At 44.8% G+C, this 144,179-nt stretch overlaps 1 protein-coding gene across 2 annotated transcripts; it reads right to left on the bottom strand.

Annotated features, from left to right (window-relative positions):
- Nucleotides 1–9,699: 9,699 nt before the first annotated feature.
- FXR1 (FMR1 autosomal homolog 1) lies at nucleotides 9,700–112,315 on the bottom strand. 2 transcript variants are annotated; one of them, XM_038746342.1, is made up of 17 exons: nucleotides 112,239–112,315; nucleotides 80,613–80,665; nucleotides 78,727–78,820; nucleotides 51,954–52,025; nucleotides 47,426–47,574; nucleotides 47,094–47,187; nucleotides 46,526–46,642; nucleotides 45,553–45,723; nucleotides 39,733–39,811; nucleotides 34,785–34,894; nucleotides 33,138–33,224; nucleotides 29,171–29,378; nucleotides 25,233–25,436; nucleotides 20,780–20,980; nucleotides 18,417–18,497; nucleotides 11,078–11,169; nucleotides 9,700–10,148 (listed from the first exon to the last, which is right to left on the bottom strand). In XM_038746342.1, exons 1-17 carry the CDS (start codon nucleotides 112,287–112,289, stop codon nucleotides 9,987–9,989), a joined length of 2,025 nt encoding a protein of 674 aa, XP_038602270.1. In that variant the 5' UTR covers nucleotides 112,290–112,315; the 3' UTR covers nucleotides 9,700–9,986. The 2 variants fall into 2 exon arrangements, with proteins under 2 accessions (XP_038602270.1, XP_038602279.1); XM_038746351.1 differs by lacking the exon at nucleotides 18,417–18,497 and having other exon boundaries at nucleotides 112,239–112,310.
- Between the last annotated feature and the right edge of the window lie 31,864 nt (nucleotides 112,316–144,179).

Consider the following 144,179-nt stretch of genomic DNA (forward strand, 5'->3'; position numbering starts at 1 on the left):
AAGGAAAGGTTGGGTGGGTTGTAATAATGTTGTGAAGGTTGAACAGACAGGACCTGGTAACAGATTGAATATGTGGGTTCAATCAATCAATCAATCGTATTTATGGAGCGCTTACTGTGTGCCGAGCACTGTACTAAGCACTTAGGAAGTCCAAGTTGGCAACATCTAGAGACGGTCCCTACCCAACAGTGGGCTCACAGTCGAGAATGAGGGAGGAGCCCAAAAAGCCAAGGTTCTGGGCTTGTGAGACAATAATAATAATAATTTTGGTATCAATCAATCAATCAATCAATCAATCGTATTTATTGAGCGCTTACTATGTGCAGAGCACTGTACTAAGCGCTTGGGAAGTACAAATTGGCATCACATAGAGACAGTCCCTACCCAACAGTGGGCTCACAGTCCAAAAGGGGGAGACACAGAACAGAACCAAACATACCAACAAAATAAAATAAATAGGATAGAAATGTACAAGTAAAATAAATAAATAAATAAATAAATAGAGTAATAAATATGTACAACCGTATATACATATATACAGGTGCTGTGGGGAAGGGAAGGAGGTAAGACGGGGGGATGGAGAGGGGGACGAGGGGGAGAGGAAAGAAGGGGCTCAGTGTGGGAAGGCCTCCTGGAGGAGGTGAGCTCTCAGCAGGGCCTTGAAGGGAGGAAGAGAGCTAGCTTGGCGGATGGGCAGAGGGAGGCCATTCCAGGCCCGGGGGATGACGTGGGCCGGGGGTCGATGGCGGGACAGGCGAGAACGAGGTACGGTGAGGAGATTAGTGGTGGAGGAGCGGAGGGTGCGGGCTGGGCTGGACAAGGAGAGAAGGGAGGTGAGGTAGGAGGGGGCGAGGTGATGGACAGCCTTGAAGCCCAGGGTGAGGAGTTTCTGCCTGATGCGCAGATTGATCGGTAGCCATTGGAGGTTTTTGAGGAGGGGAGTAATATGTCCAGAGCGTTTCTGGACAAAGATAATCCGGGCAGCAGCATGAAGTATGGATTGAAGTGGAGAGAGACACGAGGATGGGAGATCAGAGAGAAGGCTGGTGCAGTAGTCCAGACGGGATAGGATGAGAGCTTGAATGAGCAGGGTAGCGGTTGGGATGGAGAGGAAAGGGCGGATCTTGGCAATGTTGCGGAGCTGGTATTTGCTGAGTGCTATGTGCTAAGCACTGTTCTAAACGCTGGCGGAGATACAAGCTAATCAGGTTGTCCCTCATGGGGCTCACAGTCTTCATCCCCACTTTCCAGATGAGGGAACTGAGGCCCAGAGAAGTGAAGTGACTTTCCCAAAGTCACACAGCTGACAAGTAGAGGAGTGGGGATTAGAACCCACCACCTCTGACTCCCAAACCCGGGCTCTTGCCACTGAGCTCCGCTGATTGCCAACTTGTGCTTCCCAAGCGCTTAGTACTGTGCTCTGCACACAGTAAGCGCTCAGTGCATACGATTGAACGAACGAACCACAAACACCAACCCTAATTCCTAACCCAAGGCTACTCCTACCCCTATCTGTAGCTGTAACCCTAACCCCAACCCTAATTATCATCATCATCATCAATCGTATTACCTTTAATTACCAATTAATTACCTTAATCCTAACCCCATTCCCAATCCCAATCCTAACCCCTAACCCTTAAACCTAACACCTTAACCCTAGCCCTCATCCCAACCCTAATCCTTACCCTCTCCCTAACCCTAATTCAGACCCTAAACCCTCTAACCTTAATCCCAACCCTAAATCACTTCTACTTTGGAGGAGTTTATAAGACACCCATGTCCCCCTCACCCCCACCTTACCTCCTTCCCCTCCCCACAGCACCTATATATATGTATAGATGTAGGTACATATTTATTACTCTATTCATTTTACCTGTACATATTTATTCTATTTATTTTATTTTGTTAATGTTTTGTTTTGTCATCTGTTTCCCCCTTCTAGACTAGTGAGCCCGCTGTCGGGTAGGGACCGTCTCTATATGTTGCCCACTTGCACTTCCCAAGCGCTTAGTCCAGTGCTCCGCACACAGTAAGTGCTCAATAAATATGATTGATTGAATGAATGAATGAATGAGTGAATGACTTGTCCTTCCCAAGCGCTCAGTCCGTCATCATCATCAATCGTATTTATTGAGCGCTTACTGTGTGCAGAGCACTGTACTAAGCGGTCCAGTGCTCCACACAGTCAGCACTCAATAAATACGATTAAATGAATGAATCCTCCCTCTCCCCCTCCTCCCGCCTTACCTCCTTCCCCTCCCCACAGCACCTGTATATATGTATAGATGTTTGTACATATTTATTACTCTATTTTACCCGTACATATTCTGTTTATTTTATTTTGTTAGTATGTTTGGTTTTGTTCTCTGTCTCCCCCTTCTAGACTGTGAGCCCGCTGTTGCGTAGGGACCGTCTCTAGATGTTGCCAACTTGTACTTCCCAAGGGCTTAGTACAGTGCTCTGCACACAGTAAGCGCTCAATAAATATGATTGAATGAATGAATTTGCCCCATAAAGTCTTGCCTGCTAGAGCGTTTTCGGCTTCAGGGGTCCTGAAATGGAATTGGCCCGAGTTGGTTGTTTGCACCTTAAAATTGTGGATTAGATCTAGACCGGGAGCCCGCTGTTGGGTAGGGACCGTCTCTGTATGTTGCCAACTTGTACTTCCCAAGCGCTTAGTCCAGGGCTCTGCACACAGTAAGCGCTCAATAAATACGATTGAATGAATGAATGAATGAATCTATATGAGCTCAAGACTCCCTGCATTCCAGGCTCGAGAACTTTGCGATCAATCTGCAGTTAGAGGGTAAAAAATTGAATTAGGTGCAGTTCATTCATTTATTCAATCGTATTTATTGAGCACTTACTGTGTGCAGAGCACTGTACTAAGCGCTTGGGAAGTACAAGTTGGCTACATATAGAGACAGTCCCTACCCAACAGTGGGCTCACAGTCTAGAAGGGGGAGACAGAGAACAAAACAAAACATATTAACAAAATAAAATAAATAGAATAAATATGTACAAACAAAATAAATAAATAGAGTAATAAATACATACAAACATATATACATATATACAGGTGCTGTGGGGAGGGGAAGGAGGTAAGGCAGGGTGGATGGGGAGGGTGAGGGGAGAGGTTACATGAGATCCTCTACCAAATATGAAATATGAAATGATTGCACACATTGGAAGCAGCGTGGCTCAGTGGAAAGAGCACAGGCTTTGGAGTCCAAGGTCATGGGTTCAAATCCCAGCTCTGCCAATTGTCAGCTGTGTGACTTTGGGTAAGTCACTTCACTTCCCTGTGCCTCAGTTCCCTCATCTGTAAAATGGGGATTAGGACTGTGAGCCCCCCGTGGGACAACCTGATCACCCTGTAACCTCCCCAGTGCTTAGAACAGTGCTTTGCATATAGTAAGCGCTTAACAAATGCCATTATTATTATTATTATTATTATTATTCACTTCTCCGTGCCTGTTCCCTCATCTGTAAAATGGGGATTAGGACTGTGAGCCCCCCGTGGGACAACCGGATCACCTTGTGACCTCCCCCCAGCGCTTAGAACAGTGGTTTGCACATAGTAAGCGCTTAATAAATGCCATTATTATTATTATTGAAGCAAAATGTTATTGGACTGGACCTTTTTGATGAGAAGTAGTTGACACATTTGTACTTTAAAGGAGGGTTATTTCCAAAATGGATAACCAAGTGAATAAGCAGTAGAATCAAGCAATCATATTTATTGAGTGCTTACTGTGTGCAGAGCACTGTACTAAGCGCTTGGGAAGTACAATTTGGCAACATATAGAGACAGTCCCTACCCAACAGTGGGCTCACAGTCTAGAAAGTCAAGAACGTATAAAAATATGTGGTGTATGAACTCGCGGAGAGCAGGAATTGTGTATCCTACTCCTGATTTATTCTCCGGATGGAGCAGTAGCATTACCTAATGGAAAGAGCATGGACCTCAAAGTCCAAGGTTCTAATTCTAGTTATTAATAATAACAATAATGATGGTATTTGTTAAGCACTTACTATGTGCAAAGCACTGTTCTAAGCACTGGGGCGGTTACAAGGTTGTCCCATGGGGGGGCTCACAGTTTTAATCCCCATTTTACAGATGAGGTAACTGAGGCACAGAGAAGGTAAGTGACTTGCCCAAACTCACACAGCTGACAGTTGGCGGAGCCGGGATTTGAACCCATGACCTCCGACTTCAAAGCCCGGGCTCTTTCCACTGAGCCACGCTGCTTCTCAAGTTGTCACGAACCCGCTGCGTGACCTTGGGCTACCTTCTCTGTGCCTCAGTACCAACCACTGCAAAATAAAGATTCGATACCTGCTCTCCTACTTGGACTACGAACTCCACGTGAGACGTATCTTTCATCGACCCGGCACTTTTTAGAGTCCCTGGCATAGTAAACACTTAAATACCACAATTATTTTGCCAAATACTTGGTACAGTGCTTTGCACTCAATAGATGCTCAACAACAGCAACCGCTTAGTACAGTGCTCTGCACACAGTAAGCGCTCAATACGATTGAATGAATGAACAACCATTGGTGATGAAGCCAGTGTATCATACCAAAAAAATTCAAAATAGACTCAAAAGCTAAGACTTTGGAGCAAACTTTTATTTTTCCAAGGAATCCTGGACTCCTGAAATCTTGGCTATACCAAGTGATCGCTGCCTCTTGTTGCTAAGGCAACAGTGCACTGTCTCATATATATGACACATATATGTATATATGTTTGTACATATTTATTATGTATATGCTTGTACATATTTATTACTCTATTTTACTTGTACATATTTATTCTATTTATTTTATTTTGTTAATACGTTTTGTTTTGTTCTGTCTCCCCTTTCTAGACTGTGAGCCCACTGTTGGGTAGGGACCGTCTCTATACGTTGCCAACTTGTACTTCCCAAGCGCTTAGTACAGTGCTCTGCACACAGTAAGCACTCAGTAAATACAATTGAATGAATTAATGAACATCAAACACTTAGTACAGTGCTCTGCACACAGTAAGCGCTCAATAAATACGATTGAATGAATGAACAACCATTGGTGATGAAGCCAGTGTATCATACCAAAAAAAATCGAAATAGACTCAAAAGCTAAGACTTTGGAGCAAACTTTTATTTTTCCGAGGAATCCTGGACTCCTGAAATCTTGGCTATACCAAGTGATAGCTGCCTCTTGTTGCTAAGGCAACAGTGCACCGTCTCATATATATGAGACATATATGTATATATGTTTGTACATATTTATTACTCTATTTTACTTGTACATATTTATTCTGTTTATTTTATTTTGTTAATATGTTTTGTTGTCTGTCTCCCCCTTCTAGACTGTGAGCCCGCTGTGGGGTAGGGACCGTCTCTATATGTTGCCAACATGTACTTCCCAAGCGTTTAGTACAGTGCTCTGCACACAGTAAGCGCTCAATACGATTGAATGAATGAACATCAAGCACTTAGTACAGTGCTCTGCACACAGTAAGTGCTCAATAAATACGATTGAATGAACAACCATAGGTGATGAAGCCAGTGTATCATTACCAAAAGAATTCAAAATAGACTCAAAAGCTAAGACTTTGGAGCAAACTTTTATTTTTCCAAGGAATCCTGGACTCCTGAAATCTTGGCTATACCAAGTGACAGCTGCCTCTTGTTGCTAAGGCAACAGTGCACTGTCTCATATATATGAGACATATATGTATATATGTTTGTACATATTGATTACTCTATTTTCCTTGTACATATTTATTCTATTTATTTTATTTTGTTAATATGTTTTGTTGTCTGTCTCCCCCTTCTAGACTGTGAGCCCGCTGTTGAGTAGGGACCGTCTCTATATGTTGCCAACTTGTACTTCCCAAGCGCTTAGTACAGTGCTCTGCACACAGTAAGCGCTCAATAAATACGATTGAATGAATGAATATAATTGGACCATGCGCATCTGCCCACGTCTTGTTGTCTTAGCAATAGGATAGAGGAAATTCAGGGCTCAAGTCTTTCCTCGTCTGATGCCCCTGACCAAGGGGGAGGATGCCAACCCCATGACTGCCCTCAGCCCTCACTCTAAATGATGTCTGGGGGAAAACAAAAAAAAGAAACCCATAAAACTGATTCAACTTCCAGTGAGTTACGATGAAGTCCTTTTTTGTGGTATTTGCTAAGTGTTTACAAAGTGCCAGTCACCACACTAAGCGCTGGGGTAGATACTAGATAAGCGGGTTGGACACAGCCCCTGTCCCACAAAGGGCTCACAGTCTTAATCCCCATTTTACAGATGAGGTCACTGAGGCACGGAGGAGTGACTTGCCCAAGGTCACACAGAAGACAAGTGGCCGATCAGGGATTAGAACCCAGATCCTCTCTTTCCATGCTCCCCCTCCTTCCCCTCCCCACAGCACCTGTATATATGTTTGTACGTATTTATTACTCTATTTTACTTCATTCATTCAATCGTATTTATTGAGCGCTTACTGTGTGCAGAGCAGTGTACTAAGCGCTTGGGAAGGACAAGTTGGCAACATAGAGACGGTCTCTACCCAACAACGGGCTCACAGTCTAGAAGGGGGAGACAGACAACTAAAGAAAACATGTATTCCGTCATTCACTCAATTGTATTTTCATTCATTCACTCAATTGTATTTATTGAGTGCTTACTGTGTGCAGAGCACTGTACTAAGCGCTTGGGAAGTACGAGTTGGCAACATAGAGAGACAGTCCCTACCCAACAGCGGGCTCAAAGTCTAGAAGGGGGAGACAGGCAACAAAAGAAAACATATTACCAAAATAAATGGAATAAATATGTACAAGTAAAATAAATAGAGTAATAAATCTGTACAAACATATATACAGGTGCTGTGGGGAGGGGAAGGAGGTCTTTATTCTATTTATTTTGTTAATATGTTTTGTTTTGTTGTCTGTCTCCCCCTTCTAGACTGTGAGCCCGCTGTTGGGCAGGGACCGTCTATGTTGCCAACTTGTACTTCCCAAGCGCTTAGTCCAGTGCTCTGCACACAGTAAGCCCCCAATAAATCATCATCAATCGTATTTACTGAGCGCTTACTGTGTGCAGAGCACTGTACTAAGCGCTTGAATACGATTGAATGAATAATAATAATGGCATTTATTAAGCGCTTACTATGTGCAAAGCACTGTTCTAAGCGCTGGGGAGGATACAAGGTGATCAGGTTGTCCCACAGGGGGGCTCACAGTCTTCAACCCCATTTTACAGATGAGGTAGGCACAGAGATGTTAAGTGACTTGCCCAAAGTCACACAGCTGACAGTTGGAGGGGCGGGGATTTGAACCCATGACCTCTGACTCCAAAGCCCGGGCTCTTTCCACTGAGCCACGCTCATGCTCTTTCCACTTGCTGTGCTGCTTCACTCATTTCTTTATTTAATCAGATTTATTGAGCACTTTTTATATGCAGAGTACTGTACTAAGAGCTTGGGAGAGCTCTTAGTACAGTAAACAACAAACTGATACATTCCCTGCGCATACCAAGTCCTCAGCCTCGGACTGAGATCCTGAGTGAAAAAAACTGATCTGATTTGTCATCATGATGTGTGCAATGCTCTAGCAACCCTTGTCCCCATCATCATCATCATCATCAATCGTATTTATTGAGCGCTTACTGTGTGCAGAGCACTGTACTAAGCGCTTGGGAAGTACAAATTGGCAACATATAGAGACAGTCCCTACCCAACAGTGGGCTCACAGTCTAAAAGGGGGAGACAGAGAACAAAACCAAACATACTAACAAAATAAAATAAATAGAATAGATATGTACAAATAAAATAGAGTAAAAAAAAATGTACAAACATATATACATATATACAGGTGCATATACAGGTGTCCCCAGGGGCCAGTTGTACCATAACTCGGCAATGACACGCGACAACGGAGGCCCAGACTGTGCTCCATAGCGCGGGTAAAGACAGGGTCTCAGAGAATTTATTCATTCAATCAATCGTATTTATTGAGCGCTTACTGTGTGCAGAGCACTGTATTGAGCGCTTGGGAAGTACAAGTTGGCAACATATAGAGACCCAACAGCGGGCTCTGCCATAGGGATCCTTAGCAGATAAAAGTCAGGAATAACAAAGGGATTAGTCCCCAGGAAGGGGAAACTTCTTGTTTTCTTTTTTGGCTTGTTTCAACTGTCCCTCTTTAAGGCTCTCGGAGACTATAAATTTCAAAGCTACTCTGTTTTTCTTCAATTTACTTGGGACTGAGCCCCCTTTTTCCTCTCCTCTTCCCCATCCCCTCCGCCCTACCTCCTTCCCCTCCCCACAGCACCTGTATATATGTTTGTATGGATCTATTACTCTATTTTACCTGTACATATTTACTATTCTATTTTGTTAATGATGTGCATTTAGCTTTAATTCTATTTGTTCTGACGACTTGACACCTGTCCACATGTTTTGTTTTGTTGTCTGTCTCCCCCTTCTAGACTGTGAGCCCCTTGTTGGGTAGGGACCGTCTCTATATGTTGCCAACTTGTACTTCCCAAGCGCTTAGTACAGTGCTCTGCACACAGTAAGCGCTCAATATGATTGAATGAATGAATGAATGAATGAATGACAACCAACTTTGGGCTTAATTGCCAAGCACAAATACAGTAAGCACTCAATAAATACGATTGAATGAATGAATGACAACCAATTTTGGGCTTAATTGCCAAGCACAAATACAGTAAGCACTCAATAAATACGATTGAATGAATGAATGACAACCAGTTTTGGGCTTAATTGCCAAACACAAATACCACCCGCAAAATTTTTGCCCCCAGTGTTCTTTGGCTTGAACATTTAAATTAGCATTAAGTTTGATACCAATCCTTCTTTCCGGTGACTGCTGTTTTGTTTGCTTATTCTAGAGGGAATTATACGGTTAACCTTGAATATTCACTGCACAGTAGGAATATCTCTGACCCCTGATTACACTTCCATGTTAAATCGGTTATCTCTATTTTATTTTTAGTTTAGAAGCAGAGTGAGAACGGTTTTCCTCCCCTGCCTCTTTTGAAAAATAACTCTTGAACACCTGGGGCTTTAAAAAAAAGTTAATCGGCAAATCAGCAAATGGAAGATCAAAGTTTATTTTTTACTACCTGCATACAAAAACATATTGCACATCAAACAACCAAAACAAAAATAAAAAATACTCTAAGGACTAACATATGTAGTAGTTTATACAGAATAAACCTTCTGGAAATTGATCTTCAGTAGTTCAGGTTATGTCTGAATGGACATGACTAACTCAGCTTAGTGTTTTTAACTAAAGCTATGTTTGATTTTTAAATACTGTACAGTTTAATAAATAAACCAAACAAAGCCTCAATGTAGAACAGTCACTGCCAATATCACCCCGTGTCCCTGCAGATTTTGAGAATTTAACAAATGTATTCCAGTGGTCTGCAGTTTTTTCCTCTACATACAGCATTTAAAAAACATGTATTAAAACAGACCAGTTTCCAGACTAAACTAATGGAGAAGTTACAATTCAGTGCAAAATATTTTAGACTGCATTTCATTCTAGTTTTCCTCAGGTGAAGAAGTGGTTGCATATTATTAAAAATGTAACAAAAGCAACTAATGCTTTCATAAAGAATATTACGTTAGGGATCCTTCTGCGCCGCCCTCCCCCCCCGCCCCCCCCCCACACCACCTTCGCCATATTTTGAAAACAAAATAACATTTCCTATAGCCAGCATATTTTTTTTTTTAATGTTACATATACTATCAAGGCACATCTGATGATATATTTATAACACAGTAGGTGTCAGAGTACGTTTTACATATGGTTTTTTCAGGACCCCTCCCTTTCTGTATTCCAAAACGGAGGAACTGAAAAGTGCGGTGTAAAGACTGGCGATCCATATTCTATCTTTGGCAAGCTTGTACAAGCACTATTGTAAAATGTAATGTAGAAGAGCTGTAAACTAGGAACTTCGGTTTACGAGACGCCGTTCAGGACTGCTTCTTCTTGAGCCGGCTTTTCCTGCGGAGCATTTGTCTTCTCTTCTTCTGGAGTATTCTGCAGCTTAGAAGTATCGTCGCTCGTGGGGCCGTTCACGGTTTTTTCCGAGGGACCGTGTTCTTCAATCACATCCTTTGCCTGGCAAAGACAATTTTCCCCAATGTGTTAAAAAAAAGAAATAAATAGAATTTATCCCCGATGTGCTAAAAACAGAATTTACGGCAAAGGAGTAGAAACACCAAATTCCAACGACTAAATCACCACAGGTTTTGTTTCCACGCGCTGCTTTGAATTTAATTAGGAAAACTATGGGAATTATCCAAAACCCACAAATTTCAGAATTGCGTGGGAATTATCTGGTGCCCTCTTATTGTCTCCACTGCATTCTTACTGGGTTTTACAGCACAAAAATCCTCAGTGGTCCATCAGATCATTGCGATAAATGGGGAAAAAAAATCTTTGACATTCGGGAATTCAATCAATTTCTTGCCCATACTTTCTTCCCCATACTGGTTTCGGTCCTGTATATATGTATGTACATATTTATTACTCTATTTATTTTACTTGTACATATCTATTCTATTTTATGTTGTTAGCATTAAGTTTGATACCAATCCTTCTTTCTGGTGACAGGCAACAAAACAAAACATGTGGACAGGTGTCAAGTCGTCAGAACAAATAGAACTGAAGCTAAATGCACATCATTAACAAAATAAATAGAATAGTAAATATGTTTGGTTTTGTTCTCTGTCTCCCCCTTCTAGACTGTGAGCCCACTGTTGGGTAGGGAACCGTCTCCATATGTTGCCGACTTGTACTTCCCAAGCGCTTAGTACAGTGCCCTGCACACAGTAAGCGCTCAATAAATACGATTGATTGATTGATTGATCTAGGCCAGGAAATTCTCAGCTGTATCCGGTAATGTGGGTAGGAGAAACGCCGCCCTCGAAGGCCCATTATCATCCCTTTCTCTAGGAAAGATGACCCCCAAATAAGTCAAAATGCTGACCGCTTCCATTCTCGCTGAACGAAATCGCCGTAGATGCTATTCGTCTGGTTTTGCTTACCATTTCTTTCTTGTTTTTAGCCAAAGCGTCCCTCGGGAGGTTTCTCTGTCTGCTTTGAGACTCGGCTCTGGATATGTAATCGGCAACGGTGACTGGCAAAGATGGAAAACAAGTTACGGAGGTGGAAAGAGGACAAAGTAACTGTTAGCGAAAAGGGGAGGTGCCGCTTTGGTGCCACTCCATAGCAGACCATCCTCCACTTGGGTTTGAGTGTGACTATGTTGTGAACAGGCCCAGAGATCCCCTGCTAACAGTTAAAGGGAATCCTGAGCCGACAACTGGACTGGGAATTCATTCCCGGTGAATTTGCCAACTGCGAGCGGCTCAGTCTAAGGCATAACGGGATCCAGCTACAGTTATTCAGTCTACCCACAGTGTAATCGCGAAGCGGGTTTTATGACCGTCTTTTAGACTGTGAGCCCACTGTTGGGTAGGGACCGTCTCTATATGTTGCCAACCTGTACTTCCCAAGCGCTTAGTACAGTGCTCTGCACACAGTACGCGCTCAATAAATACGACTGATTGATGGCGGAGATAAATTGGGGCTGACCCCTCCGCGTCTACACCTAACTCCAAAACCCACCTCACCCTCCGTCTGCCTCTCACCTTGCAACAAAAAGTGGGGTGGCGAGCTCGTTGAGGGCAGGGAACGTGACTGATTATTGTTGTATTGTTGTACAACTGTTGTAAAGTGCTCTGCACAGAATAAGCCCTCAATAAATACAACTGAATGAATAAATGGTGCCCACTACATTAAAGGACCTCCCCCCCCCCCAAAACGTAGGCCTCAAGAGAAGCAGCGTGGCTCAGTGGCCACGGGTTCAAATCCCGGATCTGCCACTTGTCGGCTGTGTGACTTTGGGCAAGTCACTTCACTTCTCTGCGCCTCAGTTCCCTCATCTGGAAAATGGGGATTAAGACTGTGAGCCCCCCGTGGGACAACCTGATTAGTCTGTATCCACCCCAGCGCTTAGAACAGTGCTTTGCACATAGTAAACGCTTAATAAATGCCATTATTATTATTATTAGTGGAAAGAGCCCGGTCGTGGGTTCGGATCCCAGCTCCGCCACTTGTCAGCTGCGTGACTTGGGGCGAGTCGCTTCTCGGTGCCTCAGTTACCTCATCTGTAAAACGGGGATTACGGCGGAGCCCCGTGATTACCTTGGATCTACCCCAGCACTTCGAACGGTGGTTGTCGCCCGGTAAGTGCTTACCAAATACCACCTCATCATCATCATCGAAGAATTACAAGTGGAGTCAATTCTGCCACAATACACATTGTGGAGAGAGTGTTTATGGAGAATTAGGGGATGTGTTTAGGACAACACATCGATTTGAATAAAGCGGAAGAAATGGTGACTGTGCATGCAGATCCACATCAAACAAGTACTGGGCTTCTGAATTACAGAACTAAAGCAAGCGCATGGACATGTTTTTCTAAGACTGATAACTGAAAATTGATAATTTTCTAACTGATAAGCACTCAAGATAAATTGGACCATTTTAAAACCTAAAATTCTAGCAGTCGAAAGGAATCAGCTGCACTGCGAGATTCAGTTGTGCAGTTTCGTCAGAAAATTTTGATGCTGGAACGATCACGTTTGTAAACGCCGTGATGTGTATGTTTCAGAAAAGTGTGGCTTAGTGGAAAGAGCCTGGGCTTGGGAGTCAGAGGTTGTGGGTTCTAATCCAGCCCCACCACTCATCAGCTGTGTGACTTTGGGCAAGTCACTTGCCTTCTCTGTGCCACAGTTCCCTCATCTGGAAAATGGGGATTAAGACTGTGACCCCCGCCTTGGGACAACCTGATTACCCTGTATCTACCCCAGTGCTTGGCACATAGTAAGAGCTTAACAAATACCATCATTATTATTAAGCGCTTAGTACAGTGCTCTGCACTATATCATAACATATATTAATAATAATACATTCATATTATATTAAATAATATAAATAATTACATTATATAACATAAATATTTATGTTATATTAAATAATATGAATTATATTGTATGATATATAATATATTATAATAATATGGTAATATATTATGATAATTGTATATTATAAAAATATATTATTTACTATTTTGAAGCCCAGTTAACCGCAATTATCCAATTTTGTCATTCTATCCTCTGGTTCTGTGAAACTGCATTGCCTGGAATCAGGCAATGAATGAAAGCCATTGAAGTATATAACATACAACAATAGAATGGAATACTATTAAACTTTGACTTTGCGTTTGGACAGGACAGTGTCAGAGAACGGATTTTCCAACAACGAACCATCCCAGTGGTTCAATGTGATGTGGGAAGCAACGACTGGGCACACTTACACTCTAACACGAGTAGTCCTTAAACAAACAGCTGTCAATGTTGCCAAACTGTACTTTCCAAGCGCTTAGTACAATGCTCTGCACACAGTAAGCGCTCAATAAATACCACTGAATGAATGAATGTAAAGAAAGCAATCTCCCCATTACAAGAGAACTAGAGTGGTACAGTGCTCTGCACACAGTAAGCGCTCAATAAATACGATTGATCGACTGATTGGTATAGAAAGCACTTAGTACAGTGCTCTGCACTTAGTAAGCGCTCAATAAATATGATTGATGATAGAAAGTTTGGACCACATCCACCCTAGCAGCCTCAAAATGGCACTGAAACCAAACCCCTAGCTTGGTGCCAGAGGCCCGACAGGCTTTCCATCCCGTCTCTTATTAAATACCCGTTCTCCCACACCCCGAAACCGGGAGCTGTGTGGAAAGAGCCCGGGCTCTGGAGTCAAAGGTCACGGGTTCAAATCCCGGCTCCGCCAATTGTCAGCTGAGTGACTTTGGGCAAGTCCCTTAACTTCTCTGGGCCTCAGTTCCCTCATCTGTAAAATGGGGATGAAGACTGTGGGCCACCCAGGGGACAACCTGATCACCTTGTAACCTCCCCAGCGCTTAGAACAGTGCTTGGCACATAGTAAGCGCTTAATAAATCATCATCAATCGTATTTATTGAGCGCTTACTATGTGCAGAGCACTGTACTAAGCGCTTAAATGCCATTCTTATTATTATATTATGATTGTCTTTGCATCTACCCCAGTGCCTGGCACAGAGTAGGCACTTTAATACCACCCAGAAGGTAAGCAATAAATACTACTGATGAGGCTGCAGATCATTTTCCACATAGGCAGCTCTTTACTAGAAAACAAAAAGGAGCCTCTAGTTTACACCCAATTGATACCATCATCATCATCAATCGTATTTATTGAGCGCTTACTATGTGCAGAGCACTGTACTAAGCTCTTGGGAAGTACAAATTGGCAACATACAGAGACAGTCCCTACCCAACAGTGGGCTCACAGTCGAAAAGGGATACCAGAAATTGGGAGATTGACTGATGAAGGCTGCCCCAAACAGGGTCCCCCAATCCAGGCTCTAGAAGATCCCAAGGAAAGGAACAGCCAGACCAGGCCAGGAGACCCTCAGGCCCCCGACACCGGGCCTCTCCCACCAGGGACCTGAGCTCCCGACTTCCTCAGGCGTTATGGATCATTTCACTCTCCCTGGGATGGCTGGGAAAAGAAGTACTCCTCTTCCATCTCCGTGCCAAGGTAAGAACTGTATCTGTGGCCAAGGGAAGACAGGGAGTGTCCGGATCCCAAGGAAGAGCACCAGGGAAAACGCGCCCAGTGCCTGAACACACGGTAAACTTGGTGTGCGTAGGGAATGTGCCTGTTGATTGTATCGTACTCTTCCAATCTCTCAGTACGGTGCTCTGCATGCAGTAAGCGTTCAATAAATATGACTGAAAATACGAAAATGAACTCCTGGGTAAGGCCGTGCCCCGTCTGAAGTGAAGGGAGAGTTTCCCCAGCGGGCTTTTTCAGTGATCCCTGCTTTCAGCTCTTCCCAAAGCCTGGAAATCTCCCCGCCTTCACGTCCACCAGACCACGGCTCGCCCTTTCTTCAAAAGCCTCCTGGAATCCTTCTAGCTCCTCGCTCTAGACTGCAAGCTCCTTGTGTGCGGGGAACAGGTCAACCAACTCTGTTCTGCTGTACTCTTCCGAACACTTAGACTGTGAGCCCACTGTTGGGTAGGGACCGTCTCTATATGTTGCCAACTTGTACTTCCCAAGCGCTTAGTACAGTGCTCTGCACACAGTGAGCGCTCAATAAATACGATTGATTGATAGTACAGTGCTCCACACCAAGTGCTCAATATATACCACTGATCGACTGATCAGGACCTGTGCCCATCCCATGGTGCAAACATTCAGGTTGTTAACATTAACCCTTTAAATCATCATCCATCGTATTTACTGAGTGCTTACTGTGTGCAGTAATACAATACAATATACTGTATATATGTATATATGTTTGTACATATTTTTTACTCTATTTATTTATTTATTTTATTTGTACATATCTATTCTATTTATTTTATTTTGTTAGTATGTTTGGTTTTGTTCTCTGTCTCCCCCTTTTAGACTGTGAGCCCACTGTTGGGTAGGGACTGTCTCTATATGTTGCCAATTCGTACTTCCCAAGTGCTTAGTACAGTGCTCTGCACATAGTAAGCGCTCAATAAATACGATTGATGATGATGATGATGATGATGATGATGCAGAGCACTGTACTAAGCGCTTGGGAAGTGCAAGTTGGCAACACATAGAGACAGTCCCTACCCAACAGTGGGCTCACAGTCTAAAAGAGGGGGGGAAAAAGCAACTGCTGCCTCTTTGGAGGCCATTCGCCTGTACAACTATCCTATTTAAGCTAGTTTCTTAATTTTTACTCCACCACTAAACGTGATCACCTTTCCCTATGGCAAGACTGGAGCAAAATGAATTTATGGAGTTCAGTGAACTTTTTCTTCTAATGATTTTGTGATGGTCTTCCCACTCTTTCAGAAACACCTAATGGGTGCCCATTCACCTCCACATGAAAACAGTAATTCCTCACCACTGGCTTGAAACACTCGATCATGTGATGCCAATTTGTACTTCCCAAGCGCTTAGTACAGTGCTCTGCACATAGTAAGCGCTCAATAAATACGATTGATTGATTGATTGATTGATCAGCACTCTCCCTATCCTGTCCTTGCTCATCTAATACCGATCTTACTATACCTCAATCCCTCTCACCTTGCTCATTTCCTCCCTCTTCACATCCAACAGTCCAACACCTTTCTCATCTTCAAAGCCCTGCTCAAATCATACCTCCCCCAGGAAGACTTCCCTGACTCATCTCTACTTAGACCAAGCCCCATGTGGGCCAGGGACTGTGACCAACCTGATTACCTTGTATCTACCCCAGTGCTTACAACAATGCTTGGCACAGTAAGGGCTGAACAAATACCACGATAACCTTTCCAGCTGATTTTCCCTTCTGGATCTCCTATGCAATTGTGTTCACAGCCCCAAGCACTGTGATAGTTACCCCACCCCCAAAGCACGTATGTATGTACTCCTATGCTCTGTTGCTTCCCTTATTTGAATTAATTTTATAACCGGTCTCTCCCTGATAATAAGCTCCTCCTGGGCAGGATCACGTCCACCACCTGTTCCGGACTCTCCCAAGGGGTTAGTAAGGTATTCTTCAAACAGCAGGCATGGGCTGGAAGTCAGAGGATGTGGGTTCTGTCCCCAGATCTGCCACTTGCCTGCTGTATGACCTTGGGCAAGTCACTTCACTGCTCTCTGCCTCACTTCCCTCATCCGTAAAGCAAGGGTGAAGTACTTGTTCCCTTCTCCACTCAGACTGTGAGCCCCATGTGGAACAGGGACTGTGTCTGACCCGATTACCTCATATCTCTGCCAGTGCTTAGTACAGTACTTTGTACATAGTGAGTGCTTAATGAATACAATTTTTTTTATTATTAGGCAATAAAGACTGTAGAGTGATTAAATTCTAGATACTAAATGTCAAATGTTTTGCTTTGGAAACCTGATTTCTTACATGTGTTTAAACACTATATAATAACAAAACACACTTTACTATCTTGGACTTTTTTTTAAAATCATACATCCAATCCTCTTACAATGTAGGGCTGCATTATTGCAAATCCCTGCAGTTAAGGAAAACCACTGTAGTCTTCACCCATTCTGACACAGTGCACCTGTCAGCAACCAATCTCTTCCAACACCACGGTGTCCTAAATCTCATAAAGGTTCATGTTATTGGATGAATGTTTCCCAATTCCCCCAACAAGTCCTAGCCAAAACACGCAACGACTAGATACACTATGCCAGAACTGAGTATCGCAAATTTTGAAATGCTCTACACCAACACCTAATTTAACTAACTTGCCTGTGACTTCAGCTTCTGAAACAACCTGGCCAAGACAAGCAAGCCTTGCTGGTTGGGTGAAAGGACGATAGGGGTGAGGATCTAAGGGATAAGCCTCAACATTTAAAATTCCTTTAAGAGTCTTTCCAAATATTATTTTGAAATGAATGCCACCAGGTCCAATAGTTTTCTAGTCAAGCTGGTTCACTGCAATGTAATACCAGTATCAACCTACTGGCATTTGTATTTTTTTTTTAAAAAAACCTCTCAAACGTACTTATTCTGCCAAAAATAAAGAACAAAAAAAAAATTTAAAGGTCTATTTTTGAAGTACACAATATTTTTCACAGTGGGTAGAAGACGGAGCTGTGCTGGAAACTTTTTTCCTAAAATAAATCTCACCCTGAAAATTAGCTAATATGCCAACGACTTAAAAATTTACTGTGCACAAAATGAAAACCATCACCCTCAGTAAGACGAACACGCAGCATGCATTTGTCCATTAAAAAAAAAAACCCAACAACAACCCAAACAACAAAAAAACCCCAAACAGAACCTCCTCAGCAGTACTTTTAAGAAAGTATGAGTATCTAAATGCCCATAAAGATGGGGCGGGATCCAAGTAGAATTTGCGTGTCATGCAACCTTCCCCACAGATCTACAACTCACCTCAAACCCAACGTACAATGCACTCCCTGAAACTGCTAACTGAACCAAAGAGGGGAAAAAATGATGATCTCATAATATTCATATGTAAAAAAAAAACCAACTCAACTCAGACAAAATATTAGTTTCATTAGGCAGGCCACAAACATTTTTGCGAAGAGTGCATCTATCACGCATTAATCATTAATTGAGCCCACAATTTGTACGCTTCAGATTTTTAACGTACAATCTTCTGTGGGTGCATAGAGACACACGCACATACCCACACGTGTTATGTGTATATATATGTGAATATATACACACACACACACACAAACACATATGAGAAAAGCAGACATAACAGTTTTTCATGCTTAGAACCTGATGATGTCAACAGCTTCTCTCAAGTTACCTGGCTGTCTATCTTCTGCCTGACCCCTGAAACGACGCCTGCGGCTACGATTGCGTCGCTGGGGTTTTTTTTCGCTATCACCTGCAATTGCAAAGTTCACCATGAACTATTCTGAGAAAACTTCCTTCCTCGAGAAACACTTATGGAAGGGGCGGGAGGGGGATGAGGGGGTGGAGCAGAGAGGGGAGGGGGATGAGAAGTCACTGATGACATAACATGTTGCTAACGAGAAACACTCCTGCATTCTTAAGCATTTCAAATTTATATAATTCTGAATTTATCTAACAAATTCTATGAGTACGGACAGGTTAACGGGAGGAAATCAAGGCTGCGGATTAACGTCCTTTTGATTTGCAGTACACTACTGAATTTTCTATGCAGCTGATCAGGCCACTGTTAACTAAATTCCTGATATTCAGGTATAAACTCCATTTATCTGTACACATCTGTAATTTATTTATATCGCTGCCTTCCCTTCCCCACAGCACCTGTATATATGTATATATGTTTGTACATATTTATTACTCTATTTATTTATTTATTTTACTTGTACATATCTATTCTGTTTATTTTATTTTGTTAGTACGTTTGGTTTTGTTCTCTGTCCCCCCCTTTCAGACTGTGAGCCCACTGTTGGGTAGGGACTGTCTCTATATGTTGCCAATTTGTACTTCCCAAGCGCTTACTACAGTGCTCTGCACATAGTAAGCGCTCAATAAATACGATTGATGACGATGATGATGATGCCTGTCTACTCTTCTACATTTGGTAAGCTCCTTTGGGGCAGATGACATTATCTACCAACTGGAGAAGCAGCATGGCTCAGCTGGAAGAGCCTGGGCTTTGGAGTCGGAGGTCATGGGTTCAAATCCCGACTCTGCCAACTGTCGGCTGTGTGACTCTGGGCAAGCCACTTAACTTCTCTGTGCCTCGGTTACCTCAGCTGTAAAAACGGGGATTAAGACTGTGAGGCCCCCCGTGGGACCACCTGATCACCTTGTAACCTCCCCAGCGCTTACTAGGTGCAAAGCACTGTTCTAAGTGCTTAATAAATGTCATCATCATTATTATTATTATTATTAACTGCTACATAGCTATACTCTCCCAAGCACTTACTACAGTGCTCTGCACGGAGTAAGCGCTTGATACATACCAGTGTTTGGCTATTTCTGTCGCCTCAGGAAAGAAACATACACTGCTTTGCCAGTTCTGGTGCACTACTCCCCCATTTAAGAAGGAAATTATATCAAGAAAAGGGGAAGAGGTGGGGGACGAGAGCAGATCGCCCACTATAAATGTGCCCCTTCTGATGACTGAGTGGCAGCAGCAGTGGGCATCCTCTCCCCCTTCTAGACTGTGAGCCCACTGTCGGGTAGGGTCTGTCTCTATATGTTGCCAACTTGTACGTCCCAAGCGCTTAGTACAGTGCTCCGCACACAGTAAGCGCTCAATAAATACGATTGATTGATTGATTTCCTTCCTGTGAACCTGTGCCGGACTCCCGTCAAGAAATCTTGGAACCCCCGGCCCGGCGGCGGCACCTCAAGACAGCTTGGGGGGCGGCTGCTCTCGGCGGACGTTGCCGCGGTTCTGACCGGGTTGGAAGATGTTGCCAATCGGTACTTCCCAAGCGCTTAGTACAGTGCTCCGCACACAGTAAACGCTCAATAAATACGACAATGAACGAATCCCATCTGCCCACTGTTATATTGGGCTCTTCCAAAACACCTAATTGAGTGCTCTGCTCACTTGAAGTGCTCAATAAATACTGCTGAGGGACTGGCTAACGGGATGTGAGTAGCAAGGACCCTGAAAATCCTTCTCCCCTAGCACCAGTACCCTACTGCTTTGGGGCAATTTTTCTATTTTTCCTTGTCTGCTGTTGCATTAGCATTTCACCACTTTGCCTTTCCTTACATTTCTGTCGCTAGCCCACTCTCCCCCACCTTATATTTCTAGATCGTGAGCCCCTTGAGGGTAACGGATCACGTCTAAATTCCACTCATGAATTCTTTCCAAAAAATTCAGTGCTCAGCACAAGGTAGGTACTTAAATATCCCCATTACTGCACGGGTTTTTGATTCTCTAGACTGTAAACTCGTTGTGGGCAGGGATTATGTGTGTTTATTGTTATACTGTATTCTCCCAAGCGCTTAGCGCACTGCTCTGCACACAGTACGCGCTCAGTAAACACGACTGAATGAATGCCGAACAGGGAGTTCACGCTAACCCTCGCCACCGCAAAGAATGTCTTTCTTGGATAAGGTTCTCCATGGAGAAAATGGAATTTATGACCCACGTCCTAGTTTTAGAAATCCTTTAGAGAATGAACCACCACTGTTCCAGCTGGAGCACCTACGTACCTATCCCATTTTCGTTAACCGAAGCGGTATCGGATTCGGTCATCCCATCCATGAGAACGGCATCTTCGTCGGTCCGTCGGCGGCGAGACCGCCGGCGGCGGTTGGTGCTGTGGTGAGATTCGCTGGCGTCCGTGTCTGCCGTCTGGTCGGACTCTGTATTATCAAGTAAGCTGTAAGGGTTGCTGTCCGGATCCTTGAGCACTGATGTAAGAGACCAAAAAAAAAAAAAAAAAAAAAAGGCCGAGAGAAGCCGCAGTTACCAATTTTTCTTCACCTAAACCAACTACGCTTCAACTACTCGCTAAATTTAATTCAGCCCTAATTCAGGCTACGTTCCAACTATTTCTACTACGATTAAACCTGGAAGAGAAGCAGAGAGGTTGATGCAGAGAAACAGTGTGTTTCAGAGCATGGTCCTGGGTTCTAAACGCCAACTAATGCCACTTATCTGCTGTGTGACCTTGGGCAGATCACTTAGATTCTCTGTGCCTCCGTTTCCCTCATCTGTAAAACGGGGATTAAGACTGATCCCCATGGACGATACAGACCGTGTGCAACCTGATTACCTTGCACAGTAAGCGCTTAAAGACCATTACAAAAAACCAAAAGATGTAAAACCTCAAAGAAGCATGCAAATAAAAATAGTATAAAAAGGTAAATTCTGGCTTTTAAATTTGACTGCAGATCTTTTTCTGGCTTAGCTTACCTCCCCAGCGCTTAGAACAGTGCTTGCACATAGTCAGTGCTTAATAAATGCCATCATTATTATTATTATTAACCAATCAATCGTATTTGAGTGCTTACTGTGTGCAGAGCACTGTACTAAGCGCTTGGGAAGTACAAGTTGGCAACATATAGAGACAGTCCCTACCCAACAGTGGGCCCACAGTCTAGAAGTTACTAACTTCTCTGTGCCTCAGTGACCTCAACTGGAAAATGGGAATGAAGACTGTGAGCCCCCCGGGGAACAACCTGATCACCCTGTAACCTCCCCAGTGCTTTGCACATAGTAAGTGTTTAATAAATGCCATTATTATTATTATTATTATTATTAAATTGTAAGCTCGTTATGGGCAGGAAACATATGCATTTAGGACAGTGCTCTGCCCACAGTTAAATGCTCAATAAATACCATTAACTGATTTGTTTTTCTTGTCTGCTTCCTTTCACTGGCAAGATTTTAAAAAAATTCACTGCAGGCAACCAAGAACAGACTCTCTATATCTGAGGGTTACAATTAGGGTATTGGTTTGAGAGAGAGAGAGAGAGAGAGAGAGAGAGAGAGAGAGAGAGAGAAAATAGAGAGAAGCAGACAAATTTTTTCTGAAAATAATTCTCAGGTTCCTTAATTTCAGCCAACATCAGCTCCCATAGGCATCTCTTCACTTGCTGATTATGAGCTGACGGGTGCTCTTGTTATGCTCTTAATAGATTACTAAACAGGACTGGACAACTGCACTCCACACTGTCAGCAGTCTTTGTTATTTTGAATGGAAACAATCAGAACAACCCTGCGTAAAGGAGCAAAGAAGGTTGAAATTCTAACGGGCTAATACACAAGATACGGGCCTTTTTTTATGAATTTTCAGGAGACTGTTTGCTAGAGTCCGAATATCTGGAGAACAGCATGCTGCACTTTCAACTGTTAACAGTAATAATGTTAATTATTAATTATTATCAACAATAATTATAATTACATAACCATACAATAGAATATATAAAAATATATTTATCACATATAAATATAAATATAATACACATAAATAATATAGTTATAATTAATAATATAATTATAATTATTGGTGATTATTATTAATAATTAACAGTAATGATAATCAAGTGCTTAGTACATTGCTCTGCACATAGTAAGAGCTCAATAAATACGACTGATGATGATGGTATTTAAGCGCTTACTATGTGCCAAGCACTGTTCTAAGCGCTGGCGGAGATACAAGTTTATCAGGTTGTACCAAGTGGGGCTCACAATCTTAACCCCCACTTTACAGGTGAGGTAACTGAGGCCCAGAGAAGTGAAGTGACTTGCCCAAGGTCACAGCTGACAAGCGGCAGAGTTGGGATTAGAGCCCACAACCTCTGACTCCCAAGCCCGGCCTCTTCCCGCTGAGCCACGCTGCTTCTCCAATCTATAGAATAAAAGCCAGTAAGATGATGTGAAGATGTGATTCCCTTTGGAAAATCACCACAAAGTCCGCATTATGATTTTGATGAGCGCCCAACTCACTGGGCTCCTGAGGGAAAACGCTCCGCAGAAACCTAAACGTGACTTTCTCCTTCCTTCAGTAAGTTTTTCCTCAGGTGGAGGAAATGTCCAATGACCCATCTTTGACAGCAGCATCTTTAGTAATACCAAAGTTACCCAAATTCTCGAGAGAGGTAAAGAAGCCTATATTTTGAGGGGAGGGGAACGTGCGACTTTTTTTCTGACAAATTTGGTAACAGTTTAAAAAAAAAAAAAAAGCCTTGCAGATACCCACAGGCTCATCTCAAGCTCCCAAGGGTTAGGACGTAATAATAATAATAATAATAATGATGGCATTTGTTAAGCTCTTACTATGTGCAAAGCACTGTTCTAAGCGCTGGGGGGGGATACAAGGTGATCAGGTTGTCCCGCATGGGGCTCACAGGCTTCATCCCCATTTTACAGATGAGGTAACTGAGGCTCCGAGAAGTTAAGTGACTTGCCCAAGGTCACACAGCAGACACGTGGTGGAGCCGGGGTTCGAACCCATGACCTCTGACTCCAAAGCCCGGGCTCTTTCCACTGAGCCACACTGCTTCTCAGTTATTGTTTGATTACTGTTCTACTCCACTTTTACATATGCACATCCAGAGGATTTTAGAATAAGAATTACAGATATAATAATAATAATAATGATGATGGTATTTATTAAGCGCTTACCATATGTGCAAATCACTGTTCTAAGCGCTGGGGAGTTTACAATGGGATCAGGTTGTCCCACGTGGGGCTCACAGTCTTTATTCCCATTTTACAGACGAGGTAACTGAGGCACAGAGAAGTTAAGTGACCTGCCCAAAGTCACACAGCTGACAAGTGGCTGGGATCTGAACCGATGACCTCGGACTCCAAAGCCCTTTCTCTTTCCACTGAGCCACGCCGCTTGTTGAGGGCGGGGCATACATCTGTTGGGAAGCAGCGTGGCTCAGTGGAAAGAGCCCGGGCTTTGGAGTCAGAGGTCATGGGTTCGAATCCCAGCTCCACCACGTGTCTGCTGTGTGACCTTGGGCAAGTCACTTAACTTCTCTGAGCCTCAGTTCCTTCATCTGTCAAATGGGGATTAAGACTGTGAGCCCCACCTGGGACAACCTGATCACCTTGTATCCCCCCAGCGCTGAGAACAGTGCTTTGCACATTGCGCTTAACAAATGCCATTATTATTCTACTCTATTTATTTTATTAATGTTTTGTTTTGTCGTCTGTCTCCCCCTTCTAGACTGGGAGCCCACTGTTGTGTAGGGACCGTCTCTATATGTTCCCAACTTGGACTTCCCAAGCGCTTAGTACAGTGCTCTGCACATAGTAAGCGCTCAATAAATACGATTGATTGATATTGATTAATAAATACGATTGATTGATTGATTCTCAGTAATGCTCCTTGCAAAAAAAACCAAGCACTTGCACCCTCAGCGTGGGTGTCAACTGTAGAGACCCCAAATCCTCTCTGCTATTTAACAAATGTGGGGGCAGGGACTGTGTCCATCTACTTACACGCACCCCAGCGCTCAGTACGCTGCCTGGCACCTAGTAAGCGCTGAACAAATGCCACTATCATTAAATGACAAGACGGTTTTGGGATCCCTACGGTTCTCCTGCCATTGCTTTGCCTTTGGTAGTGAACGCCAAGCTAGCTCTCTTCCTCCCTTCAAGGCCCTGCTGAGAGCTCACCTCCTCCAGGAGGCCTTCCCAGACTGAGCCCCTTCCTTCCTCTCCCCCTCGTCCCCCTCTCCATCCCCCCCATCTTACCTCCTTCCCTTCCCCACAGCACCTGTCTATATGTATATATGGTTGTACATATTTATTACTCTATTTATTTATTTTACTTGTACATATCTATCCTATTTATTTTATTTTGTTGGTACGTTTGGTTCTGTTCTCTGTCTCCCCCTTTTAGACTGTGAGCCCACTGTTGGGTAGGGACTGTCTCTACATGTTGCCAATTTGTACTTCCCAAGCGCTTAGTACAGTGCTCTGCACATAGTAAGCGCTCAATAAATACGATTGATGATGATGATGAAGTCAGAGGGGAAGAAGGGCAGACGGGCTGATCCTCGTTGCTGAGCAACACCTGTGAAGCACGTTTACTGCCTCAAGTGTGACGATTTCACGGAAACTGGGAGGGTGAGTGCTCGGCTGGGAAGCTGCTGGCGACGTTTAAAAGACGACCAACCCATCTCCCGGGAAAGGAAACGCTACCAGAGCTGATGGAGGACTTGCCGCCCCGAGGCCCACCGCGGCCTCGACCCCCTGAGATGCTTCTGCCTCTTCCTCCCGGACGTCTTCTACCGTCGCGCTGATGTCGGTTTTCCCTATCGTCCTCTCCGGCGAGCGACCAGTCACTCAGTTCGTCTTTGCGCTCTGATTCGGTTTCGGAGGGGTTAGACAGCTCGGAGTTTGTACCTGGGATGGAGGAAGAGCACACGGCAATAACATGGAATTGACCAGGGAAATTTCTACCGAGGCTTTCAAGCGTTTGAGAGACACCCCGGGTCGCCTAGAGAAGCAGCGTGGCTCAATGGCAACTTGTGTGACCCCCGCACATTTTAACAGGTCATTTTCCCGTTACCCCGATTAGAATGCTTGATGTCATTTCATGTTGAGTAGTGATATATTCCATAAGTATGCTGAACTTAAGCCTTCCTCATTAGGACAAGCAGCGTGGCTCAGTGGGAAGAGCCCGGGCTTGGGAGTCAGAGGTCACGGGTTCAAATCCCGGCTCTGCCAACTGTCAGCTGTGTGACCTTGGGTAAGTCACAACTTCTCTGGGCCTCAGTTACCTCATCTGTAAAATGGGGGTTAAGATTGTGAGCCCCACGTGGGACAACCTGATCACCTTGTATCCTCCCCAGCGCTTAGAACATAGAAATTGCTTAACAAATGCCATCATTATTATTATTATTTATTTACTAGCTGGGTTTTAATAATAATAATAATAATGATGGTATTTGTTAAGCGCTCACTATGTTCTAAGCGCTGGGGAGGTTACAAGGTGATCAGGTTGTCCCAGTGGGGGGCTCACAGTTTTAATCCCCATTTTCCAGATGAGGTAACTGAGGCACAGAGAAGTGAAGTGACTTGCCCGAAGTCAGCTGACAGTTGGCGGAGCCGGGATTTGAACCCATGACCTCTGACTCCAAAGCCCGTGCTCTTTCCACTGAGCCACGCTGCCTCTCCTAATGAGGAAGGCTTACGTTCCCCATACTTATGGAATATATCACTACTCAACATGAAATGACATCAAACATTCTAATCACGTTAACCGGAAAATAACCTGCTAAAATGTGCGGGAGTCACACAAGTTACACTTAAAATTACAGATACATCATTTAGTGCTTAGAACAGTGCTTGGCACATAGTAAGTGCGTAACAAGTATCATTATTATGATTATTATTCATACATCATCCTAATACATCTATGTGCCCAGCACATAGCAAGTGCTTAACAAATACCATTTTTAAAAAGTGTGAATTTTTCTTAACACAGGGTTCTGCAAGAACACATAATCACATCATAAAACTAGGTGTAGTTTGTCCAAACAAACCACAATAATAATAATAATAACAACAATAATAATAATAGTGGCATTTATTAATCGCTTACTATGTGCAAAGCACTGTTCTAAGCACTGAATCAAATGGAATCAAAGGAAAAAATATCATATGTAGGGACATAAAATTATATAAAAAAGTGCATTTCTACCATTTAAAACCTATATCTGTCCTCCAAATGAACTGCCTCTATTAGGAAGTTACCAAACAGCCTGTATATGAAATAAACAGCAATCTCAGGGAAACTGTGCTGGAAAGCCAGAAACACATCAAATCTCTTCAAACACCTTCTACCTAATAGTTTGATATCCAATGGTTGCTGAACAACTACTTGCAATGAGTCATTTGCAATACAAACAATTAGGGAAGAATGCAGAAATATTTTTTCCAAACATCTACCATTTCACCTGGTCACCACCTTCCTGTGTAGGACTCCAATAACTAACCCTTCTAGCATCCATCAGGGTACAAGAACTATAATGTGAGTTTTCCTTAACACAAGGCTACAGAACTGACTAATCACATTTTCCTATTTCCTGTAATAGAAGAGATCCAATTTTTTTTTAACTCAACTTGCAACACCAAATAAAATGTTTTATAAAGTGGACACTCGTGAAATATCCGATTGCATGGATGAGTAATCTTGATTCATTCGATCTTCAACCTGCAATTATCCTTGTGGCTCTACAGCACCCATATATTATTTCAATAGGAAATTCCCCAGTTTTTGTTTTAACAATGTCAGAGTAGTTGAAAAAAAACTTTATTCTAGAATGGATCGCAGGAAATTTATTACAGCCGGCTATAGACTTCTTTCACAGACGTCAAGGTATTTTTTTCCCCTTAAACTACCATCTAAAATTACTTTTCTCCCCCTCCTTCCCCTCCTCCCCCTCTCCATCCCCCCCGCCTTACCTCCTTCCCTTCCCCACAGCACCTATATATATGTATATATGTTTGTACGGATTTATTACTCTATTTATTGATTTATTTTACTTGTACATATCTATTCTATTTATTTTATTTTGTTAATATGTTTGGTTTCGTTCTCTGTCTCCCCCTTCTAGACTGTGAGTCCACTGTTGGGTAGGGACCGTCTCTCTATGTTGCCAACTTGTACTTCCCAAGTGCTTAGTCCAGTGCTCTGCACACAGTAAGTGCTCAATAAATACGATTGATTGATTGATTGATTTTCTAAATTATATATTGGTAAATTCAAACATCTACACAGCAGTCAAGAGACCAAATGATCCTACTGGCTATGCATACCTGGATCACTCTCCCATCACTTACATGCCCTGAGGACAACTGTGGCAGCTACTCTCAGGCCCTATTTAACTACATTAGCCTCAAACAACCCAAATCTTGAACACAACGGTAAAAAGAAATTAACCACCACCAGTTTCCAATCTTTGGCAGTGACCGCTATTAAACAGAAATACCTTCCAAAGCACTTTCAAATGGCAGACCACTTAGGGACTTGTTCAGTGACAATGCAGTGGCATTTACTGAGTAGTTCACAACAAGGCGTGTGTGGCCGAAGCACTATACAAAACACCTGGGGGAAGAGAGCAGAAGAACTGGTGGACACAATCCCTCCATTTGAGGAATTTGGAGCCTAGTAAGGGAGACACATGTCTCCTCAGAGTCTACTATAACTTCTTCCTACCCATAATTGGATTTCAAGTGCGCACCTAAAGGGCTAAGTGGTGCAGAAAACAGCAATTTGGCTTAATGGAAAGAAAACAGGGTTGTCTATCCCCCTCCAGACTGTAAGTTTCGTGTTGGTAAAGAAAGTGCATGTTACATTGTACTCACCCAAGTGCTTAGTACAGTGCTCCACACACAGTAAGCATTCAAATACCACTGACTAAAATATGAATGATTGATAGATTATCTTAGCTCTTGCCACTTCCCTGTTTTGGGCAAGTCCCTTAACTTCCTGGTGGCCCCATTTCCTCAGCTGAAGCAGTGTGGCTCAATGGAAAGAGCACGGGCTTGGGAGTCAGAGGTCACGGGTTCAAATCCCAGCTCCGCCAACTGTCAGCTGTGTGACCTTGGGCAAGTCACAACTTCTCTGTGCCTCAGTTACCTCATTTGTAAAATGGGGATTAAGACTGTGAGCCCCACGTGAGACAACCTGATCACCTTGTAGCCACTCCAGCGCTTAGAACAGTGCTTTGCACACAGTAAGCGCTTAACAAATCCCATCATTATTGTTATTATTATCTGAAAAATGAGGGAAAATACAGGTCCTGCTTTCCCTCCCTCAAATCTCAGCCCCATATGGGTCAGGGACTGTGTGTGTTCCGATTATCAGGTATCTATTACTCTTTTGTGACACTTGGGGTAACGTAAGGTAGGGAGGTTAGAAATTAATCGCACCACACATCTTGAATTTCATCCGTTGCGACAGAAGCTGGGGACTACTTATTGGCTCCTGTTATATAAGCCTTTACTCTCTGCAACTGCAGGTTCTTCCCGAAAACCAACACCCATCCTACCCCAATCAAAAAGAACTCCATCTGTTTTCCAGGATATACCTTTGCGCTACATCATTATGACAGATGAGAACTTATTCTTACCATAGCCAGAGGTGTAATTAGGGCCTCGACGACCTCTTCCTCTCCCACTATAAGATCTAGAGCCTTGTACAGAGGACACTGTACTTTCATCGGTGGCATATCCTTTTTCTTTTTCGGGCCCTCTGGAAGAGGAGGGTCTGAAACCCATACCAATCTGACGGAGTTGTTCATCTATCTGAAGTCTCTCCATTCTTAGCTGCTCCACTTCCTGTGTTCAAAAAAAAGGTTAAAAAAAACTATTGTGAATAATCTACAGTCTTTAAAATACCAAGATATTAACAAGCATTTCACTGACTATACAAAGGACTAAGAACTTTTCAATAGTGTCATTTAATCTCCTGGACACATCATTTGCTATTGTTAAATTATTACTTGTCTGCTCCAGATCTTCAAAATGCCAACCACTCCCTGCCCCCCCCCAAAAAAAACCCCAACGCCTTCAAAGTATCTATGTTTGAACAGTTATTTTGAACTCCACCATACCTAGACTAGAAAAATGCTTTTAATACCAGAGGTATTCAGATGTTTAAAATGTTCACGACAATACAGTTGCAAATAAGAGACAATAATACCGGTTGAGGATTACTACAGAACTAAAAGAGTTTAGGATGTTTTGGTCTATGTTTTATTGTTAGCATTTTTACATTTTATAAACTGGAGGTCTACAATCTTTACCTCGGATCCCAGTCATCCTCAATGGAACCTTTGACTTTCCAAAGGTTGAGGATGGGTGAAATTAGATGGACAATTCAACTGGGCTATGGGTAGGAGGTGCGATAAGAAGGGTGGGGGTGGGAAGGAAGCAGGTACAAGGACTTGGAGATTCTCTTCAATCTGCTTCTGTTTTTTATATAACCGTCTTTACACTTGGTTATAACTTGGGGGATTGGAAGAACCAAGGATTTCAAACATATTCTCCATCTCACGCCGATAACTAAGAGCAGATATTCATCGCTGCCAAAAGCAATTACAAAGGTGATCAATCGTATTTATTGAGTGCTTTCTGTATGCAGGGCACAGTACTAAGCACTTAGGAGAGTACAATAAGACAATACAAAAATACAACAGGCATATTCCCTGCCCATAATGAGCTTACAGTCTGGATGGGGGAGTTTTCCAGTGAAAGCTCTCCAAGTCCGGGAGATTTGTCAATAGGCCTGCCCTCTGGGACTGCCCAATCACTATTACTATTACTATTATTATTATTATTATTATTATTATTATTGCATTTAAGTACTTACTACGTGCCAGGCACTGTACTACATGCTAGGACCTACACCAGCAAATCAGGTCGGACACAGTCCCTGTCCCATATGGGACTCAGAAGCAGTGTGGCTCAGTGGAAAGAGCCCGGGTTTGGGAGTCAGAAGGCATGGGTTCTAATCCCGGCTCTGCCACTTGTCAGCTTTGTGACTTTGGGCAAGTCACTTCACTTCTCTGGGCCTCAGTTACCTCATCTGGAAAATGGGGATTAAGACTGAGCCCCACGTGGGACAATCTGATTACCTTGTATCTACCCTAGCGTTTAGAACCGTACTTTGCACATAGTAAGTGCTTAACAAATACCATTATTATTATTATTATATTAATCCCTATTTTACAGATGAGAGAATGGAGGCACAGAGAAGGGTAGTGACTTCGCCAAGGTCACAACTGACATCCTCTGACTCCCAAGACCGTGCTCTATCCACTAGGCCACTCCATTCATTCAATCAATCGTATTTGAGTGTTTACTGTGTGCAGAGCACTGTACTAAGTGCTTGGGAAAGTACAGTACGGCAATAGAGAGAGACAATCCCTGTCCACAAGGAGCTCACAGTCTAGAGGGACTTACTACTTGTAGCTTCCAGCGCTTAGAACATGCTATTCTAAGTACGCTAAGTGCTTAACACATGCTATTACTATTATTATTATTATAAATGGAATGTTTCAACCGCTCACTCTCCACTGGTTCCTTCCCCTCTGCCTTCAAACATGCCTTCAAACATGCCCATGTCTCTCCCATCCTAAAAAAACCCTCTCTTGACCCCACCTCACCTTCTAGTTATCGTCCCATATCCCTCCTACCATTCCTTTCCAAACTCCTTGAACGAGTTGTCTACACGCGCTGCCTCGAATTCCTCAGCACCAACTCTCTCCTCGACCCCCTCCAGTTTGGCTTCCGTCCCCTTCATTCCACGGAAACTGCCCTCTCAAAGGTCACCAATGACTTCCTGCTCGCCAAATCCAACGGCTCATACTCTGTCCTAATCCTTCTCGACCTCTCAGCTGCATTTGACACTGAGGACCACCCACTTCTCCTCAACACGCTATCTGACCTTGGCTTCACAGACTCCGTCCTCTCCTGGTTCTCCTCTTATCTCTCCGGTCGTTCATTCTCAGTCTCTTTTGCAGGCTCCTCCTCCCCTCCCATCCCCTTACTGTGGGGGTTCCCCAAGGTTCAGTGCTTGGTCCCCTTCTGTTCTCGATCTACACGCACTCCCTTGGTGACCTCATTCACTCCCACGGCTTCAACTATCATCTCTACGCTGATGACACCCGGATCTACATCTCTGCCCCTGCTCTCTCCCCCTCTCTCCAGGCTCGCATCTCCTCCTGCTTTCAGGACATCTCCATCTGGATGTCTGCCCACCACCTCAAACTCAACATGCCCAAGACTGAACTCCTTGTCTTCCCTCCCAAATCCTGCCCTCTCCCTGACTTTCCCATCCCTGTTGACGGCACTACCATCCTTCCCGTCTCACAAGCCCGCAACCTTGGTGTCATCCTCGACTCCGCTCTCTCATTCACCCTCACATCCAAGCCGTCACCAAAACCTGCCGGTCTCAGCTCCGCAACACTGCCAAGATCCGCCCTTTCCTCTCCATCCAAACTGCTACCCTGCTCGTTCAAGCTCTCATCCTATCCCGTCTGGACTACGGCATCAGACTTCTCTCTGATCTCCCATCCTCATGTCTCTCTCCACTTCAATCCATACTTCATGCTGCTGCCCGGATTATCTTTGTACAGAAACGCTCTGGGCATATCACTCCCCTCCTCAGAAATCTCCAGTGGCTACCAATCAATCTGCGCATCAGGCAGAAACTACTCACCCTCGGTTTCCAGGCTGTCCATCCCCTCGCCCCCTCCTACCTCACCTCCCTTCTCTCCTTCTACTGCCCAGCCCGCCCCCTCCGCTCCTCCACCACTAATCTCCTCACTGTACCTCTCTCTCGCCTGTCCCGCCATCGACCCCCGGCCCACGTCATCCCCCGGGCCTGGAATGCCCTCCCTCTGCCCATCCGCCAAGCTAGCTCTCTTCCTCCCTTCAAGGCCCTTTTGAGAGCTCACCTCCTCCAGGAGGCCTTCCCAGACTGAGCCCCTTCCTTCCTCTCCCCTTTGTCCCCCTCTCCATCCCCCCCTCTTACCTCCTTCCCTTCCCCACAGCACCTGTATATATGTATATGTTTGTACACATTTATTACTCTATTTATTTATTTATTTTACTTGTACATATCTATTCTATTTATTTTATTTTGTTAGTATGCTTGGTTTTGTTCTCTGTCTTCCCCTTTTAGACTGTGAGCCCACTGTTGGGTAGGGACTGTCTCTATATGTTGCCAATTTGTACTTCCCAAGCGCTTAGTACAGTGCTCTGCACATAGTAAGCGCTCAATAAATACGATTGATGATGATGATGACAACAAACTTCTTCTCTGCCTGGCAGCGAGCACAAATCTTAGGGTGATGGAGATAATTGGATAGCTGTGTCCGTAGCATTGTAGCCTTAACCCTATGTGTTGACACCCTTCCCCGACTCAGTAGATGAGAAGGAAGGGAGTTGAGTTTTTTTTTGTCTTCTCCAGAAACTCAGAGCAAAACAGTCTCAAATTAGGAGTTACCGCACCCTTTCAACAGATAATTATGAACATAAAAACAGTCAACATTTTTAGGACGCTGTTCAGAGAAGAGGCACTTGAAAACATACCTTTAGGTAGGCAATATGGTACTCTAGAAGGACTTGTACGTTTCCAATGCTTTCCTTGGTGCCCACAAATACGAATGGAACCATCCCCTAAGACATAAAGGACAGAATATTTACCTTGTGAGGAAGTTTCAAAAATACTTTAAAGTACATTCCGACCGAATGAAACAACTAGTAACGGCAGCCTTGCCACTCTGCGTGCCCTCGGCCCCCCTCCACCGTGGCAGAATGAACTGCCCTTCCCTCCTGACCACCCAGGGTCCCAGCCCCTGGCATGCACTGTGCATCAGTACACAACCTCCTGGTTATCTTGACTCTTCCACCCCAACTCCCCACCACCCCGACAGAAAAAACAGCGCCTACAGCGTGACACTTTATATAAAATTGAAAAAGATCATCATAGGCACGGAACTTATCTGCTAATTCTGTTGTACTGTACTTTGTGTGTCTCCTTACTGCTGTATTGGTACTCTCCCAAGCTCTTAGTAAGCTTGGCATACAGTAAGTGTTCAATAAATATGATTGGACAAATGTACTCTCAAGCTCTTAGTACAGTGCTCTGCGGAGAGTAAGCACTCAAATACCACTGATTGATTGAAAGCTCGTGCCTGGGGTAGCTACTGCTGTGGCTACAGGTATGGCATGGATTCAATCATCGAGAGCCTGAAAACCTGCCCTCCAGTCATCAAATATTACTAGCAATTTTCTATTCCTCCTTGTCTTTTTCTGATTTAATGTTTTATTGTTTCACGACACCTGATGTGTCTGTCTCCAGGTCCTTCCCTCACCTATTTTCACAGATTACATGCCCCTCGAGGGAGAGGGCCTATAGCTAATCTTCACCTGTCTACTCTTCCAGAGCATTTAATACAGTGTGCTAAATACAGTGCTCTGCACACAGTAAGAGCTCAATAAATACGACTGAATGAATACTATTACTACAAGTAATAACATTCAATTTAGATATATGGGTTGGAGACCTTGAAGGAGGAAATAAAATGAAAACTTCGTTCTTTCTTCACATTGGTCTTTTCCTAAATCCATTCATGGTTTTGATATTTACAAGTACTGATGTCAGTTCAATGACAAATAGGTGTTAACTGAGATTTGCTGGATTAATCAGTATCAAGGTTTTTATCTTAAATCAAATCTTCACTGACAAGACCTCTAAATCTAGAGTATAATAATAAAATTATTATTATTTCCTATAATTTTTCCTATAATTTTCAAAATTACCAGTTTAAATCCTGAAAAAAAAATCAAAGCTAAGCCTCCATTCTCTACTCTTTAAATTCTTACAAAAAAAATTACTGCAAAACAACGAAAAAAAGGCCAGCTACCGAATATATTTTTAACTGCATAAGCATTGAGGAAAGAATGCCTATCCTTATGCCTTTAAAATAGACAGAAAACCGAAGGAATTTATATCAGTAAGCGCTTAAGCACTGAGTACAATGCTTTGCACACAGTAAGTGCTCAAATACAATTGAACGAATGATTGTGATGTAAATATTTATCTTGGTAAATTCTGTATTTTATACTATTTTACATTCCCTGTAAATAAACCTAAACACAAACATTAAAGCACAATTATACATCATTTTAAAAAGAATGTACAAGATTAGGGTAAATGCAAAGCTGAAAACTTACATCTTCTCTAGGTAGTTTATTTTCATTGTCTCCTTCAATTCTCACCCTAACAACTCCAGATTTGTCCACAATTTCTTGAATAACTTTGCCATTCTTCCCGATCACTTTTCCTTTAATAAAAACAAACATTTTAAAAACCTGCGCCTGTATGCACACGCGTGTACATATATACATATATTACCAATACTGACCTTCCTCTCAACTGCCATTCATGAGGCAGTAACTACTGTAAAGCTGACAGACCAGCTTTTCACAATATGCTATTTCAATTTCACTCTGATCTTAACTGAAGGAAGGGAAAGGGTGTAAAGGTTTTACCGGTAGGAAGTTATTTTCTTATGCGATTTTGAGTCTAGAATTTTTCTGAAACTCGGAATGCCAGAATGAGCTATTTGCTGTTGATGTAGGTCGATTCTAAATGCCCAGCTACTATAACGGGTGCCGATTTCTACGATTTCCAGCGCTTAGTACAGCGCCTGGCACATAGTTAAGCGCTTAACAGATACCAGAATTATTATTATTATACATTTTTATAATCAAAGCCTAAAAAGGACTCTTCCACTTCACCTACTGCTGATTACTGAGCCGAGATAATTAGAGGCAGTGGCAGAACGTCCCAATTTTGTGACACAGGCACTAGAGTCACTATGCCTAAGTCCCTAAGGCTTTTTCTCTAGGCAATAGAAGAGGCATCTTCTGGGCTCTTCGGGGCAAATATTCGGGTATTCAGCAGTCTAAGGTTACCACAGTGGGCTCTACTATAATCTTTCAGCTCCTCGCCAAGTCTTCTGGCAGCTGTGGGACAACTATTGAGGCCCCAAAGTCAGCGGCATCTCTAGGCATCACCGGGGACTGAGGGGGCAAATCAACCAGTTTAAAAAAGATCACTTGGTGGGAAGAGGTGGAAAAAAAGGTGTGGCTATAGAAAACTACTTTTCCAACAGCACTCTTTAAATGGCTTCATTTGGCTCTGGGGAAACAGAGGCAATAGCTCCGATCTGTCACATGCTAGGGATGACCTTGCGGCTTTAAAGGCAACAGTTTTGGGGCTAAGTATGGTTGCGGTGTTTCTACCCATTGTTGGCCTAGGCATCCATCCAGAGATCTTCCCTCTCTGCTTCCATCACAGCCTGGAGATGGGGAGCAGAAAGGGGGTAGGGGATTCTCCTAGGAGTGGGTGCCCAAAGAAGGCCCTTTTTGGCCCACCTCACTCTCACCGGTTTTACCACTGATCCTGCCTATCACTGTGTGACTTTGGGCAAGTCACTTAACTTCTCCGTTCCTCAGTTACCTCATCTGTAAAATGAGGATTAAGACTGTGAGCCCCACGGGGGACAACCTGATTACCTTGTATCTATCCCAGCACTTAGAATAGTGCTTGCACATAGTAAGCGCTTAACAAATACCATTGTTATTATTTCACAAAACGTGGCACGCATTTTAAGCTTATGCATTTATCATTTTCACAAAGTACTTTTGCCCTGGTTTCCATAGTGAACTGCCTATCTTTTAAGATGACCCTGTTGGACTAATGTGAGATAAGTCATTCATTCATTCATTCAATCACATTTATTGTGCGCTTACTGTGTGCAGAGCACTGAACTAAGCAATTGGGAAGTACAAGTTGGCAACATAGAGACGGTCCCTACCCAACAACGGGCTCAGAGTCTAGAAGGGGGAGACAGACAACACAACAAAACATGTGGACAGGTGGCAAGCGTCAGAACAAATAGAATTAGACAACAAAACACGTGGACAGGTGACAAGTTGTCAGAACAACTAGAATTATAGCCAACCCCTCGCCTCAGCGGGTAATCTTCTAGAACTCTCCTAGTCACTCCTCCCTGTCTCTCACTCAGGTCTAGACCGTTCCTTTAAGCAAACTGTTATTAACTCGAGCCAATCATCATCATCATCAATCGTATTTATTGAGTGCTTACTGTGTGCAGAGCACTGTACTAAGCGCTTGGGAAGTACAAATTGGCAACATATAGAGACAGTCCCTACCCAACAGTGGGCTCACAGTCTAAAAAGGGGAGACAAAACCAAACATACTACAAAATAAAATAGAATAGATATGTACAAGTAAAATAAATAAATAAATGGAGTAATAAATATGTACAAATATATATACATATATACAGGTGCTGTGGGGAAGGGAAGGAGGTAAGATGGGGGGGATGGAGAGGGGGACGAGGGGGAGAGGGGGAGTGAACAGGGATTCCAGGTGATAGGGCTTCAAAGCAGCATGGCTCAGTGGCAAGTGCCCGGGCTTGGGAGTCAGAGGTCGTGGGTTCTAATCCCAGCTCCGCCACTTGTCTGCTGTGTGACTTTGGGCAAGTCACTTAACTTGTCTGTGCCATAGGTACCTCATCTGTAAAATGGGGATTAAGACTGTGAGCCCTATGTGGGACAACCTAATCATCTTGTATGCTCCCCAGCGCTTAGAACAGCGCACATAGTAGGCGCTTAACAAATGCCATCACTATTATTATTATTATTCAAAATAGGGGCAATACCAAGACATCAATAGCCTCAAGATTTCCAAAAATTCAGCAGAAAGCCAACTTGCTTTCCAACCCTCATATACTCCAATAAACCTACTTTTCCCTAATGATCTAGAAGGAGATCACCGGTGACCTTTGAGACAGCAGTTTATATTATAGTACGGTTCTTGTGGGCAGGAAATGTGTCCACCAACTCTGTTAAACTATATGCCCTAAGTGCTTAGTACAGTGCTCTGCACATGATAAGCACCCAAATCCAATTGATAAATTCTTGTAAGAAGGGAGTGGGAAGGGTAAGGTGCCTGAGGACTTGGAATGGTGTTCTCTCTCCCACAGGGGCTCCAAGCCCTGGACTTTTTGGAAGTAAGAGGGGAGGGGAGAACTGGAAGATAAACCCCATCACCGAGGGGCCAGATATGCTAAACCCTGGCTAACGATCACCCAGAACAGCAGATTCATTCAAGACATGGCAAAAAGATGGCAAGAAAACATTGCCTGTGCCTCTCTACAATTCAGCTTTCTCCCCTCTTCTCAGCACTATCCTTACATTTCCCGATGGTCAGGGCCAGAAAAAAGGCCTTTTTTGGGGGGGCAGGGGAGCTGTTGTGCACACTGTTCCCTAGTGTTGGTTGCTGAAAAAAGTCCTGCCTCTGCTTACCCCTGAGTGTAAAAACTTGAGCTTTAAACATAGTTTTGTAAAAAGTCACGTCGGATTTTAGATTGGGTGATAATTGCCCCCAAAGACCATTTCTTTGGCAGAAAGGCTACCTTGCTAAGACAGAGGATGCTGCAAAAGCTCCTCATGAATAACCTCACGGCTATTCAGGAAAAATACTTCCACGTAATATTGGTGAAATCTCGCTTGTGGGGAGCATGTGAGAATGGCGCGGAGGAATAGACGGTAACAAAAAAAGAAAAACAGTCAACTGCAAGAAAACAATCGTTGGGCTGTGAAATAAGAGTTTCTGGCACACAGCCCCCCTGCAAGATCCATACTTCACTCTAATGCCCGTATGATTTTTCTACAAAGCCATTCACTCATTACCAAACCTTCCCCACTCCTCAAGAATCTCCAGTGGTTGGCCATCCACCTCCACAAACGGAAACTCCTTACCATTGGCTTTGAGGCATTCAATCACCTTGCCCCCCTCCTACCTCAACTCACTGATTTTCTACTACAACCCAGGCTGCACACTTTACTCTCTAATGCCAAACTACTCACTGTACCTATCTCACCACTCTCGCTCCTCCTGACAATTACTCTCCCCACCTTCAAAGCCTTATTTAAAGCACACCTCCTCTGAGAGGCCTTCCCCAACTAAACCCTCATTTCCTCTCCTCCCGCTCCCTTCTGTATCCCCCATGAACTTGGATTTGCACCCTTTAGTCACCCCACCCTCAGCCCCACAGCACATATAACTGTACTTCATATTCAAGTCTGTCTGCCCCCCTAGGTCGTAAGCTCCGTGTGGGCAGGGAAAATGCCTACCAACTGTTATACTGTACTCTCCCAAGCACTTAGCACAGTGCTCTGCACACAGCAAGCATTTCATAAATACGATCAACTGCTATTCTATGTAGCACCCTCAGTTCACACTAAAAATGCTCAATAATTAAGATAGTATGGAGGACAAATGCCACTATCAAGAGGGGTTTTGTTCAAAGTTGGCTGCAAGCAGGCACAGGAAATTTCTGCCCGCAAAACATTTTGCAGACCATATTGTTCTTCACTCCTAGAATTCTTTTTCATGTGGTTCTGAAATGCCTTGTCAGCATTTTCAGTGTCCTCCACATGCTTTCAAGTCAAAGCTGTGCCAAGGACTAATGACCCAGCTGGGTTAATATAATAGGTGGAGTGTCAGTAATTACATTCACTGGAGCCAACAGAATCAAATGGGTTTTTTTTTCCCTGCATTCATCATCGACAACTATTAAAAAGTGCCTCTGGGGCCCTTGGCATAGTCCCTAATAATGTTAACTTGCACTGCACATAAACTAAGCAACATCAAACGGCAGTGAGGGATTGAGAAGAGAGGAAAGAGACCACGAACGGAGAGGGAACTGGTGAGAGCTATCCCGGATCAACGAGCTGACACAGTGGAGGAATCCAGTTCAGTAGCCTCTTCTTCATGGACCCACTGGACTTTTCCCTGCATTGAAGAGGTCTGGACTTTTCCTTCAGAGCATTAGAAAAAACAAATTGCTCCTCTTTCCTTTTCTCATATAACGATATGTACATAGCACAATAAAATGCACAATAAATTAGCACAATAAGATGCAATCAGTTATGTTACACAAGTGTTTTAACACATACTTTAGATCTGAGAACTAGGATGAGGGCCAAAAAGCCTAGGAGCCTAACAAGTAGATGATACTGGACAAAACCAAATTTTCAAATACAATGTATGTATTTGAGTTCTTAACTTGAAAGCATAACTTACCAACAAGATTTCTGGGAACCTGAATAAAATCCTCTACAAATTCCAAGAAGCCTCTGGCCTTTTTAACTGCATCAGCACTCTGTGGAGGGGGGAGAAAGAAAAAGTAAATACAGAGTCCCCAAACCACTCCCGATCTCTACACCTCAATTAATAAAAAAAATAATTTGACATTGCACTCTCTGGCTGATTATCTCTCACGAAGATGACAACGGCACTTACTGGGAGGCTCGGTCATAAATACTTCTCAATCACTTAAAGACCAGAACACAAACTTGTCAGGAAAATCAGAATATTCAATATTCAAGATTTAATGCTACATTAAAACTGATACTGAAAGTGGTACATAAGCACACACCACTTTCTAAACCAATTAAAAACCATCGCTTATCAGACATTTTGCTGAGGTGAAAAAGTGAAGGGGAAAATTGGGAACAACAACACATTCTCTCCCATTCTCAGTAAAGACATTTAAAACTGGATTTTGCAATGGCATCCTAATGGGAGCAGAGATCTGAACCTTTAAAAAAAAAGTCAAGTTCTACTCTTTCGCTCTTACTCTGAAGAGCACAAATGTTCAGAAGAGAAGTTCGTAGCAGCATGGCCTAGCGGATTATACATGGGCCCGGGAGCCAGAGGTCCTGAGTTCTAATCCCGGCTCCTTCACTTGCTGGCTGTGTGTCCTTAGGCAGGTCACAACTTCTCTGTGCCTGTTTCCTCAGCGGCAAAATGGGGATTCAGTATCTGTTCTCTCCCACTTGACTAGGAGCCCCTTGTGGGGCAGGGGCTGTATCCGGATTAATTTGTATTTATCCCAATGCTCAGAAGAGTAGTTCCAACATACTAGGCACTTAAATACCATTAAAAAAAATAACAAAAACCAGGGCCTAAATCTAATCTTTATGGGGGAACTGACCTCTCAATTATCACTTATCCCATTAACTTTTTAATAACAAGTGAAAAATGAGTGATAATTCAATCCTATATTGTTAAAAACTGGAGAAGGTATTAAATTTCTTCATTACATATACTAGCGTTGAAGACTTAAACACTACTGGATTGAGAAAATGATCCAGCTTTCAAATTTAATGAGTTGCAAACGGCCCCCTATTTTTCAGTAATTATCGGTTGCCTAGCAGCTCCTCAGACTGATGTTTTTCAGAGTGGGGGCAGAAAAGAGTGATGCAGTTTGAAGAAGACATTCCCAAAAGGAGCCATCCAGAAGAAACAAAATACTCTATTTGCCTGCATAATTACCTCCACCATATACCTCCCCTTTTGTGTCAGGTATTGTTTTAGAAAGGAATTAAGGGGCAAGCAGCAGGGTCAAAGGGAGTAGGGTGAGAAACAAATTCATGCCCCAGGCATTTCTTTTAAGTGTGCAGATCCCCTATGGTAAGAGAAAGGTCAGAATGTGCTAAATAATAATAATAATAATAATGGCATTTATTAAGCGCTTACTATGTGCAAAGCACTGTTCTAAGCGCTGGAAAGGTTACAAGGTGATCAGGTTGTCCCACGTGGGGCTCACAGTCTTAATCCCCATTTTACAGGTGAGGGAACTGAGGCCCAGAGAAGTTAAGTAACTTGCCCAAAGTCACACAGCTGACAACTGGCGGAGCCGGGATTTGAACCCATGACCTCTGACTCCAAAGCCCGGGCTCTTTCCACGGCGCCACGCTGCTCCCCTAAACTGTGGAGCTCTGCAATATCCAGGGTAAGAAGAAAAGGATTCAGGTAGAGGTTCAGGGATATGAACATGTGAAGCAGTGTGGCCTAGCGGATAGAGCTTGGGCCTGGGAGTCGAAGGTCGCGGGTTCTAATCCTGCCTCCGCCACTTGTCAGTGTGTGACTTTGGGCAAGTCGCTTCTCAGTGCCTCAGTTACCTAATATAATATAATGATGGCATTTGTTAAGTGCTTACTATGGTGCTGTTCTAAGCGCTGGGGGTGGATACAAGGTGATCAAGTTGTCCCACATGGGGCTCACAGTCTTAATCCCCATTTTACAGATGAGGGAACTGAGGCTCAGAGAAGCTGAGTGACTTGCCCAAGGTCACACAGCAGACATGTGGCAGAGCCGGGATTCGAACCCATGACCCCTGACTCCTCTTTTCCACTGAGCCACGCTGCCTCATCTGTAAAATGGGGATTAAGACTGTGAGCCCCACATGGGACAATCTGATTACCTTGTATCCCAGTGCTTAGAACAGTGCTTGGCACATAAGTGCTTAATAAATACCATAATTATTATTATTAAGTGCGGGAAGGGGAGGGGAGAAGAGTGCTTTGTTAATTATAATTCACTGTGTACTACACTTGTGAGAGTGCGACTGAGAAGTCTTAATTAAGGGAACTCTTTTCTTACTTCTGGTCCTCTTATTAACTAGAGCTAACTTTTCACACAGTAGCCTTTGCCCTGTTTTTGGATTGGAATAACCGTGCAAAAAGTGGGGCAATTATAATGCTAATAATGGCATTTATTAAGCGCTTACTATGTGCAAAGCACTGTTCTAAGCGCTGGAGTGCTTATGTGAGTAACAATATCAAGCGCAGTCCTGGAGCCCTTTCACTTATGTAATAAGACAGACCCTTAAAGTGAAGTCAAACTTACTTTCAAATCGTTTGGATTAACTGCTGCTGTGCCCTCCATTAACCCTATCTTTTGAGATCATTGTACTAAAACACTTGGGAGAGTATACTGCAAGCAAAGAGACTCAGGGGGCTTACAATCTAATGGGGGATACAGACAGACATTTACACCTGGAGAGAACAGGCAGAACAGCTGTCTTGTTTTCGAAGATAATAATAATAATAATAATAATAATAATAATAATGGCATTTATTAAGCGCTTACTATGTGCAAAGCACTGTTCTAAGCGCTGGGGAGGTTACAAGGTGATCAGGTTGTCCCACGTGGGGCTCACAGTCTCAATCCCCATTTTACAGATGAGGTAACTGAGGCCCAGAGAAGTGAAGTGACTTGCCCAAAGTCACACAGCTGACAATTGGCAGAGCCGGGGTTTGAACCCATGACCTCTGACTCCAAAGCCCGGGCTCTTCTCCACTGAGCCACACTGCAAAGATGATACATGTGATGAATAGACACAGGGAAGTTGACATTCAGGCCCAAATTACTATCAGTCAGTGATACTTGAGGGCTTAATGTGTGCAGAGCATTGTACTAAATGCCTGGGAAGGCATGATATATTAAATTGGTAATAATAATGATGGCATTTATTAAGTGCTTACTATGTGCAAAGCACTGTTCTAAGCGCTGGGGAGGTTACAAGGTAATCAGGTTGTCCCACGGGGGGCTCACAGTCCTAATCTCCATTTTACAGATGAGGGAACTGAGGCACAGAGAAGTTAAGTGACTTGCCCAGTCACACAGCTGACAATTGGCAGAGCCGGGATTTGAACCCATGACCTCTGACTCCAAAGCCCCTGCTCTTTCCAGATAGCTCCCCACAAGGTGCTTACAGTCTAAAGGCGGGAACCAGACTTTAAATTACTTAAATCAGGATACATTTCCAAGGAGAGAGGCGTATATACTACAGAAGTTTTTCCATTGTGGAAAGGAAATTAGTTAAATGGTTAAAACAAAAAGGCCAAAAGCTGCCCGGCTTTTTGACTTGATCCAAATTCCCTTGGTCATCATTTATTAGAGAAGCAGCGTGGCTCAGTGGAAAGAGCACGGGCTTTGGAGTCAGAGGTCATGGGTTCGAATCCTGGCTCCGCCACATGTCTGCTGTGTAACCTTGGGCAAGTCACTTAACTTCTCTGAGCCTCAGTTACCTCATCTGTAAAATGGGGATTAAGACTGTGAGCCCTCCCATGGGACAACCTGATCACTTTGTATCCCCCCAAGCGCTTAGAACAGTGCTTTGCACATAGTAAGTGCTTAACAAATGCCAACATTATTATTATTATTATTATTATTAAAAGCACAATTCAAACCAATTTTGCTACATGGAGGGAAAAGGTTCAAACTATTGCCTAAAATTATTATTTTTAAAGATCTCTAGATTAAAATTACCCTTACTGTACTTACCTCTTGTCAAAAAAAAAGAGAAAACCGAGTTGCTGATTGCATCCCTTATTGCATAGGAAGTGCTGCATTTCTTAATTTAAAGTCCTTGACTTCAAATTAAAGATGGTATTTAAAAGGTGGAACAAGTGTTAAGTCGAGCAGTCATACCCATTCATTTGAAAAGGTATTCATTCATTCAATTAATGCGCTTAGAACAGTGCTTTGCACATAGTAAGCACTTAATAAATGCTATCATTAATTAATTAATTAATTCGATCTATTTATTGAGCACTTAGTGTGCAGAGCATCGTGCTAAGTGCTTGGGAGAGTACAATACAGCAAAAAAAATAGACACATTCCTTTAAAATGCAATTGATGAACAGTGTTGAGTGCTACTGAAGGGATCAGAGAAATGCTTACAAATTGAGTCAGCACCTATATTTTCTTCAATAAAAGCTAATAGCAATAATAACAACAATAACTACCACCATGTACCAATCACCGTACTAGGTGCTGGGGTAGATGCACGGTAGACTGTGAGCCCGTTGTTGGGTAGGGACCGTCTCTATATGTTGCCGACTTGTACTTCCCAAACGCTTAGTTCAGTGCTCTGCACACAGTAAGCGCTCAATAAATACGATGAATGAATGAATGAACTAGGTCAGGCCCAGTCCTTGTCCCAAATGGGGTCATCGTTTAAGTATACGAGACAAAAAGGGAGACTTCTGGATCTAGATATGAAGGGAAAACATTTGCAGTTCCCATAAATTATGGCCTTTTCTAAGGAATTTTTAAAAACGAACAAGTTTCTTATTTTATATACAGAAAGGCCTAAAATTACACTGTTCACAGCCCTCTAAAATATTTTAATTAGAATAAAATACCCAAGAGAAAAAAAAAACCCTTTAGTGGAACACAGAGTTGACATATACATCATATCAAAACCTAATATATGAAATCATTCAATCAATCAATCAATCGTATTTATTGAGCGCTTACTATGTGCAGAGCACTGTACTAAGCGCTTGGGAAGTACAAATTGGCAACACATAGAGACAGTCCCTACCCAACATTGGGCTCACAGTCTAAAAGGGGGAGACAGAGAACAGAACCAAACATACCAACAAAATAAAATAAATAGGATAGAAATGTACAAGTAAAATAAATAAATAGAGTAATAAATATGTACAACCATATATACATATATACAGGTGCTGTGGGGAAGGGAAGGAGGTAAGATGGGGGGATGGAGAGGGGGACGAGGGGGAGAGGAAGGAAGGGGCTCAGTCTGGGAAGGCCTCCTGGAGTCTGGGAAGTATCAGCCCACATTCCTCATGTTTGTGCTTTGGGATGTATTTCGGGAAAATTATACTTTCAAAGAGATTTCTTTCTTCGGGACTAATTCCGGTGCTCTGAAATTTGAGGGAGGGTTTTAACGCAAGGACTTTACATTAACTATTGCTGAAGGAGAGAAATGAGAGCCGTGACACTGACACTATGCCATGTGAACTATTTTCATAGACCGCTGCTGGGCTAAAGAAATGCCTAGCGAGCATTCAGCTGCTCCACCTAGTATTAGTTTACACCTCTTGGAGGCTTCAATCATATTGAAAATACGCCACTTCCAAAAAGGGGTCAGGATAAATTCTTGTTTCAAGCACAGGCACCCGTATGGACGGCTATTAAAACCAATAAAAGCAACGTCAAAGCGAAAGCGTTACGATAAACCTAGCTTTACCAGTAAGTTACCACTCTGAGCATATTTTATTGCTAACCCAATTGCTGCCTTACCTCTCCATAGATTCTGAAAGTACCGGTATCTTCATCCAGCTCTATTGCAGTAACTCCTGGAACCTTTCTAGCTTGTTGTATGTTACTACCGTGCGTTCCGATTGCAAGGCCCATTAAATCTTCTCTCACAATAAATTCCTCATGAAATGCCGCTGCAAGTTGTTTTGTGCACTAACAAAAAAACAAAAAAAAAACCACAACACAATTTCTTATTAAAATGGCCCATAAAACTAAATAGGTTAGCTGCCTAGCTCTTCGCTCCTGAAGGCAGGAGCAGACCAATCTGCAAAGCTCCCCTCAACCAGAAAATTAAATATATACCTGAGGCTTGCCTGGCCTTCTTGGATTCAAGATGCAAGCAGTCCATTCCTGGATCTCTTCTCACGTCCACTAATGCCTCAAGATTTTCCGAGCCTAATCAATTTTCAAGGATCCATAGAACAACTACCCGAACCACCTGAAGTACTCTTTTAGGACTGTTACCCTTCTTAAAAGTATACATATAAATCCCATTTTAGAGTGAGGCTGGAGATTCTTATTTCGGCATCTAAAAATTAAATCATCAGGGAAGTGGAGAAGCCACTTCCTAAAACAAAAGAGGAGCAGCGTGGCTCAGTGGAAAGAGCGTGGGCTTGGGAGTTAGAGGTCATGCGGTTCTAATCCCGGCTCTGCTGCTTGTCGGCTATGTGATTTTGGGCAAGTCAACTTCTCTGTGCCTCAATTACCTCATCTGTAAAATGGGGATTAAGACTGTGAGCCCCATGTGGGACAATCTGATAACCGTGTATCCCCCCAGCACTTAGAACAGTGCTTTGCACATAGTAAGCACTTAAATACCATCATCATTATTATTATTATTGGGGACCAAAGCTGTTAATCCTCAATTACAACCTCGCCGCTTACTCATCCGCCCTGTGGCATGAGCAAAAACAGACATTCTAAAAACCAAACGGAAAAAATTAAAAATACTTACTTCCAAATGCTTGGTGGCTTCTTCATTTCTTGACATAAGCATCAACTTTGTACGAATGCTCCGCAAATGCATGTCACTTAATATGTTTACCCTTTTGACTGTTGCCTCACTGGCAGACTACAAAAGAACAGTGTTAATATGCATTCAAAATAAGCATTATTGACGTCTACGCTAATTTAAGTGGTCAGATCAATTTAATTTTGGGGTATTTAAAACTGACGAGAACCATATATATTAAGGGGTCACTATGAGCTGAGCCACGTTCTAAGCACTGGCTCAAAACTGAAAAAGTGGGAAGAGCAAGTATTTAATCCCCATTTTGCAGATGAGGAAATTTACAGATGAGGGGCTTGCCTAAGGAATAGGGTTGGTTGATGCACTTTCCACAAGGTTGCTAGAGGACAAGGCTTCAGGGTGATTTATTGCGGACGGCGTGCGGGGAGTCTGTAGCAGTTCTTAGTATTAACAATACAGTTCCAAGATTGTTTCCTACTGCTATGGTTTAGCTGCAGAACTTCAGAATGTATGGCTGCATACCCTTTCTTTCTAGCATACAGTTGAATCTTACCAGGATCATTAACTGAGTAGTTTCAGCATGGTAAAAAATTCGACATGCTCCTACGGCCTTCTTGAAATCTTTATGGGCATTTTCGTTCGCACACCTGGAGGACAACAGTGAACTTCAGTTACAGGCACAATTAACTAAAAGAATTGCAGGATGGGGAGGAAATCTGAATGTATCGATCTGAAATGTTCATTCTAAAGTGCCCCTGTCAAAACCATTTGACTTCTTAAAATATTTCTAAATAAAGGACTTTACTGGCTATTTGGAGAAGGGAACTTTAGAAGACCAAAATATCTGATGTGTTTTTTTTTTATAGTAATTTAACAGTTACTCACGCCTCTCTCAAATCCTCAGGAACATCCACTGTGCATTTAAAGAAGGTATTCTTTTGGACAGTTTTGTTTTGATTGACAGGTCGAAGTCGTTCAAATGTAACTATTTCATTGTAGGTGGCATCGCAAGCGGCATATTCAATGACATAGAACTAGAAAAAAAGCAAGATATTAAAAAAAAAACAGTTCCCATTTGAAAAGCGTGTTTTAAATGAAATATTAAACTCACACCCCGATCTGTCTTGACCCATGTGCTCTTTTTGGCAATGAATGCATATATACATAAATACTGTGAACCTAATGGTATGCGTATTGCCTTGATAATATTTTTCATGTTTTGTTTTCAGGCTTGAGAAGGATAAGGACCATTCTTGTCAATGGTCTTCATTCCTATACCCTTTTGATAATAATAATAATAATAATAATAATAATAATAATAATAATAATAATGGCATTTATTAAGCGCTTACTATGTGCAAAGCACTGTTCTAAGCACTGGAGAGGTTACAAGGTGATCAGGTTGTCCCACGGAGGGGGGGGGGGGGGGTTCACAGTCTTAATCCCCATTTTACAGATGAGGTAACTAAGGCACAGAGAAGTTAAGTGACTTGTCCAAAGTCACACAGCTGACAGTTGGCAGAGCCAGGATTTGAACCCATGACCTCTGACCCCAAGGACTGTGCTCTTTCCACTGAGACACGCTGAGAATTGACAGACTCATCCTCTGCTCCTGACAGGAGACTTCACTTCCTCATTATCAACAAATATCTGAAGTGATTTATATCTTAAGGACTAATATCCTCCTTTAAAATACTCATCCTAACTTCCCAAATGGACCCAAGTGAATGGTGCCTTAATTAACTCTCATTCACTCATTCATTCATTTAATCATATTGAGGGCTTACTGTGTGCAGAGCACTGTACTAAGCGCTTGGAAAGTACCTTTGCACCTATTAAAAACACTTGTCGCCTTCCTCTTTTACTCCTTGAACTGCCATCTTCAACTGCTCACTCCCCAATAGCTCCTTTCTCACTGCTTTCAAAATGCCCACGTGTCTCCTAGCCAAAAAACCCCTCCCTTGACACCCTTCAATTAATCAGCTTATTACCTTCTTACCATTCCTTTCCGAACACCTTGAGTGAGGCATTTACACCTGCTGCCTCCACTTTCCTGGTTCTATCCTTTACCTCCTGAAATCTGGCTTCAGTACCCTTCTACCCCACTCCACAGAAACTGCCCTTCTGAGGATCACCAATGACTTCTTGTCAAATCCAATAGCCTCTGCTTCTTAACAACAATAATAATAATAATGATGGCATTTATTAAGCACTTACTATGTGCATAGCACTGTTCTAAGCGCTGGGGAGGTTACAAGGTGATCAGGTTGTCCCACGGGGGGCTCACAGGCTTTAATCCCCCTTTTACAGATGAGGGAACTGAGGCCCAGAGAAGTGAAGTGACTTACAGTGCTCTGCACACAGTAAGCGCTCAATAAATACGATTGATTGATTGCCCAAAGTCACACAGCTGACTAGTGGCGGAGCTAGGATTTGAACCCATGACCTCTGACGGACTCCAAAGCCTGTGCTCTTTCCACTGAGCCACACTGCTTCTCTACTGCCTTAGACATGTGGACCACCCCCTCTTCCTGAAAATATCTTACCTTGGCTTCACTGACATTGCTGTCCCCTGATTCTCCTCCTATCATTCTGGCTGCTCATTCTCAGTCTCTTTCACCGGCTCCTCCTCTGCCTCCCTCTTCCTAACTGTGAAAGTCCCTCTAAGTTTAATTCTGGATCCCCTTTATTCTCCATCTACACCCTTGGAGAAACCATCTCCATCTTGGAGATGTATATATGTATATATGTTTGTACATGTTTATTACTCTATTTATTTTACTTGTACATATCTATTCTATTTATTTTATTTTGTTAGTATGTTTGGTTTTGTTCTCTGTCTCCCCCTTTTAGACTGTGAGCCCAATGTTGGGTAGGGACTGTCTCTATATGTTGCCAATTTGTACTTCCCAAGCGTTTAGTACAGTGCTCTGCACATAGTAAGCGCTCAATAAATATGATTGATTGATTGATTGGAGAAGTCCGTTACTCCCATGGCTTCAATTACCCGTGCAGACGATTCCCAAATCTACATCTCCAGCCCTGATCTATTTCCTCCTGCCTTCAGGGCATCTCAACTTGGATATCCTGCTGACACCTCACACTTAACATGTCCAAAACAGAACTCCTCATCTTCCCCTGACTTTCCCATCACTGGAGACACCACCGCCATAGTCCGTTTCCCAAGCCCGTAACCTCGGCATTATCCGTGACTCATCTCTCTCGTTCAACCCATCACCAAATCCCTTCAGTTCCACCGTCACAATGTCATATCTCCTCCAAAAGGCATTCCCTGAATAACCCCTCAATCACTAAGTGGTACTTGACTGTCTGCAGTGTGCACAGCACTGTACTAAGCACTCTACAACGGACTTGGTAGAAATGCTCCCTGCCAACGAGTATGCAATCTAAGGGGTGGGGAATAGACATTAAAATAAATTGTGGATATATTCATAAGTTCTGTAGGGTTGAAGGTGGGGCAGATATCCAGTGCCTAAATGTTACTGTGCTTAGCACAGTATACTGCACACAGTAAACACTCAAACAACACAGACTGGAAGTTTAAAATTCAATTTTTAATTCTCAGGTCAAGGGCACCCGGTGTGATGGACACATGTGGAGTGATGATGATCCCACAGACAATCCTGGAGGCTCTCCCTCCCTGCAGTAGTATCTCATGACTTTTACCGTAGTGGTTTTTTACTGCATTTTTCTTCGTATCTTTTCCAGGGTCTGCCCACTCCCTACCTTTCAAATTGGGAGCACCCTGGGGTCAGGCCAGGATTCAATTCCAATGCCTTCGTAGTTTTCTCCTAATGCTTAGTACAGAGCTTTGCATGAGGTTGCCATTGATCAAATGTCACAATATTTGAAAGATGCCAGAGATGATTCAATCAAGCATTGGTATTTATTGCTCGGTGTACCAGCACTGCAGTAGGCATTTGGGAGAGTACAATTCAGAAAGTTGGTAGGCCCATTCCCTGCTCACAAGGAGCTTTATCCAGTATTTAAAATACAGAGTCTCTTCATTCTTAGACGTGGTTTAAAATTTTCTAATACCCCTTGGGGAACGGACATGGGCTTCTAGAATAAGAAGAGCACAATCATTTCTAGACTACAGAATAATTACATCTTCCCTATCTTTCAAGACTCTGGTCTTAAGGAGCCTACGTCAGATACATACATAGAAACAAACAGGACCAGTCTAAAAGTATCCATGAAATAGAATTATTTGGGTCATTCGCTTTACTCGGTAATAATTATTCTAGGTATTACCTGCTTTTCGTTCGATCGTATTTGAGTGCTTACTGTGAGCATAGCACTGTACTAAGCGCCTGAAGAGTACAATTCGGCAACAGGCAGAGAAAATCCTTACCCAACAACGGGCTCACACTCTAGAAGACGGGCTCACAGCCTGGTATTACCTATTTTGCTCAACTGTGGCAAAAACTCTAACAGAACAAATGGTCAAAATAATAGGAAGCGGATACAAAGGCTCCAACTGAAATGGCTGCGGCTCACATGAAATAAGCACGATCTTCAAAGAGAGATGATGATGATGATGAGGTTCCTGGTCAACCAGGGCAATCTTAGTGCGAACTTCCTGATTCCTGGGGCTGGCCAAAACTTTCTCTGGCTAACAGGAAATGAAGGATTCAAGACGGAGTTCCCTCATAGGTCCCACAATCAATCAATCAATCGTATTTATTGAGCACTTACTATGTGCAGAGCACTGTACTAAGCGCTTGGGAAGTACAAATTGGCATCACATAGAGACAGTCCCTACCCAACAGTGGGCTCACAGTCTAAAAGGGGGAGACAGAGAACTGAACCAAACATACCAACAAAATAAAATAAATAGGATAGAAATGTACAAGTAAAATAAATAAATAAATAAATAAATAAAGAGTAATAAATATGTATAACCACATATACATATATATGTATATATACATAGATATGCATATATATATATATATATATATATGCATATCTATGTATATATATACATATATACAACCCTGCCTTCCCAGGATCCTGGCCATCAGTGTATTAATAGCTAAATGGCTGGGAAGATTTGACTGGGACTTGAACATTGGAAGCAATGGGGAACAATGCTTGAATTCCTACGTGGTATGCATTTACGTACGGATATGCACTGGGCGCCTTAGTCCAGGTGCTACAGTAATACTGACTGAAGTTCATTATGAGCAGGGAATGTGTCCACTGATTATGCTGTCGTGTATTCTCCCAAGCACGTAGTACCGTGCTCGGCTCATAGTGAGCGTTCATTACTACTGATTGAAGAGTATAATTTTTGAATGTTATACTCAATTTATAAGCAAGGTTTCGCTGAGCCATAACTTAGCACCCAAAGAAAAAGCGCATCAACCAAACGTTGATGATTACTTACTTCTCCTTTCATCATCCGAACTTTAGCTAACCACCACCCACACGGTTCTTGGTCATTTGCTCTTGAGTAAACCTGAAAAAAAAAGACACAAGATTTATGTGGGAAAGCATACTTCCACTATTCGAAATCATTACGACAGACTTCTCCTTAGGGAACCTTTATACAGGAGTACTCTTTTCAGCGTACATAAACACTGCTATTAGGAATTAAGAGGTTTTTTTGAGCTTATGAGTCAGTCACAAAAACTTACAAGTAGACAAAGCCTTTAGACGCTTTAGTAATGAATGTTAGGATTAAACAAGGATCGCTAAGTTCTGCCACGTGATCACTCTTGATATCTGCCCTGATGAACTAAATGCCTCTAACAGCTCCAAAGTTTGACTGCTAGAAAACCGAGGAAGTTTGCCCCAAGTTCTCCGCCCCATCTCGAAGGCAATACCTAAGACAGCGTTTCCCTGCCTTTCATCAGACATGGAATCAGGTCAGTATAATCAGAAACGAAGCCATCATCTCTGCCAAAGGAAATCCAGAGTGGATGCATTCATCCAGTAGGACTATGCACACTATGAGAATTCAAATTACAGTAATTAACCCACGTTTCTCTAAGAGTGAGAAAAGGAGAAACCTTGAAAGAGGAAGAATAGTGATTAAGACAAGAGATACAAACCCACTGGCTGTTCTATAGATTTCCCCATAAATAATGTTTCTGAGATGCAGTGGTAAGTGCCAATCCCTTAATATAATATACCATAATGGGGCCCCGGGGAGAAAGTCCTGTTACTTCTTTTGCGGGGTGGGAGGGTGTGCAGAGAATCCTGAACAAAATGAATCATTTGGTTGGGAAACATTGGAAATCAACGGCGCTACATAAGAGACTGCAAAAAACAAAAATAAGGGATTGTCTAGTGATGCCCTTGAGATGGTAGAGGTAATTAAAAAACTGCTCTTTTCATATCTAAATCTGGGGAATAAGGAGGGAATTATTTCCTGATTAGTGAAGAAATCCCAAGCCTCCTTGAAAAGGAAGACCAGGAGCAGGAGCTCTAAAAAAAAATCCAGGTTAAGGGGCACCAAGCTGCACCAACCATGTCCCCGGTAAAATTTTTGAGTCTACATTTATAACTAGACTAAAAGGGATGGTTAGAAGCTATGTGTACCATAAGGGGGTGAAAAAGAGTGACAAAAATGGAATTGACCACTCTTTTTTAGGATTATAGATTTAAAATACCCACCCCGATTATGTGGTGTTGGGAAATAGACGAAATAGTTATTGTAGACACCTTGGTGACCTATAATTGGTGACCTATAATTGGTTTAACAGATTCAGGTGGACTAATTATTTTAGGCTAATTTGTCTTCTGGCTGAAAGGTCTTAAAGACTTGGGCCAAAAGGTAAGGATTTTCTCCTGGGTTGATCAGCACTTCTTTCGTAAGCTTGAAGATTGATCATCATTCCAAACTAATCTAGAAATACAATTTTTCTGTTACTGGTTTTGCTAATTAATGCCCCTCGGGTTGGAAGGGAACAGGTGGAAAAAAGTGTTCACAGACATTGACTTCTGATCAAGTCCCTGTCTTCAAAACCATCCTGGGCAAAACAATCTCAATCTCTCTCTCCTTTTTGAAAACTATTACTGATTGAGGGACATAGGACATGGAACATGGGAAACAGTGTGGCTAACTCCCCCTCCTCCCCCTCCCCACAGCACCTGTATATATGTATATATGTTTGTACATATTTATTATTCTATTTATTTTATTTGTACATATTTATTCTATTTATTTTATTTTGTTAATATGTTTTGTTCTCTGTCTCCCCCTTCTAGACTATGAGCCCACTGCTGGGTAGGGACCGTCTCTATATGTTGCCAACTTGTACTTCCCAAGTGTTTAGTACAGTGCTCTGCACACAGTAACCGCTCAATAAATGATTGAATGAATCAATGAATGAATGACAGAACACAGGCCTGAGTTGGAAAGTCCTGGGTTCTAATCCTAGCTTTGCCACTCGTCTGCTGTGTAAACTTGAACAAGTGTCACAACTTCTCTGTGCCTCAGTTCCCTCATCTGTAATATGGGGATTAAGACTGTGAGCCCTATGTGGGACAGGGACTGTGTCCAATCTGATTATCTTTTATCTACCCCAGTACACAGAACAGTGCCTGACACATCTGAAGGGCTTAACAAATACCATTATTATTAAGGGAACAGAATAATACAGTTTAACTCAACCCCCAGTGATTTTTCTCATCTGGTTAGATACCCAACTGATGTCTTTGAAGCATCTGTTATCTAGAGATCTAGTTTTTCTACTGACATATAAAAACTACAGGCTAAAGTGAGACGCAATACAAAGGGTATTGGAATGGTGGATGAAGAGAAGGTGGTGGTTGAGAGCCAGACCCAGAAACACAAGGGTTACTCCTAGAGGACTGAAATCTGGTCACGGGAACCAAGACCTTATTTTATGTATATATATATATATTTAATTTTATTTATATATATTTATATACATAACATATTTAATTTTATTTATATGTATTTATTTATATATTTATATTTTTAAATATACATTATAAATTATATTTACAATAAACTATTATAAATGTATATTAAATCTGTGAATATAAAATGATAAAGAACACCAATTTGAAGAGATTAGAGGACATTTCTATAAAATAACAGTAGAAACAGTTAGAAATTAAAAGATCAATTAGAGAAGCAGGGTGGCTATGTGGATAATGCACAGGCCCAGGCATCAGAAGAATCTGAATTCTACTCCCAGTTCTGCCCCTTTTCTGCTGTGTGATCTTGGGCAAGTCACTTTTCTCTTGCCTATTACCTCATCTGTATTATGGGGATTAAGACTGTGAGCCCCATATGGGGCATGAACTGTGTCCAACCTGATGTATCTACCCCAGTGCTTAGTACAGTGCTCAAAAGCCAGTTGATTGGTGGGGGCTTGCAATCTGGACTTAACACTAAAAGCGCACTAATTTCCTGTTGCCAACTTGTACTCCCCAAGCGCTTAGTACAGTGCTCTGCACACAGTAAGCGCTCGATAAATACGATTGATTGATTGACTGGTAAATACAACTGAATGAATGAATGAATGCTGCTACCTATGGAACACTATTACCTCAACAGAGAACCTACAAGCTATATCTCCGAAACAATCAAAGGCACTTACTGAGCACCAGGAACTGTATTAAATGCTTGGGAGATGATAAATAGTAAAACATCCCATGCCCTCAGGGTTGCAATTTAATGGGGAAGAGACAAACACTTTCATTAAGTGAAAGCCAGAGGAAGAAAATATAAGCAGGAAACAGCACCAACACAAACATCAGGACAAAACAGCTTATATATAAGCATATAACTATGCACGAATGAAAAATACCCATATTTAAGTATGTGTTTGTTAAGGGTGGGTATGTAGATGGATTTTAGCAGGATGCTAAAGACGGGGATAGCTTGTGGGCTAGCTGGTTTTGGGGGTGGGGTGAGGAGTGGGGCTGCAGGCTGGGTGAACAGCTTATCCTAGGGACCAGAGGCAGGAAAACTGAGGGTGAGGCACAATTATATATATATGTATACATGTATATATGTTTGTACATATTTTTTTTACTCTATTTATTTATTTAATTTATTTGTACATATCTATTCTATTTTATTTTGTTAGTATGTTTGGTTTTGTTCTCTGTCTCCCCCTTTTAGACTGTGAGCCCGGTGTTGGGTAGGGACTGTCTCTATATGTTGCCAACTTGTACTTCCCAAGCGCTTAGTACAGTGCTCTGCACATAGTAAGCGCTCAATAAATACGACTGATGATGATGAATTAGGAAGGGCACTTGGGAGGAACAAAATGTGAGCTGGAAATAGCTGGTGAAGAGAGCGGATATGTACGACGGAGAGCTGGTTGAATACTCTGAACCACGCAATGGTATTTATTGGGCTCTTACCATGTGCAGAGTACTGCACTGAGCTCTTCCCCAGTCCCTCTCCCTCCTGCATCCCTTTTTACACATGATTCTGTACCCCTTACGCACTGATATTCACTCCACCCTCAGGCCCACAGCACTTATGTACAAACGTATCTACTTTTTTAATATTCATTCATTTCAATCCTATTTGAGCTCTTACTCTGTGCTCTGCTCCGCACTGTACTAAGCTCCTTCCTCTCCCCCTCGTCCCCCTCTCCATCCCCCCATCTTTCCTCCTTCCCTTCCCCACAGCACCTGTATATATATATATACAGGTATATATATATATATGTTTGTACATATTACTCTTTATTTTACTTGTACATATCTATTCTATTTATTTTATTTTGTTAGTATGTTTGGTTTTGTTCTCTGTCTCCCCCTTCTAGACTGTGAGCCCACTGTTGGGTAGGGGCTGTCTCTATATGTTGCCAACTTGTACTTCCCAAGCGCTTAGTACAGTGCTCTGCACATAGTAAGCGCTCAATAAATATGATTGATGATGATGATGATGACTGTGAGCCCACAGTTGGGTAGGGACCGTCTCTATATGTTGCCAACTTGGACTTCCCAAGCGCTTAGTACAGTGCTCTGCACACAGGAAGCGCTCAATAAATACGATTGATTGATTGATTGATTGGGAGAGTACGACAATACACCACTGTCTACCAACTCTGTTGTACTGTTCTTTCCCAAGCACTTAATGTGGTGCTCTATATAAAGTAAGCAGTAAATAAATACCATTTATTGACTGGGAAAGTAGAAGCACCACGGCCTAGTGAGTGGGCTGGGGAGAGAGAGGACCTGGGTTCTAATCGCAGATCTGCCACCTGTCTGCTGGGTGATCTTGGCCAACTCACTTCACTTCTCAGAGCCTCGGTTTCCCCATCTGTAAAATGGAGGTTCAATCCATTTTAAGAGAAGCAGCGTGGCTCAGTGGAAAGAGCACGGGCTTTGGAGTCAGAGGTCATGGGTTCAAATCCTGCTCCACCAACTGTCGGCTGTGTGACTTTCGGCAAGTCACTTAACTTCTCTGTGCCTCAGTTCCCTCATCTATAAAATGGGGATTAAGACGGTGAGCCCCCCGTGGGACAACCTGATCACCTTGTAACCTCCCCAGCGCTTAGAACAGTGCTTTGCACATAGTAAGCGCTTAATAAATGCCATTATTATTATTATTATTATAATCCTATCCCCTCAGACTGTGAGTCCCACATGGAACAGGGACTGTATCCTATCTGATTATCTTGTATCTACCCCAATACTTAGTGGGGTGCATTCATTCACTCAATCGTATTTATTGAGTGCTTACTGAGTGCAGAGCACTGTACTAAGCGCTTGAGCGCTTAACCAGGACCATTAGTTATAACTGAGTTGGGAGACACGTTCTCTGCCCACAAGGAGCTTATAGTCTACAGGGGTGGGCAGACATTAAATTAATGATACCCCGGGGAATGGGAGAGTAGAAGAATATGTACCTAAGTTCTGAAGGGCTGCAGGTAGGGTGAATATCAATCAATCGTATTTATTGAGCGCTTACTGTGTGCAGAGCACTGTACTAAGCGCTTGGGAAGTAAGCTTAAGGGGTGGAGGAGTGATAAGTAGGCAAAACAGAGGAGGTAAGGTGGGTAAATGAGGGCTCTCTCAGCAAAAGTTTCAAGCAAAAAAGCAGCAAGGCCTAGTCGGAAGGACTTGGGTTCTAATTTTGGTTTTGCCACTTTGCTCTGTGACCTTGGACAAGTCACTTAAATTCTCTGTTACCCGAACTGTCAAATGGGGATTAAGATTGTGAAGCCCACATGGGACAGGGATGGGGCCTAACGGAAAGAGCATGGGCTTGGGAGTCAGAGGTCGTGGGTTCTAATCCCGGCTCCGCCACTTGTCAGCTGTGTGACTTTGGGCAAGTCACTTCACTTCTCCGGGCCTCAGTTACCTCATCGGTAAAATGGGAATTAAGACTGTGAGCCCCACCTGGGACAACCTGATTACCCTGCATCTAGCCCGCTGCTGGGTAGGGACTGTCTCTATGTGCTGCCAATTTGTACTTCCCAAGCACTTAGTACAGCGCTCTGCACACAGTAAGCGCTCAATCAATCAATCAGTCAATCGTATTTATTGAGCGCTTACTGTGTGCAGAGCACTGTACTAAGCGCTTGGGAAGAACAAGTTGGCAACATATAGAGACAGTCCCTACCCAACAGTGGGCTCACAGTCTAGAACAGGGATACAGAGAACAAAACATATTAACAAAATAAATAGAATAGATATGACTGAATGAATGAATACTCCAGTGCTTAGAATGGTGCTTGGCACATAGTAAGCGCTTAACAAATACCATTATTATTATTATTAACCTGATTGGTTTGTACCTACTCTAGCGCCTAGTGTCCAGGACAAAGTTTAACAAACACCATTTTTTTTTTAAAAGAAAAGGTATTTTAGGAGGACTCTGAAGATGGGGAGGGTGGTGGTACGTCAGATATGAAGGGGGAAGGCGTTCCAGGTCAGAGGGAGGGCACGGGCAATGGACAAGCGGTGAGATAGATGAAATGTGGCCTAGCAGAAAGAGCACAGGCCCGGGAGTTAGAGGAACTGGGTTCTAATTCCACGCCACCACGTGTGCTGTGGGGCCTTAGGCAAGTCACCTAACTTCTCTGCGCCTCATTTACCTCATTTGTAAAATGGGGATTAAGACTGAGCCCCACACGGGACATAGACTGGGTCCAACCTGTTTAACTTGCATCTACCCCAGCACTTAGTACAGTGCCAGGCACTTAGTAAGAGCTCAACAAATACCATAAAAAACAACAACAAAAACTGGTGTTAGAGGAAAAAAAGGGTGTGGGCCAATTTTCATTAGGAGATCTGCGAGGTAAAGTAAAAAGAAAGGGGTGGTTGAGTGCCTTAAAGCCGACGGAAAGGAGTTGGTGTGATTAGTGATGAACAGGCAACCACTGGTGGTTTTTGAGTAGTGGGGAGATACTGGTTTTGGAGAAAAAGGATCCAGGCAGCAGGGTGAAGTAGGGACTGGAGTGGGGAGAGATAGGAGGCAGGGAGGCCAGAGAGGAGGTAGATGTAGTAATTGAGGTGGGATATGATAAGAGTTTGGATCAGGGTGGCAGCGGTTTGGATGGAGAGGAAATGGGAGATTCTACGGATAGGGAAGATACGACATGACCGGCTGACAGACTGAATATGCGGTTGAATGACAGAGATGAGCCGATGAGTTCTCCATAAGAGTGGGTGCAATAATAACAGTAATAGTAATACTAATAATGATATTTGTTAAACCCTCTCAGGGCCGTACCTGGAGAGTTTCCAGTTCTCTACCAGTCTCGCCTCCGGGAGGGAGAGTCAAGCAGAGACATACCCATTCCAATCCTTGCTTGGGCAGTGGCTAGCCAGTGGAAGGCAATCGGCTACAAGTCAAAACTCACCCGCGCCGGCCAGCAGTGGGAATGGGAGAGAGCTGAAGGCGAAGATTCAGGTTTACTGCTCAGAAGAAGGCAAATGGTAAATCACTTCTGTATTTTTACCAAGGAAACCCTGTGGATGCACTACCAGAACAGGTGGGGTGTTCTGGGAGAGACTCATTCGATCGTATTTATTGAGCGCTTACTGTGTGCAGAGCACCGTACTAAGTGCTTGGAAAGAACGATTCGGCAACAGAGACAATCCCTACACACCACTGTGGACAGCACTGTCATCCTCCCTTTCTCACAAGCCTGTAACCTTGGCCTTAACCCAGACATCTCCCTCACTCAACCCACACGAGCCCACTGTTGCGTAGGGACCATCTCTATATGTTGCCAACTTGTCCTTCCCAAGCGCTTAGTACAGTGCTCTGCACACAGTAAGCGCTGAATAAATACGATTGACGATGACGATGATAAAATGGGTCTCCAAAGCACCACTGTTACCAAGTCCACGTCTCCCCACTCAAGAACCTCCGGTGATTTTCCATCCACCTCCACAGAAACTCCTTCCCGCTGGCTTGAAAACAACTTGCCCATTTCCTATCTTACCTTGATATTCCCACAATATCCCAGCTCACAAACTTCACTCCTCTAAAGCCAACTGAATATGTGGTTGAATGGCAGAGATGAGCCTACGAGTTCTCCGTAAGAGTGGGTGTAATACTCACAATAACAGTAATGATAATAATGATATTTGTTAAACCCTCTCAGGGTCGTACCTGGAGAGTTTCCAGTACTAATAATGTGTAATAATAACTGTGGTATTTAAGTGCTTACTGGATGCTAGGCACTGTACTAAATGCTGGGATGCATACGAGCAAATCGGGCTGCGTTCGTGGCGTCGCTACGGGTCGGAGACGACTCGACGGCATAAGACAGATAAATTTGTTAAACATTATGTGCCGGGCACTGTACTAAGTACTGGGGCGGACGCACAGGATAACCCGGTTGGACACAGTCCCTGTTCCACAATCAATCAATCGTATTTATTGAGCGCTTACTGTGTGCAGAGCACTGTACTCCACAAGAGGCTCCCAGTCTTAATCTCCATTTTACAGAGGGGGGAAAAAAAGACACAGAGAAGTTAAGTGACTCGCCCAAGGTCACACAGCAGACAAGTGGCGGAGCTGGGATGAGAGTCCAGGTCCTCTGGGTTCCAGGCCTGGGCTCTTTCCGCTAGACCACAGTGCTATTCTGTACCACTGAAGATAATGGTAATGAGTTTCTGCTTCCTTGGAGGTTTCTGAGGAGGAAAGAGATGGCTCCTGGTGATCCCAGTGCACGGAGCCTGGGCCTGGAGTCGGAAGGATGTGGGTTCTAATCCTGGCTCTGCCACCTGCCTGCTGTGTGACCCTGGGGAAGCCACTTAACATCTCTGTGCCTCCGTTCTCTCATCTGTACAATGTACACTGAGACTACGAGCCACACACTTTCATTTATTTTAATAATGGTCACGGCTGATTTAAGCTAGAGTTGCTCTGCGGAATGACCTCATCGTAGAGCTAGTCGGCTGGGCTTGAACTTCTCCGCTCCGGTCTTCTACGAATGCCCTGATCCGTCTACACTGTTGTGTGAAGGGCCCTGTAAAGCTGAAATCTAAGAGTCCCTCCTCTATTCCAAGAAAGCGTGGCGGCCAAACTGTCACCTAACGGTACTGAAGAGGCAGAAAACATGATGCGGTCTAGTAAACTGGGTTAGTAATTGATACGCTAGAGAAAATTGTCTTTCCCAAATAAGTCAATAAAGACTGCTCTCTTCTGAAATGGCCTGCCGAAGTGGGTGGGGAAGTTATCTGCTGTGTTGTGATCTTCTAAGCACCAAGTACAGTGCTCTGTACATAGTAAGCACTCACTAAATACCATTGATTGTCCCCATCCCCCCCGGCCTTACCTCCTTCCCCTCCCCACAGCACCTGTATATATGTATATATGTTTGTACATATTTATTACTCTATTTTACTTGTACATATTCTATTTATTTTATTTGGTTTATATGTTTTGTTTTGTTGTCTGTCTCCCCCTTCTAGACCGTGAGCCCACTGTTGGGTAGGGACCGTCTCCATATGTTGCCAACTTGTACTTCCCAAGCGCTTAGTACAGTGCTCTGCACACAGTAAGCGCTCAATACGAATGAATGAATGAATGTGGGACGGGGACTCCGATTTACTCGTATTCTTTCCCTCAATCATATTTATTGAGCACTTACTGCGTGCGGATCACTGTACAAAGTGCTTGGGAGAGTACAACAGACATTCTCTGCCCATAACTGTATCCACCCCTGCACTTAGTAATCATAATAATGACATTTGTTAAGCGCTTACTATGTGCAGAGCACTGTTCTAAGCGCTGTGGGGGGATACAAGGTGATCAGGTTGTCCAATGTGGGGCTCAGAGTCTTAATCCCCATTTTACAGATGAGGGAACTGAGCCTCAGAGAAGTTAAGTGACTTGCCCAAGGTCACACAGCAGACATGTGGTGGAGTCGGGATTCGAACCCATGACCTCTGACTCCAAAGCCCGGGCTCTTTCCACTGAGCCACGCTGTACAGTGCCTGGCACATAATAAGTGCTTAACAAGTACTATTATTCATTCAATTGCATTTATTAAGCGCTTACTGTGTGCACAGCACTGTACTAAGCGCTTGGGAAGTACAAGTTGGCAACATATAGAGACGGTCCCTACCCAACAGCGGGCTCACAGTCTAGTCTAGTCCCCACAGCACCTGTATATATGTATATATGTTTGTACATATTTATTACTCTATTTATTTATTTATTTATTTTACTTGTACATATCTATTCTATTTATTTTATTTTGTTAGTATGTTTGGTTTTGTTCTCTGTCTCCCCCTTTTAGACTGAGAGCCCACTGTTGGGTAGGGACTGTCTCTATATGTTGCCAACTTGTACTTCCCAAGTGCTTAGTACAGTGCTCTGCACACAGTAAGCGCTCAATAAATATGATTGATTGATTGATAGAAGGGGGAGACAGACAACAAAACAAAACATGTGGACAGGTGTCAAGTCATCAGAAATTCTTGAGAAGCAGCGGGGCGCAGTGGAAGGAGCCCGGGCTTTGGAGTCAGAGGTCATGAGTTCTAATCCCAGCTCTGCCAACTGTCAGGTGTGGGACTTTGGGCAAGTCACTTCACCGGGCCTCAGCTGCCTCATCTGTAAAATGAGGATTAAGACTGTGAGCCCCCCGTGGGACAACCTGATCACCTTGTAACCTCCCCAGTGCTTAGAACAGTGCTTTGCACAGAGTAAGGGCTTAATAAATGCCATTATTATTATTATTATTATCATCATCACTATTAATTGTGTAGAGAACTGACTCATGGGGGCTGTGTTGGGGGGGCAGAGGCTGGATGCCAGGAGACCAGCGTGATGGCTAAAGCAGTAATCTAACCAGGATACATCCAAAACTTGGATCTGGATGACGACTGTCTGGACAGCACCTGTATATATGTTTGTACATATTTATTACTCTATTTATCTATTTATTTTACTTGTACGTATCTATTCTATTTATTTTATTTTGTTAGTATGTTTGGTTCTGTTCTCTGTCTACCCCTTTTAGACTGTGAGCCCACTGTTGGGTAGGGACTGTCTCTCTCTGTTGCCAAATTGTACTTCCCAAGCGCTTAGTACAGTGCTCTGCACACAGGAAGCGCCCAATAAATACGATTGATGATGATGATGATGATCTATTTATTTTACTTGTACATATCTATTCTATTTATTTTATTTTGTTAGTATGTTTGGTTTTGTTCTCTGTCTCCCCCTTTTAGACTGTGAGCCCACTGTTGGGTAGGGACTGTCTCTATATGTTGCCAAATTGTACTTCCCAAGCGCTTAGTACAGTGCTCTGCACACAGTAAGCGCCCAATACATACGATTGATGATGATGATGATGGAGAGGAAAGGGCAGATCCGGGCGACACCAGGGAGGAAGGATTGGCAAGGCTGAGCCTAATGCCAGATGGCGGTGTCCTTAAAACCTCGGATCTGAATTCTGACTTGAGGTGCCTCCCCTTGGAATGATACCAACATATTCGGAGCTTTTCTCACGTATAGGAAAACTGGGTGAAGGGTTGTTTCCCAGGAGAAACTGCCCCCTCATCATCATCAATCATCAATCGTATTTATTGAGCGCTTACTATGTGCAGAGCACATAGAGCTTTGCCCCCTGTAAGCAAAGGCCCGGAGGTAGGGCGTGGGTGAGAGGCCGGTGGCAAGACAGGCGAGGGTGAGGTACAGTGAGCAAAGCGGCTCTCCTGTGCAAAATATAATCAATCAATCGTATTTATTGAGTGCTTACTGTGTGCAGAGCACTGGACGAAGCACTTGGGAAGAACAAGTTGGCAACATATAGAGACGGTCCCTACCCAACAGTGGGCTCACAGTCTAGAAGGGGGAGACGGAGAACAAAACCAAACACATTAACAAAATAAAATAAATAGAATAGATATGTACAAGTAAAATAAATAAATATAAGACAGTATGGCAGATGTGAAAAGGCAGACTGCCACCAATTGCAAAAAGCTTTCAACTCATGTACACACAAACACCCGTGTTTAAGTCCATGTAAGGTTAATGTCACTACGCCAGGGCAGGCTTTGGCACACAAATTATAATAACAGTGGCACTTAATCGGTGCTTACAACGCGCAAAATACTGTACTAACGTCTGGGGTAGGTACAAAATGAGTAGGACACAATTGGACCATGAGCACATTCACTCGCTCAATCGCATTTATTGAGCGCTTACTGTGTGCACAGCACTGTACTAAGCGCTTGGTGCATATAGCTCTAATTCTGCTTATTCTGACGGTTTTGACACCTGTCTACATGTTTTGTTGTCTGTCTCCCCCTTCTAGACTGTGAGCCCGTTTTTGGGTAGGGACCGTCTCTATATGTTGCTGACTTGTACTTCCCAAGCGCTTAGTACAGTGCTCTGCACACAGTAAGCGCTCAATAAATACGACTGAATGAATGAATGAATGAAAGAACAATTCGGTAACAGATATAGACAATCCCTACTCAGCAACGGGCTCGCAGTCTAGGATCGCTACTAAATGGTAAGCTTAGGGCAGGGCTTCTATTGTACTGTACTCCAACTGGAAAGAGCCCGGGCTTGGAAGCCAGAGGTCGTGGGTTCGAATCCCAGCTCTGCCACTTACCAGCTGTGTGACTTTGGGCAAGTCACTTCACTTCTCTGTGCCTCAGCTCCCTCATCTGTAAAATGGGGATTTAAGGCTGTGAGCCCCACGTAGTACAACCAGATCACCTTATATCCACCCCAGCGCTTAGAACAGTGCTTTGCACATAGTAAGCACTTAACAAATGCCATTATTATTATTATTATTAGTATAGTGCTCGGCACACAGTGAGATCAATGAACACCACTGATCAGTTGATGCTGTGTGGTCTCATTCATTCATTCAATTGGATTTATTGAGCGCTTACTGTGGGCAGAGTACAGTACTAAGCGCTTATTATGCGGCATATACTAGTGGGAAACAAATATAGTGATCTAGAAAAATCGACTCATGGCATAGTTAAAGAAGCTGGATGTGCTACATGTGAATATGTAAACCTACGCAGTGTGGGAATGGAAAGGTGAATGGAAACCAGATTCAAAGGGCTGCCGTCATGGCCTAACAGAGTCAGAGGACCTGGGTTCTAATCCCACTTCTGCCACTACTATACCAGCCCCCGTAGCACACATGTATATAGCTGTAATTTATTTATACATCCACTTATTAATATTTATATTAATGTCCGTCTCCCCCTCTAGACTGTGAGCTTTCTGTGGGCAGGAATGGGTCTGTTGGTTGCTATGAGAGGGTTTTTTTTTTTCTTTTCTTTTTTTTTCTATTTATTTTATTTTGTTACTATGTTTGGTTTTGTTCTCTGTCTCCCCCTTTTAGACTGTGAGCCCACTATTGGGTAGGGACTGTCTCTATATGTTGCCAAACTGTACTTCCCAAGCGCTTAGTACAGTGCTCTGCACACAGTAGGCGCTCAATAAATACGATTGATGATGATGATGATGCTATATTGTACTCTCCCAAGTGCTTATTACCATGCTTTGCACACGGTAAGTGTTCAATAAATACAATCAAAAGAATGAAAGTGTGACTTGGGGCAAGACCCAACTTCTCTGTGCCTCAGTTTCTTCATCTGTAAAATGGAGAGAGAAGCAAATCAAAATTGCACAGAAGCAAAAATACAACTGGTAATGGCACAGTACCAGTGAGGAGCAGTGCGGCCTAATGGATGATGATGATGATGATAATAATAATAATAATAATAATAATAATAATAATAATAATGGCATTTATTAAGCGCTTACTAGAGCATGGGCCTCGGAGTCAGAAGGACCTGGGTTCTAATTCCGGCTCCGTCATTTGTGTACTGCGTGACCTTGGACATATCACTTCACTGTGCCTCAGATCTGTAAAATGGGGATTAAGACTGCAAGCCTCTTGAGGGACATGGTCAGTGTCCAACCTGATTAGCCTGTTTCTACCCCAGTGCTTAGAACAGTGCTGGCACATAGTAAGCGCTTAACAGAAAAAAAAGTAGGAAAAAAATGAATATGAATGCAAAAATTTACTCAGCTTATATTTACTTATATAGGTGGCTTTACCAGACTAATGTCAATTGACAAATCCACTCCAAAAGTATTTATCGAGTCCCTATTGTGTGCACTGCCCTGCAAGAAGCACAACAGAACTGGCAAGCACACCTGTCCTCAAGAAGCTTACAATTTATAGTAGGTTAACAAGTTTATTTCACATTTTTGTCAAATAAATTGCAAAAACTTCAAAATTTTCAATATGATCACCAAATATTTTGTGACATCTGGGAGGTTAGAGCATTTTTCAAAGTGTCACAGATACTGTTTTACCTACTGTAAAAAGACTGGAGGTTCCATAGGTAACCTATACCCCAGGGCAGTTTGCTTAATTTGTCTGTATGATTAATATATTATCAAGCTTTGGAATGATACTGGATTCCTAACATCCTTACTTCAGCAAGTGCGTCTTAGCATGGCTATATTTGCCAAAAGGTAGCTATGACGCTGAGTATTCGTTTTCGATTTGATTCACTGCAAATGCCAGAACGGACTATGACAAAGACACACTTGTCACGCAGCTGTTGTATGACAATCATAAAAAAAAAAATCCAAATGCTTCAAATTTCAACTTGCTCTAACCCAATTTTAACAACTGAGCTGAAACGCAACGGATAAAGCATGGGCCTGGGACCTGGGTTCTAATCCCGGCTCCACCACTTGTCTGCTGTGTGACCTTGGGCAAGTCACTTCACTTCCCTGTGCCTCAGTTACCTCATTTGTAAAATGGGGATGAAGACTGTGAGCCCCATGTGGGACAGGGACCGTGTCCAACCCGATTACCTTGCATCTACCTCAGCATTTAGAACAGTGCCTGGCACAAAGTAAGCGCCTGAATACCATAAAAAAAGTGATGAGATTTTATAGGCCTGAAAAAAATCCATGCTTAGAGAAACTAATTTATGCAGGAACGCAAGAAGCAATGTATGCGACGATGTAAAAATAGTCAGAATGCTAGTTTCTAGAAAATGTGCCACATTTCTAGACTGCGAGCCCGCTGTTGGGTAGAGACCGTCTCTATATGTTGCCAACTTGTACTGCCCAAGCACTTAGTACAGTGCTCCGCACACAGTAAGTGCTCAATAAATATGATTGAGTGAATATAAAGAAAAGAAAAAGTTAAGAGAAATTCTGGCACCACCCATATTTATGTAAAGAGTGTAGGAAAATTAATTTTTCACTAATGGCATTTATTGGGCATTCACTCCATACAGAGTACTGGACGGCTCTAAGTGCTTGGGGTTAGTAGACATGATGCCTGACCTCAAGGAGCTTTGCGAGAACGGATATCGAGTCCAAACACTGTATTAAGAAGCCATAATCACTCACTAATGGCTTTAACGAAGGTATAGGAGGCCAAGCCTCACTAGCTGAAGAGTCACAAACCAAAACCACAGCATGACAGAGCCGAAGATTAAAAAAAAAAATAGAAGTCTCCAAAACAAAACCACACACACACACGAGAGAAAAACAACTGAAATGGCAAGCAGACTTTCTGGGGATGGCAGCAAATGGTGAAAAGCACATGTTTAGGGGGGAAGGAGAGGACGGGTGGCTATTAGCTTGGGACAGGTGAGAGTCAGTCAGAGCCCGCTTGCCAGGGCAGGAGCGGCAGTCAAGTCACAACGGGGCACATGTGATGGATCACAGAAAAAATAAACACAACATTTATTTGGGCTTGAGCCACATTTTGCCCAACTCGGGCCTATAATTTACAAATGTCCGGTCCCCGATCAGCATTTATGACGGTGGATTCAAGCACTTACTACACGTCAAAGCATAAATGCTGGAGCGGATGCAAAACAATCAGATAGTTCCTGTCTCATACAGGGCTCATAATCTTAACAGGGAAGGAGAGTAAGCGTCCTGTCTCCAGTTTACTGATGGCCCAGAGAGGTTACGTGATGGGTCTGAGGTCAAGCAGCGGGCCAGTGACAGAGTTGGGTCAATTTATGCCACCTAAAATGACACAGCAAATCATCTAGACTGTAAGCTCGTTGTGGGCAGGGAATGTGTCTGTTGATTGTTAAAATGTACTGTCCCAAGTACTTACTACAGTGTTCTGCACACAGTGAGAGTTCAATAAATATGATTGAATTTGACTGACAAAAATATGACTGAAAGATTGAATTCGATTGATCTATACTTCACGCTGCTGCCTGGATTATCTTTGTGCAGAAACGCTCTGGGCATGTCCCTCCCCTCCTCAAAAATCTCCAGTGGTTGCCTGTCAACCTACGCATCAAGCAAAAACTCCTCACTCTCGGCTTCAAGGCTGTCCATCACCTCGCCCCCTCCTACCTCACCTCCCTTCTCTCCTTCTCCAGCCCAGCCCGCACCCTCCGCTCCTCTGCCTCTATCCTCCTCACCGGACCTCGTTCTCGCCTGTCCCGCCATCGACCCCCGGCCCACGTCCTCCCCCTGGCCTGGAATTTCATTCACTCATTCATTCAATCATATTTATTGAGCGCTTACTGTGTACAGAGCCCTGTACTGAATGCCCTCCCTCCACACTTCCGCCAAGCTCGCTCTCTTCCTCCCTTCAAAGCCCTACTGAGAGCTCACCTCCTCCAGGAGGCCTTCCCAGACTGAGCCCCCTCTTTCCTCTCCTCCTCCCCATCCCCCCTGCCCTACCTCCTTCCCCTCCCCACAGCACCTGTATATATGTTTGTACAGATTTATTACTCTATTTTACTTGCACATTTATTATTCTATTTATTTTAATGATGTGCAATTAGCTTTAATTCTATTTGTTCTGACGACTTGACACCTGTCCACTTGTTTTGTTTTGTTGTCTGTCTCCCCGTTCTAGACTGTGAGCCCATTGATGGGTAGGGACCTTCTCCATATGTTGCCAACTTGTACTTCCCAGGCGCTTAGTACACTGCTCTGTACACAGTAAGCACTCAATAAATACAACTGAATGCATGAATTCAGGCCTGGAATCCCTCCCTCTGCCCCTCCGCCAAGCTCGCTCTCTTCCTCCCTTCAAGGCCCTGCTGAGAGCTCACCTCCTCCAGGAGGCCTTCCCAGACTGAGCCCCTTCCTTCCTCTCCCCCTCGTCCCCCTCTCCATCCCCCCATCTTACCTCCTTCCCTTCCCCACAGCACCTGTATATATGTATATATGGTTGTACATATTTATTACTCTATTTATTTATTTATTCATTTATCTTCCTTGCACATTTCTATCCTATTTATTTTATTTTGTTGGTATGTTTGGTTCTGTTCTCTGTCTCCCCCTTTTAGACTGTGAGCCCACTGTTGGGTAGGGACTGTCTCTATGTGTTGCCAATTTGTACTTCCCAAGCGCTTAGTACAGTGCTCTGCACATAGTAAGCGCTCAATAAATACAATTGATTGATTGATTGATGAATGAATGAGTTCACACATAATATGCACATATTTACTATTCTATTCATTTTAATGATGTGCAATTAGCTTTAATTCTATTTGTTCTGATGACTTGACACCTGTCCACTTGTTTTGTTGTCTGTCTCCCCCTTCCAGACTGTGAGCCCATTTTTGGGTAGGGACCTTCTCTAGATGTTGCCAACTTGTACTTCCCAAGCGCTTAGTACACTGCTCTGCACACAGTAAGCACTCAATAAATACAACTGAATGCATGAATGAATGAGTTCACACATAATATGCACATATTTACTATTCTATTCATTTTAATGATGTGCAATTAGCTTTAATTCTATTTGTTCTGACGACTTGACACCTGTCCACTTGTTTTGTTGTCTGTCTCCCCCTTCTAGACTGTGAGCCCGTTGTTGGGTAGGGACCTTCTCTATATGTTGCCAACTTGGACTTCCCAAGCGCTTAGTACACTGCTCTGCACACAGTAAGCACTTAATACGATTGAATGCATGAATGAATGAGTTCACACATAATATGCACAGAATATTCAGTATTCAGACATCTAAAGATTAAGAATGATGCTCGGCTAATAAGGGAATCAGCATGGCCTAATAGAGACAGAATAGGTCTGCGAGTAAGAGAACCGGGGTTCTACTCCTGGCTCCCCCAAGTACTTGCTCTGTGACCTTGGGCAAGTCACCTCATTTTTCTGGGCCTCAGTACATCATCCACAAAATGGGGATTACGGCTGGGAGCCCTGTGGGGAACAGGGGGGACCTATCTTGTCTCCATTCCAGTGCTTACTACAGAGCCTGACACATAGTAAGCACTTAAATACCATTTAAAAAGAAGCCGCTTTGATACCCCACTCCCACATTCCTTATATTCCACTTCCCCCTCTGTAATTAAGTTGCATGGGATCTCTTCCCCAACTAGACCATAAGCTCCCTGACAGCAAGAATCACAACTACTCTAGTTTACTATATTCTCCCGAGGAGCTTTGTGTTGTGCACTGCACAAAGAAAGCAATCAATACCACTGACTGAATAAGCACCTGAAAAGACCACTATGATCATACACTTATGAAAACTCCATTAAGTAGTAAGCGCTCAATAAATACGACTGATGATTGATGATGATTAAGTAGTGATGTGCTTCCAGGGAGGCTGTCGACATCACCAGGAAGCCTCAACCCCCACTGGCCTGCTGGAACGTGTTAAGTCAACTCTAGAGTAATAATAATAATAATAATTTTGGTATTTGTTGAGTGCTTACTATGTGCCAAGCACTGTTCTAAACGCTGGAGGAACAGCGTACTTGTACTTCCCAAGCGCTTAGTACAGTGCTCTGCACACAGTAAGCGCTCAATAAATACAATTGATTGACTGATTGATTGACTGGAGGAGAAACAAGCTGATCAGGTTGTCCCACATGGGGCTCACAGTCTTCATCCCCCATTTTACAGATGAGGGAACTGAGGCACAGATAAGTTGTGACTTGCCCAAAGTCACACAGCGGACAAGTGGTGGAGCTGGGATTTGAACTCATGGCCTCTGACTCCAAAGCCCGGGCTCTTTCCACTGAGCCACACTGCTTCTCTACGAGTAAGCTCGTAGTGGGCAGGGAACGTGTCTACCAACTCTGCTGTACTGTACTCTCCTAAGCGCTTAGTACTGTGCTCTGCACACTGTAAGCACTCAATAAATACCACTGATTAACTGCAGACTTTTGGCAGGTCATCATTTGCACACAAGTACAAGTGCAATCCAACACTGTTTTTTTAAACAGTTTTACAGTTTTTTAAATCAATCAACTGTATTTATTGAGCGCTTACTGTGTGCAGATCACTGTACTAAGCACTTGGGAAATACAAGTTGGCAACACATAGAGACAGTCCCTACCCAACAGCGGGCTCACAGTCTAGAAGGGTTTTTAAACTGTTTTTAGAGCAACATCATCATCATCATCATCATCAATCGTATTTATTGAGCGCTTACTGTGTGCAGAGCACTGTACTAAGCGCTTGGGAAGTACAATTTGGCAACATATAGAGACAGTCCCTACCCAATAGTGGGCTCATGGTCTAAAAGGGGGAGACAGAGAACAAAACCAAACATAAGCGTGGAAGAGCATGGGCCTGGGAATCAGAAGGCCTTGGGTTCTAATCCCCGCTCTGCCACTTGCTTGCTGTGTGACCTTGGATAAATCCCTTAACATCTCAGTGTCTCAGTTACCTCACCTGTAAAATGGGGAGTAAGACTGTGAACCCCATGTAGGACATGGGCTGTATCTAACCTGATCAACTTGTGTCTACCCCAGCGCTTAGTACAGTGCCTGGCCCATAGTAAGCACTTAAATACAAACAGAAAGATGAGGGTTAGGCTAAACAGGGGAGTATAGGGATATGTACATTAAGGGCTTTATCAAAGTGCTTAAAAGGCAGGGAGCATAGAGGACTGAATCAGGGAAGGTCTCTTGGAGGAGATCATCATCATCATCATCAATCGTATTTATTGAGCGCTTACTATGTGCAGAGCACTGTACTAAGCGCTTGGGAAGTACAAATTGGCAACATAGAGAGACAGTCCGGAGAGCAGCAGACTGTCAGATCTGAAGGGGAAGGGACTTCCATGCCAGGAGAAGGGAGACGAGGGTAAGTGGCTACCAGTGGGATGGATGAATCTGCGGTAGAGAGAGCAGCAGGCTGGTGCTAATCAATCAATCGTATTTATTGAGCGCTTACTGTGGGCAGAGCACTGTACTAAGCGCTTGGGAAGTACAAGTTGGCAACATATAGAGACAGTCCCTACCCAACAGTGGGCTCACAGTCTAGAAGGGGGAGACAGAGAACAAAACCAAACATACCAACAAAATAAAATAAATAGGATATGTACAAGTAAAATAAATAGAGTAACAAATATGTACAAACATATATACATATATAGAAGTGCAATGGGGAAGGGAAGGAGGTAAGATAGGGGGATGGAGAGGGGGACGAGGGGGAGAGGAAGGAAGGGGCTCAGTCTGGGAAGGCCTCCTGGAGGAGGTGAGCTCTCAGTAGGGCCTTGAAGGGAGGAAGAGAGGTACAGAGTGTTACAGAGCGAGGTACGTTTAGTAGAAGATTGGTAAGGTACAGCAGGAAGAGCTGACAGTGCCTGAATGGAACTGCTCAAGACTTCAGAGGAAACAACGCGGAAATAGGGGATCGTGAATTTACTTTTATACTGAGCAAACAGGTAGAATCTACAATAAATCTTAGGATAATAATAATAGTAATGGCATTTATTAAGCGCTATGTGCAAAGCACTGTTCTAAGCACTGGGGAGGTTACAAGGAGATCAGGTTGTCCCATGGGGGGCTCACAATCTCAATCCCCATTTTACAGATGAGGGAACTGAGGCCCACAGAAGTGAGGTGACTTGCCCAAAGTCACACAGCTGACAATGGGCAGAGCCGGGATTAGTGATTTCTTGGACAAACAAACCCTGATTAATTTCTGTAAACCTCACTATGGTGCTCAAGGTTTTTTAAATGGTTCACTAAACCTAAGTGAATAAGGGAAACAATGGATAGATTTAGATTTAGATTTTTTTTTTTTTGTAATTGAGAATTGGATAGAAAAACTGACCAAAAGATGCACTGGGGTAGGCATAAATGACCATTCTTCTGGATGGAGAAGTGTGTAAACCGTCCAGTCATTCATTCGTATTTACTGAGCACAGAGCACTGTACTAAGCGCTTAGCACTGTATTAAGTGCTTCCCTAAGGATTACTGGGGCAGGTTGAAGCATTTCAAAGCAATCTGGGCAGCGTACAATGAAATTTCCACTCTTGCACTTAGCACTAATCTTTTCTGTGTGGTGAAATATCACAGAGACGGGGACTAACTAACTGCGGGAATGTCCCATGAGCTGATAAGTGTGCAAAGAAGCACTTGATGAGCTCCCCAACATCAGCAAGGTCAAGGGAAAACTACTCCAAATCCCCCTTACAGGGTGACCGAGCGTGGAGTCACTGCCAATTCTTCCCTTAAATGTGTTTAATGGGAAGTATTATGGCGCAGTGGATACAGCGCAGTCTGGGATTCAGAGATCATGGGTTCTAATCCCGCCTTCACCACTTGTCTGCTGTGAGCCCGTGGGCAAGTCACTTCTCTTCTCTGGGCCTCAGTTACCTCACCTGTAAAATGGGAAGTGAGACTGGGAGCCCTGCTGTGTCACCCAACTGGCTTTTATCCACCCCAGCGCTTAGTACAGTGCCTGGCACATAAGTGCTTAACTTATTATTATTATTTTATAATTATATAATGATAATTATTATTATTAACTTATAACTTATCACCATTATCATTATCATACTGTTATTATGTGCTGCAATAGCCCGATGGGTCAATAAGACACTGGGATCAGAGAAAGCAAATATCAAACAAAAAAAAACAACACTATAAAATAAATAATATATTTTTTTAAAAAAACTAACCCAAATCAAAGCATCTCTCTTGGAATACTACATATAATTCCAGTTACATTTTAGGAACGTCTATGAGCTAGAAAAGATTCAGCGAACAATTAAACTGAGCAAAGGAGAAGCCATCATTGGAATACGATGGAAAGGACTGAGATTACTATGCCTGGAAAAATGAAGATTGAGAGGGAGGGTGAGTGGAGTTTACAAAAATTGTGGGAGTGTGGAAAGGGAGAACTTTGGACTTCTGCAATTTCTATACTCTTTAGGCCGCTGACTGACCCCGCTGAAGTTTCAATACGGCCGGTTCAAAATGAACGAAGAGACCCTTCTTTCGCCAAACAGCAATGCCCATTCACGTATTAACTTCAAGAAAGGGAGAACAAAAAGACGTGATTAAAAAAAAAACAAATGATACCCTAGGTAATAATAATAATAATAATAATAATGGCATTTGTTAAGCGCTTACTATGTGCAAAGCTAAGTGCTGGGGGGATACAAGGTGATCAGGTTGTCCCATGTGGGGCTCACAGTCCTAATCCTCATTTTACAGATGAGGTAACTGAGGCTCAGAGAAGTTAAGTGACTTGCCCAAGGTCACATAGGTACTAAAGATTGCCTTCTGTACACCTTTACCTAAGCAAATGAAAATTACAAAGGTCAGTTCTAGATACTTAAGACAATTACAATGACATTTACTAAAACACTTACTATGTGCCCAGCACTGTGGAGGATACAAGATAATTTCAGACAGTCTTTTTCCCCCATGGGGATCACACTCTATGACTGGGTAAGGATAGATACCTTATCCCCATACTACAGATGGGGAAATTGAGGTAGAGAAGCTAAGCGACTTGCTCAAAGTCACAGATCAGGCAGATGGCAGAGCCAAGACCAGAACCCAGGTCTCCCAATCCTCAGCCTAAGCGCTTTCCACTAGACAACACTACCATCAGCTGAGAAATAGCACTGCAGTAAAATACTCATCATTTGGTGATTTCAAACTCAGGAGCACGTAGAGCTCTGGCACAGAGACTGTTCAGAAACTCCTATTCATTCATTCGTGTTTATCGAGCGCTTACTGTGTGCAGAGCACTGTACTAAGCGCTTGGGAAGTACAAGTCGGCAACATATAGAGACGGTCCCTACCCAACAACGGGCTCACAGTCTAGAAGGGGGAGACAGACCACAAAACAAAACATGTGAACAGGTGTCACCAGAATAAATAGAAGTAAAGCTAGATGCACATCATTAACAAAATAGAATAGTAAATATGTACAAGTAAAATACAAGTTAAATAGAGTAATAAATCTGTACAAACATATATACAGGCGCTGTGGGGAGGGAAAGGAGGTAGGGTGGGGGGATGGGGAGGGGGAGAGGAAGGAGGGGGCTCAGTCTGGGAAGGCTTCCTGGAGGAGGTGAGCTCTCAGTAGGGCTCCTATCACCTCAGATCAGCTTTGGGGGAAACAAGGGAGAAAAGTACGCACTAAATAAATGTCGTTAAAAAAAAAAGATGAAGATCAAACTAGCTATTTCTTGAAAACTTAATGGTGATGTTGGGAACAAATAAGTGAAAATTTTGAGTCAAAGTCCCAGAACTAAACCAGAAAAAGCACGTGTCAAATACAGTGTTTTTTATATTTGCATCACACTGAGGTACATCTGTGGACAACTGTGCATTCATACTGGTATAGGCATATTCCTACTTGGAATGTGAACCATACGACTGAGTACCACTGCTTGAATTTCACGGGTTGCAAATGCACCTGGGGCATGGGTCTGTTAAATTATGAACTCTTTGTGAAAAGGGATGCTGTTTTCTATCTCAAGTAATAATAATAATAATGATGATGACATGTATTAAGCACTTACTATGTGCAAAGCATTGTTACTCTATTTATTTATTTTACCTGTACATACCTATTCTATTTATTTTATTTTGTTAGTATGTTTGGTTTTGTTCTCTGTCTCCTCCTTTTAGACTGTGAGCCCACTGTGGGGTAGGGACTGTCCCTATATGTTGCCAACTTGTACTTCCCAAGTGCTTAGTACAGTGCTCTGCACACAGTAAGCGCTCAATAAATACGATTGATGATGATGACGATGGGGAGGTTACAAGGTGATCAGGTTCTCCCACGGGGGGCTCACAGTCTTAATCCCCATTTTACAGATGTGGTAACTGAGGCCCAGAGAAGTGACTTGCCCAAAGTCACACAGCTGACAATTGGCGGGGCCGGGATTTGAACCTATGACCTCTGACTCCAAAGCCTGAGCTCCTTCCACTGTGCCATGCCGCTTCTCTTGTAATCTCTTCTGAGCCCTTAGTAAAGTGTTCTGTTGAGTAGTCATCATCATCATCATCATCATCATCAATCGTATTTATTGAGCGCTTACTATGTGCAGAGCACTGTACTAAGCGCTTGGGAAGTACAAATTGGCAACAAATAGAGACAGTCCCTACCCGACAGTGGGCTCACAGTCTAAAAGGGGGAGAGTAATCCCATACAGTTGGTTGTCTGAACGTATACTACCCTATGGATATAGGGCGGCACACGCCCAGGGCAAAGAGCACGGCTCTGACAATCAGGAGGTGGACTTCTAGGCCCAGTTCTGTCTGCCGGGACTACGCCATCCATTGGGAAGGGGTCTGGCCAAAGAACCACCTACACAGTGGCCTGGCCCAGCAGGGATTCTGAAAAAAACTGCTTAACATGGGCAGCAAAGACCACAGCGGTTAAGGCAACTACTTTTGGGTTATGCCAGTAAGTCAGTCAATAGCATTAATTGAGCACTTACTGTGTGCAGAGAACTGTACTAAACACTTGGGAGGGTATAACAGACACATTCCCTTGCCCACAACGAGCTTATAATTTAGAGGGTGAGATAGGGGCTAATATAAATTACAGATATGCCACCCAGCACAGCACCAGAACTCAGCCATGGTCGTTCTGACTTTTAATGGATCCTGTATGTAAAAACAAAACAAAAAACGAACACAAAAATGCCCCTAACACACACTTCGCAATGTGCTACCCCTCTGCCTGTCTACTCAATCTTTGCACTCCATGTTTCAGAAGGGAACATGAGTGATAATTGAGTGCGAGTGGCACTGTTCAAACCACCGGCACTAAAATGTCTCTGTGCAGGTTCTTGGTTCTGCAGTCTCAAAACCTAGGCTCCGGTGTCTCTCCTGATGGAAGATTCAACTGCGTGTGAATAGGGAGTATTCTATATTATTTTTAAATCTGGTCAGTGTCCTACTCATAAGAATCTGCCATTTACTTGAACCAATTATAGTCATCCCTTATCCTTTTCTTATCCAAACTCTAATTTCTTCAGCTTTTCTTTGTTGCCTCTTTCTGTGAATTTTTGAGTCTCTGCATTTCTCCAAATCATCAACGTTTTATCGACTCCTTACTATATGCAGAGCACCTGGGAGAGTAGGACAGAGTTGGGAGACATGTTCCCTGCCCACGATGAGCTTACAGTCTAGAGGACAAGAGTACCCTTTTTCAAATGTAGAGACTACAAATGGATATAAAATTCTAACTGATCAGTACAAAAACATAATGGAAAAATTATTTCAGATTTTGGATAGAAACATTTTAAGTTTCACGTTTCAAGACCAGTAGGTGCTAAATTGTCCAATTCTAGTCAGGACTCCTTCTGAAAATATTTTTTTTACTCTATTTTTCCTGCTATCTATCCCACACTAGACCTTCAGCTCCTGAAGGGGAAGAATTCTACCTTTTTATTCCCCCAAATTTAATGCTCTGCACACAGTAAGTGTTCAATATAAGGATTGAGTGAAAATATTTACTGTGGGAATAACACTACATGAAACTTTTTTTTAATCCTAGCTTGTTTCTCCACCTCAAATACCACGATGACTCATTTCCACACAAGGGTTTTCATCAATAAAAATGACCACAAAATATCGATTCACATCCTTCTAATGCCTTAGGTGTCCTCTAGAAGTAATGTGCCTTTGGAAGCCACACTGTTTCAAACCATTTCAGCGTTTGAAAGAACAGACCCTGATGGCTAAAGAAAGGAGTTAGTTCACCAAAGATGCCTAACTTACTCACCCAATACACCAAATTTAAGTTCTCCAAAGGCTAGAATGAGAATGCCTGCCAGTTTACTTAACTGCACCCCAAAGAAAAACCAGCTATCCTTTTGCCAAAGGCAGAAAGAAAGCCAGGAGGACACAAGAGACTTGAAATTGTTCCAAACAAATTCACTCTTTTAGGTACAGAGAGCTCTTCTCCACTCCAGAAGACTGGGTGGCTAAGGGGACCCCCAGATTAAGAAGGGGTACTGGACTCAAGAATGAACATCCCTTTAGCAGCTGCAAGAATTAAACCACTTGGGCCCTTCTCAATCCTCCGCAACAGTGTTGGCATAACCTAAAAAGTTACCCGACAATTTCCAAAGGCAGAAGATACAATTTAATGGTCTCCTTTCAGCTGCCGGTGTCCTTCACGGTGATAAACAAGTTATTGAACCCGGGGAGAATCGGCTCTTGGACTACGCTACTAAAAACATCCTCACTCAGGGAACGTGACTCTAAGTGACACATAAAAAAGGTTGATGAGAGGTCTGCCCCCTTGAACCTATTTGCCACCACCAAGCAAAGAAACACCATGAAGACATCAGATAAAAACAAACACATAAGTCACCACTTAAGTTTGGCTTAAAACTCTTAAGGGGCAGTAATTTTTTTTTAGAGCGGTAAATATCTGAGCTCTGCTTATAGGCATACTTTAAAATCTTGCTGCCGAAAATAAATTTCAGAACACAATACGTATAGAAGGAAATAAACACAGCCAGTCACTCACCTCCACTTCATCTCCTTCAGTAATTTCTTTTTTGATGTCAGGTGGGGGAGGCAGTCTTACTTCATTAAATGGAACCTGGCGTTCTGGTTGCCAGCTAAAAAGTTCGAGAGACGTTTTCAAAGATTAGACAAAATAATTCTACTCCAACTATCCTTTTGACCTGTAAACATTAAATCAAGTTTTCCTAAGTGACATCAGCTTTCCTCATGAAAACAACTGGAAATTATACATCCTTTATTTTCCCTCAAATGGGTTTCTGCCTTTGGTACAGTGACACTTTTTTGCACGGTCCTTCACTCAAGTCTGATTGAAAACATGATCCAATTTTTCAGAATAACTATGCAGTATCACTAAATACATAGCAACCCTTGGGCAGTCACATTTTTAGAATCACTTGACATAGCCGTAGAACTGTCACCTTAACGGCCAAGAAAAAGGATGCTAGAAAAAGTGTGAGAATAAAAGATGAAAAAACTGTTTAATGATATGATCCGACATGAACACATCGCCTCTAATATTCAAATTATTCCTTCATGTGTTTATAGCGTTAAAAGGTAACAAGCTGCTAACTGTATTCACCTTCTCCCATTCAAAAGGGAAGTACATTATTTCCTGACAGGTTAAGAGATAACAAAAATATCTGGACATTAGAACAGATGGCTGTTCTCCCACCCACTTAGACTGTGAGCCCCATTTGGGACAGGAACTGTGCCCATCCTGACTCCCCTTATGTTTACCCTGGTGCTTAGTACAGTACTTGGTACATACTAAGCGCTTAATAAATGCCATCATTATAATTAAACACTCCTATGCTGTTCACCTGTTATAAATGTTGCTTTTTTTTTTAATATGCCTTAAATATTTCTGTCAATATAAATGCAATTGAGCTGCCTAGGAAAGCCAGCGCTATTTTCAATGGTATTTTTGAGTGCTTACTGTGTGCAGAGCACTGTACTAAGCGCTGTTTTGAACTTTAGGGTATTCACCTTCCTGGAAAGCCAAAGTACCAAACCAATCATTTAAGAAGAATGCAATTCTGGGGAATTTAATTCAACGCAATACTGCAAGAGCCAGAGGTTCATTAGCATCGCACCCTTCATCTCCTTGCCCCTTCGGCAAAGAAAGGAAATAAAAATCTAGCTATTACCTCACCTTTGCTAATTCCTTTTTTGACAACAGGTGGGAGAAGACATTCTTACTTCATTAAATGGAACCTGGCTCTCGGGTTTTGACAGCACCAGGGCTGCGATAAAGCTATGGAAAGTACACTTAATTTCACTTTGATGCTGCAGCAAAAATAGAACCTGCAGTTAATTCAACAATAAGTGGTAGAAAGGGCATCCAAAATGTTTTACTCCAAAGGAAAGAAATCAATAGCTTTTACAAAAAAATAAAAATTTCAAACCAGGTGCAGTATAAATGATATGGCAAAAAAATTTCCACTTTTGAATACATAGTCGGGCATGTATAGATAGTGCTCTTTGGAGGAGCTGGAAGAAATTGGAAGTGCTGTAGAGACTGTGAGAAAAGAGAAGCAGCGTGGCTCCATGGAAAGAGCCTGGGCTTGGGAGTCAGAGGTCATGGGTTCTAATCCCGGCTCCGCCGCTTGTCAGCTGTGTGACTTTGGGCAAGTCACTTCACTTCTCTGGGCCTCAGTTACCTCATCTGTAAAATGGGGATCAAGTCTGTGAGCCCCAAGTGGGACAACCTGATCACCCTGCAACCCCCCCAGCGCTTAGAACAGTGCTTCACACATAGTAAGCACTTAAAAATACCATTATTATTTTTATTATTATCATGGATATATAGATACTTGAGCTGCTCAAGAAACCAGTGGCTCTTTAAAGAGAACAATTTTAAAATCAATAATTTTTAAAAAAACTTACTTGTTTTCAAAGACAACTGTGAGTGAATCCTCATGAACATCTTTGATAAATCCCTGTAACAAAGAATCATTAATATTAAATAATTTTTCCAAATGACTCGAAAAGCAAAATTAAAGAAGCTGCATTTCAGCAACATGACTAGAACAGTAAAATCAAATGCTCAATTCCATTTTATGCATCTGTTCACTAGGCTCATTATTCCCTTTCAACTGTATTTTTAAAAGTAAAAGTTTGTTAAATAGAGAGATTCTCTTAAACATGCATCATAATAATCCCCATCTGTTTTAGGTAGAAAGGCATAAATAGCATGAGATTTTCTGGGTTGGAATCAAGATGAGATTCCTTAGAGGGCAGCCACTAGATTAGACTTGGCTTTCACGGGCTCCGTCCTCTCCTGGTTCTCCTCTTATCTCTCCGGTCGTTCATTCTCAGTCTCTTTTGCAGGCTCCTCCTCCCCCTCCCATCCTCTTACTGTGGGGGTTCCCCAAGGTTCAGTGCTTGGTCCCCTTCTGTTCTCCATCTAGACTCACTCCCTTGGTGAACTCACTCGCTTCCATGGCTTCAACTATCATCTCAACACTGATGACACCCAAATCTACATCTCCTCCCACGTTCTCTCTCCCTCCAGGCTCATATCTCCTCCTGCCTTCAGCACATCTCGACTTGGATGTCCTCCCGCCACCTAAAACTCAACATGTCCAAGACTGAGCTCCCTCCCAAACCCTGTCCTCTCCCTGACTTTTCCATCACTACCATCCTTCCCACCCCTCACAAGCCCGCAACCTCGGTGTCGTCCTCGACTCCGCTCTCTCGTTCACCCCTCACATCCAATCTGTCACCAAAACCTGCCGGTCTCACCTCCACAACATCGCCAAGATCCACCCTTTCCTCTCCATCCAAACCGCTACCCTGTTGGTTCAATCTCTCATCCTATCCCGACTGCATTACTGCACCAGCCTCCTCTCGGATCTCCCATCCTCCTGTCTCTCCCCACTTCAGTCTATACTTGACGCCACTGCCCGGATTATCTTTGTTCAGAAACGCTCTGGGCATGTCACTCCCCTCCTCAAAAATCTCCAGTGGCTACCAATCAACCTATGCATCAGGCAAAAACTCCTCACCCTGGGCTTCAAGGCTGTCCATCCCCTCGCCCCCTCCTACCTCACCTCCCTTCTCTCCTTCTCCAGCCCAGCCCGCACCCTCCACTGCTAACCTCCTCACCGTACCTCGTTCTCGCCTGTCCCGCCATCGACCCCCGGCCCACGTCCTCCCCCAGGCCTGGAATATCCTCCCTCTGCCCATCTGCCAAGCTCGCTCTCTTCCTCCCTTCAAAGCCCTACTGCGAGCTCACCTCCTCCAGGAGGCCTTCCCAGACTGAGCCCCCTTTTTCCTCTGCTCCTCCTCCCCTCCCCATCGCCCCTGCTCCTTCCCTCTGCCCTACCCCCTTCCCCTCCCCGCAGCACTCATGCATATTTGTACACAATTATTACTATTTTATTAATGTATATAGAGCAATAATTCTATCTATTTTGATGGTATTGACACCTGTCTACTTGTTTTGTTTTGCTGTCTGTCTCCCCCTTTCAGACTGTGAGCCCGTTGTTAGGTAGGGACCGTCTCTATCTACTGCCGAATTGTACTTTCCAAGCGTTTAGTACAGTGCTCTGCACACAGTAAGCGCTCAATAAACCCAACTGAATGAATGAATGAATGAACGAAGACTGGGAAGCAGCATGGCCTAGTGGAAAAAGAACAGGGCTTGGGAACCAGAGGATTTGGTTGTAATCCTGGCTCCTCCACTTGCCTGCTGTGTGACCATGGGCAAGTCACTTAACTTCTCTGTGCCTCAGTTTCCTTAACTGCAAAATGGGGATTCAACACCTCTTCTCCCGTCTATGAGAAGCAGCGTGGCTCAGTGGAAAGAGCCCGGGCTTTGGAGTCAGAGGTCATGGGTTCAAACCCCGGCTCCGCCAACTGTCAGCTGTTTGACTTTGGGCAAGTCGCTTCACTTCTCTGTGCCTCCGTTACCTCATCTGTAAAATGGGGATTAAGACTGTGAGCTCCCCGTGGGACAACCTGATCACCCTGTAACCTCCCCAGCACTTGGAACAGTGCTTTGTACATAGTAAGTGCTTAATAAATGCCATTATTATTATTATTCTACTTAGATTGTGAGCTCCACATAGGACAGGGACTGTATTTGGCCTAACTTTTATCTACCCCAGGGCTTAGTACAGTGCTTGACATACGTGTAAATGCTTAAAACGTATCACACACACAAAAAAGCAGACTACGGGACAAACATCATCTCAGCTCTTATTCTATATCATTTTCAATTTGGGGACTGGCTAGAGTTTTGGGAAAATATTTCTGTTAAACAGGAGGCCCTGTTCCCTCTGAAGGGGAAGAGGGAGGAAAAGAATGCTGCATGTGGGATCTCAGCCAGCTGGATACTTCCAAAGGTGCATGCTCATAAGCCTTTAGAGATGGGACAGGACTACCAAATAAAAATCTGAATGCCCTTTGCCTTGTCTCCTGATCATGCCAATAAAATAAGTGGTGCTTCATACTTATGGGATTTATTAGCTCCATCAACTCCCCCAGGGTCCTACACCCCCATTCTATTTAGAAAGTGCAGATCTAAAAACAATCCCCCTAAGGGAAAGGGACCATGTTTAATTCCCGTTTGTGCCTTCTTTCCCAAATGCGCAATACTATTAGCAAGAAAATATCAATTTGCCTAGAATGCCGTATCGTTTTTAAAAGCCTTATTAATTGTGATTATCAATGCATCCCTTTTCCCCCATGGAATTTGTTAAGCACTTACTGCGTACCAGGCACTGTACTAAGTGCTGGGGTAGATACAAAAATAATCAAGTTGGACACAGTCCATGTCCCACATAGGGTTAGTCAATCCCCATTTTACAGATGAAGTAACTGAGGCACAGAGAAGTTACATTCACAACACTTCAACTGCTTTAACCCCACACCCACACTTAGCATTTTATTCCTCTTCTCAGCACGTAAACGTGTGTATTCCACTCCCGGTAAATAATTTTTACAACCATTCGGTTGAAAATTTAAGGCAAGGGACACATCCTACTACTGTTACACTCTTTTGAGTGCTTAATATGAAATGCTTAGCATTCAGCAGGCACCCCAATTCCACTGCTTGATTAATCTTGTAACCATGGCACTTCAGTGATCCAAACTGATTGGGGTAATGCATAATTTGGATAATCCATTACTCAGAGCAACAGAAACATTTAAATGGGTTGTAATTCTGAACTGGTGTAGAAGTTGCAGAATTGGCACAAACGGGATGTAGCACTTAATAAGAGATTTCTAGAATAAGAGATTTGGAGAAGCAGCGTGGCTCAACGGAAAGAGCGCGGGCTTTGGAGTCAGAGGTCATGGGTTCAAATCCCGGCTCCGCCAATTGTCAGCTGGGTGACTTTGGGCAAGTCGTTTCACTTCTCTGGGCCTCAGTTACGTCATCTGTAAAGTGGGGATTTAAGACTGTGAGCCCCCCGTGGGACAACCTGATCACTTTGTAACCTCCCCAGCGCTTAGAACAGCGCTTTACACATAGTAAGTGCTTAATAAATGCCATTATTGCTTTATCATTATTATTATTATTATTATTATTATTATTACAGGGAGGCCCATGGGAATGGCTCTAGTTCAGCTCCCGGAGAAATCTATGTCACTTGCAAGCACCCAAGCCCAAGCAAGAGGGCTCAGAGCTGCTGTTGCCTCTTTCCTTAGAGAGAACACTGAATTATTACTAATACCCATCATTTGTATGACATTCAGTAATTGTTTGGGTTCATCATCATCATCAATCGTATTTATTGAGCGCTTACTATGTGCAGAGCACTGTACTAAGCGCTTGGGAAGTACAAATTGGCAACATATAGAGACAGTCCCTACCCAACAGTGGGCTCACAGTCTAAAAGAGTGGGCTCACATGATTAATCTTGTAATGGGTGGAATATTTTCTTTCCCAAATAACCCAAGCAATAATATGGCCAGTGTCTACATTTCTCGCTTAGAACAGTGCTTCACACATAGTAAGCACTTAATAAATGCCATCATCATCATCATTAGGAGGTCCTAAAACAGATATGAGATTGATACTTCTGCACTGGCCTGGAATTTACAGGTGCTCCTAAGATGCACAGACTATTAGGTACAGACTACTCTTCCTTTGCATTTTTAATTCTTTTATAAAACGTACCAAGTTACCGTGGAAAACACTTAATATAAGTGCATGAATAGAAAGATATCTTTAAATCCCGGCTTGTTATTTATGAAGATTAGTGAAAAAATATCGGCATTCCAAAGAACGCAAATCGAAGTATTCTGTATTCTCAGTGGGAGACTACATCCGAAGCCAAGATGGAAAAATCTTCCTTTTTGTTCTCGTCCTAGGAACTAAAAATTTTGCCTCGGAATTCCCTTCCAAATACCCATCCCAACACATCCACCATCCTCCTCTTGCGCCTTTTGGTCAACCCATTTTAGGAGAGCCCTGCTGGATCCCAGCCCTTTGACCACGGCTGTCTCACACTGACTTGCTAATTCTGTTGTCTCGCACTCTCCCAACAATAATAATAATAATAATAATAATGGCATTTGTTAAGCGCTTACTATGTGCCAAGCACTGTTCTAAGCGCTGGGATAGATACAAGGTCATCAGGTTGTCCCACGTGGGGCTCACAGTCTTCACCCCCATTTTACAGATGAGGTCACTGAGGCACAGAGAAGTCGAGTGACTTGCCCAAAGTCACACAGCAGACATGTGGCGGAGCCGGGATTCGAACCCACGACCTCTGACTCCAAAGCCCGGGCTCTTTCCACTGAGCCACGCTGCTTCTCTAAAAAAACAAAGTATGCCATAGAGTCGCCATGAATCGTAACTACCCACTACCCACTGTTGGGTATGTGTTGCCAACTTGTACTTCCCAAGCACTTAGTACAGTGCTCTGCACACAGTAAGCGCTCAATAAATACGATTGATTGATTGATTGATCGTAACTGCTCGGGGGAAACGGCGAAAGTGGAGGATGTGGGCATCAATCCTGCTACCTCTCGCATGCTAAGCGAGCGCTCTACCATCTGATCTAATCCCCCCAACCCCTACCCAAGCGCTTAGTACAGTGCTCTGCACAGCTGCACATTAACATCATTGATGGAATGGAAGGAAATGGAAGTAAGGCCAGATGTGCGGTCTCCCTGCGTTCCTTGCCAGGGGAGCGTTACACCCGATGCTCACAGTCTTCAAGAATTATGCTGTTGTCCAAGTCGGCCACTGGCACTTGGTGTTCCAGCATTCATTCATTCCATCGTATTTACTGAGCGCTTCCTGTGTGCGGAGCACTGTACTAAGCGCTTGGGAAGTACAAGTTGGCAACATATAGAGACGGTCCCTACCCAACAGCGGGCTCACAGTCTCTCCCCCTTCAGGGTCTCACTCACATGTACAGTACCGGGCCCCCCTGCCAAAGCCCCACTTCTAAAATGGCTAGAAAAGTGGGGTCTGGGGGAAGGAAGCGTTTAAACCCGGCAGGCCAACTCTTCAGAGACGGAACCTGCGAGTCGGGGGGCTTGCGCCAGCTTCTGCTGCAGAGATCCTGATTTTTTCCCAGTTCCTCCCATAACTAAAGATCGGCCCTGCCAACCGAGTTCCCGGATCCTCCTCGCGGTTCTCCAAGTTGTCTGGCGGGGGCTTGCCAAACCATTTCTGCCGCTTGACAGTCATCTGACAGAAGCCTCGGCACACCTGTCACAACTTATAACGCCAGGATTACTGTCACTGCTGGGGAAAGAAAACATCCTTTGACATTCATATACTGCACCAAGTCTTTTTTTTTTTTTAGATAATTTGTTTTTCCTTTATTTTTATTTTTTTTGTGAGTCTGCTGCCCGTTCTTTCCCCCTTCTCCCCTTCCCCTACTTCCTTACAGACTGTGAACCCCTCGTGGACAAGACTCGGCCTGATTTCTCATCCTTGTACCTTTCCTTTGCAGACTGTGAACCCCTCGCGGACAAGACTCGGTCTGATTTCTCATCCTTGTACCTTTCCTTTGCAGACTGTGAACCCCTCACGGACAAGACTCGGTCTAATTTCTCATCCTTGTACCTTTCCTTTGCACGCAGACTGTGAACCCCTCGTGGACAAGACTCGGTCTGATTTCTCATCCTTGTACCTTCCCTTTGCACACAGTAAGCACATAACACACGCAATACATTTAAACAAATATTTATCTTCCTTTAAGCATGTTCTTTTGAGGGCTGTTTCAGAATAACTACTTTAATACCATACCATCATTCATCTCAGTAAGAAAGCCATACTGGGCCTAGTCTTTAATAGCAATAATAGTATTTATTAAGTGCAGACTGTGCAAAGCATTGGACATTTACGATACCCCAAACAATGGACTATATCTGAACACAGGTGTTAGAACCCATAATTAGAATTTTCCTTATCACCCGAATACCCTTCTAGCGCACTCTATGTCTACTGAAGACTACTGAATACTGTCATATAAGGCAGGCTATTAAAAGCAGCCAATTGTTTTCCCTTTTAAGTACTTCAGAATGCAGAACATTAAAAGCGGTGTCACAAAAGTAGTAAATTTCAATCAACTGGAATACAGAGAAAGTAAAAATAGCAGTGACGCCTTCCAACCCTTCTCCTCATGTTCAATACAAGTCATTTCAGGCTCCACAAATTACCCGGTTGGAACCAAGACTCAAATCTCATTTCCTCTGTCTCGACATCTTAATCTCTCTCCTCTATATGTTGCCAACTTGTACTTCCCAAGCGCTTAGTACAGTGCTCTGCACACAGTAAGCGCTCAATAAATACGACTGTTTGACTGATTGATTCCCCCTCCCTACCAAGTTTAAATCTGTACTGATTGGTCTCCACTCCTCCCACAAACCAGCTGGATTCGGAGCAGTGGAGGAGGGGATAAGGTGATAATAATAATAATGGTAATAATAATAACAATAATGGTATTTAAGTGCTTATTATGTGCAGAGCACTGTTCTAAGCGCTCGGGTGGATACAAAGTAATCAGGCTGTCCAACATGGGGCTAACAGTCTTAATCCCCATTTTACAAAGGAGGTAACTGAGGCACAGAGAATTTAAGTGGCTTGCCCAAGGTCACACAGCAGATGACACTGACCCCACCCCCACCCCCCTCCTCCTTCCCAAATGAACCAGGAATCTCAATCCCTTTCACTTCTGTTAAAATGGTATCACGGGCTCTTTGCACACCAACCGCGCAGAGGTTTCATTTTATTATTTAATTACAGTAATGTCTGTCTTTCCCTCTGGACTATAAGCTCGCTGTGGGCAGGGGAAGTGTCTACCAACTCTGTTATGTGGTACTCTCCCAAGCGCTTAGTACTGTGCTCTGCATACAGTGAGTGCTCAATAAATACCAGTGAACATGTTGCCAACTTGTACTTCCCAAGCGCTTAGTACAGTGCTCTGCACACAGTAAGCGCTCAATAAATACAATTGATTGATTGACTTGGCTCTTCTACGTGGAAAAATTACAGATCCTTGATCTGCCCTATTCTCTTTAAAGGGCAACTTATTATATAATGATCATTAAACATAAATTCGTCTTGGACAAATGGTGCGGTATATACAATTGTAGATTTGTGCCTGTAAAGGACGATGTTGGCAACAGTATGAATACACGGCCCAAATGTCTCTGAGCTCAAACAGAAACCCAATTCCAAACTTTACTATTATTATTATTTTGGTGCGCTCTTCATATCTGAGGACGGTGCTGTCTCCGGACAGGGAGGAAGGGATAAATTCTCAACTGCTAGCACACTGACTGAAATCCTTACATCCCACCTTGACTAGTCCCTCCGCCTCCTCACTGACCTCCCTGCCTCATCTCCCACCCCTCGCCAATCCATACTTCGTTCTACTGTCCAGGTCATTTTTAGAATAAAATAAAAATTAAAAGAACATAAAAAAGTGTTCAGTCCAATGTCTCCCCACTAAGAGCCTCCAATGGTTGTCCCCCCATCTTCACAAGAATTTGACTTTAAAACTCTCCAACGGCTCACCCCCTCCTGATCGTCTACTACAAGCTGGCCCGCACACTATTCCCCTTTATGCACAAAAATATGCACTCCATGTCCCTCACCACCAATCTCTTACTCACGTCTCCCCTCTGCAACTCCCTCCCCGTTTAGATGTGACCCCCAATCCCCCCACGTTCAAAATCCTACTCGAATCTCATTGAAGGTCTTCCCTCTCTAAGGCCTCTCGCTTCCTCTATTTGCTCCTTTTCGTGTGGCCTAGGCACTTGGGTCAGCAACCTTTAAAGCACTCTTTCACCCCATCCCCACACAGCACTTAGGTCCTTATTCATCGCATTTTAATTTAATGCCTGTTTCCCTCTCAAGTCTGTAAACTCCTTGTGGGCAGGGATCATGTCTTACTCTTGTATTGCGCTTCCCCAAGCTGTTAGTAAAGGGTTCTGCACACAATAAGACCTCAATAAATACCATTTGCGACAATAAGACACAGTCACAGCTACTATACGCGTGTTCACCCAACTTGGAAACGAATTAACTCCCCTACCAGTAGCCAAACTGGCCCTTGACAGTCTTGAAATCAGCGGGTGTTCAAATGTCCCAGCTTCCAAATGAATTTGACCCAGCACCTGAAAGTTATGCTTACTAGTCAACTTTGAAATTAATAATAATGATGGTATTTGTTAAGCGCTTACTATGCGCTGTTCTAAATTACCCCTATTACATTTATCTGCCTGGCTAATGGCTCCTACTTTTTTTCCCCTTACCCCGATGCAAAAGTTTTGCTTTTTTTGTTCGTTTTTGCAGGCTTGAAACCTCTTACTGACAGTGAGGAGTCATCAGTGATGATGAGACAGATAGAGAACATGCATACAGGGGCTGAGTTCAAGAAAACCCACCAGTTGAGCTGCTTTCTGCTTCAACACACCCAAAGGAGGGGTCCCAGCTAAGGGAGGGCTATGTAGAGAGTGGCGGCATTGCAAATGTGGGCAAGTATTCAGTGAAGATCTCTGGATTGAAGGAAGTGTGAGGTATTTTGAAGGTGGAGCTCAACTAGCTCACCGCTCCCCTCCCCATCGCCCCTACTCCCACCCTCTGCTCTACCCACCTCCCCGTCCCAAAGCACTCGTGCATAGATGTACAAATTTATTTTATTAATGATGTGCATATATCTATGATTTTATTTATTCTGATGCTATTGATGCCTGTCTACTTGTTTTATTTCGTTGTCTGTCTCCCCACTTCTAGACTGTAAGCCCGTTGTTGGGTAGGGATTGTCTCCATCTGTTGCTGAACTGCATTTTCCAAGCACTTAGTACAGTGCTCTGCACATAGTAAGTATTCAGTAAACACGACAATGAATTAATGGCGGCTTTCTGGGGATTCGCACATTGAATTATCCGGGTTAGGTTGAAGTTCTCAAGGGTAGCAGGTTTGGAAAAAATCACCCCCCCAAGAGAAAGAAAAAAATCCAGGCTACGCAATAGTTAAGGAAAGACCTCCCTTACCAAACTGGCCTGGATCCACATGGGGTAAATCAGGCTGCAAATGATTGGGATTCCCTTGCCCAGAATGTCTTTATTCCACACCCGTTTACTATCCCTATTGATTACTCTGGACAAGCTAAAAACCTGGCTTCACCCACACCTCACTCCAGTACGCAGAAGGATGACAGTGTGTTATAGGGTAGATCAAACCTTTACAACATCGTACATTTGTCCTGATTCCTGAAACCAGTAAGGGTGGGAGTGGAGGGAGCTATAATATTGTCTCTATATGTTGCCAACTTGTACTTCCCAAGCGCTTAGTACAGTGTTCTGCACACAGTAAGTGCTCAATAAATACGATTGAATGAATGAAATATTGAGAGGCCCACCATTTTTGCCGCTATTATCTCTGTACTGATGAGACAAAAGTTCTTCATTCAAACACTTCCAAATTCTTTAGATGACAACTGCTGCAATGGTCTTTCAGTAGTATAACTCAATGGCATTTGAGAGCTTGCTCTGTACAGAGCACTGTACAAAAGTGTTGGGAGAGTACAATAATCAATCAATCAATCGTATTTATTGAGCGCTTACTGTGTGCAGAGCACTGTACTAAGCGCTTGGGAAGAACAAGTTGGCAACATATAGAGACGGTCCCTACCCAACAGTGGGCTCACAGTCTAGAAGGGGGAGACAGAGAACAAAACATATTAACAAAATAAAATCAACAGAATAGATATGTACAAGTAAAATAGAGTAATAAATACATATAAACAATAATGAACTAATAATGAACAATGAACTAATAATGGACAAACAATAATGAACTAAGAAGATGTCTGCCCTGGTTTATAATAATAATAATGGCACTTATTAAGCGCTTACTATGTGCAAAGCACTGTTCTAAGCGCTTGGGGAGGTTACAAGGTGATCAGATTGTCCCACGGGGGGCTCACAGTCTTCACCCCCATTTTACAGATGAGGGAACTGAGGCCCAGAGAAGTGAAGTGACTTGCCCAAAGTCACACGGCTGACAAGTGGCGGAGCCAGGATTTGAACCCATGACCTCTGACTCCAAAGCCCGGGATCTTTCCACTGAGCCACGCTGGTTTCCCCTGCTCCTTCTCCCTTCTGGGTTGTCTACGGGTGTAGCTCTGTGTCCTTTACGCACTTGATATTCACCCCCCACTCAGACCCCAGACACATAAGTGCATATCCATAGTTTCATTCATTCAATCACTGTGAGCCCGCTGTTGGGTAGGGACCGTCTCTATATGTTGCCAACTTGTACTTCCCAAGCGCTTAGTACAGTGCTCTGGCACACAGTAAGCGCTCAATACGACTGAATGAATGAATATTTACTGAGTGCTTCAATATGCTTCATATTTACTTCATTCAATATGATTGAATGAATATTTATTGAGCGCTTACTGTGTGCAGGGCACTGTACTAAGTGCTTGGAAATAATAATAATAATGATGGCATTTATTAAGCGCTTACTATGTGCAAAGCACTGTTCTAAGCGCGGGGAAGTACAATTCGGCAACAGATAAAGACAATCCCCACCCAACAATGGGCTCACAGTCTATGGTTCCAAAAGGAAGTATCACCTAACGGCACCTGTAAAATGGGGATTAAGACTGAGCCCCACCAGGGACAGACTATGTCCAATCTGAGTAGCTTGTATCTACTCCACTGCTTAGTTCAGTGCCTGGCCCGGAGTAAGTGTTTAAAAAATACCTTAAAAAAAAAAAACCAAACTTATTTACATTCACCTGTGGCATTTCTGTTCATGTTTATCTTGCAAGCCCAAAGACTTACAGCAATCGGTGGGCAAAAATGCACTGAGTTTGACATTCTGCTTTCCAGTGGATTCTAACCAAACATTAACGTGACACCCCCTCTAAACTGTAAGCTCGTGGGCCGGGAACATGCCTACCGACTCTGTTGTACTCTCCCAATTACTTAGTACAGTGCTCTGCACCGAGTACTTATTCAATAATAATAATGATATTTGTTAAGCACTCACTATGTGCCAGGCACTGTACTAAGCGCCGGGGTGGACACGAGCCAATCGGATTGGATCCTGTCGCTGTCCCATTTTCCAGGAGGCCCAGAGAAATGAAGTGACTTCCCCGAGGTCACACAGCAGACGAGTGGCAGAGCCGGAATTAGAACCCATGACCCTCTGACTCCGAGGCTCTTGCTCTATCCACCGTGCCAGGGTGTTTCCCAGCTCAGCGTGGCGTAGTGGGTAAATTAACACCGCCGACTGATGTAATCCCAGTTCTCAAGGATTTTTGCGATCTAGAGGACCCGCTGGTTTATCAATACGGTGAAAATGCCCACGGTTTCTACCGCGATGTTTTATCAGAAAAATGAGGCGGGCAGTTGGGTGCAGTATGGAGCGGGGAGGGGAGAGGTGGGAAGGGAGAGAAGAGGCCGATTAGTCCAAGTGGGATACGGTAAATGTGGGTTCAGCATGGTAGCAGACTGGATGGAGAGGAAGGGGCAGATTCTTGAGCTGTTGAGAAGGTCGAACCGACGGGATTGGGTGAGACTATGTGAGCTGAATAACAGATGAGTGGGGGATAACGCCAAGGTTATGAGTTGGAGAGACAGGGAGAGTGGTGGTGTTCTCTACAGTGATGGGAAGTCAGGGGGAGGACAGGACTTGGGTGGGAAAAGAGGGCAACATCAAACTTATCTGAAAAAACAAAATCAAGCGCAAGCGCATCTTTCAGCAGAATATTCCCTTCCTAAACAAAAGGTTTAGGTGATTTATAATACCGGTCAGAGGTGATTTATAAGTCTGGTCACCTGACCGCTAAAAGCAACAGCATGATGTGAAATCAACTAAAGCATCTCGGCAGGATTAGATATAAATACCTTGGTTTGAGCCCACCGTTGGGTAGGGACTGTCTCTAGATGTTGCCAACTTGTACTTCCCAAGCGCTTAGTACAGTGCTCTGCACAGAGGAAGCGCTCCATAAATACGATTGATGATGATGGGTACAACTGGACAAAAGTCACGGGTGCCAGAAACAGTGAATGAACCAAGATCTTTTACTAGTGAGACAATACGGCAGCAAATCTAATCGTTAATCAATATATTTGCTGCGTGCCACCTATTGTGTGCAGAGCACTATACTATGTGCTTGGGAGAATGCAACAGAGTTAAAAGACATCTAATAATTTACCAGTAGAAGAGAAAGGAAAGATGGATATGTAGATGAGTTTGGGCTTGCAAGATAAAGTATGTTGAGTGGACGTGAACAGAAATGCCACAGGTGAATGTAAATAAGTTTGTTGGTTTTTTTAAGGTATTTTTTAAGCACTTACTCCGGGCCAGGCACCGAACTAAGCAGTGGTACAGTCTGTCCCTGGTGGGGCTCACAGTCTAAATCCCCATTTTACAGATGCCGTAACTGATCATCATCATCATCAATCGTATTTATTGAGTGCTTACTGTGTGCAGAGCACCGTACTAAGCGCCTGGGAAGTACAAACTGGCAACATATAGAGACAGTCCCTACCCAACAGTGGGCTCACAGTCTAAAAGGGGGAGACAGAGAACAAAAGCAAACATACTAACAAAATAAAATCAATCAAAAAGGTCACACATTTGACAAGTGGCGGAGCGGGGATTTAGAACCCAGGATCTCTTAGTCAAGCTCCCCTGGGAAGTTCCTCTCAATCGATCAATCCTATTTTACTGAGGGCTTACTGTGGGCAGAGCACTGTACTAGGCCCTGGAGAGAGTGTCGTACAGTGCAGTTGGTGGGCATTTTCCTTGCCCACAAGGAGCTTACGGTCTAGAGGGGAAGATTTGAGGAACCAACCCTGGCCCAGAGAACTTTTAAAAGCTACCCATTTTGCGTTTCCCACCAGGGGATCATCATCATCATCAATCGTATTTATTGAGCGCTTACTATGTGCAGAGCACTGTACTAAGCGCTTGGGAAGTACAGATTGGCAACATACAGAGACAGTCCCTACCCAGCAGTGGGCTCACAGTCTAAAAGGGGGGAGACAGAGAACGAAAGCAAACATACTAACAAAATAAAATAAATAGAATAGATATGTACAAATAAATTAGAGTAAAAAAATATGTACAAACATATATACAGGTGCTGTGGGGAAGGGAGGGAGGTAAGATGGGGGGATGGAGAGGGGGACGAGGGGGAGAGGAAGGAAGGGGCTCAGTCTGGGAAGGCCTCCTGGAGGAGGATCAAGCTGCCCACGGCCTGCCCACTGCCAGGCGTGCCAGCACTGTATGCATGCCACGTAAACCAAGAAGAGGATGGGGTCTGCCTTGGCTGAACTAAGTGTGTTCCTCTCTGGGGCTGGTGTGAGCTGCCATCTGCCCAGCTGGTCCAGGAAGGGCAGAGATCCAGTGCCCTGGATAAAGCCAGTTTCAGTTTGGGGCTGCTCCCACCGTAGAAGTGGCGGAAAGGCTGCACATCCAAGAAACTATTCGCTGGCACTATTCAATGGGCCGGATTACCATGGCAGCTCCCGGAGGGCACGGTGACTTTCCTCAAAGGACTCTGGATCAGGGGCATGAGAATCCACTGCTTTTTGATTCTTCCGTTCGCCTCCGGAGCTGCCCGGGCCCGACGTTTGGGAAAGACAGAAGGGCAGCGGTGGGAAAACAGAAGCATCAGGGAGTCCCTTTGGACTTCCTCATCCCACTCTGATCCCAACCTTCTTTTCTTCTCCTCTCTTTCCCCCAAGCCCCATCCCTTAATGCTCCACCCCCAGATTTCATCATCAATCGTATTTATTGAGCGCTTACTGTGTGCAGAGCACTGTACTCAGCGCTTGGGAAGTACAAGTTGGCAACATATAGAGACAGTCCCTACCCAACAGTGGGCTCAGATTTGCCCCCAGGAATAAAAAAGCGGGCCACCCAAGCCAACTTGTGTAATAATAATAATAATGATGGCATTTATTAAGCGCTTACTATGTGCAAAGCACTGTTCTAAGTGCTGGGGGGATACAAGGTGATCGGGTTGTCCCATGGGGGGCTCACAGTCTTAATCCCCATTTTCCAGATGAGGTGACTGGGGCACAGAGAAGTTAAGCGACTTGCCCAAGGTCACAAAGCTGACAACTGGCGGAGCCGGAAATACAGAACTATCTGGATAATTACACATATCTCTATTTATTTATTTAACTTGTACATATTCTATTTATTTTATTTTGTTAATACGTTTTGTTTTGTTCTCTGCCTCCCCCTTCTAGACTGTGAGCCCACTGTTGGGTAGGAACTGTCTCTATATATTGCCAACCTGTACTTCCCAAGCGCTTAGTACAGTGCTCTGCACACAGTAAGCACTCAATAAATACGATTGAATGAATGAATGAATTATCTTTAAAATGGCCACTTACTAGTCATTCCTAAGGTGATCTGGAGGTAAGTGCTTACAATCATGCGGCACAAAAAATAATATTAATTCCTCAAAACTCAAAATGGGGCAATTATGTGGTGGCAACTTTATACAAGTAAGTAGGGTATGCCACAATTAACTTTGAGAATATGGTAAAAACGTAACTGAATCCAAATAAATACTGAGGACGGGTATAAATCCGGAAAGATTGTGGGATTGATAGGACGTGGGTTGCTGGGAGTTAATCTGGGAAGGATTGCTAGAGGAGGTGCCATTTTAGGAGGGAATTCAAAGACTGGATGGCCTGAGATCAGGGAGATGAAATAATAATAATAATAATAATAATAATAATAATAATAACAGACATTTGTTAAGCGCTTACTATGTGCAAAGCACTGTTCTAAGCACTGGGGAGGATACAGGGTAATCAGGTTGTCATCATCATCATCATCAATCGTATATATTGAGCGCTTACTATGTGCAGAGCACTGTACTAAGCGCTTGGGAAGTACACATTGGCAACATATAGAGACAGTCCCTACCCAACAGTGGGCTCACAGTCTAAAAGGGGGAGACAGAGAACAAAACCAAACATACTAACAAAATAAAATAAATAGGATAGATATGTACAAGTAAAATAAATAAATAAATAGAGTAATAAATATGTACAAACATATATACGTATATACAGGTGCTGTGGGGAAGGGAAGGAGGTAAGATGGGGGGGATGGAGAGGGGGACGAGGGGGAGAGGAAGGAAGGGGTTCAGTCTGGGTAGGCCCACGTGGGGCTCACAGTCTTCATCCCCATTTTACAGAAGAGGTAACTGAGGCCCAGAGAAGTTAAGTGACTTGCCCAAGATCACACAGCAGACATGTGGCGGAGTCGGCATTCGAACCCATGACCTCTGACTCCAAAGCCCGGGCTCTTTCCCACTGAGCCATGCTGCTTCCCAATGGGAAACGGGAAGGATCTCTAGGCCCCGGAAATAAATGAACAAGGTGCTGGGGCAGGGCACACTTGCCAGGGAGAGGCAGTTAGAAAATTACTTTGGGAAGACTAAAGAAGGAAGAAACAGACCCTTCCCACTTCATATCCAACAGACTATCACCCTCCACACCTTCAAAGTCTTCTACAGTCACCTCTCCTACAAAAGGCCTTCCCCAAACCTGCAGGATTAGGGAAGTAGCATGGCGTAGTGGAGAGAGCACGGGCCTGAGTCAGAAGGTCATCATCATCATCATCAATCGTATTTATTGAGCGCCTACTGTGTGCAGAGCACTGTACTAAGCGCTTGGGAAGTACAAGTTGGCAACATATAGAGACAGTCCCTACTCAACAGGTCTAAAAGGGGGAGACAGAACAAAACCAAATATACTAACAAAATAAAATAAATAGAATAGATATGTACAAGTTAAATAAATAGAGTAATAAATATGTACAAACATCTATACATATATACAGGTGCTGTGGGGAAGGGAAGGAGGTAAGATGGGGGGATGGAGAGGGGGACGAGGGGGAGAGGAAGGAAGGGGCTCAGTCTGGGAAGGCCTCCTGGAGGAGGTGAGCTCTCAGTAGGGCCTTGAAGGGTCATGGGTTCTAATCCTGGCTCCGCCATTTGTCTGCTGCGTGACCTTGGGCAAGTCCCTTCACTGGGCCTCAGTGACCTCAGCTGTAAAATGGGGAGCCGTGAGACCGTGAGCCTCACGTGGGACAGGGACTGTATCCAACCCAACTTACTTGTTTCCACCCTTGTGCTTAGTAATAATAATAATAATAATAATGTTGGTATTTCTTAAGCGCTTACTATGTGCCAAGCACTGTTCTAAGCGCTGGGGAGGATACAAGGTGATCAGGTTATCCCAGTTCCTGGCACATAGTAAGCGCTTAACATCATTATTATTATTATTATTATTATTATTAGTTCCCCTACTCCCACTCCCTTCTGCATCACTCTTGAATCGCGTTCTGTACCTTTTACTCTCCCCACACTCAGCTCCACTTCACTTACGTACATGCCTGTAATTCGTTTATATTACTGTCTGACTCACCCTCTAGGCTCCTTGTGGGCAGCGAATGTGTCTAACAACTCTGTTATATTGTAATAATAATAATAATGATAGTATTTATTACGGGCTTACTAGGTGCAAAGCACTGGGGAGGTTACAAGGTGATGAGGTTGTCCCACGGGGGGCCCATGGTCTTAATCCTCATTTTACAGATGAGGGAACTGAGGCCCAGAGAAGTGAAGTGACTTGCCCAAAGTCACACGGCTGACAGTTGGCGGAGCCGGGATTTGAACCCATGACCTCTGACTCCAAAGCCCGGGCTCTTTCCACTGGGCCACGCTGCTTCTCCAAGTGAAGAGAAGTACAAGCTTCTCTTGTACTCTCCCAAGTGCTTAGTACAGTGCTCGCTCAATACCACTGACCGAGAATGACAGATGAAGAGTAATAATAATAATGGCATTTACTAAGCGCTTACTATGTGCAAAGCACTGTTCTAAGCGCTGGGCACTGATATTCAAGGTGCAGAAAGCTGGTAGAGCGTCAAAGTCAATTTTAAGGAAGGACAGGGGACTGGAGAGCTATGAGTTGAGTGATATTTCAGAAAAAACATACCAGAAGCGGTTGTTTTTTATGGTATTTGTTAAGCGGTTATTATGTGCCAGGTACTGTACTAAGCGCTGGGGTAGATACAAGCTAATCAGGTTGGACACAGTCCCTGTCCCTCGTGGGGCCCACAGTCTTAATCCCCATTTTACAGATGAGGTGACAGACACAGAAAAGTGAAGTGACTCGCCCAGGGTCACTTTGTTTTGAGGGTTTTTTTAAAATATATATTGGCTATGCATGTACTATGTGCTTAGTACAGTGCTCTGCACACAGTAAGCGCTCAGTAAATACGATTGAATGAATGAATGCCACACACTCTTCTAAGCACAGTGGTAGATTCCCAGCTAAGCAGGTTGGACCTAGTTCATTCATTCATTCAATCATCATCATCATCATCATCAATCGTATTTATTGAGCGCTTACTGTGTGCTGAGCACTGTACTAAGCGCTTGGGAAGTACAAGCTGGCAACATACAGAGATGGTCCCTACCCAACAGTCTAGAAGTTCATGTCCCAATGGGGCTCACAGTCTTAACCCCCATTTTTAAAGATGAGGTAACAGACACAGAGAAGTTTAAATCATCATCATCATCAATCGTACTTATTGAGTGCTTACTGTGTGCAGAGCACTGTACTAAGCGCTTGGGAAGGCCAAGTTGGCAACATATAGAGACAGTCCCTACCCAACAGTGGGCTCACAGTCTAAAAGGGGGAGACAGAGAACAAAACCAAACATACTAACAAAATAAAATAAATAGAATAGATATGTACAAGTAAAATAGAGTAATAAATCAATCAATCAATCAATCAATCGTATTTATTGAGCGCTTACTATGTGCAGAGCACTGTACTAAGCGATTGGGAAGTACAAATTGGCAACACATAGAGACAGTCCCTACCCAACAGTGGGCTCACAGTCTAAAAGGGGGAGACAGAGAACAAAACCAAACATACTAACAAAATAAAATAAATAGAATAGATATGTACAAGTAAAATAAATAGAGTAATAAATATGTACAAACATATATACAGGTGCTGTGGGGAAGGGAAGGAGGTAAGATGGGGGGATGGAGAGGGGGACGAGGGGGAGAGGAAGGAAGGGGCTCAGTCTGGGGAGGCCTCCTGGAGGAGGTGAGCTCTCAGTAGGGCCTTAAATGACTTGCCCAAGGTCACAGAGCAGGCCAGTGGCAGAGGCAGGATTAGAACTCAGGTCCTCGCGACACCCAGGTCTGTGCTCTATCCACTAGACCACGCTGCTTCTCACTGATTGTTGAATACGGGCTAAAGGGAAGGAGTCGGGAAGTAGGGAAGACACTGCTACAGTAGCCTAACTGAAATACACGACAAGTGCTTGAACCACGGTGATGATGCCTAGTGGAGAGAAAGGAGCCACTCTGGGAAACATTTTAAAGAAAAAAAAAAAATAAGGTTTGGTTGATTAAATAGAAGAGTAAAAAGACAGGAAGGAGTTGAGGAAGGTCCCACGCTTACAGACCTCTGGGACCAAGAGAATGGTGGTGATATTGTCAAAGTTGGGAATCTGAAAAGAGAGATGGAAAATTCCATTTTGGACAATGAGCTTGAGGGTCATCCATACGGAGATGTTCTGGGGGGGGTAATACATGTTCATTCATTCATTCATATTTATTGAGTGCTTACTGTGTGCAGAGAACTGTACTAAGCGCTTGGGAAGTACAAGTTGGCAACATACAGAGACCCAACAACAGGCTCACAGTCTAGAAGGGAATAATGATGGCATTTATTAAGCGCTTACTATGTGCCAAGCACACAGTTCGAAGCGCAGGGGAGGTTACAAGGTGATCAGGTTGTCCCACGGGGGGCTCACAGCCTTAATCCCCATTTCACAGAGGAGGTAACTGAGGCCCAGAGGAGTTAAGGGACTTGCCCAAAGTTGCACGGCTGACGGGATCTGAACCCATGACCTCTGACTCCAAAGCCCGTGCTCTTTTCCATTGAGCCACGCTGCTGGAGAGTGAGAAAAAGGTAAGGGCTGAGGGAGATTTGTGGGTCATGCATGTAAGAAGTGGTCATGCATGTAAGCGCTTAGTACAGTGCTCTGCACACAGTAAGCGCTCAATAAATACGATTGATTGATTGGTAACTGAAGCCATGCAAACCACCCCTCAAATTCGCTCACACACACTCAACCCCCAAAGACTCCATAGCAGGATATATCCAGGAATACGCGCATCCACGCGTATTAGGAGGAGCAGCGTGGCTCAGTGGAAAGAGCACGGGCTCTGGAGTCAGAGGTCATGGGTTCAAATCCCGGCTCCGCCAACTGTCAGCTGTGTGACTTTGGGCAAGTCACTTCACTTCTCTGGGCCTCAGTTCCCTCATCTGGAAAATGGGGATGAAGACGTGAGCCCCCCATGGGACAACCTGATCACCCTGTAACCTCCCCAGCGCTTAGAACAGGGCTTTGCACCTAGTAAGCGCCTAATAAATGCCATTATTAATTGATTAATCCACACGGTACAATTCTATAGCCTCTCGACTGTAGGGCTTGTAAAAGTGTGCAAGGAACACGTCTGCCAACTCTGTTGTACTCGCACAAGCACTTAGTACAGTGTTCGGCACATAGAAAGCGCTCAGTAAATACCACTGACGATAGCTTTAACGTCAACAAACTTTTTGGGATCCACGTGGCATGGAGAAGCAGCGTGGCTCAGTGGGAAAGAGCACGGGCTTTGGAGTCGTCATCATCATCATCATCAATCGTATTTATTGAGCGCTTACTGTGTGCAGAGCACTGTACTAAGCGCTTGGGAAGTACAAGTTGGCAACATATAGGGACAGTCCCTACCCAACAGTGGGCTCACAGTCTAAAAGGGGGGAAGAGTCGGAGGTCATGGGTTCAAATCCCGGCTTCGCCGATTAGCTGTGTGACTTTGGGCAAGTCACTTAACTTCTCTGGGCTTCCGTTACCTCATCTGTAAAATGGGGATGAAGACTGTGAGCCCCCCGCCCCGCGGGACAACCTGATCATCTTGTAACCTCTCCAGCACTTAGAACAGTGCTTTGCACACAGTAAGCGCTTAATAAATGCCATTATTATTATTATTATTATTATTATTAAGAGGGTCACAAAGGGAGCCCAGCCACAGAGAAGCACTCACCCACGAACGTGTCTGTCTCTGCAACAGAAATAACAGGTCGGTGGGAAAAGGCTAAGGGAAAAAGTGACAAAGAAGTCTGGGAGAAAACAAAGGATCGTGTCTACTGAATAGCAACTAATCAATGCTCTTTATGGAGCTGTTTACTGTTTGAACAGCACTGAACAACTAGGGAGTAACTATGATTGACTACCGAGTACAATACGATGGAACTGGTAGAAATATAATCCCCGCCCTCAAGGAGTTTCCAACCTAGAATGGGAGAAAACAGAAGATTATGTCTACTGAATAGCAATTAATCAATGCTCTTTATGGAGCTGTTTACTGTGTGAACAGCACTGAACAACTAGGGAGTAAATAGGATTGACTATTGAGTACAATACAATGGAACTGGTAGAAATAATCCCCGCCCTCAAGGAGTTTCCAACGTATACAAGGTAATAAATTATCATCATCATCATCAATCGTATTTACTGAGCGCTTACTGTGTGCAGAGCACTGTACTAAGTGCTTGGGAAGTACAAATTGGCAACATATAGAGACAGTCCCTGCCCAACAGTGGGCTCACAGTCTAAAAGGGGGAGACAGAGAACAAAACCAAACATACTAACAAAATAAAATAAATAGAATAGATATGTACAAGTAAAATAAATAAATAGAGTACAGACATGGGGACACAACAGACCCTCATTATACATCACTGAGAGAAAAGGAAAGTAAGAATGAGTACATGAGCTAACAGCGAGAAGATTGAGAAATTTATAAAGGTAAGTGTTGTCTAGACTGTGAGCTCACTGCTGGGTAGGGACCGTCTCTCTATGTTGCCAACTTGTACTTCCCAAGCGCTTAGTACAGTGCTCTGCACACAGTAAGCGCTCAATAAATACGATTGAATGAATGAATCACGTTTAGTGGCCCAGGTATTTACAATACACTAAAAATAATAGGCTGACCCCGTTCCCAGATTCAGCAAACTACAATGGGATGGGGAGGAGGAGTGTAAGGGAGAAGATGATGTATTTAGTAAATTTTAAAATAGGGAATCTTAAGCCCAATCCTTTTTACTCTCAAAACTTCGAAGTCAACGTGATGCTACATTTTACAACAGGAATGGTTCGCACGGACTCTCGAAACCAACCATCTCTCCATTCCTTAACTCCCTCTTCTTTCCCCACTCTCACGTCTGGAACTAGATCACACACTGATGAGCCTGGAAAAAAAAAATAGATACTAAAAACCTGAAAGTGTGAGAACCACTAGTTTGAAAGATAAATACAGCATAGCCATTTCTCGGGAAGCAGCGTGGCACAGTGGAAAGAGCCCGGGCTTTGGAGTCAGAGGCCGTGGGTTCGAATTCCGGCTCCGCCACTTGTCAGCTGTGTGACTTTGGGTAAGTCACTTCACTTCTCTGGGCCTCAGTTCCCTCACCTGTAAAATGGGGATGAAGACTGTGAGCCCCTCGTGGGACAACCTGATTACCTTGTATCTACCCCAGCGCTTAGAACAGTGCTTTGCACATAGTAAGCGCTTAACAAATACCAACATTATTATTAGTATTATTATTAAGAATGTAGGCTTTCTTTACTGGGGAGTTAGGGAACACTCAATTGCATTTATTAAGTGCTTACTGTGTGCAGAGCACTGTACTAAGCGCTTTGTACTGAACACTCCTCCGTCCTCTCCTGGTTCTCCTCTTACCTCTCCGGTTGTTCTTTCTCAGTCTCTTCTGCAGGCTCCTCCTCCCCCTCCCATCCTCTTACTGTGGGGGTTCCCCAAGGTTCAGTGCTTGGTCCCCTTCTGTTCTCGATCTACACGCACTCCCTTGGTGACCTCATTGGCTCCCACGGCTTCAACTATCATCTCTACGCTGATGACACCCAGATCTCCATCTCTGCCCCTGCTCTCTCCCCCTCCCTCCAGGCTCGCATCTCCTCCTGCCTTCAGGACATCTCCATCTGGATGTCTGCCCACCACCTAAATCTCAACATGTCCAAGACTGAACTCCTTGTCTTCCCTCCCAAACCTTGCCCTCTTCCTGACTTTCCCATCTCTGTTGACTGCACTACCATCCTTCCCGTCTCACAAGCCCGCAACCTTGGTGTCATCCTCGACTCTGCTCTCTCATTCACCCCTCACATCCAAGCCGTCACCAAAACCTGCCGGTCTCAGCTCCGCAACATTGCCAAGATCCGCCCTTTCCTCTCCATCCCAACCGCTACCCTGCTCATTCAAGCTCTCATCCTATCCCGTCTGGACTACTGCACCAGCCTTCTCTCTGATCTCCCATCCTCGTGTCTCTCTCCACTTCAATCCGTACTTCATGCTGCTGCCCGGATTATCTTTGTCCAGAAACGCTCTGGGCATATCACTCCCCTCCTCAAAAATCTCCAGTGGCTACCAATCAATCTGCGCATCAGGCAGAAACTCCTCACCCTGGGCTTCAAGGCTCTCCATCCCCTCGCCCCTTCCTACCTCCCCTCCCTTCTCTCCTTCTACAACCCAGTCCACACCGTCCGCTCCTCCACCGCTAACCTCCTCACCGTGCCTCGTTCTCGCCTCTCCCGCCATCGACCCCCGGCCCACGTCATCCCCCGGGCCCAGAATGCCCTCCCTCTGTCCATCCGCCAAGCTAGCTCTCTTCCTCCCTTCAAGGCCCTGCTGAGAGCTCCCCTCCTCCAGGAGGCCTTCCCAGACTGAGCCCCTTCCTTCCTCTCCCCCTCGTCCCCCTCTCCATCCCATCTTACCTCCTTCCCTTCCCCACAGCACCTGTATATATGTATATATGTTTGTACATATTTTTTTACTCTATTTATTTATTTTATTTGTACATATCTATTCTATTTATTTTATTTTGTTAGTATGTTTGGTTTTGTTCTCTGTCTCCCCCTTTTAGACTGTGAGCCCACTGTTGGGTAGGGACTGTCTCTATATGTTGCCAATTTGCACTTCTCAAGCGCTTAGTACAGTGCTCTGCACATAGTAAGCGCTCAATAAATACAGTTGATGATGATGATGATGTGATTGTCTGAATAGATGGATATGGAACTGGAACAACAACAACAACAAAAAAACCAACAGTGGTGCCAAAGCATGTATTCTGGAAACATGTGTAGTCTAACACATGCTTTCTTTGAAAATGAAGTTCTTGGAATGCGGCCCCCACAAAACGGTAGACCCGACTATGCTTTATAATTGCAAAGACCACATGCAAAAGTCCTTAAAAATTCAAAAGGGGGCAACAAAGGCCGGGCAAGGTCCAGATCCTCCTCCAAGTGTGGGAAAGGATCAATGATATTTATTGGTTGCGGGCAGAGAATGAGCTCACCAATTCGGTTGTATTGTACTCTCTCAAGTGCTTAGAGGAGCAGCATGGCTTAGTGGAAAGAGCACGGGCTTCGGAGCCAGAGGATGTGGGTTCTTAACCCAGCTCCGCCACATTTCTACTGTGTGACTCTGGGCAAGCCACTTCACTTCTCTGTGCCTCAGTTATTTCATCTGCAAAATGGGGATGAAGACTGAGCCCCATGTGCGACAACCTGATTACCTTGTAACTACCCCAGTCTGTAGAACAGCATGGCACATAGTAAGTGCTTAATACCGTTATTATTACTTAGTGATTTACACACAGTAAGCACTCACATACCACTGATTGGAACCCAAGGGGATGCAAGGGAGAAAAAAAAAAAATGACGGAAAACGGAAAAGAGGTCCTACAAGAAAATGATGAGGGGAATTGGGGGCTACTTCGTCTAGCTGTGAGATTTAGTCATCCACACGTTTCCAGGACATTTTTAATGAAGACGATGCCTTCCAGTTGTCTGGACCTAAGGAAATGGATTTAGAGCAAAGCAAAGCTTTCAGTTGTTCATACGGAAGATCAACTGTGATCACATTCATTCATTTCATTCATTCAATCGTATTTACTGAGCGCTTACTGTGTGCAGAGCACTGTACTAAGTGCTTGGGAAGTACAAGTTGGCAATACATAAAAGTAAATGTTGTCACTTCTATATATATATCACTTATCAAACACTTGTGTGCAGAGCACTGTACTACGCACGTGGGAGAGACTATAAAGTTGGTAGAGTCTAGGGAAGGTGCAGATTTGGCTTTTCAAATTAGATTTCAAAGTCTCTGTCAAAGGCCCGATGAGCCTGGGCTTTAAATCAGGAAGGTGATTTTTTGGAAGCGTTGGGGATGAGTGAGCAGCGGGAGGTACACGACAGCCCACGAACCTTCCGGCTACAAGGAATACCCACAAAATCTGGTGGATAATCTCGAAACCAAAGCCAGCAATATAACGGCATTTATTCAGTCTTTCCAATTATCACTGGACAGAGCAGAAGTACCTTGGAACAGGAAATAAAACGACACTGCATATCATTATTTCTGCAACTGTGCCCATTTTACAGATGCGGAAGAGAAGGTAAAGAAAATGCTGCTTGTCTCCCCAGTTGCCTGATGGCAACTAGAATCGTTTCCTCTGGAAAGCTATTGCCTGCTCCGTGCCAAACACAGTCTCTTTCCTGCCAGTGCTCTTCAAAATGTGTGGCACCTAAATACAAAAGTTGAAACCTTTCTATCTCAGTTAAAACTCCTATGTCAATCTAATCACCAGAATACCAAGCAATTCAAGATTTTCCAGTTTTTAAACAACGATGACACGAAAAACCACCCAGCTGCTTAGAGTGAAAACGTTAAGCGAGACTTTATATATCGCAAATGAAAAAAAATCTCCTGCTAGTAAAGACGGCTTATCCCATAAGATGCTCTGCTACACAGAACTTTCGGGGGTAATTTACCACAGAATAATTTGGAGTATCATCTTAAGTTTAGTTAATGCAATAAGTCACTCACTGACCCCCACTGTAAAAGCTTAAAGCGTGAGCTCCTTCTCAGTCTTCGTTAGAAGCAGAGTGCAGCTACTTTTCAAGCTGGAAAAACTCCCCGAGTCCATCGACCTTTGGTACTCTGTGCCTTTACACAGAAAGCTGTCCTAAGTGCTGGGAAGACAATAATCATCATCAATCATATTTATTGAGCACTTACTGTGTGCAGAGCACTGTACTAAGCGCTGGGAAGTACAAATTGGCAACATATAGAGCCAGTCCCTACCCAACAGTGGGCTTCACAACCCCCTGGTCTCAGGTGACTTAAACTATGTTAAAATCATTTTATTGAGCACTTACTATGTGCAGAGCGCAGTACTAAGCGCGTGGGAGATTACGATGCGACAGAATTATCAGAAACATTAATTGGGAGACTACGATGCGACAGAATTATCAGAAACAATCATTGCCCAGAGGATTTTGCTTATTCTTCTGAACCAGCTTAAAGAAATCCCCATTTAAACAGGAGAGCAGCTGGCAATGTGCAATCAGGAAAGTAATACATTCTGGAAAGCAGCACAGCACACAGTAATATAAGTCGAGGGAAGATTGTGACCACAGGCAAATCTGCATATTTTTTCAACTGTCCCTGGAGTGGACAACGTGCTTCAAATCCTGGCGATTCTAAGTAGGAGACAAAGCTGAAAACGCCAGCACTTTTCTTGCCTTGGCACAGGAAAATAAAAAGCCCTTTCCCAGAAATGCACACTTTTTCCAGCCTAGATTATTCACTTCGAAGTGTTTTTACCGTAACAGGAATCTCAAACCAAATCAGAAAGCAACACCCTATGAAAAATCAATCTATCAATCGCATTTACTGAGCGCTTACTGTGTGCAGAGCACTGTACTAAGCGCTTGGGATGTACAAGTTGGCAATATATAGAGACGGTCCCTACCCGGTGAAGATTTAAAATGGATGAACTACTCAGGCTTTGGTGTAAAATGTTTAGATCGTTAAGCCAACTTTTCAGTAGGCGAATTGAAACCCGAGCTCTTAGCTCTAAATCCTTGGAAAAGACAACCTGAAAATAAAACCCAAGGGTGACCGTGGTCAATTCCACCCTAATGTTCTTTGCATTTATCATCCCTTGCCATAGGTGAAAAAAACTCCTCATGTTCTTTGCATTTATCATCCCTTGCCATAGGTGAAAAAAACTCCTCATGTGATGATGCAGATCACTACTGATCTGGATGCCAACTCTCATTCAAAAGGTACCACTTTTAATAATAATGACGGCATTTATTAAGCGCTTACTATGTGCAAAGCGCTCATCTGGAATTCATTTAAGCACACCCTTTCGAAGTATCTCACTCATCATGTAGGAGTCTGAAGTATTTTGGTGAGAAGGGCCACAGTGTGGGACGGCTCTGTTCAAAGGTTTCAAAATCAATCGTATTTATTGAGCGCTTACTGTGTGCAGAGCACTGTACTAAGCGCTTGGGAAGTACAAGTTGGCAACATATACAGCACAGGGGCAGGAAGAAAGGGAGACTGTCCCTTCATTCAATCTTATACTCGGTTACGCATTTGTAAATCTCACGCGCCGACGTATTCCTTGCCAACAAGAGTCCCCACTAAGTTAATATATTGGCTCTCTAGTAAGAACCTGAAACTTGTAACAGCAATCATCATGTTTATTGAGCACTTACTGTGTGCAGAGCACTGTACTGAGCAGTTAATAATAATAGCTACACTTGTTAGGCGCTTACTATGTGCCCAGCACTGTTCTAAGCACTGGTATAGATTCAAATTAATCAGGTTGGACACAGTCCCTGTTCCAAACTGGGCTCACACTCTTAATCAAACCTCCCCCCATTTTTTTTTTTTAATAGATGAGGTACTCGAGGCACAGAGAAGTGAAGTGAGTTGCCCAAAGTCACACAGCAGACAACCGGTGGACCTGAGATTAGAACCCATAACCTTCTGATTTTCAGGCCCATGCTCTATCCACTACATCGTGATGCTTCTGAGAGAGAACGATATAACAGACACAAAGAGCCCACAAAGAGCTTACAGTCTAGAGGAGTCAGCCATTCAACCGAATCTATCGAATGTTTACTGTACGCAAAGCATCCTACTACGAGCTAGGGAGAATACAACTATAAACAGACATTCCCTGTCCACAATGAGCTTACAGTCTAGAGGAGTCAACCATGTGATCGAATTTATCGAATGTTTACTGTACGCAAAGCACCCTACTACGGGCTTGGGAGAGTACAACAATAAACAGACATTCCCTGTCCACAGTAAGCTTACAGTCTAGAGTCAGCCATGCGATCAAATTTATTGAATGTTTACTACAAAGCACGCTACTACAACAATAAACAGACATTCCCTGTCCACAGTAAGCTTACAGTCTAGGGTCAGCAATGTGATCAAATTTATTGAATGTTTACTACAAAGCACGCTACTACAACAATAAACAGACATTCCCTGTCCACAGTAAGCTTACAGTCTAGAGTCAGCCATGCGATCAAATTTATTGAATGTTTACTACAAAGCACGCTACTAGAACAATAAACAGCCATTCCCTGTCCACAATAAGCTTACAGTCTACAGCCAGCCATACGATCAAATTTATTGAATGTTTACTACAAAGCACGCTACTACAACAATAAACAGACATTCCCTGTCCACAATGAGCTTACAGTCTAGAGGGGTCAGCCATTCGATCGAATTTATCGAATGTTTCCTGTACGCAAAGCACGCTACTGCTCGCTTGGGAGAGTACAACAATAAACAGACATTCCCTGTCCACAGTGAGCTTACAGTCTAGAGGAGTCAGCCATGCGATCGAATTTATCGAATGTTTACTGTGCTATCGCTTGGGAGAGTACAACAATAAACAGACATTCCCTGTCCACAATGAGCTTACAGTCTAGAGGAGTCAGCCATGCGATCAAATTTATTGAATGTTTACTGTACGCAAAGCACCGTACTACACGCTTGGGAAAGTACAACAATAAACAGACATTCCCTGTCCACAGTGAGCTTACAGTCTAGAGGAGTCACCCATGCGATCGAATTTATCGAGTGTTCACTGTACCCAAAGCACGCTACTGCTCGCTTGGAAGAGCACAACAATAAACAGACATTCCCTGTCCACAGTGAGCTTACAGTCTAGAGGACTTGCGGGGGATCACTGAAACCCCAACTGCGACGGCGCTTCCCGAAGGAAATTACCCTGAGCCGGCCGGACCCAACGCGGGGAGAAAATTGGGACAAAAATAAACCGCTGTCATAGGTGGGAAGGATCAGGGCCCCACGAGATGATTTATAGCGGAATATTAGGAGAGCCACCGAAATGGTATCCGGGGTCGGGGGGAGGAACACGACGCATTCCGGGTGCTCCCAATGCGACTTCAATGAGGCCCGCTCCGACAGGGACAGGGGGCTCTCCCTAAAAATAGCCAGGCCTCTCGAACAGCTGAGTCCCTGGCTTAGGGAGGGTGATTGATGGGCAACAGATGGGCATTTTGTATCGATCCCGTAACATCCTGGCATACTTGGGGGAGAACGAGGAGGGAAGGGCCGGGGGAGGGGGAGGAGGGAAGGCTTGCGGTGACTAAAATAACCCCGGGTGGCGTTATACGGAGGGTTTATTTTGGGCGATCCCGGCCCCCACGCTCCGCTCGCTCCCGAATCCCTCCACTCACGCTAATCCCACTTGGCGCTCCATCCTGTGAGCCCACTGTTGGGTGGGGACCGTCTCTCTATGTTGCCAACTTGTACTTCCCAAGCGCTTAGTACAGCGCTCTGCACACAGCAAGCGCTCAATAAATACGACTGACGATGATGATGATGATCCTTGCCTCAACCAAGGTCTGATCTAGACTGTGAGCCCGCTGCTGGGTAGGGACCGTCTCTCGATGTTGCCACCTTGTACTTCCCAAGCGCTCAGTCCAGTGCCCTGCGGGCAGTAAGCGCTCAGTAAATACGATCGCATGAACGATCGCCAGGGTGGGCACCAGTCCAGGCAGACAGGAGGGAAATCGAATTTAAAAAAACAAAGCAGAACCAAAAGCGGCAATGGAGGGGGTGGGCTGGCACGCCTCCCTCCAGGCGCTCGCGGTCCCATTTTAAAGCCCACCCCCACCCCCCACCCCGGTCTTGGGGCAAGGGGGACGGCGGGTTGTGGTCCCACTCCTCGGGCCGCCCCCACCCCCGACATTTCTCCCGCCCAATTTCACCTGGGCCGCTCCCGAGGGGCTCCAAGGAAGGAGGCCTGTACCCCCCCGCCTCCCTCCCTGCCTGCCCCCCGGGCTCCCTGCCCCACCGGCCTCCCTGTCCCGTGGCTTCCCCGCCCCCGGCCTACTTGCCCTCCCTGCCCCTCTAGCCTCCCTGCCCTCCTGCCCCCTGGACTCCTTACCCTCCGGCCCCCCTGCCCCCCGGGCTCCTTGCCCCATCGGTCTCCCTGTCCCATGGCTTCCTTGCCCCCGGCCTACTTGCCCTCCCTGCCCCTCTAGCCTCCCTACCCTCCTGCCCCATGGACTCCTTACCCTCCGGTCCCCCTGCCTCCTGGGCTCCTTGCCCCACCGGCCTCCCTGCCTGCCCCCCCGGGCTCCTTGCCCCACCGGCCTCCCTGCCCTCCTGCCCCCCTGGGCTCCTTGCCCCACCGGCCTCCCTGCCTGCCCCCCCGGGCTCCTTGCCCCACCGGCCTCCTTGCCTGCCCCCCCGGGCTCCTTGCCCCTCCAGCCTCCCTGCCTGCCCCCCTGGGCTCCTTGCCCCACCGGCCTCCCTGCCCTCCTGCCCCCCTGGGCTCCTTGCCCCACCGGCCTCCCCGCCCTCCTGCCCCCCTGGGCTCCTTACCCTCCGGTCCCCCTGCCCCCGGGGCTCCTTGCCCCCCCGGCCTCCCTGCCTGCCCCCCGGGCTCCTTGCCCCCCCGGGCCCCCTGCCCCCCGGCCTCCTGTCCCATGGGCTCCTTGCCCCCTCGGCCCCCCCGCCTCCGGGCTCCTTGCCCCCCCGGCCTCTCCGCCCCATGGACTACTTACCCCCCCCCACCCCGCCCCGGCCTCCTTGCCCTCCCTGCCCCCCCTCCCTGCTCCATGGCCTCCTCATCAACCAGTCAATCAATCGTATTTATTGAGCGCTTCCTGGGTGCAGAGCACTGGACTAAGCGCTTGGGAAGTCCAAGCGGGCAGCACCTAGAGGCGGTCCCTACCCCACAGTGGGCTCACAGTGTAGGAGGGGCTTGCCCTCCCCGCCCCTCTAGCCTCCCTTCCCTTTCCCCCTGCCCCCCCGGCCCCCCTGCCCCCCGGGCTCCTTCCCCCCCGGGCCTCCCGGCCTCCATGCCCTCCCTGGCCCTCGCCCCCCCGGCTCCATGGCCTCCCCGCCCCCCTGGCCCACGGACTCCTTGCCCCCCTTCCCCCCTGCCCATGGCCCCCTTGCCCTCCCTGCCCCGTGGCCTCCCTGCGCCCCCGCCCCATGGGCTCCCTGCCCTATGGGCTCCCTCCCTCCCTGCCCCATGGGCACCCTGCCCCAAGGCCCCCCTGCCCCTCTGCCCCGTGGGCTCCCTGCCCCTCTTAGACTGTGAGCCCACTGCTGGGTAGGGACTGTCTCTATATGTTGCCAACTTGTCCTTCCCAAGCGCTCAGTCCAGCGCTCTGCACACAGTCAGCGCTCAATCAATACGATTGACTGATTGATGGATCGATCGGCCTGCCCGGCCCATGGGCTCCCTGCCCCCCCTGCCCTCCCTGCAGCCAGGGGGCCGTGATGGGGGGGGGGTGTTCGGGGGGGGGGGTCCTGCGGCCTTTCCCCAGGAGGCTGGGGCTGCGGGCCCCACACACACAAACACACACACACACACACACACACACACACACACACACCACCCGCCCTCTGTCCCTCCTCCTCCTCCTCCTCCTCCCTCCGGGACCGTTAAACCGCGGGGGCGGCGCGGCCCTCGCCCCCCACGGGGCCCCCCGCCTCCCCCTTCCCTCGCGGGGGCCGGGACGCTGTGTGTGTGTGTGTGTGTGTGTGTGTGTGGTGTGTGTGTCTGTGTGTGGTGTGCGGGTGTGTGGGGGGGTACCTTGTAGAAAGCCCCGTTAGAGCCGCGAACCTCCACCGTCAGCTCCGCCATGTTGGAACCGCAAGGGCCGCCGGGAACGCCTTCTAGAAACTTTCCGACCGGAGGAGGATGGAGGGAGGGAGGAAGGAGAGACTGAGGAGAGAGAGAGAGAGAAAGAGGCGGGGAGAGAAGGAGGAGGGGGGGGATGGAGGGGGGGGTCCCACGGGAGGGGCTCGGGCCGGCCCCACCTCCTGCCCACACGCCCTGGCCCGGCCCGGCGACGCCAGGCCCAAGGCCCCTCCACCCCCGACCCCCTGTCAGTCGGTCCGGCCGCCCGTCCTCAGTCACTCAGTCAGTCAGTCAGCCATTTAGTTATTCCTTCAGGACGCCAGGCCCAAGGCCCCTCCACCCCCGACCCCCTGTCAGCCGGTCCGGCCGTCCGTCCTCAGTCAGTCAGTCAGTCAGTCAGTCAGCCATTTAGTTATTCCTTCAGGACGCCAGGCCCAAGGCCCCTCCACCCCCGACCCCCTGTCAGTCGGTCCGGCCGCCCGTCCTCAGTCAGTCAGTCAGTCAGCCATTTAGTTATTCCTTCAGGACGCCAGGCCCAAGGCCCCTCCACCCCCGACCCCCTGTCAGCCGGTCCGGCCGCCCGTCCTCAGTCAGTCAGTCAGTCAGTCAGCCATTTAGTTATTCCTTCAGGACGCCAGGCCCAAGGCCCCTCCACCCCCGACCCCCTGTCAGCCGGTCCGGCCGCCCGTCCTCAGTCACTCAGTCAGTCAGTCAGCCATTTAGTTATTCCTTCAGGACGCCAGGCACAAGGCCCCTCCACCCCCGACCCCCTGTCAGTCGGTCCGGCCGCCCGTCCTCAGTCAGTCAGTCAGTCAGTCAGCCATTTAGTTATTCCTTCAGGACGCCAGGCACAAGGCCCCTCCACCCCCGACCCCCTGTCAGTCGGTCCGGCCGCCCGTCCTCAGTCAGTCAGTCAGTCAGTCAGTCAGTCAGTCAGCCAGTCATTTAGTCATTCATTCATTTAGTCATTCATTCATTGCCAGTCAGTCAGCCAGTCATTGCCAGGCATCCATCCAGTCAGTCAGTCAGTCATTGCCAGTCATTCAGTCAGTCAGTCATGCAGTCAGTCATTCGGTCGGTCAGTCAGGCATTTAGTCAGTCAGTCATGCAGCCATTCAATCAGTCAGTCCGTCATTGTCAGTCACTTCTAGACTGTGAGCCCACTGTCGGGCGGGGACCGTCTCTAGATGTTGCCAGCTTGGACTTCCCAAGCGCTTGGTACGGTGCTCTGCACACAGTAAGCGCTCAATAAATGCGATTGATTGATTGATTCGTGCTTTCATTCATTCATTCATCCAGTCAGTCAATCGTCATTCATTCAGTCAACCGGTCATTCATTCATTCAGTCAACCAGTCAGTCATCCAGTCAGTCAGTCAGTCGGTCGGTCGTCAGTCATTTAGTCAGTCATTCATTCAGCCAGTCGGTCATTTAGTCATTCAGTCAGTCATTTAGTCATTCATTCAGTCAGTCAGCCAGTCATTTAGTCATTCATTCATTTAGTCATTCATTCAGTCAACCATTCATTCATTCAGCCAGTCATTGTCAGTCAGTCATTTAGTCATTCATTCAGTCAGTCAGTCAGTCATTTAGTCATTCATTCATTCATTCAGTCATGCAGTCAGTCAGTCAGTCAGTCAGTCAGTCATGCAGTCATTCAATCAGCCAGTCAGTCATTCGGTCAGTCAGTCATTTAGTCATTCATTCAGTCAGTCATTCAGTCAGTCATTCATTCAGTCAGTCATGCAGTCATTCAATCAGCCAGTCAGTCATTTAGTCAGTCAGTCATTTAGTCATTCATTCATTCACTCAGTCAGTCAGTCAGTCAGTCATGCAGTCAGTCAGTCATTCAATCAGCCAGTCAGTCATTCATTCAGTCAGTCATCATCATCATCATCATCAATCATATTTATGGAGCGCTTACTATGTGCAGAGCACTGTACTAAGCACTTGGGAAGTACAAATTGGCAACATATAGAGACAGTCCCTACCCAACAGTGGGCTCACAGTCTAAAAGGGGGAGACAGAGAACAAAACCAAACATACTAACAAAATAAAATAAATAGGATAGATATGTACAAGTAAAATAAATAAATAAATAAATAGAGTAATAAATATGTACAAACATATATACATATATACAGGTGCTGTGGGGATGGGAAGGAGGTAAGACGGGGGGATGGAGAGGGGGACGAGGGGGAGAGGAAGGAAGGGGCTCAGTCTGGGAAGGCCTCCTGGAGGAGGTGAGCTCTCAGCAGGGCCTTGAAGGGAGGAAGAGAGATGGCTTGGCGGAGGGGCAGAGGGAGGGCATTCCGGGCCAGGGGGATGACGTGGGCCGGGGGTCGATGGCGGGACAGGCGAGAACGAGGCACGGTGAGGAGGTTAGCGGCGGAGGAGCGGAGGGTGCGGGCTGGGCTGGAGAAGGAGAAAAGGGAGGTGAGGTAGGAGGGGGCGAGGTGATGGACAGCCTTGAAGCCCAGGGTGAGGAGTTTCTGCCTGATGCGCAGATTGATTGGTAGCCACTGGAGATTTTTGAGGAGGGGAGTAATATGCCCAGAGCGTTTCTGGACAAAGATAATCCGGGCAGCAGCATGAAGCATGGTTTGAAGTGGAGAGAGACACGAGGATGGGAGATCAGAGAGAAGGCTGGTGCAGTAGTCCAGACGGGATAGGATGAGAGCTTGAATGAGCAGGGTAGCGGTTGGGATGGAGAGGAAAGGGCGGATCTTGGCAATGTTGCGCAGCTGAGACCGGCAGGTTTTGGTGACGGCTTGGATGTGAGGGGTGAATGAGAGAGCGGAGTCGAGGATGACACCAAGTTTGCGGGCTTGTGAGACGGGAAGGATGGTAGTGCCGTCAACAGAGATGGGAAAGTCAGGGAGAGGGCAAGGTTTGGGAGGGAAGACAAGGAGCTCAGTCTTCGACATGTTGAGCTTTAGGTGGCGGGCAGACATCCAGATGGAGATGTCCTGAAGGCAGGAGGAGATGCGAGCCTGGAGAGAGGGGGAGAGAGCAGGGGCAGAGATGGAGATCTGGGTGTCATCAGCGTAGAGATGATAGTTGAAGCCGTGGGAGCGAATGAGGTCACCAAGGGAGTGCGTGTAGATCGAGAACAGAAGTGGACCAAGCACTGAACCTTGGGGAACCCCCACAGTAAGAGGATGGGAGGGGGAGGAGGAGCCTGCAAAAGAGACTGAGAAAGAACGACCGGAGAGATAAGAGGAGAACCAGGAGAGGACGGAGTCTGTGAAGCCAAGGTCAGATAGCGTGTTGAGGAGAAGGGGGTGGTCCACAGTGTCAAAGGCAGCTGAGAGGTCGAGGAGGATTAGGACAGAGTAGGAGCCGTTGGATTTGGCAAGCAGGAGGTCATTGGTGACCTTTGAGAGGGCAGTTTCCGTGGAATGTGGGGGACGGAAGCCAGACTGGAGGGGGTCGAGGAAAGAGTTGTTATTGAGGAATTCTAGGCAGCGAGTGTAGTCAACTCGTTCAAGGAGTTTGGAAAGGAATGGTAGGAGGGAGCTGGGGCGATAACTAGAAGGTGAGGTGGGGTCAAGAGAGGGTTTTTTTAGGATGGGAGAGACGTGGGCATGTTTGAAGGCAGAGGGGAAGGAACCAGTGGAGAGTGAGCGGTTGAAGATGGAAGTTAAGGAGGGGAGAAGGGATGGAGCGAGTGATTTAATGAGATGAGAGGGAATGGGGTCAGAAGCACAGGTGGCCGGAATAGCACTTGAGAGGAGTGAGGAGAGCTCCTCTGAGGATACTGCTGGGAAGGAAGGGAGAGTAGCAGAGAGTGAGAGCCAGGGGGATGGAGAAAGGGGGGAAGAGACTTTGGGGAGGTCGGACCTGATGGATTTAATTTTGTTAATGAAGTAGGAGGCCAGATCGTTGGGTGTGAGGGAAGGAGGAGGGGGAGGAACCGGGGGCCTGAGAAGGGAGTTGAGTGTACGGAAGAGCTGGCGGGGGTGATGGGCATGGGTGTCAGTAAGGGAGGAGAAATAGTTTTGTCTGGCAGAGGAGAGGGTAGAGTTAAGGCAGGAAAGGATAAACTTGAAGTGAACGAGGTTGGCATGGTGTTTAGACTTTCGCCAGCAGCGTTCGGCAGCTCGAGCATAAGAGCGAAGGAGGCGGACAGTGCCAGTGATCCTGGGCTGTGGGTTAGTGGTGCGAGAGCGGCGAAGGGAAAGGGGAGCAAGGGAGTCTAGCTGAGTAGAAAGGGTAGAGTTGAGAGCAGTAATATGATCATCAAGACTGGGTAGAGAGGAGAGGGTGGCGATGTGGGGTGTGAGGCGCTCCGAAAGATGGGTGGGGTCCAGAGAGCGGAGATCTCTGTGAGGGAGTAAAGTCATTCTTGCAGTCATTCATTCATTCATTCATTCATTCATTCATCCTGTCATTCAGCCAGTCAGTAGTCAGTCATGCAGTCATTCAATCAGTCATGCAGTCATTCAGTCAGTAAGTCAGCCAGTCAGTCATTTAGTCATTCATTCATTCACTGTCAACCAGTCTACCAGTCATTCATTCATTCATTCAGCCAGTCATAGTCAGTCAGCCAGTCATTGTCAGTCGTACAGTCAGTCATGCAATCATTCAGTCATTCATCCAGTCATTTAGCCATTATCATTCATTCATTCATTCAGTCAGTCAGTCATTCATACATCCAGTCATCGTCAGTCAGGCATTCACCCAGTCATTCATCCAGTCAGTCATTCAGTCGTCTGTCAGTCATTCAGCCAGTCATTCATTCATTCATTCTTTCAATCGTATTTATTGAGTGCTTATGGTGTGCAGAGCACTGTACTAAGCACTTGGGAAGTACAAGTTGGCAACATATAGGGATTAAGACTGTGAGCCCCACGTGGGACAACCTGATTACCTTGTATATACCCCATCATCCCTAGCCAACAACGGGCTCACAGTCTAGAAGGGGGAGACAGACAACAAAACAAAACATGTGGATGGGTGTCAAGTCATCAGAATAAATACAAATAAAGCTAGAGGCACATCATGTCCTAATCCTCCTCGACCTCTCAGCTGCCTTTGACACTGTGGACCACCCCCTTCTCCTGAACACCCTATCTGACCTTGGCTTCACAGACTCCGTCCTCTCCTGGTTCTCCTCTTATCTCTCCGGTCGTTCTTTCTCAGTCTCTTTTGCAGGCTCCTCCTCCCCCTCCCATCCTCTTACTGTGGGGGTTCCCCAAGGTTCAGTGCTTGGTCCCCTTCTGTTCTCAATCTACACTCACTCCCTTGGTGACCTCATTCGCTCCCACGGCTTCAACTATCATCTCTACGCTGATGACACCCAGATCTCCATCTCTGCCCCTGCTCTCTCCCCCTCCCTCCAGGCTCGCATCTTCTCCTGCCTTCAGGACATCTCCATCTGGATGTCCGCCCGCCACCTAAAGCTCAACATGTCGAAGACTGAGCTCCTTGTCTTCCCTCCCAAACCTTGTCCTCTCCCTGACTTTCCCATCTCTGTTGACGGCACTACCATCCTTCCCGTCTCACAAGCCCGCAACCTTGGTGTCATCCTCGACTCCGCTCTCTCATTCACCCCTCACATCCAAGCCGTCACCAAAACCTGCCGGTCTCAGCTGCGCAACATTGCCAAGATCCGCCCTTTCCTCTCCATCCCAACCGCTACCCTGCTCATTCAAGCTCTCATCCTATCCCGTCTGGACTACTGCACCAGCCTTCTCTCTGATCTCCCATCCTCGTGTCTCTCTCCACTTCAATCCATACTTCATGCTGCTGCCCGGATTATCTTTGTCCAGAAACGCTCTGGGCATATTACTCCCCTCCTCAAAAATCTCCAGTGGCTACCAATCAATCTGTGCATCAGGCAGAAACTCCTCACCCTGGGCTTCAAGGCTGTCCATCACCTCGCCCCCTCCTACCTCACCTCCCTTTTCTCCTTCTCCAGCCCAGCCCTCACCCTCCGCTCCTCCACCGCTGATCTCCTCACTGTACCTCGTTCTCGCCTGTCCCGCCGTCGACCCCCGGCCCACGTCATCCCCCGGGCCTGGAATGGCCTCCCTCTGCCCCTCCGCCAAGCTAGCTCTCTTCCTCCCTTCAAGGCCTTGCTGAGAGCTCACCTCCTCCAGGAGGCCTTCCCAGACTGAGCCCCTTCCTTCCTCTCCCCCTCATCCCCCTCTCCATCCCCCCATCTTACCTCCTTCCCATCCCCACAGCGCTTGTATATATGTATATATGGTTGTACATATTTATTACTCTATTTATTTATTTATTTATTTATTTATTTTACTTGTACATTTCTTTCCTACTTATTTTATTTTGTTGGTATGTTTGGTTCTGTTCTCTGTCTCCCCCTTTTAGACTGTGAGCCCACTGTTGGGTAGGGACTGTCTCTGTGTGTTGCCAATTTGTACTTCCCAAGCGCTTAGTACAGTGCTCTGCACATAGTAAGCGCTCAATAAATACGATTGATTGATTGATTGATCATTAACAAAATAAATAGAATAGTAAATCTGTACAAGTAAAATAGAGTAATAAATCTGTACAAACATATAGACAGATGCTGTGGGGAGGGGAAGGAGGTAGGGCGGGGGAGGGGGAGGAGGAGGGGAAAAAGGGGGCTCAGTCTGGGAAGGCCTCCTGGAGGAGGTGGGCTCTCAGCAGGGCTTTGAAGGGAGGAAGAGAGCTAGCTTGGCGGATGGGCAGAGGGAGGGCATTCCAGGCCCGGGGGAGGACGTGGGCCGGGCGTCGATGGTGGGACAGGTGAGAACGAGGCACCGTGAGGAGATTAACGGCAGAGGAGCGGAGGGTGCGGGCTGGGCTGGAGAAGGAGAGAAGGGAGGTGAGGTAGGAGGGGGCGAGGGGATGGACGGCCTTGAAGCTGAGAGTGAGGAGTTTTTGCCTGATTCATAGGTTGACTGGTAGCCACTGGGGATTTTTGAGGTTGGAAGTAACATGCCCAGAGCGTTTCTGCACAAAGATGATCCGGGCAGCGGCGTGAAGTATAGACTGAAGTGGGGAGAAACAAGAGGATGGGAGATCAGAGAGAAGGCTGATGCAGTAATCCAGTCGGGATAGGATGAGAGCTTGAACCAGCAAGGTAGCGGTTTGGATGGAGAGGAAAGGGCGGATCTTGGCGGTGTTGCGGAGGTGAGACCGGCAGGTTTTGGTGACGGATTGGATGTGAGGGGTGAACGAGAGAGCAGAGTCGGGGATGACACCAAGTTTGTGGGCCTGTGAGACAGGAAGGATGGTTGTGCCGTCCACAGTGAAGGGACAGTCATTCAGTCAGTCATTCAGTCATTTGTATTTATCGAGGGCTTACTGTGCCCGGAGAATTCTACTAAATGCTTGGAAAGTACAACTCAGCAACAAAGGGAGACAATCCCTGCCCACACCGGTCTTACAGTCTGGGGCGGGGGGGGGAGACAGACATCAAAACGAGTAATCAGGCATTAATATAAATAGGTAGAATTATTGATATGTACACATCAAAACAAGTAAACAGGAATCGATATAAATAGATGGAATAATAAGTATGTACACATCAAAGCCAGTAAAAAGGCATCAATATAAATAGATAGAATTATCGATATATACATAGAGAAGCAGCATGGCATAGTGGAAAGAGCCTCGGCTTGGGAGTCAGAGGCCGTCCGTTCTATTCCCGATTCTGCCACTGATCGGCCTTGGGACTTTGGGCCGGTCACTTGACTTCTCGGTGCCTCGGTTATCTTATCTGGAAAATGGGGATTGAGACTGTGAGCCCCACGTGGGACAACCTGCTTACCGTGTATATACCCCAGCACTTAGAACAGTGCTCCGCACGTAGTAAGCGTTTAACAAATGCCACCATCATCGTTGTGTATATACACTTATATATGTGCTGGGGTGGGGGGTGGTAGCAAAGGGAGCTAGTCAAAGTAGACAGGTGGTGGAGCCAGGATTAGAACCCATAACCTAATAGTAATAATTGTATTCATTAAAGTGCTTGCTATGTGCCATGCACCGCTCTAAGCACCGGGGTAGATACAGGTAGGTTGCCTGTTTACTTGTTTTGATGTCTGTCTTCCCCGCTTCTAGACCTCTGTGGGCAGGGATTGTAAGTAGTCAATACATCGATTCATTGATTTAAGCGATTTAAAATGCCATAATTATCAGGAAGGGAGAGAAAGGGAATGTGGCTGGTGGTAATCCGCCCCCTTAGTTCTCCAGGGGCAAGAAACTCTGACGGGCTTAAGGGAAGTGCTCAGGAAATGAGAGCCTTTAGGAGTCGCAGCAACTGCTCACTGAAAAGTAGTCTACCGTGAGACATTCCGATCACTTCTCTTAGAGTGGGATCCCCCTCAAGGGACAAGGCCTATATTAATAATAATAATAATAATAATGGCATTTATTAAGCACTTACTATGTGCAAAGCACTGTTCTGAGCGCTGGGGAGGTTTCAAGGTGATGGGGTTGTCCCACGTGGCGCTCATGGTCCTAATCCCTATTTTACAGATGAGGGAACTGAGGCCCAGGGAAGTGAAGTGACTTGCCCAAAATCACACAGCTGACACTTGGTGGAGCTGGGATTTAATAATAATGATAATGACAGCATTTATTAAGTGCTTACTATGTGCAAAGCACTGTTCTAAGCGCTGGGGAGGTTTCAAGGTGATCGGGTTGTCCCACTGAGGGCTCATGGTCCTAATCCCCATTATACAGATGAGGGAACTGAGGCCCAGGGAAGTTAAGTGACTTGCCCAAAGTCACACAGCTGATAGTTGGTGGAGCCGGGATTTGATAATAATGATAATGATAGCATTTATTAAGCGCTTACTATGTGCAAAGCACTGTTCTAAGAGCTGGGGAGGTTTCAAGGTGATCGGGTTCTCCCACGTGGTGCTCACGGTCCTAATCCCCATTTTACAGATGAGGTAACTGAGGCCCAGGGAAGTTAAGTGACTTGCCCAAAGTCACACAGCTGACACTCGGTGGAGCCGGTATTTAATAATAATGATAATGATAGCATTTATTAAGCGCTTACTATGTGCAAAGCACTGTTCTAAGCACTGGGGAGGTTTCAAGGTGATCGGGTTGTCCCACGTGGGGCTCACGGTCCTAATCCCCATTATACAGGTGAGGGAACTGAGGCCCAGGGAAGTTAAGTGACTTGCCCAAAGTCACACAGCTGACACTCGGTGGAGCCGGAATTTAATAATAATAATAATAATAATAATAGCATTTATTAAGCGCTTACTATGTGCAAAGCACTGTTCTAAGCGCTGGGGAGGTTTCAAGGTGATCGGGTTGTTCCACGGGGAGCTCACGGTCTTAATTCCCATTTTCCAGATGGGGAAACTGAGGCCCAGAGAAGTGAAGTGACTTGCCCAAAGTCACACAGCCGACAATTGGCTTTGCCGGGATTTGAACCCCTGACCTCTGACTCCAAAGCCCGGGCTCTTTCCACTGAGCCACGCGTTCTCACCAGTGCTCTGCACACAAGAAGTGCTTAAAAATACTCTCATCAATCAATCAATCAATCAATCGTATTTATTGAGCGCTTACTATGTGCAGAGCACTGTACTAAGCGCTTGGGAAGTACAAATTGGCAACACATAGAGACAGTCCCTACCCAACAGTGGGCTCACAGTCTAAAAGGGGGAGACAGAGAACAGAACCAAACATACCAACAAAATAAAATAAATAGGATAGAAATGTACAAGTAAAATAAATAAATAAATAAATAAATAAATAGAGACTACTACAACTGCTTCAGCCCATCCCTAGGGCATCCCATCCTTCTTCCTTGCCTGGACCTTTGTCCCCCTTCAAATCCAGCAGACCGCAGCTCTCCTCATCATCAAAGCCCGTCGGAAATTCCGCCTCCTCCAAGAGGCTTGCCGAATGCATTTTTCATTCATCATCATCATCATCATCATCAATCGTATTTATTGAGCGCTTACTGTGTGCAGAGCACTGTACTAAGCGCTTGGGAAGTACAAATTGGCAACATACAGAGACAGTCCCTACCCAACAGTGGGCTCACAGTCTAAAATGGGGAGACAAAACCAAACATGCTAACAAAATAAAATAAATAGAATAGATATGTACAAGTAAAATAAATAAATAAATAGAGTAATAAATATGTACAAACATACATACGTGTATACAGGATTTTTCATTCATTCAATCTTATTAATTGAGCGCTTCCTGTGTGCAGAGCACTGGACTAAGCACTTGGGAAGTACAAGTTGGCAACATACAGAGACGGTCCCTACCCAACAGTGGGCTCACAGTCTAAAATGGGGAGACAAAACCAAACATACCAACAAAATAAAATAAATAGAATAGATATGTACAAGTAAAATAAATAAATAAATAAAGAGTAATAAATATGTACAAACATATGTACGTATATACAGGATTTTTCATTCATTCAATCGTATTTATTGAGCGCTTACTGTGTGCAGAGCACTGGACTAAGCACTTGGGAAGTACAAGTCAGCAACATCTAGAGACGGTCCCTGCCCAACAACGGGCTCACAGTCTAGAAGGGGGAGACGGACAACAAAACAAAACATGTAGACAGGTGTCGAAATTGTCAGAACAAATAGAATTATAGCTAGATGCACATCATTAACAAAATCAATAGAATAGTAAATATGTACAAGTAAAATAAATAGCGTAATAAATCTGAACAAATATATCCAAGCGCTGTGGGGAGGGGAAGGAGGTAGGGCGGGGAGGACGGGGAGGAGGAAAAGAACCCATGTCCTCTGACACCCAGTCCAAGCTCTATCCACTAGGCCAGGCTGTTTCCCAGTAGTTGTAGAATTAGTAGGGGGTTTTTTGGGTATTAATTAAGCGCTTACTATGTGCAAAGCACTGTTCTAAGCGTTGGGGAGGTTACAAGGTGATCAGGTTGTCAATCAATCAATCAATCGTATTTATTGAGCGCTTACTGTGTGCAGAGCACTGTACTAAGCGCTTGGGAAGTACAAGTTGGCAACACATAGAGGCAGTCATCATCATCATCACCAATCGTATTTATTGAGCGCTTACTATGTGCAGAGCACTGTACTAAGTGCTTGGGAAGTACAAATTTGGAACATATAGAGACAGTCCCTACCCAACAGTGGGCTCACAGTCTAAAAGGGGGAGACAGAGAACAAAAGCAAACATACTAACAAAATAAAATAAATAGAATAGATATGTACAAGTTAAATAAATAAATAAATAAATAGAGTAATAAATATGTACAAACATATATACATATATACAGGTGCTGTGGGGAAGGGAAGGAGGTTGTCCCACGGGGGCTCACAGCCTTCATCCCCATTTTACAGATAAGGTAACTGAGGCACAGAGAAGTGAAGTGACTTGCCCAAAGTCACACAGCTGACAATTGGCGGAGGCGGGATTGGATGTATTATTTATTACGTGCCGTCTCAGTTAAGTGCGCTGTACTGAGCACTTGGGCAGTATGCAGTAAAGTGGGAGCATGGCCTAAAGGAAAGAGCACCTAACTTGGAGTCAGAGGATCTGGGTTCTAATCCCAGCTCCTCCATTTATTCATCTAGCGTGTGACCTTGGGTAAGTCACATCTTCAATCAATCAATCAATCAATCGTATTTATTGAGCGCTTACTGTGTGCAGAGCACTGTACTAAGCGCTTGGGAAGTACAAGTTGGCAACATATAGAGACAGTCCCTACCCAACAGTGGGCTCACAGTCTAAAAGAGTGGGCTCACAGTCTAAAAGAGCCTCTTCACTGAGCCTCGGTTTCTTCATCTGTAAAATGGAGATGAAATACCCGTATTTGCGGAGTAACCTTGGTCTTTTCTTCGGTTCGCACCCCACTAACTAGTCGTCTCAGCACTTACGTTGGTAGAGCTACAGAGCTACCCATTGCCCTTCTGGACATGTCAAGACCCGTACTTTTTGATGTTATTTTTTAAGCACTTACTACGTGCCAGGCGCCGTACTACTACTACTAATAATAATAATAATGGCATTTATTAAGCACTTACTATGTGCAAAGCACTCTTCTAAGCGCTGGGGGTTACAAGGTGATCAGGTTGTCCCACGGGGGGCTCACAGTCAACCCCCATTTTACAGATGAGGGAACTGAGGCCCAGAGAAGTTAAGTGACTTGCCCAAGGTCACACAGCTGACAATTGGTAGAGCCGGGATTTGAACCCACGACCACTGACTCCAAAGCCCGTGCTCTTTCCACTGAGCCACGCTGCTACGAAGTGCTGGGATCGATGCCAGTTTCTCAAGTTGGTCCAGTCCCTGTCACACATGGGGCTCATGGTCTTTTAGTCCCATTTTTCAGATGAGATAACTGAGGCACGGATAAGTCAAGTGACTTGCCCAAGGTCACACAGCAGGCAAGGGGCGGAGCCGGGACTAGAACCCAGGTCATTTGACTCCCAGGCCTGTGGTCTTTCCCCTAGGACTCACTGGGAGAAGCAGCGTGGCTCAGTATAAAGAGCCTGGGGTTTGGAGTCAGAGATCATGGGTTCAAATCCTGCTTTCTGCCACTTGTCAGCTGTGTGGCTTCGGGCAAGTCACATAACTTCTCTGGGCCTCAGTTCCCTCATCTGTCAAATGGGGATGAAGACTGTAAACCCCCCGTGGGACAACCTGATCGCCTTGTAACCTCCCCAAGCGCTTAGAACAGTGCTTTGCACATAGTAAGCGCTTAATAAATGCTATCATTATCATTATTATTATTATTATTATCCTCTATTGGGTAAGAACATTCACAGACTCACTTTCCATTGTCTTCTACTTCCTACCTGTAAATTATTTTGTGTTTCTTCCGCTAGACTGTAAACTCCTTGAAACCAGGAATCTTCTCTACCATCTCAATTATACTCTCCTAAGCAATTAGTACAGCGTTTGGCACACGGGAGGCCCTCGACAAATATTGTTAATTGATTATTTCATTCATTTCATTCAGTCGTATTTATTGAGCGCTTACAGTGTGCAGAGCACTGTACTAAGCGCTTGGGAAGTACAAGTCGGCAACGCGGACGCACTTGTCAGCTGTGTGACTTTGGGCAAGTCACTTCACTTCTCTGGGCCTCAGTTACCTCCTCTGTAAAATGGGGATGAAGACCGTGAGCCCCGTGGGGGGCAACCTGATCACCTCGTAAAGTCCCCAGTGCTTAGAACAGTGCTTTGCACATAGTAAGCGCTGAATAAATGCCACCATTATTATTATTATTATTATAGAGAGGGTACCTACCCAACAATGGGCTCACAGTCTAGAAGGTGGAGACATTCATTCATTCATTCATTCAATCGTATTTATTGAGCGCTTACTGTGTGCAGAGCACTGTACTAAGTGTTTGCGACACTTTCAAGTCACCGTCTTGCTTTGTGGACTGTGAGCCCGTTGTTGGGTAGGGACCATCTCTATATGTTGCCAACTTGTACTTCGCAAGCGCTTAGTACAGTGCTCTGCACACAGTAAACGTTCAATAAATACGATTGATTGATTGATTGATTGATTGAAGTGCAAGTCGGCAACATCTAGAGACAGTCCCTACCCAACAGCAGGCTCACAGTCTAGAAGGGGGAGACAGACAATAAAACAAAACTTTGATTGGCTGGAGGGATTCTGTGCTAAGCGTGGGGACTCACTTGAATCAATCAATCAATCGTATTTATTGAGCGCTTACTATGTGCAGAGCACTGTACGAAGCGCTTGGGAAGTACAAGTCGGCAACATATAGAGATGGTCCCTACCCAACAGTGGGCTCACAGCCTAGAAGGGGGAGACAGAGAACAAAGCCAAACATACTAACAAAATAAAATAAATAGAATAGATATGTACAGGCAAAATAAATAAATAAATAGAGTAATAAATATGTATAAACATATATACGTATATACAGGTGCTGTGGGGAAGGGAAGGAGGTCAATAATAATATCTGGGGCAGTTTCCTCCGTTCACCTCTATTCCTCCAACCTCCTAGTCAGGAAAGTAGCTTGGCCTAGCGGATAGAACAGGGGCCTGGGAGCCAGAAGGATCTGGGTTCTAATCCCTGCTCTGCCTCTCGTCTGCTGTGTGACCCTGGGCAAGTCACTTCACTTCTCTGTGCTTCAGTTGCCGCATCGGTAAAATCGGGATTAAGACTGTGAGCCCCGGGCGAAACATGGACTATGACCAACCTGACGATCTGGTATCTACCCCAGCGCTTAGCTCAGTGCCTGGCACGTAGTAAGCGCTTAACGAATACCGTAAAAAAAGAATCCATCCAGACCAAGCGGCACTTAGTACGGTGCTCTGCACACAGTAAGCGCTCAATAAATATGACTGATTGATCGATTGATTGATTTGTTCAGGCTGCCAGCTGTCCGGTGGAATCCACTATCCCCTTTCCTCCCTTTGCCAACACCTCTCTTGCATCACAGATCCCCTCCAGCAGTGACAGAGTTGGGGTGTTCAAGTGCTCGGAAAGTGGAGGGGTGACAGAGAAATTTAGAGCGGGGGCAACTTCTAGTTTCTATTTTCCTTGGCCAATTAGAGACTTAAACTGGCCACATCAGATATATTAACTTTGCTCAGAACACTAGGTAAGTAAGAAATGCCATCCTTGGTTTTTAACGTCTGACAGTGGCATCAAAGGACATGAAGGAATACCGAGGTGGTTATCCTTCTCTATGGGGTTAGGTATGAAACTTGGAATTGTCTCCGGGTTTTCCCTCCAATCGGGTCTTCTGAAAAGCTCTCCCAAACTGAGCAAGTAACTAAAGAGATTTAAGGGACAAACCACGGAATTAAAGGAGTACGTGTTATATTAATCAGCTTTCATTAGGCACTTGCCGTGTGTCGAGGATGGTTCTAAGTATTGGGGTATTCGTTCATTCATTCATTCATTCATTCATTCAATCGTATTTATTGAGCGCTTACTGTGTGCGGAGCACTGGACTAAGTGCTTGGGAAGTGCAAGTTCGTTCATTCATTCATTCATTCATTCAATCGTATTGAACACTTACTGTGTGCAGAGCACTGTACTAAGCACTTGGGAAGTGCAAGTTCATTCATTCATTCATTCATTCAATTGTATTTATTGAATGCTTACTGTGTGCAGAGCACTGTACTAAGCGCTTGGGAAGTGCAAGTTCATTCATTCATTCATTCATTCAATCATATTTATTGAGCGCTTACTGTGTGCAGAGCACTGGACTAAGCGCTTGGGAAGTGCAAGTTCATTCATTCATTCATTCAATCATGTTTATTGAGCGCTTACTGTGTGCAGTGTACTGTACTAAGCACTTGGGAAGTGCAAATTCATTCATTCATTCATTCATTCAATCATATTCATTGAGCGCTTACTGTGTGCAGAGCACTGTACTAAGCACTTGGGAAGTGTAAGTTCATTCATTCATTCATTCATTCAATCGTATTTATTGAGCGCTTACTGTGTGCAGACTAAGAGCTTGGGAAGTACAAGTCGGCAACATATAGAGACGGTCCCTACCCAACAGCGGGCTCACAGTCTAGAAGGGGGAGACAGAGAACAAAACAAAACATATTAACAAAGTAAAATAAATAGAATAAATATGTACAAATAAAATAAATAAATAAATAGAGTAATAAATCTGTACAAACATATATACATATATACAGGTGCTGTGGGGAGGGGAAGGAGGTAAGGCGGGGGGGATGGAGAGGGGGATGAGGGGCAAGTTGGCAACAAACAGAGACGGCCCCTACCCAACAACGGGCTCACAGTCTAGAAGGGGGAGATAAACAACAGAACAACACATATTAACAAAATAAAATGAATAGAATGGTAAATATGTACAAGTAAAATAGAGTAATAAATCTGTACAAACATATGTACAGGTGCTGTGGGGAGGGGAAGGAGGTAGGGCGGGGGGGATGGGGAGGAGGAGAGGAAAAAGGGGGCTCAGTCTGGGATACAAGTTAGATCAGGTTGGACACAGTCCCTGCCCCACATGGGGCTCACAGTCTAAATAGGAGGGGGAACAGGCACTGAATCCTCATTTCATAGTCGAGGAAACCGAGGCACAGACAAGTGAAGTGATTTATTACCCTATTCTACTTGTACGTATTTACTATTCTATTTATTTTGTTAATGATGTGCACATAGCTATAATTCTATTTATTCTGACAGTTTTGACACCTGTCTATGTGTTTTGTGTTGTTGTCTGTCTCCCCCTTCTAGACTGTGAGCCCGCTGTTGGGAAGGGACCGTCTCTATATGTTGCCAACTTGTACTTCCCAAGCGCTTAGTCTGGTGCTCTGCACACAGTAAGTGCTCAATAAATACGATTGATTGATTGATTGATTGATTCCCCTCCCCACAGCACCTGTATATATGTATATATGTTTGTATGGATTTATTACTCTATTTATTTACTTATTTTATTTGTACATATTTATTCCATTTATTTTACTTTGTTAATATGTTTTTTTGTTGTCTGTCTCCCCCTTCTAGACTGTGAGCCCTCTGTTGGGAAGGGACCGTCTCTAGATGTTGCCAACTTGTACTTCCCAAGCGCTTAGTCCAGTGCTCTGCACACAGTAAGCGCTCAATAAATACGATTGGATGAATGAATGAATGACTTACCCAAGGTCACACAGTGGACACGTGGCCGATTAGTTGGGATTAGAAGCCCGGTTCTTTGACTCCCGGCCTCGCGGTCTGTCCACGAGGCCAGGCTATTTCTCTGTATCTCATAGAAACTATTTTTTCTACCCTATAAAGCCTAGAGTCAGTAAGCGCTCAATAAATACAATTGAATGAATGAATGAATGAATGAAAATGTTGAAACAGCAATGAAAACGTAGCATAAACCTGCCATTCCAAGTCAAGATATACTAGTCAATTGAAGAGACTCAGCATCTTTTTTACTTCATCCAAATGAGGAGGTGACTGTTTCGAACAGGGAAGCACCTTGGTCTGGTGCTTCGGAATGATAGAATGAATGAATAGTAGTAGTTATTAAGTACTTACCATGTGCAAAGCACTGAATTAAGTCCTGTGGAATAATAATAATAATAATAATAATAATAATAATAATAATGATGATATTTGTTAAGCGCTTACTATGTGCAAAGCACTGTTCTAAGTGCTGGGGAGGTTACAAGGTGATCAGGTTGTCCCACGGGGGGCTCACAGTCTTAATCCCCATTTTCCAGATGAGGGAACTGAGGCCCAGAGAAGTGAAGCGACTTGCCCAAAGTCACACAGCTGACAAGTGGCGGAGCCAGGATTTGAACCCATGACCTCTGACTCCAAAGCCCGGGCTCTTTCCACTGAGCCATGCTGCTTCTCCATGGAAAAAAATCCATGGGTGAGAGGGAGACATGGGCCCTGGCCCTGAGGGGTCCTCTCCCCATCCCCCCGGCCTTACCTCCTTCCCCTCCCTACAGCACCTGTATATATGTGTATATGTTTGTACAGATTTATTACCCTATTTATTTTATTTGTACATATTCATTCTATTTATTTTATTTTGTTACTATGTTTTGTTTTGTTGTCTGTCTCCCCCTTCTAGACTGTGAGCTCGCTGTTGGATAGGGACCGTCTCTCTGTGTTGCCGACTTGTACTTCCGAAGCGCTTAGTCCAGTGCTCCGCACACAGTGAGCGCTCAATAAATACGACCGAATGAATGAATGAACAGGGCAGGGTCAATCAATCAATCAATCGTATTTATTGATCATCATCATCATCATCATCAATCGTATTTATTGAGCGCTTACTGTGTGCAGAGCACTGTACTAAGCGCTTGGGAAGTACAAGTTGGCAACATATGGAGACAGTCCCTACCCAACAGTGGGCTCACAGTCTAAAAGGGGGAGACAGAGAACAAAACCAAACATACTAACAAAATAAAATAAATAGAATAGATATGGACAAGTAAAATAAATAAATAAAAAGAGTAATAAATATGTACAGACATATATACATATATACAGGTGCTGTGGGGAAGAGAAGGAGGTAAGATGGGGGGATGGAGAGGGGGACGAGGGGGAGAGGAAGGAAGGGGCTCAGTGTGGGAAGGCCTCCTGGAGGAGGTGAGCTCTCAGTAGGGCCTTGAAGGGAGGAAGAGAGCGAGCTTGGCGGATGGGCAGAGGGAGGGCATTCCAGGCCAGGGGGAGGACGTGGGCCGGGGGTCGATGGTGGGACAGGCGAGAACCAGGTACGGTGAGGAGATTAGCGGCGGAGGAGCGGAGGGTGCGGGCTGGGCTGGAGAAGGAATTGAGCGCTTACTGTGTGCGGAGCACTGGACTAAGCACTTGGGTCATTCATTCATTCATTCATTCAATCATATTTATTGAGTACTTACTGTGTGCAGAGCACTGTACTAAGCGCTTGGGAAGTCCAAGTTGGCAACATAGAGAGACGGTCCCTACCCAACAGTGGGTCCCTCTCACGAGCTCACGATGCCAGCGCCCTGCAGGGCCGGGGAAGCCTCACTCTGCGCCCCTTCCCCGGGCTACGGGCCGTCCCTGCCACGGCGGCCGAGAGTGGGAGAAGAAAGGCGGCTGTGGATCGTCTACATCTGCGCCCCGGCCTCCACGGCGGCCACGGCTACGGTGGGTCAGGGTAACGTCTCCTTGAGCTGGCCGCTTGCTAAGTGGAGGCTCTTGAAATGGGGGTTCAGGGAGCCCTGGTCCAAACGATCCAAAGATTACTCTGCCAATCCTGGAGTCAAGTAGGGCGGTGGGATAACATGGAGCAGGAAAGAAGGCTATTTCCCATAATAATAATATTTATTAAGCGCTTACTATGTGCAAAGCACTGTTCTAAGCGCTGGGGAGGTTACAGGGTGATCAGGTTGCCCCACGGGGGGCTCACAGTCGTAGTCCCCATTTGAGGTAACTGAGGCCCAGAGAAGTGAAGTGACTTGCCCAAAGTCACACAGCTGACAATTGGCGGAGCTGGGATTTGAACCCATGACCTGTGACTCCAAAGCCCGGGCTCTTTCCACTGAGCCACGCTGCTTCTCTGCTTGGTCTCTGGACATTAAGGGGACTGAAGAACTCAGATTTGCCTTGGGTTAGAAAGATCTAGTTTCACAGCATCCACACCTGCCTCGGCCCGCCTAGTCAATCAATCAATCAGTCAATCAATCGTATTTATTGAGCACTTACTGTGTGCAGAGCGCTGTACTAAGCACTTGGGAAGTACAAGGTGGCAACAGTTTGAACAGTCCAACTGTCCACGTTCGTCAAAAGCACGAGAAGAGCAGCGCGGCTTCGTGAATAGAGCACAGACCTGGGGATCTGAAGGACTTGGGTTCTAATCATCATCATCATCATCAACCGTATTTATTGAGCGCTTACTATGTGCAGAGCACTGTACTAAGCGCTTGGGAAGTACAAATTGGCAACATATAGAGACAGTCCCTACCCAACAGTGGGCTCACAGTCTAGAAGGGGGAGACAGATTAGATCCTAATCCAGATTAGGAGAAGCAGCGTGGCTCAGTGGAAAGAGCCCGGGCTCTGGAGTCAGAGGTCATGGGTTCAAATCCCAGCTCCGTCAGCTGGGTGACTTTGGGCGAGTCACTTCACTTCTCTGGGCCTCAGTTCCCTCATCAGGAAAATGGGGATTCAGACCGTGAGCCCCCCGTGGGACAACCTGATCACCTCGTAACCTAGAGAACCAGCTTCTCTATTATTAGAGAAGCAGCGTGGCTCAGTGGAAAAGAGCCCGGGCTCTGGAGTCAGAGGTCATGGGTTCAAATCCCGGCTCCCCCAGTTGTCAGCCGTGTGACTTCGGACAAGTCACTTCACTTCTCAGGGCCTCAGTTCCCTCATCTGTTAAAGGGGGATGAAGACTGTGAGTCCCCCGTGGGACAACCTGCTCACCTTGTAGCCGCCCCAGCGCTTAGAACAGTGCTTTGAACATAGTAAGCACTTAATAAATGTCATTATTATTATTATTATTATTGTTAGTTCTGGAAGTCAGAAGGATCTGTAAAACAGGGCTAAGAGGGTGAGCCCCAGGTGGGACAGGGACGGTATCCGACCTGATTAAACGGTCCCTACCCCTGCACTTTGAACACTGCTTGGCACATGGTAAGCACCTAACAAGTACCGTTATTATCATTTTTATTATTAGAGCTCTCATACGCCTGCGGGGCTCAGGGGTGAACGTGGCGTGCCCCATTCGGCGCCCCGCTTGGAAAAAGCGGGACTCCAGTGTTGGCCCTGAGGAGGCCAGGGTTGTAATGGTGAGGCCTAGCTCAGCCCCTCAAAGACGGCGCCCAAACACTTTGGGATGGGGAGGCAAGTTTGGGGTGGAGTTCTGAGGGGTAGGGTTTCCAAGAGCAGAAACCCTCCCAACGGGGAATACGAAAGAATTCCCGTGTATTGTTTCATCAATCAATCAATCAGTTGTATTTCTTGAGCGTTTACTGTGTGCAGAGCACTGTACTAGGCGCTTGGGAAGTACAAGTTGGCAACATATAGAGACGGTCCCTACCCAACAGTGGGCTCACAGTCTAGACAGCGTGGCTCGATGGAAAGAGCACGGACTTTGGAGTCTGAGGTCATGGGTTCAAATCCCGGCCCCGCCACCTGTCAGCCGTGTGACTTTGGGCAAGTCACTTCACTTCTCTGGGCCTCAGTTCCCTCATCTGGAAAATGGGGATTAAGCCTGTGAGCCCCCTTGGGACCACTTGATCACCTTGTAACCTCCCCAGCGCTTAGAACAGTGCCTTGCACGTAGTAAGCGCTTAATAAATGCCATTATTATCATTTAGACTGTGAGCCCACTGTTGGGTAGGGACTGTCTCTATATGTTGCCAACTTGGACTTCCCAAGCACTTAGTACAGTGCTCTGCACACAGTAAGCGCTCAATAAATACGATTGATGATGATAGAACATAGTTCCTTCTTCATCAGGGGCTCAAAATCAGAAGTAGGGAGAACCGCCACGCAGCACAAAGTCAGCTGGAATTCCAAAATCGAGGCTCCACAGTTCAAAAGAGATAATGGTAAATCAAACAGCTGATCATTAATCGGGGGAAATAATCCCCGGGCCTGTCACACATCCACGCTGAGGCTATTCATGGTCCAACCTCCCCAGTGCCTACTGGGTGACCTTGGGCGAGTCACCTCACTTCTCTGAGCCTCATTTACCTCATCTGGTAAATGGGGATTAAGACTGTGAGCCCTATGTGGGTCAGGGACGATGTCCAACCTAATTACCTCCGTGCTTGTAACTACCTCAATGTGCCTGGCACACTGCCTACTTGTACTTCCCAAGCGCTTAGTACAGTGCTCTGCACACAGTAAGCGCTCCGTAAATACGACTGAATGAATAGTAAGTGCTTAATAAATAGCACAATCGTTATTACTACTTTTAAAGGGAGAGTTTGGGCCTCGCTCCATTGGGGCTACTACAGTTACGAGGTGGCCCACCTCCAGATATTAATAATAATAATAATGATGGCCTTTATTAAGTGCTTACTACGTGGAAAGCACTGTTCAAAGCGCCGGGGAGGTTACAAGGTGATCGGTTGTCCAGTGGGGGGCTCACAGTCTTAATCCCCATTTTACAGATGAGGTAACTGAGGTCCAGAGAAGTCAAGTGACTTGCCCAAAGTCACACAGCTGACAGTTGGTGGAGCCGGGATTTGAACCCATGACCTCTGACTCCAAAGTCCGGGCTCTTTTCCACTGAGCCACACTGCTTCTCAAAACTACCCAAAAAATCTACAGATTTCCACTGAGCCATGCTGCTGTTTCTCATCTTTTAGGTAACAACCCAAATCTTTCAATCCAGAGCTAACATTTCTTCAAAAGTGGAGTCATTTAAAACCTAAAGATGATAATGATGGTATTTGTTAAGCACTTACTATGTGTCAAGCACAGTGCTAAGAGGTGGGGGAGATACAAGGTGATCAGGGTGTCATCATCATCATCATCATCAATCGTATTTATTGAGCACTTACTATGTGCAGAGCACTGTACTAAGCGCTTGGGAAGTACAAATTGGCAACATATAAATAGTGAGTCCCATATGGGGCTCACAGTCTTAATCCCCATTTTAAAGATGAGGTTCCTGAGGCACAGAGAAGTTAAGTAATAATAATAATAATGATAATAATGATAATGGCATTTATTAAGTGCTTACTATGTGCAAAGCACTGTTCTAAGCGCTGGGGAGGTTACAAGGTGATCAGTTTGTCCCACGGGGGGCTCACAGTTTGAATCCCCATTTTACAGATGAGGGAACTGAGGCACAGAGAAGTGAAGTGACTTGCCCAAAGTCACACAGCTGGCAGTCGGCGGAGCTGGCACTTGCAATCCCTGTCCCACACAGGACTCCCAGTCTAAGGAGAAGGGAGAGTGGGAACTGAACCCCCACTTTACAGATGAGGAAACTGAGCCCCAGGGAAATTAAGTGACTCGTCCAAGACCATTCATTCATTCATTCATTCATTCATTCATTCAATCGTATCCTTCCCTTCCCCACAGCACCTGTATATATGTATATATGTTTGTACATATTTGTTACTCTATTTATTTATTTATTTATTTTACTTGTACATATCTATTCTATTTATTTTGTTAGTATGCTTGGTTTTGTTCTCTGTCTCCCCCTTTTAGACCGTGAGCCCACTGCTGGGTAGGGACTGTCTCTATATGTTGCCAACTTGTACTTCCCAAGCGCTTAGTACAGTGCTCTGCACACAGTAAGCGCTCAATAAATACGATTGATGATGATGATGATGATGATGATGATTTATTGAGCGCTTACTGTGTGCAGAGCACTGTACTAAGTGCTTGGGAAGTACAAGTTGGCAACGTATGCAGAGCTGGATGGGCAACCACTGGAGAAGTGGGGAAACGTGGACTGAATGTTTTTGTAGAAAAGTGATCCGGGCAGCACAGTGAAGCATGGAGTGGGAGTGGGAAAGATATAAGAAGGGGGATTAGCGAGCACTCAAGGAGGGATTAGATGAGGGCTGGGAGCAGTGTAGTAGACGTTTGGCGGGAAAGAGCGGATCTCAGTGATGTTGTGAAAGTTGAACCGACAGGATTTGCGGACAGATTGTATGTGTGGGTGGAATGAGGGAGATGAGTCAAGAATAATGTAAAGGTTATGGGCTCGTGAGGCAGGGAGGGTGGCCGTGCTGTCAACGGTGATGGGGAATTCAGGGGGAGGATGGGGTTTGGGTGGAAAGATGAGGAGTTTTATTTTGGATATGTCAAGTTTGAGGTGTCCGTGGGACATCCAAATAGAGATGGCCCGAAGGCAGGTGGCTGCAGAGAAGGAGAAAGATCGGGCTATAATAATAATAATAATAATGGCGTATATTAAGCGCTTACTATGGCTATAGATGTAGACAGTGTGGCTCAGTGGAAAGAGCACGGGCTTTGGAGTCAGGGGTGGTGGATTCGAATCCCGGATCTGCCAACTGTCAGCTGTGTGACTTTGGGCAAGTCGCTTCACTTCTCTGTTCCCTCATCTGTAAAATGGGGATGAAGACGGGGAGCCCCCGGTAGGACAATCTGATGTCCTTGTAATCTCTCCAGCGCTTAGAACAGTGCTTTGCACATAGTAAGCACTTAATAAACGCCATTATTATTATTCAGGAATCTTCCACATAGCGATGATCATTTTCTTATTTTCTTATTTCCTTCCCTTTTCTGCTTGCTTTCTCATTTTAACTCCTGTCTCTCTCTTCTCCCTTCTCTTTCTGACTGTGTCTGTGTGGTCAACTGTACTTTTAGAAGATAATTTTACTGTAGGGTTTTCCAATTTAAGTCTGTGCTTAATGTTGACACCAATCTAATGTCCCATGTGGTACAACCTGATCACCTTGTATCCCCCCCAGCGCTTAGAACAGTGCTTTGCCCATAGCACGCACTTAACAAATACCATCATTAATTAATTAATTAATTAACTGGAGATCATCATCAATCGTATTTATTGAGCACTTACTGCGTGCAGTGCACTGTACTCAGCGCTTGGGAAGTACAAGTTGGCAACATATAGAGACAGTCCCTACCCACAGTCTAAAAGGGGGAGACAGAGAACAAAACCAAATATACTAACAAAATAAAATAAATAGAATAGATATGTACAAGTAAAATAAATAAATAAGTAGAGTAAAAAGTAGAGTAAAGAGTAAAAATAGTAAATAGAATAAATAAGCGCTCAATAAATACGATTGATTGATTGATTAATTAACAAATATGTACAAACATATATACATAGATGAACCATGCAGACGAGATCTATGTTTTTAACACAACAGCATAATAAAAACCAGTTCTAAATCAGACTAGAAGTCCATCCAACCCCTAGTAATTACATTACTTATTAGAAACAGCATGACAGAGTGGCTAGAACAAGGCCTTGGGAGTCAGAAGGTCACGGGTTCTAATGCCGGCTCCACCACCCGGAGTTGCCTCAGTTGCCTCATCTGTAAAATGGGGATTGAGACCGTGAGCCCCATGCGGGACAGGGACTGTGCCCAAGCCCGATTTGCTTTTATCCACCCAGCGCTTAGTACAGTGCCTGGCACATAGTAAACGCTTAACAAATATCTGAGCACTGAACTAAATGCTGGGTTAGATACAAATATCTGAGCACTGAACTAAACGCTGGGGTAGTCATTCATTCAATCGTTTTTATTGAGCACTTACTGTGGGCAGAGCACTGTATTAAGTGCTTGGGAAGTACAAGTTGGCAACATTTAGAGCTGGTCCCTACCCAACACAACCCAGGCTCAAAAGGGTTGCGTGATGGTTCGCCCTCTTTTCTAGTCGTCCAAATCTGGAGGAATGCATTACCTAACATCCTTAACTCTTTCTGGTACAATCCAGTACCTCACTATTGTTGCAGCATTGACAGATTTAACCCAGTCCCTCTTGTCTTTTGCCGTCGAGTCGTCTCCTACCCAATTTAACCCAGTCCCTCTTGTCTTTTGCCGTCGAGTCGTCTCCGACCCAATTTAACCCAGTCCCTCTTGTCTTGTCTTACGCTGTCGAGTCGTCTCCGATCCATAGCGACGCAATGGACACATCTCTCCCATCTGCCATCATTCATTCAATCGTATTTATTGAGCGCTTACTGTGTGCAGAGCACTGTACTAAGCGCTTGGGAAGTCCAAGTTGGCAACATATAGAGACGGTCCCTACCCAACAGCGGGCTCACAGTCTAGAAGGGGGAGACAGACAACAAGACCAAACATATTAAGAAAATAAAATAAATAGAATAAATATGTACAAATAAAATACATAGAGAAATACGTACACACATATATACATTCATTCATTCATTCAATCGTATTTATTGAGCACTTACTGTGTGCAGAGCATGGTACTAAGCACTTGGGAAGTACAAGTTGGCAACATATAGAGACGGTCCCTACCCAACAGTGGGCTCACGGTCTAGAAGGGGGAGACAGACAACAAGACCAAACATATTAAGAAAATAAAATAAATACAATAAATATGTACAAATAAAATACATAGAGTAATAAGTACGTACAAACATATATACATTCATTCATTCATTCAATCGTATTTATTGAGCGCATACTGTGTGCAGAGCACTGGACTAAGCGCTTGGGAAGTCCAAGTTGGCAACACATAGAGACGGTCCCTACCCAACAGTGGGTTCACAGTCTAGAAGGGGGAGACAGACAACAAGATCAAACATATTAAGAAAATAAAATAAATAGAATAAATATGTACAAATAAAATACATAGAGTAATAAATACGTACAAGCATATGTACATTCATTCATTCATTCAATCGTATTTATTGAGCACTTACTGTGTGCAGAGCAGTGGACTAAGCGCTTGGGAAGTCCAAGTTGGCAACACATAGAGACGGTCCCTACCCAACAATGGGCTAGAAGGGGGAGACAGACAACAAGACAAAACAATCGTTCTGATAGTGTATCCATGGAGTTTTCTTGGTAAAAATACGGAATTGGTTTACCCTTGCCGCCTTCCGTGCAGTAAACCTGAGTCTCCACCCTCGACTTTCTCTCATGACGCTGCTGCCCAGCACAGGTGAGAGACTGTGAGCCCACTTTTGGGTAAGGACTGTCTCTATATGTTGCCAATTTGTACTTCCCAAGCGCTTAGTACAGTGCTCTGCACATAGTAAGTGCTCAATAAATACGATTAATGATGATGATGATGATTGCCTTCCACTCGCTAGCCACTGCCCAAGCTAGGAATGGAATGGACAGGCCTCTGTTTGACTCTCCCTACCGCAGTCGAGACTGGTAGAGGACGGGAAACTCTCCAGGTGTGACCCTGAGAGGGGCAGTCCTACTTAAATTGCCTGTATTTTCAATGGTAAAAAATTCCACATGCCTACCTTTATTCATTCATTATGAAGGTTCTCTTCCTAATGAGTGGAAATTCTCTGTGCCTCAGTTCCCTCATCTGTAAAATGGGGATTAAGACTGTGAGCCCCCTGTGGGACAACCTGATAGCCTTGTAACCTGAACGGTGCTTTGCACATAATAAGCGCTTAATAAATGCCATTATTATTATTGTTATTATTGTTAAGAGAAAGGGACAGAAAGGAGAACAGAAAGAGAGGTGGAAAATTCATGCCACATTCAATCATTCCACATTGTCTGTTTTTAATCAATGAATCGATGAATCAATCAACATATTTATTGAGCACTGTACAATGGGCTTGGGAGAGTATAACTGAATCCAACTTGTACTTCCCAAGCGCTTAGTACAGTGCTCTGCACACAGTAAGCGCTCAATAAATACGATTGAATGAATGAATGAATTAATTAATAATAATAATAATAATGATGGCATTTATTAAGTGCTTACTATGTACAAAGCGCTGTTCTAAGCGCTTGGGGAGGTTACAAGGTGATCAAGTTGTCCCACGTGGGGCTCACGGTCTTAATGCTCATTTTACAGATGAGGTAACTGAGGCACAGAGAAGTGAAGTGACTTGCCCACAGTCATACAGCTGACAGTTGGAGGAGCTGGGATTTGAACCCATGACCTCTGACTCCAGAGCCCGTGCACTTTCCACTGAGTCATGCTGGTTCGCATTGGTAGGCGTGTCCCTTATCCACAACGAGTTTACAATCTAGTGACATACACTTTCGAGTTTCAATGAGGATCCCTTATCATCGTGTTACGGAATTTTGTGATTAACATTTAATAATACGAATTAATTCACTCAATCGTGTTTATTCATTCATTCAATCGTATTTATTGAGCGCTTACTGTGTGCAGAACACTGTACTAAGTGCTTGGAAAGTACAATTCAGCAACAAAGAGAGACAATCCCCGCCCACAACGGGCTATATTTGTTAAGCACAATGTACTAAGAACTGGTATAGTTGCAAGTTAATTCATTCATTCAATCGTATTTACTGAGCGCTTACTGTGTGCAGAGCACTGTACTAAGCGCTTGGGAAATACAAGTTGGCAACATATAGGGACGGTCCCTACCCAACAGCGGGCGGGCTCACAGTCTAGAAGTTAATCAGGCCAAAGTCCGAGTGTCACATGGGGCCCACAGTTTTTAGTAGAAGGGAGAACAGATTTTGAAATCCTTCTTTTACCGAGGAGGAATCTGAGGCACAGGATTTAAGTGACTTGTCCAAGGTCACACAGCAGGCCAGTGATGGAGCCAGCATTACCAAATACTCGCACTCCCGGGCCCATGCTCTATTCTATCTACAGAAGCAGCGTGGCTCAGTGGAAAGAGCCCGGACTTGGCGGTCAGAGGTCATGGGTTCTAATCCCGGCTCTGCCGCTTGTCAGCTGTGTGACTCTGGGCCACTCACTTCACTTCTCTGGGCCTCAGTTACCTCGTCTGTGAAGTGGGGATTAATAATAACAATAATAATAATAATGATGGCATTTGTTAAGCGCTTACTATGTGCAAAGCGCTGTTCTAAGCGCTGGGAGGGGGGATACAAGGTGATCAGGTTGTCCCACGTGGGGCTCACAGTCTTCATCCCCATTTTACAGATGAGGGAACTGAGGCTCGGTTAATTGAAGTGACTTACCCAAGGTCACACGGCAGACGTGGCGGAGTGGGGATTAGAACCCATGACCTCTGACTCCCAAGCCTGTGCTCTTTCCACTGAGCAACGCTGCTGTGAGCCTCACCTGGGACAACCTGATTACCTTGTATCTCCCAAAGCTCTTAGAACAGTGCTTGGCACCTAGTAAGCGCTTAACAAATACTATCATTATATTATTATTATTATTATCCACTAAACCATGCTGTTTTCTCTCTGTCCACTCCCTTCATGATTTTATACATTTCATTCATGCTCCTCTAAATCTTCCTTGTCCCAGACCGAAGACTAGCCTGAGACTGTCTCCTCGGGGGGCCTCAACTTCTCCTCCTCCCACTCCACTTAGACTCACCGGGAAAAGGGAGGGAATTGGCCTTATTCCTGCCCCGCAATGATGCTTTCCCTTCAATCTACTCCCTCGACTCCTTTCTTTCTTCTCCTTGAAGCTCCTTCATTCATTCATTCGATTGTATTTATGGAGCACTTACTGTGTGCAGAGCACTGTACTAAGCGTTTGGCACATCATCCACCTCTCCCCCGCACCACAATTACTCACTGCCACTGTGCTGAGCCCACAACAAGCCTCGTTAGAGACTGGTCGTGATCCCGTAAACAACAACAAGGAAGATACTTTGCAAAGTCGCTGTTGGGCTCAACCTGAGACAGGTGATTGTGAGCCTGTCTGGGTGGAGCGTGGAGGGAGATGTGGCTTTCTCTCCTTGTTCCACCCACTAACGGACCTGGACTGATCAGTGACTGTTCATTCATTCATTCAATCATATTTATTGAGCGCTTACTGTGTGCAGAGCACTGTACTAAGCCCTTGGGAAGTATCAGTTGGCAACATAAAGAGACGGTCCCTACCCAACAGTGGGCTCACAGTCTAGAAGACTGTTACGAGGGGACATAGCTGCCACCCCCTAAGGCATATAAAAGGTGCTCGTCCCCCTGGCCTGGAATGCCTTCCCTCCACACATCCGCCTTCTAGACTGTGAGCCCGCTGTTGGGTAGGGACTGTCTCTATATGTTGCCAACTTGTACTTCCCAAGCACTTAGTACAGTGCTCTGCACACAGGAAGCGCTCAATAAATACGATTGATTGATTGATTGATCTGCCAAGCTAGCTCCTTTCCTCCCTTCAAAGCCCTACTGAGAACTCACCTCCTCCAAGAGGCCTTCCCAGACTGAGCCCCCTTTTACCTCTCCTCCTCCCCATCCCCCCACCCTACCTCCTTCCCCTCCCCACAGCACCTGTCTATATGTTTTTGTTGTCTGTCTCCCCCTTTTAGACTGTGAGCCCACTGTTGGGCAGGTACTGTCTCTATATGTTGCCAACTTGTACTTCCCAAGTGCTTAGTACAGTGCTCTGCACACAGTAAGTGCTCAATAAATACGATTGATGATGATGATGATGATGATATGTTTGTACAGATTTATTACTCTATTTATTTTACTTGTACATATTTACTATTCTATTTTGTTAATGATGTGCATTTAGTTTAATAATAATAATAATATAATAATAATGGTATTTATTAAGCGCTTACTATGTGCAAAGCACTGTTCTAAGCACTGGGGAGGATACAAGGTGATCAGGTTGTCCCATGGGGGGCTCACAGGCTTCATCCTCATTTTCCAGATGAGGGAACTGAGGCCCGGAGAAGTGAAGTGACTTGCCCAAAGTCACCCAGCTGACAAGTAGCGGAGCCGGGATATGAACCCATGACCTCGGACTCCAAAGCCCGGGCTCTTTCCACCGAGCCACGCTGCTTCTCCGTAATTCTCCGTGATTTAATTCTATTTGTTCTGACGACTTGACACCTGTCCACATGTTTTTGTTTTGTTGTCTGTCTCCCCATTCTAGACTGTGAGCCCGTTGTTGGGTAGGGACCGTCTCTCGATGTTGCCGGCTTGTACTTCCCAAACGCTTAGTCCAGTGCTCTGCACACGGTAAGCGCTCAATAAATACGATTGAATTAATGAGTGAATGAACCGTGAGGCGGCACGCAAAGGGCACCAGGGATAGAAACATCCCGAGAAGCAAGACCTTGGCACGCTGAGATCAGCACTTGGAAGCAGAAAGAAGAACCGGCTCCTTTGACCACAGACTGGTATTGGCCCCTTACTGGAGTGGGTGAGTTTGTGTGTATGTGTCACTCCCTGGCATGCTGGTAAAACTAAATAAAAAACTTTCAATCAATCAATCGTATTTAATGAGCGCTTACTGTGTGCAGAGCACTGCACTAAGCGCTTGGGAAGTACAAGTCGGCAACATCTAGAGACGGTCCCTACCCAACAGTGGGCTCACAGTCTAGAAGGGGGAGACAGAGAACAAAACAAAACATATTAACAAAATAAAATAAATAGACTAGATATGTACAAGTAAAATAAATCCGCAGTAACCTTGGTGATCAGAGGTGTGGTTTGAACTCTACTACGTGTCACTGAGTCTCTCAGGTCCACAAGGGTCCCGCTTGGTATGAACCGGAGGCTGGCGACAGCCACCCCTGTACTCCACCTACTCTTTTATGAGCAATTTTGGTCTTTCACCTTCCTTAGTACAGTGCTCTGCACACAGTAAGCGCTCAATAAATACGAATGATTGATTGATTTCTCCCCTTTTAGACTGTGAGCCCACTGTTGGGTAGGGTCTGTCTATATATTGCCAATTTGTACTTCCCAAGCGTTTAGTACAGTGCTCTGCACATAGTAAGCGCTCAATAAATATGATTGATGATGATGATGATGATGATGATGATTGATTGATTCTAAGCGCTGGGGAGGATACAAGGCGATCGCGTTGTCCCACGGGGAGCTCACGGTCTTCATCCCCATTTTACAGATGAGGGAACTGAGGCCCAGAGAGGTCGAGTGACTGGCCCAAAGTCTCACAGCTGACCAGTGGCGGGGCTGGGATTGGAACCCACGACCTCTGACTCCCATTATTTATTTTACTTGTACATATATCTATTGTGTTTATTTTATTTTGTTAATATGTTTGGTTTTGTTCTCTGTCTCCCCCTTTTAGACTGTGAGCCCACTGTTGGGTAGGGGCTGTCTCTATATGTTGCCAACTTGTACTTCCCAAGTGATTAGTACAGTGCTCTGCACACAGTAAGCGCTCAATAAATACGATTGATTGATTGATTGATTGATTCCTTCTCTTCTTTTCCTTCCCTACCCCGAACCTCTGGGACTTCAATATCCAGGTGAATGTTCCCAGTGACCTTCAGCCTCCTTCTCTCTCTCTTCCACTGTCCAAACTGCTGCTCCACCCCACCTCACCCACTCAGCAACTTGGATAAACGCTGGTTCTCGTCACTCATTCATTCAGTCGTATTTATTGAGCGCTTACTGTGTGCAGAGCACTGTACTAAGCGCTTGGAAAGTACAATTCGGCAATAGATAGAGATAATCCCTACCCAACAACGGCCTCGCAGTCTAGAAGGGGGAGACAGGCAACAAAACAAAACATGTAGACAACATCATTAGTCACTGTAGCAGCTTGTGCTTCCCAAGTGCTTAGTACAGTGCTCTGCACACAGTAAGCGCTCAATAAATACGATTGAATGAATATACCGTCTCTAACTTCACCAACTCTGAAATCCCATGGCCTGACCAGGACCTTCCCTGCCTTCTCTTTCACACACTTTCTCTCCACAAAACTGTCCCCTCCCTCTACACCGACCGCCAAACCCTTGACACCCTCCACTTAACCCAGACTATCATACCCCAGTTGGACTTCCTCCCCCATTTCCCCTTTAGGCAGCATGGCCTAGTGGGAAGAGGAGTCAGAGGATGTGGGTTCTAATTCTGACTCTGCCATTTATCTGCTGTGTGACCTTGGACAAGTCACTTCACTTCTCTGAGCCTCGGTTACCTCATCTGTACAAATG

Source organism: Tachyglossus aculeatus, chromosome 1, assembly GCF_015852505.1.
Source record: "Tachyglossus aculeatus isolate mTacAcu1 chromosome 1, mTacAcu1.pri, whole genome shotgun sequence".
Lineage (NCBI taxonomy): Eukaryota > Metazoa > Chordata > Mammalia > Monotremata > Tachyglossidae > Tachyglossus > Tachyglossus aculeatus.

What these genes read in the sequence shown, in the direction of transcription:
- FXR1 (XM_038746342.1), bottom strand. Translation starts at nt 112,289, where the DNA reads ATGGCGGAGCTGACGGTGGAGGTTCGCGGCTCTAACGGGGCTTTCTAC. An exon ending in CCTGAGGATTTGAGAGAGGC is followed by an intron (nt 47,188 to 47,425) that starts GTGAGTAACTGT and finishes GTTGTCCTCCAG; the next exon opens with GTGTGCGAACGAAAATGCCC. An exon ending in GGTTCCCAGAAATCTTGTTG is followed by an intron (nt 34,895 to 39,732) that starts GTAAGTTATGCT and finishes TTTTTATTAAAG; the next exon opens with GAAAAGTGATCGGGAAGAAT.